The sequence below is a fragment of the Meles meles genome, chromosome 3 (assembly GCF_922984935.1).
Source record: "Meles meles chromosome 3, mMelMel3.1 paternal haplotype, whole genome shotgun sequence".
Classification (NCBI taxonomy): Eukaryota; Metazoa; Chordata; class Mammalia; order Carnivora; family Mustelidae; genus Meles; species Meles meles.
This window is the reverse complement of record NC_060068.1, coordinates 4,355,434-4,498,517: the sequence shown is the minus strand read 5'-3', so window position 1 is coordinate 4,498,517 and position 143,084 is coordinate 4,355,434. Positions and strand designations below refer to the sequence as shown.

The 143,084-nt window shown below is 46.6% G+C and overlaps 7 protein-coding genes and 1 pseudogene across 7 annotated transcripts; 5 read left to right on the top strand and 3 right to left on the bottom strand.

Moving 5' to 3' along the window:
* The first annotated feature begins 3,936 nt into the window (after positions 1–3,936).
* On the top strand, positions 3,937–4,872 carry LOC123938013 (olfactory receptor 2AJ1-like). Its single transcript, XM_045998920.1, has one exon. It carries the CDS (start codon positions 3,937–3,939, stop codon positions 4,870–4,872), a length of 936 nt encoding a protein of 311 aa, XP_045854876.1.
* Positions 4,873–29,481: 24,609 nt separating this feature from the next.
* LOC123938989 (olfactory receptor 2L3-like) lies at positions 29,482–30,417 on the top strand. The gene has a single exon (XM_046000825.1). The coding sequence runs from the start codon at positions 29,482–29,484 to the stop codon at positions 30,415–30,417; it is 936 nt and encodes a 311-aa protein (XP_045856781.1).
* Positions 30,418–56,084: 25,667 nt separating this feature from the next.
* LOC123938159 (butyrophilin-like protein 10) lies at positions 56,085–64,042 on the top strand. Its single transcript, XM_045999254.1, has 6 exons — positions 56,085–56,178; positions 56,382–56,735; positions 57,237–57,515; positions 58,662–58,841; positions 59,553–59,579; positions 63,444–64,042. The coding sequence occupies exons 1-6, from the start codon at positions 56,085–56,087 to the stop codon at positions 64,040–64,042; spliced, it is 1,533 nt and encodes a 510-aa protein (XP_045855210.1).
* A 19,951-nt stretch (positions 64,043–83,993) lies between these two features.
* LOC123937885 lies at positions 83,994–91,313 on the bottom strand. Its single transcript, XM_045998676.1, has 2 exons — positions 90,865–91,313; positions 83,994–85,136 (listed from the first exon to the last, which is right to left on the bottom strand). Exon 2 carries the CDS (start codon positions 85,058–85,060, stop codon positions 84,005–84,007), a length of 1,056 nt encoding a protein of 351 aa, XP_045854632.1. The 5' UTR covers positions 85,061–85,136; positions 90,865–91,313; the 3' UTR covers positions 83,994–84,004.
* Positions 91,314–95,458: 4,145 nt separating this feature from the next.
* RNF187 (ring finger protein 187) lies at positions 95,459–112,345 on the bottom strand. The gene is made up of 8 exons (XM_045999691.1): positions 112,253–112,345; positions 105,543–105,626; positions 103,428–103,534; positions 99,073–99,135; positions 98,020–98,647; positions 96,491–96,583; positions 96,117–96,338; positions 95,459–95,785 (listed from the first exon to the last, which is right to left on the bottom strand). The coding sequence occupies exons 1-8, from the start codon at positions 112,343–112,345 to the stop codon at positions 95,783–95,785; spliced, it is 1,293 nt and encodes a 430-aa protein (XP_045855647.1). The 3' UTR covers positions 95,459–95,782.
* A 5,325-nt stretch (positions 112,346–117,670) lies between these two features.
* Positions 117,671–119,486, top strand: LOC123938363 (annotated as a pseudogene).
* Positions 119,487–120,069: 583 nt separating this feature from the next.
* LOC123938884 (histone H2B type 3-B) lies at positions 120,070–124,187 on the bottom strand. The gene has a single exon (XM_046000659.1). The coding sequence runs from the start codon at positions 124,105–124,107 to the stop codon at positions 123,664–123,666; it is 444 nt and encodes a 147-aa protein (XP_045856615.1). The 5' UTR covers positions 124,108–124,187; the 3' UTR covers positions 120,070–123,663.
* Positions 124,188–124,275: 88 nt separating this feature from the next.
* Positions 124,276–124,899, top strand: LOC123938885 (histone H2A type 3). Its single transcript, XM_046000660.1, has one exon. It carries the CDS (start codon positions 124,358–124,360, stop codon positions 124,748–124,750), a length of 393 nt encoding a protein of 130 aa, XP_045856616.1. The 5' UTR covers positions 124,276–124,357; the 3' UTR covers positions 124,751–124,899.
* The last annotated feature ends 18,185 nt before the right edge of the window (positions 124,900–143,084 follow it).

Below are 143,084 nucleotides of genomic sequence, written 5' to 3'. Positions count from 1 at the left end.
ATGCATTTTCCATGTCAACTCCTTTACAGAAGCAATGATTTTATTCCATCCATATTTAGGGAAATCCATTATCAGACCTCTGCTTCTTCTATGTAATTCCATTACTGTGAATTATCAGTAATGACCACTAACAGGAATCAAATATACACCAACCATGTAAGTCTGGTATTTGAAGAGAGTGCTTTTAATTGGTGTATCAATTTGGCCATTGATATCATGGGTTTTTAGAATACATCCAAAAATAAAGGCAGCATTATCTTTTAGTATAAAATGTAAGTGTGTATATCAGAATTTATGGTCCGAGGATTTCTGTATCAAACACTTTTCAAAATACATATTACTCAGGAAGAAATTATCTCTTGTATTTGTCTTTTGTCTTACAATAAAAACTTTCATATAATCATGTAGTGTAGAACCATACAAATAATTGGATAAATGTGAAGTCATCCTGATGTTATTGAATAATTTCCTTATATTTAAATGTAAACTCCCTTCTATTTAAATTTAAAGAAATATTCTGAATGGTTTATTCATATACTGAGATATTTGGCAGAAAAGTGAAAAAGAATATTTTTGAAACTAGTCAAGTCAAATTTGTGCATGCATAATGCATTTTGAAAATCTTGACAAGTGTAAAATGGTAAAGATTATTTGAGTGTAGTGAATTCACTGGGTAAAGGATATGAAGGCCTTTCTTTTATGTCCAAGGAAAATTTGGCATATGACTGTGTTTATAACTAAATACATGATATCTAATGATTACAACATCTTCTATAATTAGTTTTTAAACTTCTAGAGGTTAGGACAGTATAAACTGTATATTACATCTCTTTATTTACATTATCATTATTAGACAGAGAATATTTAATGTCAGGTAGAGAGAAAGAGACTATAACTTTATAAGACTACCACAGATTTGGAAGAGTTTACCGGGTATGTAACATTTGTCTTCCCACTGTCCTCTGTAGTTTTAGGAAGTTCACCACCAGCACATAACTTTTTGTATTCAAGAACAGATTTCATTCAACATTCTGGATGGCACAGGAGGTATCCTTTTATCTATCATTCTAGCATCATGGGAGGATATTTCAGATGCCTGATTAACGGGTTAGGCAAAAATACATAAAAGATCATTGTAGAAGTTTGCTTGGGTGGCTTAGTTGGTTAAGCATCAGACCCTTGATCTCAGCTCAGATCTTGAACTCAGGGTCATGAATTCAATGTTGGGCTCCATGCTGGATGTGGAGCCTATTAAAAAAATTCTTATAGAAACTTCAGGTTTTCCAGGGAAGTGGAAAGAAGATAGTAAAACAAAGAAGATGAAGTAGTCAGTGAATTTATTAGGGACTGATTCTAATATATCAGTGGGTTAAGCCGCTGCCTACGGCCCGGGTCATGATCTCAGGGTCCTGGGATCGAGTCCCGCATTGGGCTCTCTGCTCGGCAGGGAGCCTGCTTCCTCCTCTCTCTCTGCCTGCCTCTCTGCCTGCTTGTGATCTCTCTGTCAAATAAATAAATAAAATCTTTTAAAAAAAAAGAAATTCTTGTGGATGTAAATGTAAACATAACTGATGTATTGTGAAAAAATTTGATATCAGAGTCCATAGTTAAAAATTTCTTTAACAATCATTTACTGAGAACATACTATAGGCCTGTAATTCCCAAGCGATGGGGTTCTGTAGAAAATAGACATTACATATCTTTCTTTTTTACAGATTTATTTATTTTAGAGAAAGAGACAGTTGGGGGGGGCACAGAGAGAGAGAGACTCTTAAGCAGACTCTTTGCTGAGTGTAGAGCCTGACCCAGAGCTTGATCCCATGACTCTGATATCCCGACCTGAGCCAAAACCAAGAGATGGACCTTTAACCAACTGGGGCCACCAGGTGCTCCCATACTTCTCAACACCAAAATTGAGAATGGATTTTTCAATGCAAGTGAGTATAAGAAAGAGAGTCATTAATGGAAAAAGAAAAACTAGAAAGACAAAATTATGGGGAAAAGTGAGAAAAGGTCAACAACTTTGGATAATGATTATTGAATTGGAGTTGTCAGTAATATTCATAGATTTATTTTATTCATAGATTTTAGAGACTTATTTATGATCCCCCAATTCATGAGAAGTATCAGTGCCCTTAAATCTTAATCTGTGTAACACCAAAATTTACTGAGCTGTAGTTCAAACAAGTCAAAAGAGCAAGAACTTCTTAAATATGTGTATATCCATAACTTCATTCAAAGGTTAATCTTTTAATATACTGAAAATTATAGCAAAACAATGTTCACATTCCAGGCCATTAAAATAGAATATAGAGGTATATTTCATAATGAATAATAGTAATACTAACTAAAACAGAAAAATTCAAATTATAAGAATAGTACTTAAAGATGGCAAGTAACGGGGCGCCTGGGTGGCTCAGTGGTTTAAGCTGCTGCCTTCGGCTCAGGTCATGATCTCGGGGTCCTGGGATCGAGTCCCGCGTCGGGCTCTCTGCTTGGCGGGGAGCCTGCTTCCTCCTCTCTCTCTCTCTCTCTCTCTGCCTGCCTCTCTCCCTACTTGTGATCTCTATCTGTCAAATAAATAAATAAAATTAAAAAAAAAAAAATAAAGCAGACCGTTTGCTGTAATCCCCGTTTAAAAAAAAAAAAAAAAAAAAAAAAAAAAAAAAAAAGATGGCAAGTAACTTGTTTTATACATTATTTCTTCTTCACAATCGGCATCCGTGTTTCCCTAAATTGTACCACAATGTCTCTGTGTGTGTAAGTATGTATGAATGTATATTTATTTATTGAGGGATAGATCATACCTACCAAATTTATGCACATAATAGTAGAGGGAACAGTTAAGTAGCCACTATCCACATCTAAAGAGCATCATTATTTAGAAACCATATGATCCCCTATATAAAGAAGTAATTAAATATAATTCAATTTTGAAAAGTTACTAAAACTGGCCAAAATAAAACATATTCTTATTTTAGCTGAATACAATGTTCTTTTTCTTTTGCATTTAAATACTGATGCTTCAGATTACAAATACAGATTAACCTACTTGTAGCATCTCATTACTTCTTATTTTAGAAAGATGTATGAATAATACATTTCATTTTCTCTAAGGTTAGCCAAATAAGAACTGAAACAGAATGTTGAATTCCTATTCATTTATTTAAAATACATTATTGAGCAACTACTATGTACAAGGCATTGCTCAGCCACTCAGCTTATACAGAGGGCAAAATAATGATCTCACATTGAGAAGTTTAAGTTCTTGTGTGTTAGGATGACAATAAACAATAAATATAATTCATACATTTATTTAATATATTACAGATGAAAAGTGATTTGCAAAACATATCAAAGGACAGCACCACTGAACACTAAATCAAAACTAATGATGGCTAATTGAACACAATTTTACAAAGTAAAAGAAGAGAATGACCACATTAACAACAACAACAACAAAAGGAGAGCACAATAAGGAGAAATAGGTGAATTGGGGTATGCAGGGCAGGAGAGATTACTAATATTTTAAGTGCGCTGTTTAAGGGTACACCTCATTTAAAAAGTGACTTTGACAAAATACTGAGCTCGATTTAAGAACATGGAATTGATTGAATTTAAATAAAACAAAATTTAATAAGATTTTTTAATTCAATAAAAAAAGAACATGGAATTAAGATCCTGAGACTACATGGAGCTAACGGCTTATTGAACAGGTCAAATATCATCAGTTGATTCAAACAAATAAATTCCCACATTGTAAAACAAGCCCATTTCAAAAGTTGGTTGAGAGTCTACTGATTTTAACTGCAAAATATGCCTCACTCTCTTTTTATTATGCTTCTAAATGCAAGTGAGTTTGAGATTTACACCACTGCATTTTAGCTCTATTTTTTTTTTTTTTTTGCTATTTTAGGTGAAAGAGTGGAATTCATAATGGGGCAAGAGAATCACAGTTTCACCAGTGATTTCATTCTTCTAGGACTCTTTTCTTCTTCCCAATCAAGTCTAGTTTTCTGCTCCCTTATAGTCATTATTTTTATTATGACTATTATGGAAAACACAATCATGATCCTCATTATCCTCAGGGACTCAAGACTCCACACTCCAATGTATTTCCTGCTCAGCCATCTGTCTTTCATGGACATCTTGCATATTTCTAACATTGTTCCCAAAATGGTCACTGACTTCCTGTCAGGCAGCAGAACTATTTCATTTGCAGGTTGTGGCTTCCAGGTATTTCTGTCCCTCACCCTCCTAGGTGGTGAGTGTCTTCTCCTGGCAGCAATGTCTTATGACCGCTATGTAGCCATCTGCCATCCACTGCACTATCCCATTCTTATGAATGACTATGTCCGCATCCTCATGGCTGGAGGGTCCTGGCTGGTTGGGACTGTCAACTCCATAGTCCACACGGCTTATGCCCTCCACTTTCCCTTCTGTGGCTCGAGAGCCATTGATCACTTTTTCTGCGAGGTCCCTGCCATGTTGAAGTTGTCCTGTGTGGACACAACCCTGTATGAACGAGGAGTTTATGTAAGTGGCTTAATTTTTCTCCTCGTCCCTTTCTCCCTAATCTTTGCTTCTTATGTCCAAATCCTCCTCAGTGTTCTTAAAATGAAAACATCAGAAGCAAGGAAAAAGTCATTTTCTACCTGTTCTTTCCACATGATTGTGGTCACAATGTATTATGGGCCATTTATTTTCACATACATGAGACCCAGATCATACCACACTCCAGGCCAGGACAAGTATTTGGCAATATTCTACACCATCCTCACTCCTGCACTGAACCCTATCATCTACAGCTTTAGGAATAAAGACGTGCTGGAGGCAATGAAAAATATGCTCAAAGGTAACGTTCTCCATTAAAGATAGTAAGAAATATGTTTGAAGCCCATGTTTTCTATATTAATATTCAATACTTACAGGTTATCCATTATTCATGTATCTGGAAAGAAAATCAGTTTCTATCCATCAAGAGTAGAAAGTGGATTTTTCCAAACCCTGATGATAATAAACAAAATTTTTAAAGTATTTGTTTTATAAACACCTACACCTAAAAAGGTATTATTCCCTCCCACAAAAAAATTATAATTTACTTTTACAATACAATCACATTTTAAAGGATCTATCCTTATGATTTTTGTACCTTATGAAACAGTAAAATTATAATCCCAATGTTACAACCAGCTATCAAAAATTCATAAAAAATCATGTGCAAAATGGGTGCAGGTGTTCAAAAGGTAAGAATTCTAGGTGTAAAATACATAAGTTAAAAAGAAGTCATGCATGTGAACAGCATGGTGAATGTAGTTAACAATATTCTTTTGTATATAAGAAAGTAGCTAAATGTGCATGTTTTAGAAGTTCTCATTAAAAAATGAATTGTAGCTATGTGTGTTGACACATAATTAAACTTTTTTAAATTACTTTACAATATATAGATACATCAAATTGTCATGCAGTACACCTAAGAACAGTAGAATTATATTAATTATATCCAATAAAACAAAAATAAAGGTATTTTATTATTTCACAAATAATATTAATTGAATTTAAATTATGCATATTTTAATATGTATTTTAGTATACTAATACATTGTGTAATTCATGTGATATAATTCACTCATTAAACATCATTTCACAAGAATAATATTTATTAAAATTTATTTCATAAATTTCATTCAATTTCCTTTTTTATAATTTTTTTATTTCTTTTCAGCATAACAGAAGTCATTTTTTTTGCACCACACCCAGTGCTCTATGCAATTTGTGCTCTCCTCAATACCCACCACCTGGCTCCCTCAACCTCCTAAAACCTGCCCCTTCAAAACCCTCAGATTGTTTTTCAGAGTCCATAGTCTCTCATGGTTCACCTCCCCTTTCAATATCACACAACTCCCTTCTCCTCTCCATGTCACTATGTCCTCCATGTTATTTGTTATGCTCCACAAATAACTGAAACCATATGATGCTTGACTCTCTCTGCTTGACTTATTTCACTCAGCATAATCTCTTCCAGTCCCATCAATGTTGCTACAAAAGTTGGGTATTGGCAGTAAGAGTCAAGATGGTGGGGAAGTAGGAGGATGCACCATTTCAACCTGTACCCTAAAGTGAGCTGATTACCTACCAAAGACCTCTGATCACCCATGAAATCAGCCTGAGATCAGAATTATACACGTCTAGATCTTGACAGGAGCAAAAGATGCCAGTGGGCAGGTAAAGCAGGGTGGGAATGTCAGACTGATATCTGAAGATAAAGAAAAGGGGGAAAGAGGTACCAGAGGCGACCGATGGGAAAGTAATACCCCAATATGAGAGTGCCCTGCATCTGGGGACCAGCATTAGCTTGGAGTCTGGTGAAAAGCACTCAAAAAAAAAAAAAAGAGAGAGAGCAAAGGGTTGCGGGGGGAAATAGTGGGAATCGGGGCGGTTAGGGACAGGGGCTTAATTCCCTGGACCAAGGACAGCCTCCCATGGCACTGAGACAGAGAGAGTGCGGTGGAGAAACCAGGTCTTGGTCCATGAGCCACCAGTGCACCTGCAAACATGTGGGGTCCGGCTCCCGTGAGGGGCTGGGAGCCTCACCAGATGGCATTCCTGAAACGCATGCCTGCCACACCCTCCCCTGGGAGAGGTGATCACAGGTGCTAGATGGGAGCTCTGGCATCCAGAAAAACCAAGCATTCCCAGCCCGGGCCAGCGGGAAAATCTCAGTGTGTGATCTCTGCTTAGAGCTGCCCAGACAGCCACCACTGCCATGTCTTTGGGAATAAGGAGGAGATCCTGCATCCCCAGGGACCGTGACTCAGAACAGACTCTGCCAGCAGCTCTGCAGAGCATTCTGAGGCTTCTCTCTGAGAGGGAGGTCTGGGTGCAGTTTGCTCCCCTCTAAACCTCCAAAAACCATCAAAAGCTGCCAAGATGGGAGAAAACAGATGATAAAACATAAAAATTTCCAGAGAACAAAACCTTTAAAAAACTGTTTCCTCAGAGCCCACCCACTTGAGGAGGGCGGAAGGACCTAACTCGAGGACGATCATTGACTGAAAACCCACGTGGCAGGAACCTCCCCCAGAAAACCAACAAGGAAGGAAGAAATAAAAAAGATGACAAGAGAACAACCACCACTACTTCATAAATACAACTTTTATTTTTAACTCTTTACCAATATTCTGGTTCTTTTTTTTTATACATACAGATAATTTTTTATAAATATAGATAATTTTTAATATATTTACCATCACAGTGAGATGTCCAGTACATCAAATTCCTTAATGACCAAAATCTATCTATGAAATACCAACAGCAAATATCATCCTCAATGGGAAAAAGCTTGCAGTCTTCCCGTTGAGATCAGGAACACGACAAGGATGCCCACTCTCACTGCTCTTGTTCAACATAGTATTAGAAGTCCTAGCAATGGCAGTCAGACAACAAAGAGAAATAAAAGGTATCCAAATTGGCAAGGAAGAAATCAAACTCTCTCTCTTCTCAGATGACATGATTCTTTATATGGAAAACCCCAAAGACTCCACCCCCAAACTACTAGAACTCACACAGCAATTCAGTAACGTGGCAGGATACAAAGTCAATGTACAGAAATCAGTGGCTTTCTTATACACTAACAATGAAAATACCGAAAGGGAAATTAGAGAATCGATTCCATTTATTTTAGCACCAAGAACCATAAGATAACTGGGAATAAACCTAACAAAAGAGGTAAAGGACCTGTACTCGAGGAACTACAGAACACTCATGAAAGAAATTGAAGAATACAGAAAAAGATGGAAGACCATTCCATGCTCTTGGATTGGAAGAATAAACATTGTTAAAATGTCTATACTGCCTAGAGGAATCTATACTTCTAATGCCATTCCGATCAAAATTCCACCGATATTTTTCAAAGAGCTGGAGCAAATAATCCTAAAATTTGTATGGAATCAGAAGAGACCCCGAATTGCTAAGGAAATGTTGAAAAACAAAAACAACACTGGCGGCATCACGTTACCCGATTTCAAGCTTTACTACAAAGCTGTGATCACCAAGACAGCGTGGTACTGGCATAAAAACAGACACATAGACCAGTGGAACAGAGTGGAGAGCCCAGATATGGACCCTCAACTCTATGGCCAAATAATCTTTGACAAAACAGGAAAAAATATACAATGGAAAAAAGACAGTCTCTTCAATAAATGGTGCTGGGAAAACTGGACAGCAATATGTAGAAGAATGAAACTTGACCATTCTCTTACACCGAACACAAAGACAAACTCAAAATGGATAAAAGACCTCAATGTGAGACAGGAATCCATCAGAATCCTAGAGGAGAACATAGGCAGTAACCTCTTCGATATCAGCCACAGCAACTTCTTTCAAGATATGTCTCCAAAGGCCAAGGAAACAAAAGCAAAAATGAACTTTTGGGACTTCATCAAGATCAAAAGTTTCTGCACAGCAAAGGAAACAGTCAACAAAACCAAAAGGCAACCCACGGAATGGGAGAAGATATTTTTGATCTGAGAATATGCAGGTAATAATGTCAGTCTTTTGGTATTTGTTGAGTCCTGCTTTGTGACCCAGTATGTGGTCTATTCTGGAGCAGGTTCCATGTGCACTTGAGAAGAATGAGTATTCTGTTGTTTTAGGGTGGAATGTTCTGTATATGTCTATGAGGTCCATCTGGTCCAATGTTTCATTCAATGCTCTTATTTCTTTACTGATTTTCTGCTTCAATGATCTGTCTATTACTGAGAGAGGCATATTAAGATCTCCTACTATTAATGTATTCTTATCAATATGACTCTTTATCTTGATTAATAGTTTTCTTATGTAATTGGGTGCTCCCATATTGGGGGCATAGATATTCACAATTGTTAGATCATCTTGGCGGATAGTACCTTTAAGAATTATGTAGTGTCCTTCTGTATCTCTGACTACAGTCTTTAGTTTAAAATCTAATTTATCTGATATGAGAGTTGCTACTCCGGCCTTCTTTTAAGGCCCATTGGCATGAAAGATGCTTCTCCATCCCTTCACTTTCAGTCTGGGTGTATCCTTAGGTTCAAAATGGGTCTCTTGTAGACAACATATGGATGGGTCCTGTCGTTTTATCCAATCTGCAACCCTGTGTCGTTTTATGGGCGCATTTAGGCCATTCACCTTGAGAGTGATTATTGAGAGATAGGTTTTTATTGACATCGTGTTGCCTTTGAAGTCTTTCTGTCTGTAGATTGTTTCTATATTTCTGTTCAATGATATTCTTAGGATTTTTTCTCTTCTATAGGACCCCCCCTTAGTATTTCCTGCAGTGTCAGCTTTGTGGTTGCATAGTCTTTTAAGCCTTGCTGATCTTGGAAACTCTTTATCTCTCCATCCATTTTGAATGTCAGTCTTGCTGGATAGAGTATTCTTGGTTGCATGTTCTTCTCATTTAGTACTCTGAATATATTTTGCCAGCCCTTCCTGGCTTGCCAGGTCTCTGTGGAAAGGTCTGACGTTATTCTAATGGGCTTTCCTCTGTATGTAAGGAGCTTCTTTGTCCTAGCTGCTTTTAAGAGGGTCTCTCTTGAAACATAATTCCTCATTCTAACTATAAGGTGTCGTGAGGACTTTCGAGAATTTAAAATCTTGGGAGGAAATCTCTTTGCCTCTAGTACATGAACGTTGTTTCCATTCGTGAGATTGGGAAAATTTTCATAGACAATTTCTTCCACTATATCTTCTAGACTTCTTTCTTTTTCCTCCCCTTCAAGGATTCCAATAATTCTGACGTTGGAACATTTCATGGCATCATTTATTTCCCTGATTCTGTTTTCGTGGCTTCTGAGTTGTTTGTTCCAGGCTTCCTCCTGATCCTTTCTCTCTATCTGTTTGTCCTCCAGATCACTAATTCTATCTTCTGTCTCAGTTACCCTAGCTTTTAGAGAATTTAAATGAGATTGGAACTCATTGAGAGCATTTTGAACATCATCCCTGGTGGCTTTCAGTTCTGCCCTAACATTGTGAACATCATCCCTGGTGGCTTTCAGTTCTGCCCTAATCAATTCTGTTTGGTCATCCATGGCTTTCTCCAACCTAGCTATTGCCTGGGTAATTGTTAGTCTGAATTCCTTTTCTGACATATTGTCTATGTTGATAGCCATTGGCTCTGTTGCAGAAGGCCCATCCTCTGTATTTTTCTTCTGTTGGGTATTCCTCATCCTAGTCATTTTGGAAAGTGATGACTGAACAGATGCAGCTGGACTTATCGATTGTGGTGCAGTCAATGTGCACCCTGGAACACTTCTGTGCAATCAGGATTCCCCACCCAAATGAGAGAAAAAAGAAAAGAAAAAGAAATAGAGAAGAAGAAAGAAAAAAAGGGGAAAGAAAAAAGGAAAAAAAAAAGAGAGAGAGAGATAGGAAAAAAAGGGAAGATAAAAGAGAAGGCTCAGCCCAAATGGGCCACAAGGTAAGATTTATGAAGTATACAAACAAAAACAGACAAACAAAAAGACTGATAAAAGTATATGACAGGAGAAAAAAATATATATGTATAAGCAAAAAAAGGGAAGAACCTCATCAGAAAGAACCCCAAGTATAATATTTATATATTATCAGGACAAACACAAATTCCAGAAACACTGACAGAAGGAAAAATTGGGAGAGTGGTTATAAATTCTCAGTGTGGGTGAGGAAGGTTAGTTTGATTCTTCCTGAAGGTATCTTAATGTTTTTGTTAAGGGACTCAACTTTCCTAAGTTACAGGGGGATTAGAAACTGGTTTGCCTATAGGGGTAGCATTGATTGGGGAAAGGGGATTACTTTGAACTTTAACTCTATATGTATAGTAGAAAATAAAAATTAAAAAAGAATAAACTGGACTAAACTAAGTTAAAATTAAAAAAGAATTAAAAAAGTAGAAAAGCAAAAGAAAAACACGGGTGTATGTATCAAAAAGTTCAGGTTAGAAGGTTATTAAAGAATTTGATGTACTGGACATCTCAGTGTGGTGGTAAATAGGTTAAAAAATTATCATATACATATATTATGTATAAAATTATCATATACATATATTATGTATAAAAAAAAAGAACCAGAATATTGGTAAAGAGTTAAAAATAAAAGTTGTATTTATGAAGTAGTGATGGTTGTTCTCTTGTAGTCTTTTTTTTTTTCTTCCTTCCTGGTTGGTTTTCTGGGGGAGGGGCCTGCCACGTGGGTTTTCAGACAATGATGTTCCCTGAGTTAGGTCCTCCCGCTCCCCTCAAGGGGGTGAGCTCTGAGGATACTGTTTTTTTCAGGCTTTAGTTCTCTGGGGGTTTTTATGTTCTTTCATCTGCTTTCTCTCGCCTTGACAGGTTTTGATGGTTTTTGGAGGTTTAGAGGAGAGCAAACTGCACCCCCACCTCCCTCCAGAGAGAAGCCCCAGAATGTTTTGGAAAAGCTGCTGGCTGAGTCGGTTCTAAGTCACTGTCCCTGGGGATGCAGGAGCTCCTCGTTGTACCCAAAACCAGGGCAGCGGTGGCTGTCTAGGCAGCTCCAGACCGCCAGAGAGGTTCCGAGCAGAGATTGCACACTGAGATTTTCCCACTGTCCGGGGCTTGAATGTCTGTTTTTTCTGGATGCCAGAGCTCCAGGCTAGCGCCTATGAGCACGTATCCCCAGGGAGGGTGTGGGATGCGTGCGTTTCAGGATTGCCGTCTGGCCAGGCTCCCAGCCCCTCACGGGAGCCAGACCCCACTCGTTCTCAGGTGCGCTGGCGTTCAGGCGCACTGGTGGCTCAGGGACAGAGACCTGATTTCTCTGCTGCACTCTCTCTGGCTCAGCGCCAGGGGAGGCTGTCCTGGGTCGGGGGACTTAGGTCTCTGACCCTAACCGCCCAGGTTCCCACTATTACCCTCCGTGATCCTTTGCTGTTTGTTTTTTGAGTGCTTTCAACCAGACTCCAAGTTAATGCTGGTACCCAGATGCAGAGCACTCTCATTTTGGGGTATTACTTTCCAATTGGTCACCTCTGGTGGCTCCCTCCCCCTTTTGTTTATCTTCCAATATCAGTCCGAAGCTCCCAGTCTGCTTTACCTGCCACTGGTGTCTTCTGCTCCTGTAGAGATCCAGACGTGTATAATTCTGATCTCAGCCTGATTTCATGGGTGGTCGGAGTTCTTTGGTAGGTCATCAGCTCACTTTAGGGTACAGGTTGAAATGGTGCCTCCTCCTACTTCCCCACCATCTTCTAGTCTAACGTGTACTTAAAAGCTCTTGTTTATTTGTTGATCTTCTGCTTAGATGATCTGTCCATTGCTAAGAGTGGAGTGTTGAGGTTAAAGTATCAAGCTATTAAAGTGTTATTATCAATATTTTTTTATTTTCGTTAACATTTGGCTTATGTAGTTGGCTGCTCCCACTTTGGGGACATAGATATTTCCAATTGTTAAATCTTCTTGTTGGAGTGATCATTTAAGAATGATATAGTGTCATTGGTGGGAATGCAAGTTGGTGTGGGCACTTTGGAAAACAGTGTGGAGATTCCTGAAGAAATTAAAAATAGAGCTTCCCTATGACCCTGCAATTGCACTGCTGGGTATTTACCCCAAAGATACAGATGTAGTGAAAAGAAGAGCCATCTGTACCCCTATGTTTATAGCAGCAATGGCCACGGTCGCCAAACTGTGGAAAGAACCAAGATGCCCTTCAACGGATGAATGGATAAGGAAGATGTGGTACATATACAAAATGGAGTATTATGCTTCCATCAGAAAGGATGAATACCCAACTTTTGTAGCAACATGAACAGGACTGGAGATTATGCTGAGTGAAATAAGTCAAGCAGAGAGATTTATCATATGATTTCACTTATTTGTGGAGCATAACAAATAACATGGAGGACATGGGGAGACAGAGAGGAGAGGGGAGTTGAGGGAAATTGAAGGAGGAGATGAACCATGAAAAAAAACAATCTGAGGGTTTTTACGAGGCAGGTTGTGGGACGTTGGATAAGCCTGGTGATGGTTATAATGGAGGACACGTATTGCATGGAACACTGGGTGTGGTGCATAAACAATGAATTCTGGTACACTGAAAAGAAATTTAAAAAATAATTTTTTTAAAAAAGAATGATATAATCCTTCTCTATCTCTTAGTACAGTCTTGAGCATAAATCTAATTTGTCTGATATGAGAATTGCTACCGTAACTTACTTTTGAGGTCTGTTGGCATAAAAAATTGTTCTATTTCTCCCTTACTTTCAGTCCGGATGTACCTCTAGATTCAAAATGAGGCTCATGTAGATAGCATATAGAGGGGTCAAGTCTTTTTATCCAATCTGCAACCCTGTGCCATTTCATGGGAGCATGTAGGCTGTTCGGGTTGACAGTGACTATTGAAAAATATGGTTTTAGTGCCATCATGTTGTCTGTGAAGTCCCTGTTTCTAAAGATTGACACTAAATTTCTAGTCTATATTATTCCTGGGGTCTTTCTTCTTTTATAGAACCCCCCTTACTATTTCTTGCATGGTGGTTTGATGGTCACATATCCTTTCAATATCTGCCAGTCCTGGAAGCTCTTTATTTTTCCATCCATTCTGAATGGCATCCTTGCAGGAAAAAAATATCCTTGGCTGCATGTTCTTCTCATTTAGTATCTTCAATATGTATTCCAAGCACTTTTTGGCTTCTCAGGTCTCTATGGACAGGTCTTCTGTCATTCCAATGTTCCTCCTTCTGTACATAATAAGTCTCTTCCCCCTAGCTGCTTTCAGGATTGCTTTCTTGGTTCTAAGATATGTGAGTTTTACTATTATACATCAGGGCATTGATCTGTTCTCATTAATTTGGGGAGGAGTCCTCTCTAGCTCTTGGACAGGAATGCTAGTTTCATTCCCCAGATTAGGGAAGTTTTCAGCTATGATTTGCCCAAATACATCTTCTAGTCTTCTCCACCATCCCAGGGATCCCAATAATTCTGATAATGGAATGTTTCATGGCGTTATTACTCTCTCTCAGTCTGATCTCTTTGCCTTGTAGGTGTTTATCCTAGGCCTCCTCAGTTTTCTTCTTTTCTATTATCTTATCTTTTAGCTCACTGATTCGTTCTTCTGCCCCATTTACTCTGGCTGTCAGAGTATCAATTTTAGACTGCATCTCATTCATAGCATTTTTAAGTTCAGCCTGATTTGATCTCATTTCTACCTTAAAGATTCTATATATTGTCACTAACATTTTTCTCAAGCATAGCTATTGACTTCGTGATTGTGACCCTGAAGTCTATCTATGACATCTTGCTTATATTCATATCCATTACATCTGGGGAAGAGGCTCTGAATATTTTCTTTGTTGGGGGTTCGACCTCTTAGTCATTCTGTTGAGGTGTGATTGAGGGAACATATAGAATCCAAAGTATTAACTATGACCCAAGTAAGATGCACCATTTTATAGAGACCCAAATGTTGTTGTCCTCTTATTCTTCCAGCCTGTGTTCTGGGGGAAGCGTCTAGCATGTTGTTAGTCATGCAACACTGCCTGGGCAGAGTTCCCTTTCCCCTGTTGGGGGTGGTGGTTGCAATGGAAACCAGTTTTCTGTTCTCTGGCAGATTACTGCATCTCTTATGACTCTTCTGAGAAAAGAAATTGTAGTCTGCTCTTCCTGAGACCTCCAGACCACACTGTATGCATTTCTGTCTGTACTGCTAAAAACAGCAGCCTCCCTGCTGGTGCAACAAGCTCTCCCAGATGTTGATCCCAGGACTGTAGCCTGTCTCTTCCCTTTGTGCTTCTAAAACTGTGAGATGGCCCCAGTTTGTGCACCCACACCCCACCTCCTGGATGCAGTGGGGACTGCACTAATGTCCTTTTCCAACCACTACCTGTCTGCAAGTCTGTGCTCTGTCCTGAGTGCAGGACTCTTTTGTGCTCTGGTGTTATATCACCTTCCTGGAGCCAGCTAATGATGTCTCCCTCCCCCTTCCATTTATCTTCTGATATGTGCCCACAGAATCCTGGCTCCACCATTCATGCCTCATGACCACCAGATATTTTCTGCTGGTAGAGATCCAGATATATATTCCTACATCTTGGGCTGATTTTGTGGATGTTCAGAATGGCTTGGTATATATTCAGCTAGATTCAGGGGACAAGCTGAAATAGGGTCCCCTACTCCTCTGCCATCTTGCCTCCCTCATCAATCTTATATAACATACAGTGCTCATTAATCACCTACACTCAAAAATATCCATCACCCAGTTACCCCATCCCATAGCCCCCTCCCTTCCAGCAACCCTCAATTTGTTTCTTAAGATTAAGAGTCTCTAGTGGTTTGTCTCCCTCTCTACTACTTTCATCTTGTTTCATTATTTTCACTCTTCCCTTATGATCCTATGCCTTACTTCTTAAATTCCACATATCAGTGAGATCATATGATACTTGTCTTTCTCTGACTGACTTATAATTCATATGGACCAGTCTCCAGGATTGACCATATGTTAGGCCATGAAATAAGTTGAAGTATGTTTAAAATGTGAAAACATAAAAACCATCTTTTCTGATAAAATGTAATGAGGCTTAGCAATGAATAACAGAAGAAGTAGTAAACATGGTTATTATTTTAAAGATTTTATTTATTTATTTGATAGAGACAGATCCCATGAGTAGTGATAGGGGCAATGGGAGAGGGAGACAAAGATCCACCACATTTCAGGGAGCCCAATGCAGGAATGGATCCCAGGACTCTGGGATTATGACCCGAGCTGAAGGCAGACACTTAACAGACTGAGCCACCCACTTGCCTCTAGAACTCATAATTATAAGATATTGAAAAATACACTATTTGAGAAATAGTGTTGAAATCACAGTGGATATTAAAAAGAAAAGAAGACAACTTGAGGCATAGGGAAACAGAGACAAAGATACTGAGACCTGTGAAGTTCACATAAATCATTTTTAAGGAGAATTGCAGTAAACATTTACATTTAGCAAACAAGAAAGTTCTCAAATCAACAACTAAATGTTATAATTTAATCAACTAGAAAAATAAAATAAAAGTTAAACCCAAAGCTTGAAAAGAAGAAATACTAAAGATTACAGGAGACATGACAACAGTATAGAAAAAGCAGCAAAGAGAAAGGAATCCATCAAAATCCTTGAGGAGAATGCAGGCAGCAACCTCTTCGACCTCAGCCGTAGCAACATCTTCCTAGGAACAATGGCAAAGGCAAGGGAAGCAAGGGCAAAAATGAACTATTGGGATTTCATCAAGATCAAAAGCTTTTGCACAGCAAAGGAAACAGTTAACAAAACCAAAAGACAACTGACAGAATGGGAGAAGATATTTGCAAACGACATATCAGGTAAAGGGCTAGTATCCAAAATCTATAAGGAACTTAGCAAACTCAACACCCAAAGAACAAACAATCCAATCAAGAAATGAGCAGAGGACATGAACAGACATTTCTGCAAAGAAGACATCCAGATGGCCAACAGACACATGAAAAAGTGCTCCACGTCACTCGGCATCAGGGAAATACAAATCAAAACCACAAGGAGATATCACCTCACACCAGTCAGAATGGCTAAAATGAACAAGTCAGGCAATGACAGATGCTGGCGAGGATGTGGAGAAAGGGGAACCCTCTTCCACTGTTGGTGGGAATGCAAGCTGGTGCAACCACTCTGGAAAACAGCATGGAGGTTCCTCAAAATGTTGAAAATAGAACTACCCTATGACCCAGCAATTGCACTACTGGGTATTTACCCTAAAGATACAAACATAGTGATCCGAAGGGGCACGTGTACCCGAATGTTTATAGCAGCAATGTCTACAATAGCCAGACTATGGAAAGAACCTAGATGTCCATCAACAGATGAATGGATAAAGAAGATGTGGTATATATACACAATGGAATACTATGCAGCCATCAAAAGAAATGAAATCTTGCCATTTGCGACGACGTGGATGGAACTAGAGCGTATCATGCTTAATGAAATAAGTCAATCGGAGAAAGACAACTATCATATGATCTCCCTGATATGAGGACATGGAGAAGCAACATGGGGTTAGGGGGATAGGACAAGAATAAATGAAACAAGATGGGATTGGGAGGGAGACAAACCATAAATGACTCTTAATCTCACAAAACAAACTGGGGGTTGCTGGGGGGAGGTGGGATTGGGAGAGGGGGAGGGGGCTATGGACATTGGGGAGGGGAGGCAAACCATGGGAGACTATGGACTCTGAAAAACAACCTGAGGGTTTTGAGGGGTCAGGGGTGGGAGGTTGGGGGAACAGGTGGTGGGTAATAGGGAGGGCACGTTTTGCATGGAGCACTGGGTGTTGTGCAAAAACAATGAATACTATTACGCTGAAAAAAATAAATAAAATGGAAAAAAAAAGAAAAAGCAGCAAGGAAAGATGTCAAAACTAAATGATGATGGAGAATTATGCCTCCATCAGAAAGGATGAATACCTAATTTTGTAGCAACATGGACAGGATTGGAAGAGATTATGCTGAGCGAAATAAGTCAAGCAGAGAGAGTCAAGTATCATATGGTTTCACTTATTTGTGGAGCATAACAAAGAACATGGAGGACATGGGGAGATGGAGAGGAGAAGGGAGTTGAGGGAAATTGGAAGGGGAGATGAACCATTAGAGACTATGGACTCTGAAAAACAACCTGATGGTTTTGAAGGGGCGGGGGGTGGGAGGTTGGGGGAACCAGGTGGTGGGTAATAGGGAGGGCATGTATTGCATGGAGCACTGGGTGTGGTGCAAAAACAATGAATACTGTTACACTGAAAAGAAATTTAAAAAAAAAGAACACTTAACATAAGATCTTCCCTAGTGGCAATTTTTTAGGTATACAATATGGTACTAGAGACACTATGATGTAGAGTAGACCTCTAGGACTTACTTATCTTGCATAACTGAAACTTTATATTCTCTGACCAAAATCTCCTGTTTACTCCTACTTTAGCCGCTGACAACCACAATTCTACCTTCTGCTTCTATGAGTTTTACTATTTTATATTCCTCATTATAAGTGGTATCATGTTAAAAAAAAACCTAAATGAAGGTTCTTTGAAATCTGACAAAACTTTAACTATATCAAACAAGAAAAAAAAGGCTCAGGGGCACCTGGGTGACTCAGTAGGTAAGCATATGACTTTGGCTCAGGTCTTGACACCTAGGTCCTGGTATACAGTCCCACGTCTGCCTCCCAGATCAGTAGGGAGTCTGCTTCTCCTTCTCCCTCTGCCTCTGCCTGCCCCCCTGCTTGTACTATCTCTGTCTCTCTATCAGATGAAGAAGTAAATAAATAAATAAATATTTAAAAGAGAAGTCTCAAAATAACAATATCAAGGCAACCCACGGAATGGGAGAAGATATTTGTAAATGACAGTACAGACAAAAGGTTGATATCCAGGATCTACAAAGAACTTCTCAAACTCAACACACACAAAACAGATAATCATATCAAAAAATGGGCAGAAGATATGAACAGACACTTCTCCAATGAAGACATACAAATGGCTATCAGACACATGAAAAAATGTTCATCATCACTAGCCATCAGGGAGATTCAAATTAAAACCACATTGAGATACCACCTGACACCAGTTAGAATGGCCAAAATTAGCAAGACAGGAACAACGTGTGTTGGAGAGGATGTGGAGAAAGGGGAACCCTCTTCCACTGTTGGTGGGAATGCAAGTTAGTGCAGCCACTTTGGAGAACAGTGTGGAGATTCCTCAAGAAATTAAAAATAGAGCTTCCCTATGACCCTGCAATTGGACTGCTGGGTATTTACACCAAAGATACAGATGTAGTGAAAAGAAAAGACACCTGTACCCCAATGTTTATTGCAGCAATGGCTACGGTCGCCAAACTGTGGAAACAACCAAGAAGCCCTTCAACAGACAAATTGATAAGGAAGATGTGGTACATATACACAATGGAGTATTATGCCTCCATCAGAAAGGATGAATACCCAACTTTTGTAGCAACATGGACGGGACTGGAAGAGATTATGCTGAGCGAAATTAGTCAAGCAGAGAGAGTCATGTATCATATGGTCTCACTTATTTGTGGAGCATAACAAAGAACACGGTGGACATGGGGAGATGGAGAGAAGAGGGAGTTGAGGGAAACTGGAAGGGGCGATGAACCATGAGACACTATGGACTCTGAAAAACAACCAGAGGGTTTTGACGGGGCGGGGGGGGGGGGGAGATTGAGGAACTTGGTTGTGGGTAATAGGGAGGGCACATACTGCATGGAGCACTGGGTGTGGTGCAAAAACAATGAACACTGTTATGTTGAAAATAAAGAAATTAAAAAAATAATAATGAAAAAAAAAGTTAAATTTATAACCATACCATTTAGAAGGTGGAAAGGATGGGCAATATCTGCATGGAAAGGCACAATTCTACCGCCATTGCTACAGAAACATGCTCCAAACAATGTTTTATTTTGTTTCATTTTTCGTTACTTGGGAGGGAGTGAACAGAGGTTTGTTTTTAATATATAGTATGTTGCAGTAATTTTTACATCCTCTGCCATATTTGTGGAAGATGAGGATGGAGAAGCTGCTCCTGAGAAGCACAGGGCTTACACGGAGGCTTAAGGTCCATCCAAAAGGATGAGGCTCAATGGGTATCACCCGAGGGTGTTTGAATGTAAGGTAATGAAACCAAGCACTTTTTCTTGAAAAAAAAAAATACTAGCATTCCTAATTCATCAGTACATGAAAAGTATTATACACTATGACCTACTTGGATTTATTCCTGGAATGTCAGGATTGTTCAACATATGAAAGTAAATATATACAATGCACCACAGGAACAGAATAAAGGAAATTTCATACACCAAAAATCTTTGAAAAAGAGTAAGATGGGAGGAGTTATAGTTCCTGTTTTGGGAACTAAATATTAGACAATAGTAATCAAAACAGAATGGCACCCCAATAGCTAAGATCACCTTGAGAAAAAAGAACAAAGCTAGAGGTATCACAATCCCAGATTTCAAGCTACTACAAAGCTAAATTAATAAAACAAAACAAACAAGCCAAAAAACTATGGTGCTGGAACAGAAACTGACACATAGATCAACACAACAAAATAGCTCAGAAATAAACCCACATTTATATGGTCAATTAATCTACAAAAAAAAAGGTGAATATGAATGTACAGTGGGAGAAAGGACAGTCTCTTCAGTAAATGGTGCTGTGAAACCTGAACAGCTTAATCCAAAGGAATTAAATTGAGTCATTTTCTACACTATACACAAATACTAAAAAAATGGATGTTCTCAAGTCTTCCTCAAAAAGGAAATTATTGCCTTGACTTTGACCATATTTCTAGATGTGACTACTCTGGAAGGAAAAGCAAAAATCTGCATTAAACTCTTAGTACTATAGTCTTTGTTTTCTTAAATGCAAAGTGAAAGAAACCATACACAAAACAAAAAGGCTAGCTTCTGATTGGAAGAAGATATTTGCAAATTATATATTCAGTAAAGGGTTAACATTCAAAATATATAAAGAACTTATACATGGGAGACATAATATTCAAAAAGTCTGAATAAATATATTTGTTTGTCCACTGAATTGATGATTAACACAACTATTAAAACAGCTACAGAAATTATCAGAACTCATTTCTAAACTTTGTCCTAAGGACATGCTGAGCTATTGGTGATTTAACCTGCATTGTTCATGTCTCAGTGGACATTCCCAAGTGAATACACACACAAAACAGCAAGTGTTATCCTTAATCTCCAAAGATGTCCTGAAATCATGATTGCTGTTCAGTCTTTATGGAGTTATATAAAATGTCAAGAGCAGGGGTCAGAGAGAAGTATAAATAGGTTTGAAAAATATTCAAATCTATTCAGAAAAATGACTTCATTCATATGATGATGGGAAGACCGATGTCAGTTATTCAAACCAGTAAGTTTGTAAATATCCATGATAATAAAAGTACATGTCTTAATTGTATTTTTATTTATCATTTAAATAATGCTTAAGACAATTCTGATTAGAATTAATAAAAAACTTTTTAAATAAACTATCAGAATTAACAATTGATACATTCTAGCATTTAATTAACTATGGAAATTCAATGGAAAGTTTTATTTGACTGAAATCAACTTAAAAATATATAATTTTTTATTTTTGTATATTTCATATATATATTATATATGTGTTAAAACTTAAAAAGTAAATATATTGCTTACATTCTGTGTACTTTGAAAAAACATGAAGCTCCTTTAAAACACAAAACATTATAGAACTCTTGAAAGAATTTGTGTTGTACCTTATAATTTACTGTGAACTGGTAGTAAATATGGTGGAATTGATATTCTAATCAACAATTGATATTATCTACAAGCATCAGTTAACTTTTTTTCTGGATTTATGATAAGTAAAACTAAAGTGTACACTAAATGATACTATATTCATAAAAATAGGGTCACTTTAAAAATAATAATAATTCTGACAAAATATATACTAAACATATGAATGCAAATTGGACTGAAAATGTGAGAATTTGTCTGAACCAAGGGATTTTTATTAAAAAAAAATCGAATTTGAAACATACATATTATCCATTGGGAAAGGAAATGCATACTGAGTCCAGAGCTGTAATAGACCCCCTGAAGGTAGGGGAGATTACAACTAAATAAAGAATACTTCAGTATGGCATATGTAGATTAAATTTTATTTCACAGAACTAGAGCTGTTTTCATTCACATATATGTTGTGATCACATAGATGTTGATCCTATCAGGTTAATTCTTTTGGCATTATAGATTATTTACTGGACTGAAATCATTCCCAATTTAAGATTGGCAGCTTAGGAAATGAGTGATGTAATCTATGTAAGAGTTGGTCAAGTTTGGAAATAATAAGATTTTAACTGGCGTCTGAGTGAGAATAGCTGCACTGTTTACAATAGAAAATGATTTAGGGGCTCTCTGGATGGGAAGGAAATGAGGTTCTTCATAAGAAACAATGTTGAGTCATATTGGGTAGGCTTTAGGTGGGCTCACATGAAATGAATAAAGCTAGCATGTATAAGTCCAAATCATCAATAGTGAGTATAGGAAAAAAACCAACACTTTTTCTATTTTTTTCCTGGATTTGTGGTGGGGGCTATTTTACCAATGAGTGCAAAGTGGATAAATGTTTTCCAATACAAACATTAATTGCTTATGCAGGGTTTTTTCTTATATGCATCTGGCTTTCCTTTTTTCTTTTTTTTTTTTAATTTCTTTTCAGTGTAACAGTATTCATTGTTTTTGCACCACACCCAGTGCTCCATGCAATACATGCCCTCCCTATTACCCACCACCTGGTTCCCCAACCTCCCACCCCCCGCACCTTCAAAACCCTCAGGTTGTATATACACAATGGAGTATTATGCCTCCATCAGAAAGGACGAATACCCAACTTTTGTAGCAACATGGACAGGACTGGAAGAAATTATGCTGAGCGAAATAAGTCAAACAGAGAGAGTCAAGTATCATATGGTCTCACTTATTTGTGGAGCATAACAAATAACATGGAGGACATGGGGAGATGGAGAGGAGAGGGAGTTGAGGGAAACTGGAAGGGGAGATGAACCATAAGAGACTATGGACTCTGAAAAACAACCAGAGGGTTATGAAGGGGCGGCAGGAGGGGTGGGGTGTGGGAGGTTGAGGAACCAGGTGGTGGGTAATAGGGAGGGCACGTACTGCATGGAGCACTGGGTGTGATGCCAAAACAATGAACACTGTTATGCTGTAAATAAGCAAATAAAAATAAATTAATTAATTTAAAAAAAAACCCTCAGGTTGTTTTTTGGAGTCCATAGTCTCTCATAGTCCATCTCCCCTTCCATTTTCCCTCAACTCCCTTCTCCTCTCCATCTCCCCATGTTCTCCATATTATTTGTTATGCCCCACAAATAAGTGAAACCATATGATACTTGACTCTCTCTGCTTGACTTATTTCGCTCAGCATAATCTCTTCCAATCCTGTCCATGTTGCTACAAATGTTGGGTATTCATCCTTTCCGATGGAGGCATAATACTTCATCATTTATATGGACCACATCTTCCTTAGTGGATAATCTTTTTAATGTGCTGTTGGATCCTGTTTGCTAGGATCTTGTTGAGAATCTTCGCATCCATATTCATCAGTGATATTGGTCTGAAATTCTCCTTTTTGGTGTGCTCTTTGCCTGGTTTGGAGAACAAGGTAATGCTGGCTTCATAAAAACAGTCTGGAAATTTTCCTACTGCTTCAATTTTTTCAAACAGCTTCAGGAGAATAGGTGTTATTTCTTCTTTGACAGTTTGGCATAGATATTTACAATTGTTAGATTATCTAACCCTTTAAGAATGATGGAGTGTCCTTCTGTATCTCTGACTACAGTCTTTAGTTTAAAATCTAATTTATCTGATATGAGAATCACTACCCCAGCCTTCTTTTGAGGCCCATTGGCATGAAAGATGCTTCTCCATCCCTTCACTTTCAGTCTGTGTGTATCCTTAGGTTCCAAATGGGTATATTGTAGATAACGTATGGATGGGTCCTGGTGTTTTATCCAATCTGCAACCCTGTGTCATTTTATGGGCACATTTAGGCCATTCACATTGAGAGTGATTACTGATAGATACGTTTTTATTGACATCGTGTTACCTTTGAAGTCTTTCTGTCTGTAGATTGTCTCCATATTTCTGTTCAATGATATTCTTAGGCTTTTTCCTCTTTTATAGAACCCCCCTTAATATTTCCTGCAGTGATGGCTTGGTGGTTGCATGCTCTTTTAAGCCTTGTCGGTCTTGGAAACTCTTTATCTCCCCATCCATTTTGAATGTCAGTCTTGCTGGATAAAGTAGTCTTGCCTGCATGTTCTTCTCATTTAGTGCCCTGAATGTATCTTTCCAGGCTTTTCTGGCTTGCCAGGTCTTTGTCAACAGGTCTGACGTTGTTCTGTTGGGCTTTCCTCTGTACATAAGGAGCTTCTTTGTCCTAGCTGCCTTCAAGAGGGTCTGCCTACAATTATAATTCTTCATTCTTACTATTAGGTGTCTCGAGAACTTTTGAGAGTCTATCATCTTGGGGGAGGCCTTTCTGTCTCTAGTACATGAACTCTGGTTCCATTTGCTAGATTGGGAAAATTTTCTTGGAGAACTTGTTCCACTATATCTTCTAGACTTCTCTCTTTCTCCTCCCCTTCAGGGATTCCAATAGTTCTGACATTGGAACTTGTCATTTATTTCCCTGATTCTGTTTTTGTGGCTTCTAAGCTGTTTGTTCCAGGCTTCCTCCTGATCCTTTCTCTCTATCTGTTTGTCCTCCAGATCACTAATTCTATCTTCTGTCTCAGTTACCCTAGCTTTTAGAGAATTTAGATTAGATTGGAACTCATTGAGAGCTTTGTGAACATCATCCCTGGTGGCTGTCAGTTCTGCCCTAACATTGTGAACATCATCCCTGGTGGCTTTCAGTTCTGCCCTAATCAATTCCATTTGGTCATCCATGGCTTTCTCCAATCTAGCTATTGCCTGGATAATTGTTAGCCTAAAATCTATTTCCAATATATTGTCTATGTCAATAGCCATTAGCTCTGTTTCAGAAGGCCCATCCTCTGAATTTTTCTTCTGTTGGGCATTTCTCCTCCTATTCATTTTGGTGAGAGATGGCTGAATGGATGTAGCTGGATGTATCCACCGTGGTGTACTCAAGGTGCACCCTGGAATGTTTCTGAGCAATCAGGAGTCTCCACCCAAATGAAAGAAAAGAGAAAGAGAGAATAAAAGAAAAAGAGAGAGAGAGAGAGAAAAACAGGAAAGAAAGAACATAAAAGAGAAGGCTCAGCCCAAATGGACACCAAGGGTAGATTTATGAAGTATACAAACAAAAACAGAAACAAAAAGACTGATAAAAGTATATGAGAAGAAAAAAAATATGTATATATATAAAAAAAAAGAAAAAAAAGAACCTTGTCAAAAAGAACCCCAGATATAAGATTTATATACTATCAGGACAAACACAAATACACAGAAACACTGGCAGAAGAAAAAGATGGGAGAGTGGTTATAAATTCTCAGTGTGGGTGAGAAAGGTTATTCTGATTCTTCCTGGATGTATCTTTATATCTTTGTTAAAGGACTCAACTTTCCTAAGATAAAGGGGGATTAAAAATTGGTTTACCTATAAGGGGTATCATTGATTGGGGAAAGGGGATTACCTTGTAGTTTAACTCTATATGAATGTTAAAAAAATAAAAATAAAAAAAGAATAAACTAAACTAAAATTTTAAAAACTTAAAAAATAGAAAAGCAAAAGAAAAACACTTGTATATGTATCCAAAAGTTCAGGTTAAAAGGTTATTATGGAATTTGATGTACTGGACATCTCACTGTGATGGTAAATAGGTTTAAAAATTATCTATATAAAAAAATGAACCAGAATAGTGGTAACGAATTAAAAATAAAGGTTGTATCTATGAAGTAGTGGTGGTTGTTCTCTTGTCGTCTTTTTTTTTTTTTTTCCTGGTTGGCTTTCTGGGGGAGGGGCCTGCCACGTGGGTTTTTAGGCAATGTTCCCTGAGTTAAGTCCTCCCATTCCCCTCAAGGGGATGGGCTCTGAGGAAATGGTTTTTCAGGCTTTTGTTCTCTGGAGGTTTTTATGTTTCTTTGTTCATTTTTTTTTTCTCTCACCTTGACAGGTTTTGATGGTTTTAATGGTTTTTGGAGGTTTAGAGGACAGCAAACTGCACCCAGACCTTCCTCTCAGAGAGAAACCTCAGTCTGTGCCCCTCTGGGTACTGCAGAGCACATAAGTTCCCTCTTGGTCACTGGCAGAGCAGGTTCCGAGTAGTGGTCCCTGGGAACACAGGAACTTCTGCTTGTACCCAAAACCATGATAGCGGCAGCTATCTGGGCATCTCCAGACCACAAGAGAGGTAGCAAGCAGCAATCGCACACTATTTTCCCACTCCCCTGGGCTGGGAGTGCCTGGTCTCTCCCAGTCCAAGAGCGCTGGGCTGGCGCCTGTGCATACCTCTCTCAGGGGAGGGCGCAGCATGCTTGCATGGGTACTGCAAAAAGGCTGTGCTTTTGCTGGCTGGTGAGGCTCCCAGCCCCTCACTGGAGCCAGACCCCACACGCTATCAGGTGCGTTGGCGGCTTAGGAACCAAGACCTGGTTTCTCCACTGCACTATCTCTGGCTCAGTGCCAGGGGTGGTCCTGGGTCTCGGGACTTAAGCCCCCATCCCTAACTTCCCTGATTCCCACAATTTTCCCCCATGATCCTTTGCTCTTTTTGAGTGCTTTCAACCAGACTCCAAGTTAATGCTTGTCCCCAGACGCAGGACACTCTCGGATTGGGGTGTTACATTCCAATGGGTTGCCTCTGGTGGCTCCCTCCCCCTTTTGTTTATCTTCCGATACCAGTCTGACATTCCCACTCCACTTTACCAGCCCACTGGCATCTTCTGCCCCGTAGAGATCCAGACATGTATAATTCTGATCTCAGTCTGATTTCATGGGTGATCGGAGTTCTTTGGTAGGTAATCAGCTCACTTTAGGGTACAGGTTGAAATGGCACCTCCTCCTACTTCCCTGCCATCTTGTATCCCCCTAACAATGAAAAATTAAAAAGATTTTTAAAAAGGTATTGATAAGATGAAACAGTTAAGATAGGTTAAAATTGTGAGATTAAGAGTCATTTATGGTTTGTCTCCCTCCCAATCCCATCTTGTTTCATTTATTCTTCTCCTATCCCCCTACTCCCCCATGTTGCTTCTCCATGTCCTCATATCAGGGAGATCATATGATAGTTGTCTTTCTCCGGAGACAAACCATAAATGACTCTTAATCTCACAAAACAAACTGGGGGTTGCTGGGGGGAGGTGGGATTGGGAGAGGGGGAGGGGGCTATAGACATTGGGGAGGGTAAGTGCTATCGTGAGTGTTGTGAAGTGTGTAAACCTGGCGATTCACAGACCTGTACCCCTGGGGATAAAAATACATTATATGTTTATTTAAAAAAAAAAAAATTTGGAAGGGGAGGCGAACCATAAGAGACTATGGACTCTGAAAAACAACCTGAGGGTTTTGAAGGGTCAGGGGTGGGAGGTTGGGGGAACAGGTGGTGGGTAATGGGGAGGGCACGTTTTGCATGGAGCACTGGGTGTTGTGCAAAAAGAATGAATACTGTTACGCTGAAAAAATAAATAAAATGGAAAAAAAAAAGATAGGTTAAAATTGGAAAGAGGGAATATTCCAAAAAATAGAAAAAGAGAAAAATAACAAAAATTTAATTTTGAAAGACTAAAGAATCATGAAGAAAAAAAGCCATGAATTCTATGTGCTGTATTTCCCTACCACTGGTATTCTATAGTTCTCATTGATCAACAAACTTGGTTTGGCGGGATGTTCTTGCAGATCTCCAGAGTCCTGTTGCAGTGATTCTCAAATGTCTTTGCCTAAGGTGGAATTGCACCACCCTTGCCAGCGGCCAGACTAAGTGTTCTGCTTGGATTAGCTCTTAGTATTTTTTGTTCCCTGAAAGCTTTCCATACAGTTCTGGAGAACAAGAATGAAAATGGCAGCCTCCCAATCTCCACCCCCAAGTAGCCAAGAGCTTGGAAACCCCCTCTCCGTGTACTCTCAGTGAAAAGCAGTCAATCACTTCTGTCTCCCTGGTCTCTGGCCACACTCTGATCACACCCAGCCTGTGACTGAGTATTTCCATCCCTGGCACACGGCCCTGTTTGGAGACTCCAAACTCAGCAGAGTCCTGCAGCATGCTCCCACACCACTCTTCCCAGTGGAGGAAGGGGGGTTTCCCCAGATCTTCCGCTTGTGGGGTCCCTGCTCGAAGAATAGTGGCCTGATTGTACCTCAGATCACAGTTTATGGCAACCCTGAAGTAACAACTCACTCCTTGGTTGTCTTTGCACCTGGCTTTTCTGCCCTGATACCTAGGAACTCTATTGTACTCAGGCACCCCAGTCTTTCTGTGACCCTCTGGGTTCTGAGACCACACTGTCCCAGTGAGTGTTCCACCCCCCCCCCCCACTTAGCCACTGGAGCTATGTCCCTCAGCAGAGCATAATTCTAAAAGTTCTGCTTTTGTGCTTCCTTTCTCTGTCAATTGTCAGTAGTTAGCTGATGGAATCTCCCACCCTGGTGGTCTCAGATTCCCTTCTCCACATGTCCTACCTTCCAGAAAGTGTTTGCTTTTCTCTTCTTAGAATTGCTGCCATAACTATCTAGCTGAATTCCTGGGACCAGATGAAATTTAGGTCTCCTACTCCTCTGGCCGCTTGTTCTCCACACTATAATCCTTTTGAGGCATAACATGCTGGGCTTACTGATTGTATTCCTTCTGGAGAAGATTCCTTCCACTCATTTCCACTTATAATATTCTCAAAATGCCATTTCTCTTTCTCCTTTTAAACGCTGATCCTTAAAATTTCTTCTCCCAAAAATTCTTTAATATTATAACCTCTGATTCCACCCTTTTCTCTCTTTCCCACTTTCTTTAAATTTATGCAGATTTACTTCTTTGTTATTATGTTAGTTGAGTTTTATGATGGGGTGATATATTTGGGCAAAAACTCTCGCACTTATCTAAAAATGGAAAGTGTTTCAAATACGCAAAAGCAAGAGGTAAAGCAAAATAATGAAAGGTACCCAAAACTGTGTATAATGTTATATAATTATTAAGAAGTAGATGAACACAATACAGACGTTTTCAGGGAGCTTGAGCAGAGCCATGGAGCTAAAATAAAATTTTAGAATAAGTCATTATGAAAAGAGTTTCTTTAAACTAAAGCACGTGAATATTGACTAAGGATAAAAAAATCTGCTTATATTTGGCACAACTATTTATTATAGATTTCTAGAGAAAAATAAGCAGACAATAACGCTTGGCACCTAAAATACTGGATTTGGCAAGCTGTTTACAGAAGAAAAAACAAAAAAGCAAAAAAAAAAACAACAACAAAGAAGAGAACAAACAAAAAGGATATATATCTACAGCATGACTGAATAGACTACTATAGTATTGGAAATATTAGGACTTAATTATAAAAGAAAAAATAATTTCACAAAGGTGATAAAATGTTTTCAAGAAAAGTTTTGTAATTTATGCATTTACATTGACTTAGAATGCATACTTAAAGAAGTATAAATTCTGATGTTGATAATAATTAAATTTACATAGAAAAATAAAATATGTCTTTCTTAATAAAGTCACATAAATGTATTATTCTTACAAATTTTCACATTTCCATGAAATATTTTGTAGACAGATGTATGTGTCATCAAGATTTTATCTATGATGTGAAACTTTTTTTTAAATATGTGTTAAATATTTTAAGAGCTTAATTGTGTCTTCAGTAAATCACAGTGGAAATAAAATAATAAATTAAAAAGAGATTATTTTTCTGTACTTAATATGTGTCTCTCTTTAAGGAAAACTACGTACATAACCCATGGAAAATATTAACCAAACATCTACTGATTTCTTTTTATTGGGGTTATTCCCACCATCAAGAATTGGCCTGTATTTTTTCATTTTCAGTTTTCTCATTTTCCTAATGGCTCTGTTTGCCAACCTGTCCATGATTATCCTCATCCTCCTGGACACCCATCTACACACACCCATGTATTTTCTGCTCAGTCAGCTCTCCCTCATGGACCTGAATTTCATCTCCAACATTGTCCCCAAGATGACTTCTGATTATCTCTCTGGAAACAAGTCAATTTCTTTCATCGGATGTGCAGTTCAGAGCTTCTTCTTTGTTGCTTTAGCTGGTGCTGAAGGATTAATATTGGCCTCTATGGCCTATGATCGTTATGTGGCAATTTGCTTTCCTCTCCATTATCCCATTCGTATGAGCAAAAGACTGTGTGTGTTGATGATAACAGGATCTTGGATCATGGGCTCCATCAACTCCTGTGCCCACACTGCATATGTCCTCAATATACCTTACTGTCGATCCAGGACCATCAACCATTTCTTCTGTGATCTTGCAGCCATGTTGACTCTGGCCTGCATGGACACCTGGGTCTATGAGTACACAGTGTTTTTGAGCATCACTCTTTTCCTTGTGTTTCCATTCATCTACATTGCATGTTCCTATGGCCGGGTCCTCCTTGCTATATGCCGCATGCAGTCAACAGAAGGGAGGAAGAAGGCCTATTTGACCTGCAGCACCCACCTCACTGTGGTGACTTTCTACTATGCACCCTTTATTTACACTTATCTATGCCCAAGATCCTTTCGATCTCCCACAGAGGACAAGGTCCTGGCTGTCTTCTACACCATCCTGACCCCCATGCTCAACCCCATCATCTACAGCCTTAGAAACAAGGAGGTGATGGGGGCCCTGAAAAGAGTGATTCTGAGGTTCTGTTCTGTAAAATGAAACAAAGATCTCACTTGTTCTCTGTTGCTTAGGAGTACGTTAATTTCATTCCTTAAGAATGCCATTCCAGGATTGAAGACAGGGATTACATTAATCTAGAAAATTAAAATAATAGACATTTGACAAAATAATTGTATATTCCCAATCATTCTGTTTTTGTGGTAATTTTTCTTTTTATTTCTTTTTTGTTACAAATAATTTATTAACTGCAGGTTGAAGTCTAAAGGTCACAGTTATACTGAATAATACAAGTATCTAACAATACAGTAAATAGAAACACAATAGCCAAAATATAAAAGAGGGGCACCTGGGTGGCTCAGGGGGAAAAGCTTCTCCCTTTGGCTCAGATTCTGATCTCATGGTGCTGGGACTGAGCCCCACATCATTCTCTCTGCTCAGCAGGGAGCTTTCTTCCCCCCTCTCTCTCTTCCTGCCTCTCTGTCTACTTGTGATCTATCTCTCTGTCAAATAAATAAATAAAATCTTTTTAAAAATATATGGCAAGAGGCCAGATGCCCATCAAGAGATGAAAGGGTAAAGAAGGTATATATATCATAATATAAATCTATGTAGAGATATATGGATATAAAAACAGAATGAATTCTTGCCATTCCAATGACATGAATGAAGGTAAAGAGTATTATGCTAAACAAAATGTCAGTCTGAGAAAGACAAATATCATATGATTTCACTCACATGTAAATTCAAGAAATGAAGGAGTGAAGGGGGAAAAGAGAAAGGTAAACAAATAAAAAGACCCTGAACTCTAGAGAACATGCTTATGGTCACCAGAGGGGAAGGTGTGGGACATGGATTAAACAAGGAATGGAGATTAACGAGTACACCTGTGATGAGCACCAGATGTTGAATAGCCACATTACGCACCTGAAACTTATATCACACTGTACTTTTTCTAATTGGAATTAAAATAAAATCTTAAAAAACAGTTAAGTGGTGACAAATGATCTAATATTATGTGCAATGGACAATTTGTGTAGCAAGCATAAAATGCTGTCAAATTACCTCTCTTCAATGACACTGAAGTAGGTAGCATAATTTACATTGTGTTTAATTGCTGCAAATGGTTCTCAGTGTAAATGCCTAGAAACATTTTGGAGTCTTATTATTTTTTATCTGTATCAATGACCAACCCTGCTATTGATTAACTAATAAAGTAATATAACTTAATTCTCCTTACAAAAATTAGCATATATATCCATAAATATAAAACACATACACATATATAACATATAAATATAAGATGCAGAACACTGGACCATAAAGAAACAAATAAATTTAGCATATTTGAAAGTGGAGAATTCCTGGTTTCAAGCCAATCCCCATCTTAGCTAAGGTTTTGTGAGATTTCATTTCCACCCACAGCAGACAGACATGTTACAGAACTGTGGTGGCTCTGTTATGTTATGATAAACTACCCAAAGGGGTTCTTCTCTGTTCTTCATGCCACCAGTGGCTCCTATCCTAACCATACCCATCCTTGTTTGTCTGCACAACATAACTTTGCTGCTTAGAGCTTGTCAAATTCAACTGAATTATAAATATAAAATGCCTAGTAACCATCAGTGTTCTAAAACCCTTTGTTCCTAAGGTACCATTGGTAACTCTATGTTACTCACTAATGTTGCTATTTCATTGTTATTTTCATCCAGTCACATAAAAGTGATTTAGTACATAAATCATTTTTAATAAGTGTACCAATTCTTGGGGTCCTTGCTGGGTCAGTGGATTAAGAATCTGACTCTTGATTTCAGCTCAGATGATTTTAGATTGAGCCCCAATCCTGGTTTTGAGACTGGTGTGGAACCTGTTTAACTTGATTTCTCCCTATGGAGAGGAGAAAGGAGTTAGGGGAAATTGGAGAGGGAGATGAACCATAAGAGACTATGGACTCGGATAAACAGTGTGGGGGTATTGGAGGGGTTGGGGGTGGGAGGTTGGGTGAGCCTGGTGGTGTGTATTAGAAGGGCACATATTGCAAGGATCACTGGGTGTGGTACATAAACAATGAATTCTGGAACACTGAAAAGAAATTTAAAAAATATTTTTTTTAAAAAAAGATGATCTCTTCCTTTCCCTTTGGCCCTCCCTCTGCTCCTCTCAGAGAAAATAAAGAAAAATAAAATACAAACCACCTTACACCAGTTAGAATGGCCAGAATCACCAAGACAGTAAACACCATGTGTTGGAGAGGATGTGGAGAAAGGGGAACCCTCTTACACTGTTGGTGGGAATGCAGGATGGTACAGCCATTTTGGAAAAACAGTGTGGAGATTACTTAAGAAATTAAAAATGGAGCTTCCCTATGACCCTGTAACCGCACTACTGGGTATTTACACCAAAGATACAGATGTAGTGAAAAGAAGGGCCATCCCTACACCAATGTTCATAACAGCTATGGCCACAGTCGCCAAACTGTGGAAAGAGCCAAGATGCCCTTCAAGGGACAAATGGATAAAGATATGGTCCATACATGCAGTGGAATTTTATGCCACCATCAGAAAGGATGAATACCCAACTTTTGTATCAACATGGACGGGACTGGGGGAGATTATGCTGAGTGAAATAAGCAGAACAAGAGTCAATTATCATGTGGTTTCACTTACTTGTGGAGCATAAGAAATAACATGGAGGACATTGGGAGATGTAGAGAAGTGAGTTGGGGGAAATCAGAGGGGGAGACAAACCATGAAAGACTGTGAACACTGAGAGACAAACTCCGGGGTTTTTAGGGGGGTGGGGCGTGAGTCCAATGGTGGGTATTATGGAGGACACTGGGTGTGGTGCATAAACAATGAATTTTGGAACACTGAAAATTTTTAAATTAAAATAAAGGGGTTCCAGCTTCTTTGCATATTATCATATCTTGTTATCAGCATTAGGCACCCATAGAAGTCCATTCAAGCAATCCAGGATGAGGTCTCCTGACCTGGCCACCTGTTTTATTGGTACACCATCCCCTTATTTAAATATAGCCCTGGAAAACAATGTTTCTGTTTTCATAAATGTAAGTCAAATATATTCAATAAACATATTTTGACAATAATTCCTTTTTTTATTTTAAATTTTTTTATTTGTTTATTTACAGCATAACAGTGTTCATTGTTTTGGCATCACACCCAGTGCTCCATGCAGTACCTGCCTCCCTATTACCCACCACCTGGTTCCTCAACCTCCCACCACCCCCCCCCCCACCCCTTCAAAACCCTCTGGTTGTTTTTCAGAGTCCATAGTCTCTCATGGTTCATCTCCCCTTCCAGTTTCCCTCAACTCCCTCTCCTCTCCATCTCCCCATATCCTCCATGTTCTTTGTTATGCTCCACAAATAAGTGAGACCATATGATACTTGACTCTCTCTGCTTGACTGATTTCACTCAGCATAATTTCTTTCAGTCCCGTCCATGTTGCTACAAAAGTTGGGTATTCATCCTTTCTGACGGAGGCATAATACTCCATTGTGTATATGGACCACATCTTCCTTATCCATTCATCCGTTGAAGGGCATCTTGGTTCTTTCCACAGTTTTACAACCATCGCCATTGCTGCAATAAACATTCATTTTTGCTTTTGTTTCCTTGGCCTTTGGAGACATATCTTGAAAGAAGTTGCTGTGGCTGATATCGAAGAGGTTACTGCCTATGTCCTCCTCTAGGATTTTTATAGATTCCTGTCTCACGTTGAGGTCTTTTATCCATTTCAAGTTTATCTTTGTGTACGGTGTAAGAGAATGGTCGAGTTTCATTCTTCTACATATCGCTGTCCAGTTTTCCCAGCACCATTTACTGAAGAGACTGTCTTTTTTCCATTGAATGTTTTTTCCTGTTTTTTCAAAGATGATTTCATCATAGAGTTGAGGGTCCATATCTGGGCTCTCCACTCTGTTCCACTGGTCTATATGTCTGTTTTTATGCCAGTACCACGCTGTCTTGGTGATCACAGCTTTGTAGTAAAGCTTTAAATTGGGTAACGTGATGCTGCCAGTTTTGTTCTTGTTTTTCAACATTTCCTTAGCAATTCGGGGTCTCTTCTGATTCCATACAAATTTTAGGATTATATGCTCCAGCTCTTTGAAAAATATCGGTGGAATTTTCATCGTAATGGCATTAAAAGTATAGATTGCTCTAGGCAGCATAGACATTTTAACAATGTTTATTCTTCCAATCCAAAAGCATGGAACGGTCTTCCATCTTTTTGTGTCTTCTTCAATTTCTTTCATGAGTGTTCTGTAGTTCCTCGAGTACATATCTTTTACCTCTTTGGTTAGGTTTATTCCCAGGTATCTTGTGGTTCTTGGTGCTATAGTAAATGGAATCGATTCTCTAAATTCCCTTTCTGTATTTTCATTCTTAGTGTATAAGAAAGCCACTGATTTCTGTACACTGGCTTTGTATCCTGCCACGTTACTGAATTGCTGTATGAGTTCTAGTAATTTGGGGGTATATGACAAGAGAAAATATATATATATATAAGCAAAAAAAAGGGGAAGAACCTCATCAGAAAGAACCCCAAGTATAAGATTTATATATTATCAGGACAAACACAAATTCACAGAAACACTGACAGAAGGAAAAATTGGGAGAGTGGTTATAAATTCTCAGTGTGGGTGAGGAAGGTTAGTTTGATTCTTCCTGAAGGTATGGTGATGTTTTTGTTAAGGGACTCAACTTTTCTAAGTTACAGGGGGATTAGAAACTGGTTTGCCTATAGGGGTAGCATTGATTGGGGTAAGAGGATTACCTTGAAGTTTAACTCTATATATATAGTAGAAAATAAAAATTAAAAAAGAATAAACTAGACTAAACTAAGTTAAAATTTAAAAAGAATTAAAAAAATGAAAAACAAAAGGAAAACACGGGTGTATGTATCAAAAAGTTCATGTTAGAAGGTTATTAAAGAATTTGATGTACTGGACACCTCAGTGTGGTGGTAAATAGGTTAAAAAGTTATCTGTATGTATATAAAAAAAAAAAAAGAACCAGAATATTGGTAAAGAGTTAAAAATAAAAGTTGTATTTATGAAGTAGTGATGGTTGTTCTCTTGTAGTCTTTTTTTTTTTTCTTCCTTCCTGGTTGGTTTTCTGGGGGAGGGGCCTGCCACGTGGGTTTTCAGACAATGATGTTCCCTGAGTTAGGTCCTCCCGCTCCCCTCAAGGGGGTGGGCTCTGAGGAAACTGTTTTATTCAGGCTTTAGTTCTCTGGGGGTTTTTATGTTCTTTCATCTGCTTTCTCTCGCCTTGACAGCTTTTGATGGTTTTTGGAGTTTTAGAGGAGAGCAAACTGCACCCCAACCTCCCTCTCAGAGAGAAGCCTCAGAATATTTTGCAAGAGCTGCTGGCAGAGTCGGTTCTGAGTCACTGTCCCTGGGGATGCAGGAGCTCCGTGTTGTACCCAAAACCAGGGCAGCAGTGGCTGTCTGGGCAGCTCCAGACCGCCAGAGAGGTCCGAGCAGAGATCGCACACTGAGATTTTCCCACTGTCCCGGGCTGGGAATGTCTGGTTTTTCCGGATGCCAGAGCTCCAGGCTAGCGCCTATGAGCACCTATTCCAAGGGAAGGTGTGGTATGTGCGCATTTCAGGATTGCCATCTGGCCAGGCTCCCAGCCCCTCCAGGGAGCCAGACCCCACTTGTTCTCAGGCGCGCTGGCATTCAGGCGCACTGGCGGCTCAGGGAAGGAGACCTGATTTCTCCACCACACTCTCTCTGGTTCAGCACCAGAGGAGGCTGTCCTGGGTCCGGGGACTTAGATCCCTGACCCTAACCGCCCAGGTTCCCACTATTACCCCCCGCGATCCTTTGCTCTTTGTTTTTTGAGTGCTTTCGACCAGACTCCAAGTTAATGCTGGTCCCCAGAGGCAGGGCACTCTCGTATTGGGGTATTACTTTCCAATGGGTCACCTCTGGTGGCTCCCTCCCCCTTTTGTTTATCTTCCAATATCAGTCCGAAGCTCCCAGTCTGCTTTACCTGCCACTGGTGTCTTCTGCTCCTGTAGAGATCCAGACGTGTATAATTCTGATCTCAGGCTGATTTCATGGGTGGTCGGAGTTCTTGGTAGGTAATCAGCTCACTTTAGGGTACAGATTGAAATGGTGCCTCCTCCTACTTCCCCGCCATCTTGACTCCCCCTCAATAATTCTTTTTTTTAAAGGGGGAAGATAAAGGATTATAAATTCACTCTACTTGGCTTTCAATCCAGAATTAGTTGAATTAGAATCCTATTAAAAATGATTTTTTAAAGGGACTTGGTGAAACCAGAAATGCCCTTCACTCTTTCTGTGCTGTGAACACATTCAAGTTTAGATCCCTGAGACTGAGAGGTTTTAATGAACAGCACCAGTGGGCAGGACTGAAGTAACAGAGCAATAACTGAAGTACTTTTCCTTCACCAGGAATGCTCTCTGTGCTCAGGGAAGTACAGGGAAGGGAGTTCTCAACCACCCACTGGGTCCCACTCAAATTTCATACCTTCAGCGAGCAAGAATGTCAAATGGCCCCCTGAGGTGTGCTGCTGTCACAGAAACACACCACAAGGCTGTAAAGTCTTGAGCATAAACGTGTGAAAATGAGATTAAACTAAGTGTACCACTTGCTTCCATGTGTTTAAATGTTCTGTGTGGATGTCTCATGATTTGCTTTCTTTTTCTTGTTTTCACATATCACTGTTCCTAACACAGTGATGTATGTGTCTGGCAGAGGTTGAGTGTGTTGGCTTTAGATATTTCTATGATCATGGCTCCTAACTGAAAAACTGCTGTGGCAAAGTGTTTTCTATCTGTTTCTCTGAAAACAAACCAAATTATGCTTCTAACAAAGAACCAGTCTAACCTGATAAACAAAACTGATTCATTTCTTGGATTATGCAGATGTGATTTATACATAAGGCACCTCCATGAAAGTAAATTCAACAGAAAGTTCATAAAACACGGTCTTCAATTAACAACTACTTTTAATTGTAAATCACTAAGGGACTTCATATGTGGATCTGTAACCTGGGATGAAGCTTTCTGAAAGTCTAAAATGAACCAGAAAGACTAGAAATTGTATGAGGGCAGGAGCTTAGTGACTTCTTCTTCCCCCTCAATCTCCAGCAGGTAGAACAGGTCAGTATATATGGGTTCTCCCAGCTGGGAAAGACTTAGTATGCATTGTATGTATGTATTTTATATATTTATTTTTCTTTATTTTGAACTGGTCCTCAAGGATGTGCAAGTAGCAAAGTCAAGAACCAGGAAAGGACACCACAGGGGCAGTTGCAGAACTAGAAAGGGAAGCAGGACAGAGAGGAATGCAGAGAGAGAAGTGCAGTTGGAAGTTGACCCTTCACCTTGAACAGCATTGTGCAAGTGGGTCTGGCAGGAAGCAGGCGGGACTCCTTGAATTTATTCTCAGGGAAAAAATAAGGAGAGAGATGCTCTTGAATGGAGAGCTACAGCTTCCTCCCTTCCACATGCAAGCCCAACAACCCTGCTGGCAAGCAGCACAGTGGACCCAGCTGAGCAAGAGCTGTGGGGCTGGAGGAGAGCAGCAGGAGTCACAGGAGCATCAGCCTTGGGGCAGTTGGAGTGGTTCCTGATAACCCACCATACAGGCATCCTGAGCCCCTCCAGCAGGGACTAGACTGGGCCTCTGAGCTGCCCTGCCCAGGTTCTGCAGAGCTACACCTGTGGCCTGGATGGGCTTGGGTGGTATGAGGACAAGGTAGCTGAGGAGGTAAGTGTGGACTGGAGTGAGAACCCAAGGCTGGTGCCATGGATTGCCAGGAACTATTAGACAAGGAGCTGGCACCTAGCCCTAGTGCCCTAGTGGGCCCTCAGGGCCAGGGAATGGTGGGGATGGGGTCAGCACCCATTCCTTCTCTCTTCAACCTGCAAGTGCACCAGGTTCCCCATGCCTGTGATGCCCAACTTGTCACCCCCTCAGGTAGGGCGTGTCCTGAGTGAGAGGAACCCAGTCATCCCTGGGGCTGGGTGAGGGTTATGGGTTGACAACTGGAAGTACTGAATGACCCTCAGGACGCTAGACTGGTGGTGGGCATTTGGTTGTTTTTTCCTATTATGACATGTATCCCACTTCTGCCCACTTATCCCCACAGGGAAAAATATCCTGTGTTCCAGGACAGGGATTCTGCAGAGACACCCAGGAGTGCTTAATCACCCCATACCCACTTCCTCCCTGGTCCAGCCCCCAACTTCTGACAAGTGCCCAGACCTGAGCAGAGAATATGCTCAAGAGGTGGGGGATATCCGCAGTATCTGTGGGGGATTAACCAGCTTGTCCCCTACACCAGGAACTGTACCAGGGATGCACTAGCTGAAGCCTCCCTTCCTGTCCTCTGGGGAGATGGGCAGGGCAGGAAGCCAGAGGACGGGGTACACCTAGAACAGCACCACAGTTACCCGCCTGATTGCTGTGAGCATTTTCTAGGGGTGGAAGAACTCTGCTGGGGATTATCCTCTGCCTTTTACAGACTCTAATCATTGATTAAAGTTCATGGAATGTGCTTTCCCTTATCTATACCTTTATCTACTTGCAGACATTCTGACTCTGTTTATGACCTCAGGTGGAAATGGAATAAAAGAAAGGTCTGGTCATTATTACTATTGAGAATGCTGCCTGTCATAACCAGATGCAGTCAGCCTGGTAACTACAGGAGATAGGGCCACTTCCATGCCCAGGACTCACACTTCAGAGTTGTTTGATCTCCACTAGGTTTGCCACTGTCTTCTGGTTGGAACTGTTGTAGAAAGTACTGGGGAGACGCTCCACTTACAATCCTTAGCATAAATAAGTGCTGTGGAGCATCTGCAGATATTTCCAAGTTCACACTCTTAACTTAAAAAAAGAATAATAAAAAAAAATAAAAAATAAAAAAGGATAAAGTGGCAAGTAGTCGGTGGTGTTTGGAGTTTCTTCTTGGGTCTTGGCAATACAGACAATGAATGCATTTTAGTCTTTACCAGATGGTAAAAATGGCAACTTCACTTGCTCCTCCTGGAACCCTATAATCAGAAGAAAGGGTTGAAAGAGGGGAGAGATCTGGAGCATCCAGATGGATTGGATTCTGCTGTACTAGATGGAAAGAACTGTTAAGTAGGAAAGAGGAGCTAAAAACGGCTATTGAGGGGTGCCTGGGTGGCTCCGTTGTTAAACATCTGCTTTTGGCTCAGGTTATGATCTCAGGGTCCTGGGATCAAGGCCCACGTTGAGCTCCCTGCTCAGCAGGAAGCCTGATTCTCCCTCACCCACTCTCCCTGTTTCTGTTCCCTCTCTCGCTGTGTGTCTCTCTGTCAAATAAACAAAACTGTTTTTAAAAAACTGTTATTCAATATATATATATTACAACTTCTTTCTCCATCCATGTGTCCATGGACCCCTGGGATCTTTACAATCTTAGGCTATTGTGGACATTTCTCCTATAAACATTGGGGAAAGAAGTGCCCCTTTAAATCACGATGTTTGTATACTTTAGATAAATACCTGGTAGTGCAGTTGCTGGATCATAGGAAGTATTATTTTTTTTAAGTTTTATTTTATTTTTTGAGAGAGATACCAGAGTGTGGTGGGAGAAGAGGGAGAAGCAGACACCCCGCTGAGCAGGGAGCACACTGTGGGGCTCGATATCAGGACTCTGAGATCATTATTTGAACCGAATTCAGATGCTTAACTGCCTGAGCCTCCCAGGACCCCAGGTAGTTCTATTTTTAACTTTTTGAGGAACTTCCAAACCGTTTTTAGAGTGAATTTTTCATCTTTCATTCCCATAAACTTTATGAGTGTTCCCCTTTCTCTACACCCTGACCAAAATTTGTTGTTTCCTGTCTTGTTAATTTTAGCCAATCCGACCACTATGAAGTTCTATCTCATTTTGGTTAATGATTTGTACTTCCCTAAACCTGAGTGATATTGAACATTTTCTCATGTGTTTATTGATCATTTGTTTATACACAATGGAATATTCCTCTGCCACTAAAAAGAATGACATCTTGGCATTTGCAACCATGTGGATGCAACTAGAGGGTGTTATGGTGGGTGAAATAAGTCAGTCATGGAAAGTCAAATACCATATGATCTCATTCATATATGGAGCTTAATAAACAAAACAGATGAAAATAGTGGGAGGGAAGGAAAAATAAAACAAGAGGAAATCAGAGAGGAAGGCAAACCATAAGACACTCTTAACTATAGGGAACAAACTGAGGGTTGCTGGAGGGGAGGTTAGTGGAGAATGGAGTAACTGGGTGATGGGCATTAAAGAAGGAATTTGATGTAATTAAAACTAGGTGTTATATGCAAATGTTGAGTCACTGAATTCTACCTCTGAAACTAATAATAGAGTATATGTTAATTAAATTGGATTTAAATAAATAAAATGTATTTTAAAACTCTGTTATTGAGTTTTCTTTCAAATTTGAGGTGCATCGAAGAGCTTGTAATGCCAGTAGTCCTTGAGGGTGGAGATGATAGCATAGTGTTCTACCTTGACAATGAGCTCCCAATCTGTTTTCTAAGGAAGGATACTGGTGTGAAGAAGATCTTGTGAAGATACAATGAAAGAAAGTTGAAGAACTACCTTAATTTTCACTTTTAGGAGAAATAAGTGTATTTTTAAGTTCATGAGATGAATCCAAGTTGAGCCTTACCACCTATGTATTTCAATACTTGTGTGAATTGTAGCTAAAGTTACACTTAAATTCATCCTTACTTTTGCTAAGAAAATTGCCATTTGTATAATAAATGATCTACTGTGTATGTTCATACCTTCCTAGACAAACCACTAACAACTTGAGGTATCACTGCTTTCAGGAGATGAAACACGCAAAGCAAACCAACTGAATGATGTCACAAAGAGCTAATAAGTGGGATTGAAGACTACAAGAATCATCACTAAAAATGCCAGCCCTGTGAAGCAGACAGTGGTCAGGACATTGTGGGTTGACCAGAAGAGGACACAGAGAGAGTTGGGTCTTGGGCTGAGTCATGAGGAGTGGATATCACACAGATTCTCTGGGAAAAAGAAGAGAGAGTAGAGCATAGGATGGAGAAGGGGCTTTCATGCCTCTCAAGGAATTATTATTCTTTTAGATTGAAAGATTATTTACAGTGTCTGGAGTGAGACATGCAGTTTTACATGCTCCCCCACCAGGCCCTAACCTCACAAACTGGAAAACTTCTGTTCTTCAATCAGTGTGATTCCCCTTCTGTGAAGTCTTCCATGCTTTTTCTTTTTTTTTCTTTTTTTTTCTTTTTTTTTATTCGTTTATTTGTTTATTTACAGCATAACAGTGTTCATTGTTTTGGCATCACACCCAGTGCTCCATGCAGTACGTGCCCTCCCTATTACCCACCACCTGGTTCCTCAACCTCCCACCCCCCCCGCCCCTTCAAAACCCTCTGGTTGTTTTTCAGAGTCCATAGTCTCTCATGGTTCATCTCCCCTTCCAGTTTCCCTCAACTCCCTCTCCTCTCCATCTCCCCATGTCCTCCATGTTCTTTGTTATGCTCCACAAATAAGTGAGACCATATGATACTTGGCTCTCTCTGCTTGACTTATTTCGCTCAGCATAATTTCTTCCAGTCCCATCCATGTTGCTACAAAAGTTGGGTATTCATCCTTTCTGATGGAGGCATAATACTCCATTGTGTATATGGACCACATCTTCCTTATCCATTCATCCGTTGAAGGGCATCTTGGTTCTTTCCACAGTTTGGCGACCGTAGCCATTGCTGCAATAAACATTGGGGTACAGATGGCCCTTCTTTTCACTACATCTGTATCTTTGGGGTAAATACCCAGCAGTGCAATTGCAGGGTCATAGGGAAGCTCTATTCTTAATTTCTTCAGGAGTCTCCACACTGTTCTCCAAAGTGGCTGCACTAACTTGCATTCCCACCAACAGTGTAAGAGGGTTCCCCTTTCTCCACATCCTCTCCAACACACGTTGTTTCCTGTCTTGCTAATTTTGGCCATTCTAACTGGTGTCAGGTGGTATCTCAATGTGGTTTTAATTTGAATCTCCCTGATGGCTAGTGATGATGAACATTTTTTCATGTGTCTGATAGCCATTTGATATACAACATTTTACATGGAATTTTGTGGCATTCACAGTCTCTCTAGGGGATTTATGACACAAAGTAAAGAGTTTCTCTCAAAAAACAAGAATAAATGTAGCTAAATAGACACTGAACAAGTGATATAATCAAATTCATATTTAACAAAACAATGGTTTTTAGAAGTTGGTGGATGGAGAGATCATCTTGGGACTTTATGTATGAACACAAGAGTTTGTCTCTTAATTGACATATTTTCTTCCATGGCATTGTGGGAAGTGAGTAGGAACTAATTATAACAGCCAGCATTTATTCTGTTCTGGGTACAGTGATACGTGCTTTCTCTTCATTATCTCCAAGTGCAGGCCTGTGGTAGGAGAGGCACCATTTAGCGCTCTTTCACTCCCATTCATAGGATCTCAGATTCTGACTTTTGATGTTTTCTGCAAATTAGGTTGTGCTTACAGGCACAGGGACACATTAGGAGAATCTAAGAATGTACTCAGAATGTGATTTTATATGTTTGGTCCATTAATAGGCCACACTGTCTGGAGTGCAATTTGAAGGAATTTTTTAATACATCTTGAAATTGTCATATGAATAGCATAATTATATACATGTATTATGCCTACATGTATATATACAAAGATATACATATGATAATATATGCAAATATATTTGCATGTATACACATGTATACTTTGCAGGTGTTAATTCGGGTTTTAAAAATATCTTACCATTTTTGAAATCTCAATCTCACATTTGTCCCTTTTTTAACCTACTTGGAATCTCAGACTCTAGTAGCAATCTGGGTCTCTATTGACCTTGTGGAGGCTCTCCAAACCACAGCTTCTCAAAGTGCCCCATTCTGGGATGAAGGGGAGGGGGCTTTCTCTCCAGGTCTCCTCAGAGTTGGCTTCAGCAGACCTGCGTCAGGCCTGGGTGGATTGATTTTTAACAGCTTCTCTGCTGATTGTGGTGCACAGGACAGTTTGGGAACTTCTGGCTCAGAGAGACGAAAGAGAGCTTGAGGGGTCCATAGGGGAGGGATTTGGATTTCCCATCACCAAACCTCAGAGTCATTGGCTCAGAGAAACCATGATGCACACAGCTGTGCCCTCCCAGCAGAGGTTTCATGTTTGGAAAATCTCAGAGCAAGGACAGTCGACTAGCTTCAAAGAGCGCCCAAGATACTCGACTGATTTTGTAAGGCAGAGAGGTAGCAATGCTTGAATGGCAGACTCCAAAATGGAAAAATAGAACCCATTTCCAAATTCTGCACCCCTGTCCCTGAGCAAATGACTACTTGGCTCCTATAAGAAGTGAGATAATTGTGACGATCCTTTCATCGTTCCAAGAAAAAAAAATGCATGCAAATTATCAAAGGAACTGAAGGTGCTAGATTAGACAATCCTTGAATTAAAGCAGCAAGAATGCCCACATAATAGTGTAGCTGAAACCAGAAAGACAACCTAAGATCCGTGTTCAGGCAACCTGGACCATTGCCCTAAGGCAGGTTAACACGGAACACTGGCCTCCAGACCGTTGCTATCATTCTGGTGTGGTTGCCTTTCAACAGCAACTGTTAAATCTCAGCCATCCTGGAGGTAAACTGATTTAGGAAAATGCTCGGAGCAAGGTCCTCATCCCTCCCTTAAAAGTTAATAATTTAAAGGCAATAGTATCACAAGGAAATTGGGCACAACCAAAGCTAATGTTTCTACATCTGATAGCTTGGAATCCGTAAGAAATAGTCTAACAGAAATTGAAACAAATTTTCTTTTCTTTAAAAAGCGTGAGTGTGTGTGTGTATGTGTGTGTGTGTAAATATTCTGGGTCTGTTGCATATGTCAGATGTGGCTCTGCTACCTTTGCTCACCAAAAAGTGACTTCACAAAACAATCAAACAAAGATCAAGTTTCTTGGGGGAATTGTACTGATTGCCATAAACCAATCTCAGGTTTCAGATCTCCAGAAACTTCCATAACTCTTACAGTATGCATTTTTAGTTTGTGGATGTTTTCCAATGGTTTGTAAACATAAACATCCAACAAACTTTTAGCTTTTGTTCCAAATGGAAGATTCAAGTTTTAAGTCTTCTTGATTAAATCCCATGTTCTTGCTTCTGGGTACCATGTAACTGATTAGCAATACCTTCTATATGTAGGAAAAAGACATTCAACACATGAACTCTTTATTGCTTATGCCCACCAGTTCTAAATAACAATCCTCGAAGATTATGTGGGAGGTCTTAGGGCAACTCACAACAGATTTTGTCTATTCATCTGTGCAGCAGGTGTAGAAAAATGAGAGGGAGTTTCTGCCATCTAATTTTAGCTGTGGAGGCCTTAAACCACTCGTAGTTCTCCAGTACTTGACTCAGAGAGTCAAGGCTCTAGTGATTCTCCAAATGACTCCTCCTTTCTTTTGAATAAATGAAGAATGTTCTTCTATGAGAGCATTAGACCTTTGACTTATACTTTGCTAATTAATAAAGGTGTTCCTGATGTGTTAAAAAAAATTTTTAATGCACTTGTATGCACTGTATAGTACAAATCTTCAAAACTTTAAATTCTTCCATCCTGTGAAAGGGGGATTAAAGTTTGTTCTACCCTCTTAGGTTCTATGCCTGGACCTGCAAGTTAAACTAGTAGGAGAAAGGCACGCAAATTTTATTTAATATTTTACATGCACACAAGAGTCTTCATAAGAGAAATGAAGAGTTGGAGAAGCAGTTATAGAACCAAGAGCTTGTATAGTTTTTTAAAACAAAGAAATGATACATTGGGGAGAAGTGAGGAGACAAAGGAATTTTGTTGGAGGGCAATCAATTGTGGGAGAGTGAGACTAGAAAACTGACAGAGATAACAGTCATTTTGAGTAGATTTGTTTAGATAGTTCTATTTTGGCATCCACTGTCAGTCTGTGATGAAAATATTCTTCACCTCCTGATACAGGGAGGACATGGTTCTCATGGGAAATTTCACGACTTGCTAATACATAGAAAGGAGACATCATAGAACTCTTTTTGCACTGGCTGTGTCTCAGGAGCTTTCTATCAAAGTGGCATATTTTGGGGGTGATATGTTCTGAACCCCTTCACCTGTTTGCACTCTTAATTATTGTGTCACTTTCAAAAACATCATATGCTCTTAGAAGCCATCGAGATAAATACCCTTGAAAACTTGATTTATGCCAATTGACAATTTAAATAATTTCTCCAAGATCATTTATTTACAATTAAGAGCACTAATAAAATAAATTCTTAAAACAAATCCCTCAGAGATCTTTTGACTAGGGAAAAGATAGTCCTTAAAAGAGGATTTCCTGTATAATCTGGGATTTCAAAGTATTGTGCTCAAGTTTTCCAAGTAAGACATACTTCTTACTCTTAAAGACTTTATAAGAGGATGGTATCTCTGGAGCATGAATAAGTATGACACCAAGCCAATACAAAGGCTTATGAGAGGAAAAGCATAGCCGCCTGGAACAGTCCTGGGGGTGAGGGATAGTTGGCCAGAGGTGGGGTGGGGCTGGACATGCATGGCCTCTTGTAGGTGAAAAAAAAAGTCTAGCGTTAAGGGGAAATCTGCCTTTTTTGTGTTCTAGGGTAGATTAAAAAGACAGATTATGGGTGTGAATGGCAGGGAGCATCCAGCAGTTACAGAAGGAAAACTGAAGATTTCAGGAGCTGTTCTGTCGTATGCCAGGTTAATAACACAAGCCAGTGATTATTAACTCTAAATGCTGTTTTATTTTACTGAGGAGCTTGAAATAAATGTTTCCTGGGAACTAATATTCAGACCTGCAGTTTTCAGGAAGGACGCCTTGTTTGAGGCAACAAATGTATTTCTGGAGAATGGCAGCTAATTCACATTTTTGTAAACTGACTAATTTTAAACACAGCAGGGCGTATGCTTTTTAAAGGAAACCTATGGTGCATCCTTTCATAAAGTACAGAATCTTTCTGGAAAACAAATATGTTTTGTAAATCTCTCCTTTAGTGGATGGGAAGAGTACGCCCCTGTGCCGAGAGCCATGTATATTCATATATACTTAGGATTCAACAACGAAAAAGTTCTTTCGAAAACAAGAGCTGCTTCCCTTCACATGCTTTGGCCTATAAATATTTTAGTAGGAAGGCCCAATCTCTCCATCATCTTGCTTATTTTTAGAGCCCTCATTGGCATAAATAATCTCTGGTTTCATTTTTAGTGAAGATCACAAATTCTGGAGAATTCTAAAGAGGTTTTTTCAGAAGAATGGGGCAGATGTCTGTATGTTTCAAGATAGGCACTTTCCTTTGTTCATGTTCTTCTTGAGGAGCTGCTCAGAAAACAAAACAAAGCAAAACTAGGAGCCGTGTCCCTGTGGAAAGAGACAACCCTGATCTCCTTGATGACATCCCAGGCAGTTGATGTGGGAGCATTAAGGCAATGAGATTCTGATGTGGGGTTGTGTTGTTGGAGCGTCCACGGTGATTCTTGGCAGACATCACCTTGAAGATTGAGATTTTTTTTTGTCTTGTTTTAATCTTGGCTTCTAGATCTACTTGATAATCTAGAGAAGAGGAATTTTTTTTTTCCCCAATGGTTCATCTTCCTCTGGGATTCATAGATTTCTAAGAAAGTTCTTCCGTCTACTCTAGAGTTTGCTATGACAGGTATTTATGTTTGATACAGAATGAAACACAAAATATACTTAACCTTTATTCAGCCTGCATTATAAATGTATTCTGCAGGCTCTCAGCCACAGTGAATTATATTAATAACCTGTTATTGTAAAAATGTCAAGAGTATTTTCTGTCTCTTGGAATGATTATTTATCTGCTGAAAGTACAGTGTTTATTTTAACACTTTGGGCAAGAAGAAGAAAAGAAGTGCCTTTTAGTGAAATGTTACTTTTCAGGCAGGTTTTTTTGCCTTTTTTTTTTTGATGAATCCAAAAAATTGCTCCAGAGATGACACAGGGAAAATGTCTCAACAGTACCTAGAATCTGAAATCACTCTTACCCCCATTTGATTATACAGAGAACTTATAGACTTCATTTACTTTATTTGTAGCTGCACTAATGCACTGATCTCATTGTCCCTAAGTAGGTTTGTCATTTAGAAAGAACAAATGAAATGTTCCATGAATGGAGAGGACAAAAACCAAACATCACCCCCCCAAAAACCGCTCTTTAATTTCCTTACCATCCGTGTCCATCGGAGTGCATTCTTTATGAGCATAGCATAGATAACGCTTAAAGATGAGAGATTCTGAGATATCGTCATTGATTCTTGCCTGGGCACAAATGCTGCAAATAATTAACGTGAGAAGTTGGCATTCAAATCTGAGTTTAGCATGCTGGCAAACTTCTATGATCCCATCCTTGGTGATGTTTGCTGGTGGTGAGCGGGATGTGTGGTGCTGGACATTCCTCTAGTGTTTTAGTTTTAAGTCCTCAGTATAACTTTTGATTTCTTCTTATAGATAGTTGAACATTGTACACTTATTTATTTTTAATATTTTAAAAATCACACTGGGATCTGGATTCCTGCAACAGCTCTTGGAGTGTCTTTTTTACTTTAGGCCCATTCTTTCCAAACCTTTCCTGTTGATTGTTGCCCAATTCCTATCTCTAGCTACAATTTGTTGATTCTTTTCTCAAGAATTCTCAGTTGGTTCCTATTGTTGGTGGAGTATATATTTCAATCTAGCTTTCAGAGCTTCTGTGACCTTATCCAACTGTGGTTGATCCAACATAATCTCCACTTATTAAAAAATGAACTCTCTGAACCAATTGGGAAGTCTCACTAGTAGACTGGTCTCTGTCTGCCAATATACCCTATGTACCCTCCTAAATTCTCATTTTTGTTCATTCTGTTCTTCTTATTTTAATTCACTACTGAATGGCTTCTGTGTCCTGCCAACTTCTTGTCACTAGTGAACACACACTTCCCACTGGGTGTGCAGGAATGCCTTTCCCCATGATGAGGTCAAGATGTTGGTTTCCAGCAAAGGAAACAGTCAACAAAACAAAAAGGCAACCCACGGAATGGGAGAAGATATTTGCAAATGACAGTACAGACAAAAGGTTGATATCCAGGATCTATAAAGAACTTCTCAAACTCAACACACACAAAACAGATAATCATATCAAAAAATGGGCAGAAGATATGAACAGACACTTATCCAATGAAGACATACAAATGGCTATCAGAGACATGATAAAATGTTCATCATCACTAGCCATCAGGGAGATTCAAATTAAAACCACATTGAGATACCACCTTACACCAGTTAGAATGGCCAAAATTAGCAAGACAGGAAACAACGTGTGTTGGAGAGGTTGTGTAGAAAGGGGAACCCTCTTACACTGTTGGTGGGAATGCAAGTTGGTGCAGCCACTTTGGAGAACAGTGTGGAGATTCCTCAAGAAATTAAAAATAGAGTTTCCCTATGACCCTTCAATTGCACTACTGGGTATTTACCCCAAAGATACAGACGTGGTGAAGAGAAGGGCCATCTGTACCCCAATGTTTATAGCAGCAATGGCCATGGTCTCCAACTGTGGAAAGAACCAAGATGCCCTTCAACGGACGAATGGATAAGGAAGATGTGGTCCATATACACGATGGAGTATTATGCCTCCATCAGAAAGGATGAATACCCAACTTTTGTAGCAACATGGACGGGACTGGAAGAGATTATGCTGAGTGAAATAAGTCAAGCGGAGAGAGTCATGTATCATATGGTTTCACTTATTTGTGGAGCTTAACAAATAACACGGAGGGCATAGGGAGATGGAGAGGAGAAGGGAGTTGAGGGAAATTGGAAGGGGAGATGAACCATGAGAGACTATAGACTCTGAAAAACAATCTGAAGGTTTTGAAGGGGCGGGGGGTGGGAGTTTGGGGGAGCCAGGTGATGGGTTTTATGCAGGGCACATATGGCATGGAGCACTGGGTGTGATGCATAAACAATGAATTCTGTTACGCTGAAAAAAAAATTTTTTTTTTTTTTAATTTGTGGGCCTTGCGTTTTTATCCAATCTGATACTCTGTGTCTCTTTACTCGGACATTCAGCCCATTTACATTCAGAGTAACTATTGAAAGATATTAACTTAGTGCACTTTATTGTCTGTAATTTCCCTGTTTCTGTAGATTGTCCATTACTTTCTGGTCTATGTTCATTACTCTTGGAGTTTCTCTTCACTCACAGAATCCCCCTTCATGTTTCTTGCAGGGCTTATTTGGTGATCACATACTCTTTCAGTTTCTGTCTGTCTTGGAAGCTCTTTATCTCTCCTTCCATTCTCAATGACAGCCTTGCTGCATAAAGTATTCTTTATATGGCTGCATTTTCTTCTTATTTCATACCCCAAATATACCTTGCCACCTATTTCTGGCCTGCCATGTTTCTGTTGATAGGTGTGATATTCTAATGTTCTTCTCTCTATACATAAGGAATCTCCTCTCCCTAACTGCTCTCAGGAGAGCTTTCTTGGCTCTACAATTTGTAAGCTTCACTATTATAGGTCAGGGTGTTGATCTATTTTTATTCATTTTGGATGTATCTTCTCTGACTCTTGGACATATATGCTTGTTTCTTTCCCCAGATTATGGAAGTTCTAGCAACATCTTGATTTGCTCAAATGCACATTAAAGTCTCCTCTCCCTCTCTACTCCCTCTTGGATCCCAATGATGCTGACATTGGTTATTTTCAATGTATCATTAAATTCTTTTTTGGAAAGAATTTTTCAAAATTCTTTCAAAAGAAATGCTCTTTTGAAGCCTTTCTTCGTGGGCTGTTGTTTTTCTCTCTTTTCCTCAATTTCCTTCCCTTCCATCAGCCTGTCCTCTGGATCATTTCTCCTCTCTTCTGCCCCATTTACCCTGGCTTTTAGAGCATTCAGTTTAGACTGCATCTCATTAGTAGCATTTTTTAGTTCAGCCTGATTAGATCTCATTTCTGACCTTAGAGATTCTGTATTGTCATTTGTGCTTTTTTTCAAGCCTAACTGTTAACTTTATAATTGCTTTCCTGAATTCCATCTCTGACATCTTACTTGTATCCATATGGATTAGCACTGTGGCAGAGAATATTGCCTCTGGTTCTTTCTTTTGTTACGAATTCCTCCTTCTAGTCATTTTTTCCTATAGGAGGGTGGGTGAGAAAGTGAGCAGAGTCCAAAATATCAACCACAACCCAAGAGAAATTCACCCTAGACAAATCCAAACCAGTTGGATACCACAACAGAAAAGCAAACCAACCAAACCAAATCAAACAAAAAATGGGGGAGGATGATGGAGACTATAATCTCACAGGGTGGACAATGTGGGGTGACCCACTTATTCCTGATTGAATTTTGGTCTGGTATTAGAAGACACTACCTCCAAAAATGTCAAAGAAAACAAAACTTATATAGGGAGAAAATAAATTGAATAGGGTGAAAAAAAGGACTAAAACAAAGCACATATCTATAAAATGTAGACGTAAAAAATAAAAGCGAAAAAGCAACTTGAAAACATAGCTAGGTAAACAAAAGTCTAGCTGAAACCAGGACACCTTGGTGGCCCAGTCTCTTAAGCTTCAACCTTCAGCTCACATAATGATCCCAAGGTCCTTGGATATACTCCTCCATTGGGCTTCTTGCTTCATCGGGAGACTTCCTCTCCCTTGACCGGCCTCTCCCTCTGCTTGTGCTCTCGCCCTGATAGATAGATAGATAGATAGATAGATAGAATCTTTTTTTCAGAAAAGAATTTAGGAAAAGTGAATTGGGGGAAATTGGAGGAGTAGACAAACCATAAGAGACTGTGGACTCTGATAAACAAACTGATTGTCTTGGAGGAGAGGAGAGTTGGAAGGTTGAGTGAGCCTGGTGTTAGGTACTAAGGAGAGCACGTATCACATGGAACCTTGGGTGTGGTGCATAAACAATGAATCTTGGAACACTGAAAAATAAAATAAAATTTAAAAAAAAGAATCTACTTGAAATGGAAAAAGGTAAAGAAAAAGAAAAGAAATGGAAAACATTAGACTGAAAGAGAAATAAATCATGAGAAAACACCTGGAGCTGAATATACTATTCTCCCCTGGTGCTGGAGATTTACACTCTCATGGGATCCACATATTATTGTCCACCACTTCATTCAGTCTTTTTTCTGGGCTCGGGGCCTGCTGGGCTGCTTCTCAGGTGTCTTTGCCTCTGCAGAGTTGAGCAGCCCCTTGCCAGGGGACTGGGCTCAGTGTAGGCTTGTCCTCTGTGTGGCTTTTTCTTCCCGGAGGCTTTCCTCACCTCTTTAGAGGATCAGAATTAAAATGGTATTCCCAGCCCTCTGGCCCAGAGTGGAATGATCATGGTCCCTGAAATTCAGTAAGTGCTCCAGGACAAACAGTTTTCACTTTTGTGGGTGCCAAAGTACAGATTCTCACAGTTTCTTCCCAGAGTAATCCTCCCAGGGGGAGTCTGAGGGACTCACAACCATCACTGCCTTCTGTGTGCCTTGGGAACACAAGCAGTTATACAATATTGTGCTCCCATTCTCCTGGGCCATCGCTGGGTGCTGCCTTACTGTCCTTTCTGGGGCTGCCACCACACTATGAGCTGTTGCCCAGTTGTGGGTGCAGCCATTTCAGCCCTTCCAGGGGATTTCAAGCAGCCCCATGTTCCAGTCCTTTTCAGGCTGCTCAGGCATGGAGCAGTCTCCCTACCAGGCCAGCTCTCGGTTTATGGTGACCTAAGCTGAGAGTTCCCTTCTTGACCTCCTTGTCCCTCACTGACCATAACCAGCTTCCCCACTCCACTGCTTAGCCACTCTATTGGTTCAGGCACCCCAGTTTATTCTGTCTCCTGGGGTCAGAGAATACAATGACCCACCTAGAATTCTGCCCTTCTCATCCCCTGAGCCCCTTTCAGGCACAGATGTTTCTGGCTGGAGCAGATTTCTAAGTGTTCCAATTTTGGGCTCTGGTGTTATGTCCCTTTCCAGTAACAGGCTTATGGAGGCTCCCTCCCCACTTCATTTTTTGTCAATATCTCCCTGCAGATTCAGAGCTCTGCACTGTCTATCTTGCAAAAAGCAGTGACTTTTTAACTTCTAGGATTCCAGATACATTTTCTTATATCTCGGGCTGATTTTTGGGTGTTCAGAATGTTTTCATAGTTAACCAGCTAAATTCAAGGGACCAGATGAAATGAGGTCCCTCTACTCTTCTACCAACATGCCTTTTTCTCTTATTTTCAGTTTTATTTCTACTTTTCTTTTATTCACTATTTTCCACTCTTATTTTTCCTATATTGATTTTTTTCCCCTTGCTCTTTTTCTTTCACTTTCCTTTTTTGTTTGTTTGTGTGTTGTTGTTGTCTTTTCCAGCTGGAGTGAAATTCACATACATAAAGTCAACCACATAAAAGTGAATGACTCTATCAAAAAATGGGCAGAAGACATGAACAGACACTTCTCCAATGAAGACATGCAAATGGCTATCAGACACATGAAAAAAATGTTTATCATCACTAACCATCAGGGAGATTCAAATTAAAACAACATTGAGATACCACCTGACACCAGTTAGAATGGCCAAAATTAGCAAGACAGGAAACAACGTGTGTTGGAGAGGATGTGGAGAAAGGGGAACCCTCTTACACTGTTGGGGGGAATGCAAGTTGGTACAGCCACTTTGGAGAACAGTGTGGATATTCCTCAAGAAATTAAGAATAGAGCTTCCCTATGACCCTGCAATTGCACTGCTGGGTATTTACCCCAAAGATACAGATGTAGTGAAAAGAAGGGCCATCTGTACCCCAATGTTTATTGCAACAATGGCTACGGTCGCCAAACGGTGGAAAGAACCAAGATGCCCTTCAATGGATGAATGGATAAGGAAGATGTGGTCCATATACACAAGGGAGTATTATGCCTCCATCAGAAAGGACGAATACCCAACTTTTGTAGCAACATGGACGGGACTGAAAGAAATTATGCTGAGCGAAATAAGTCAAGCAGAGAGAGTCAAGTATCATATGGTCTCACTTATTTGTGGAGCATAACAAAGAACATGGAGGACATGGGGAGATGGAGAGGAGAGGGAGTTGAGGGAAACTGGAAGGGGAGATGAACCATGAGAGACTATGGACTCTGAAAAACAACCAGAGGGTTTTGAAGGGGCGGGGGTGGGGGGAGGTTGAGGAACCAGGTGTTGGGTATTATGGAGGGCACGCATTGCATAGAGCACTGGGTGTGGTGCAAAAACAATGAATTCTGTTACGCTGAAAAGAATTTTTTTTTAAAAAAGTGAATGACTCAGTGACACAACACATTCACAACCCTATGCAGCAACCACCTCTGTCTCCTGCCAGATGAAACCCCAACCACTACACAGTTACCTTCCATTTCCCCCATCCCCACTGCCTGAACTCCACAAATCTGCTATCTGTCTCTCTGGATTTACCTCCTCTGCACATTTCTTGGCAATGGGATCCTAGTATGTGTACTCCTATGTCTGGCCTTCCACACTGTCTTCCCTTGCACCTCGGTAGTCTGTCCCCAGTCAAGTCTCCACGCTGCCCTTCAGGCATTTGGAAAATGTCCCCAGTATTTCTTGCTACTTTGATAAATGACTGTGGGCCATGCATGAGCTCATGCCCAGGAAAGAACCCTCTCCACGTGGGCCCACCTTCCAGATTCATTCTATGAAACAGGCATCACCTGTTCCCACTGTGGTTGGTGAATCCTATGTCCCCTTCCAGTTGTTACATCCCCAGTCCTCCATCCTGACTCCTAAGTAAATAGGAGTTGTGTTTTAGCCAAGGTCATTATCTGCTTAAAGCAATGCACAGGGAGATGAAAACGTGGCAGGCATAATTCTGCATGTTTATGTAGAAGAGGGAAACAGCATTACCCCTTTTGCTAGCACTGACTGTGGGAAAGGAGGCAAAACGATCATTCCATAACATTCTGCCAAAAGAAATTAAACACCCCACCACCAAGAAGGCCATGTAGCTTTCCTTCTACCTCTGTTCCCGCCAAAACTCTCCCATAACATGTCTAGATTTGTGATCCAACAAGAGGGAAGAATGGGCAGGGTTTAGTCAAATGTCTTACTCGGACAAGAGGTACACGAGGTGAGTGTTCTGAACCTGGCCAAAGGGGGCCCCCCAATGAGAACAGACTGCTATGGTCACAGAGATGAGGGGGAGGTTGCCTAGGTTCCCACACAGGAGTGTCCAGGGGCAATGCCAGAAATTGGCTAACTTAAACCTGATCATGAGAAACTTTACCAAAGAAAACAGCCCAGGCTGTTGAGGACAGGAGGTCTTTTGATAATGGGGCAACTTTATCTGAATCCTCCAGTTTCTGCCCTTGGCCCAGATCCTACCACTCAAGAGCCATGTCTCCTCTTTGAGGCTCATGGTTTTGGACTGACAACCATCCTTCCATGGACTATCTTGTGTAGTCTCCTCTCCCCTTATCTCCTGTGACAGGTCCTTGTTACTCCCAGTTAATGTGTTCAGTTCGTTGACCACACCCTGTAGGAAGCACTTGGCTTATGTATTTTTTTTCCTGTTGCAACTGCTAAATAGGTATGTTGCTATTTTGACAAAGAGCAATAGGAGAACTCTGCAGAAACTGGAAAACTCAGTTGCTCCTCTCTCCAAACACCACCAGAAGACTTGTCCTATGCCTCACTTGGAACTTACAGAGAATTAAATTGATTCCTGAGAAGCCTAGAACTGGATTTGGCCAGGTGAGTGTCTTCTATTTTAAGGGTTTTCATGTATATCTCTACTTCTTACACACTGTCCCTACTTGTCAGTGACAGGGAGACCCCAGGGACTCTCACCAAAGAAAGACAAGCGTCCAACAGAATTAGAGTATCGACTAACACACCTCCTCATGCTTTACATAAACACCAAATCTTCAAAGCTCTGCTGAATGGAATCCCCCAGAATGGCAGATGAGTCTCAGATCATGGGTACTTGAAATTGAATTCACCATAAAAAAGTTTCGGTGTGTCTTTGGCTCAGGCCATCACAGCCAAGGCGCCCTGGGGCTTGTCTCCCCCACTTCACCTGCAGAGGTTTCTTTGGGAGCAACAGGGACAAGGGGCTTGAAGGCGGTGGAGGTTTATAGTTCTGACTATAGATTCACTGACTCAGAGGTGTGTTTCCTTCCCCCAGCATGTCTCGTGCTCATGTTTGAACAGAAAGAAATCGGGAAATACTCTTACACCAGTCATTATGGACACGGAGTCCATTCACTGGAGGATGTGGCTGAATCACTCTGTGGACAGATGAGGATAAGAGAAATTATATCTGAGAGTAGATTCTTACCAGGGCAGGTGGAGGCTGCTGTCTCTCCATCTGTAGGATGAGTATCTTATGTGTGGGTGACAGGAGCCAAGAGAGTTAAAAGTGAGACCTCTCCCTCCCCCAGCAAAATTTCTTTAACTCCCATTAGCTTGCTGGTATGCCTGTCCTCCCACCAAGACAAACAGACAAATAGAGAACTAGAAAGACAGATAGACAGACAGATAAAGAAACTGGCAGAGACAGAAATTACCTCAGCCTCCGATGTGTAGGGCTCAGGCCTCTCTGTTCCCAGCAGGCATGGCAAACGCACATGGTCGAGTCATCTTTCCACCCAACTGCTCCATCATCTTCATCATCCTGAAGATCCTGTCCTGCAGCATCCCTGCAAATGGTAGGAGAGCTCCCCTCACCCCATGCTAGGAGGATGACCCCCATATGGAAAAGAATGCCAGAGGGAACTGGCTGGCACCGACCCACAGCAGCTGTCAGTCAGGAATCCAAGCAGTCCTTCCCAGAGAACCCTAGGTCTGGGTGGGAGGGCCCTTGTCTCCTCACACCCAGCCTAACTAGGGCTTTCTGATCCGCTCTCATAAGGGAAAGCTGATTTCTCCATCCTTGGACCTAAAATACCTGTTCTGGCTGTGCTGGGCGAAAATGTGGAGCTACCATGTCATCTGTCCCTCAATATCAGTGCCGAGGACATGGAGCTTCGGTGGTACAGGGATCAGCCGTTCCAAGTCGTGCACCTGCACAAGAATGGGACAGACATGAAGGAAGAACAGATGAGAGAGTACCAGGGAAGGACCACTTTCCTGAGTGCTGGGCTGGACCAGGGAAAAGCCACAGTGAAGATCCACAACGTGACAGTTTTTGATAATGGAACATTCCACTGCAACTTCAAAGATGGCAACATCTCTGCAGAGGCCAGGCTATGGCTGATGGTGGCAGGTAAGGGTGAGCTGCTGGGGTTCCTTGTCTCCCCGAGTCCCCTGCCCCAAACCTAATGTGCAGATCATCCCACTGTAGACAAGCCTGAGCACATCCCACAAAAGCACTAACATGTTTGCACCAGAGGCAGTGATTCCTGGGAAGCTCCGTTCAGGACACCTGACTTTGTTTTCTAGGTTTGCTTCTCTCCCTTTTCTAAGTAAATCTGGAAAGAGGGGAGCAGAGGTAAAGAAGGAAGGACAGAGGCAGAAAGAGGGACAGGGACACAGGGAGTAAAAGACACTAATTTTGCAGTATAAGAAGGGTTTTTGATCTTCTTGGTCGTTTTCTGTCTTGTCCTGTGCATTCTGGGAACAAGAATAACATACAGCATGTAAATATTACACAGAGTAAGTAGTCTGTAAAAAAAATCCCAATCTCTGCTGGAATTCTCAATATCTGTTCTTTTATGATGAAAGCACTGGTGTTTGTGTAGACTTGAATGAGCATCTCTTCCCACAGGTCTTGGTGGGATGCCCAGAATCCAAGTGCAAGCTGTCCAAGGTGAAATTGTCTGGGCACAGTGCACCTCAGAAGGCTGGTTCCCAGAGCCCCAGGTGGAATGGAGAGATTTCAGGGGACAGCCCCTACCTTCCATGACCCACCTCTCAGCTTCACCAACAACAGGTCTCTTCACAGTGATGTCCAATATGACCATCCAGAATGGGGATGTTCAGAACTTCTCCTGCTGCATCTCCAGTCCCCTTCTCCAGAAGAAGATGGCCAACTACCACTTGCTCTGTGAGTGTTCTGTTCTGCTCAGGCCTCAAAAGCTCTGAGCAGCCCAGACAATAAGTACTTAATATTGAAATCTTTGCACAGTAATGGAATATTTTTCTTATGATGAGAACGTTTATGATCTACTGTCTTACAGTTTCCAAGTATACAACAATACATGATATTAACTATAGTTTCCATGCTGCTCATCACCTCCCCAGAATTCATTCATTTCATAACTAGGAGTTCATATCTTTTGCCCCTCTTCATCTATTACACCCAGTCCCATCTCCATCCTCTGGAAACCACCAGTCTGTTCTCTGCATCTATGAGCTGGGCTTTCTGGTTTTCCGAGGGTTTGTGTGTTTTTTCTTGTTTTGTTTCATTTTAGATTTCATATATACATGATATCATACAGCATTTTTCCCTGGTTACCTTCACTTAGCAACATGTCCACAAGGTATCCATCCGTCCACGTTTTTGAAAATGGCCTGATTTCCTTCCTGTTTATAGAAAATATTATCCATTGTATAAATATATTTTTTCTTTACCATTCATCCATCAATGGATACTTGAGCTGTTTCCATATCTTGGCTACTGTAAATAACAATGCAGTGACCATAAGGGCACATGTTATTTTTTGGAGCTAATATTTTTATATCTTACTTTTTGTATAAATACCCAGAAGTTGGGATTGATGGATCATGTGGCAGTTCTAATTTTAATTTTCTGAAGAACATTCACCCTGCTCTCCACAGTGGCTGCACCAATAGCTCCTTTCTCATTAGTACTAAACAGTATTCCATTGTCTGGATGGATCACAGCCTATTTATGCCTTCACCTTCTGACAGACAGCTTGGGGGTTTTCAAGTTTCCCTCTGCATATAATTTTCATTTCTAAACAACCTCAAGCTTACAGAAAATTTGCAAGAATGGCATGCAGAATTGTGTACAGACCACCCAGTGTTTAACATTCTGCCATTTGTCCATCATCTCTCTCCTGTTCATCTGTCCTGATTTGTCTGTATAAACACCTTCATATGTTTTCTGAGTCATTTCAAGTTAGTTCCAAAGATCATATCCCTGACTCACAAACCCTGTCATGTGTGTGTCCTCAGAACACAGGTGCTCTCTTTCCCTGATATTCTTGCCTCCTGTACTCTCCTTCAGCTCAATTGTCCAGAAGTTCCCCATCAAAGACATGGAGGACAGTGCTGCCTCTGATCCTCACTCTAGCAGGGCTTGTCTCATCTGGAGCCACCTGTCTCTATCAGACATGTAAGAAAGACAGGAATATGGAGCAGCTGGAAGAAGAGAGACTGTATACAGCAGAGGAGCAGCACTCCCAAGGTAAGAAGGTCCTGGTAGGACAGACATGTCCCTACCCCCCAGGACACAGGTGTGGAGCTCTGCATGAAGTCTCCTATGTACACCCTCAAGGTCAGGATGAATGGGAGAGACCTGCCCAGGACACACCTCAGGGACTCCCCACTTACCAAATGCTCAGTGAAATTCTCTGTCTCTGAGAGGTGTTCAGCTGCTCATCACTGGAGGACTTCTGGAAGGCTGGAGGGTCTCCAACACAAAGACAGATCTGAGCTTGAACCTGGGAGTGTCTGTCAGTTGGGGGTGATGAGAGCATTCTGAGAAGTGCTTAAGTGACAAATTCAGCAGGGTACCTGGCACCTGCCAGGGTCTCATTTTGGGTGCAGGGACCATCATCAATAAGCACTGTTGCACTCACCAATCCACTCCCCTCCCTGCCCCGTGTCCTTGCCCATAGCCATCGGGCACAAGCCTGGGAACAGAGCACAGATGTCCCCATGACAGACATGGGAGAGCAGGGCTATCAGGATATGCTCCCCCAAAGCCTCCCCTAGGAAGAAAATGACCCAGATTATTGTTTTATTGGGCACTGAGGAATCTGTATTTCTTCATGATTTCCAGGGTCACAGCTAGAACCCATTAAGTCCTGTTTTGACTTAGGTTCCCAGAAGTTGAGCTTTGGCCCCATTGAACCAGCACAGTCCCACAGTTTCACATCTTTCTCTCTCATTGCAGGCTGGACAGAGGACAAGGTGATCTATGGTGAGGGCCTTGTTGGGGGCTGGAAGACTCTGCCCCCACATGTGTGTCTATGTGGGCTTGTATGTGTGTGCTGTGTGCACATGTTGTACATTTACATGGACATGTGTGTGTTGATCTGTGCACATATGCATGCATGCAGAGGTACTGCTGTGTGTGTGTGTGTGTGTGTGTGTGTGTGTGTGTATTCCTTTTCACTCCAGAGTGCATATGTGTGGAGCCCAATGCTGGTGAGTGGCAGCCACACGACTCTAAACATCAATTTTCCGCTGCCCTGAGAGACCTTAGCTCCCGTTTACTACCTGGGGAAAGAGACAGATCTGCAGAGCCTAGGCAGCAAGAGAGACAACTCTCCTGAGGCATGGCCACTTGGTGGGGGATTGGGGGACACCAATCTGTTACCATAGAGATAGCAGAAACAGGGACTTGCTGTCCCAGGACACCATCTAGGTGGGAGGGATGAGTGGAGAGGGGAGAATCTCGCCAAGGTCAGGGAACCCCTAGGACTGGGAGGGGCATAAATGCAGACAATCAACCAGGAACCCAAGAGGTGTCAGAGAACCTGGGGATACAAGCCTTAGCACAACCACTTGTTGAGGGTCTATGAGGGGACAGAGAGAAACTGATCATCCTTTCATTCATTCACTTATTCATTCATGTAAAATAGTGACCAATTACCTCCTGTGCCAGTATCCAACCATCTATCAGTGATTGAAATGACTTCCTCCTGTCCTCAGGGGGCATAGAATCTATGTGGGGATGCAAGCCATCAGCCATTGATGCTTCTTTAACCAAAACTGGAATAAAGCAGAGTAATATTATAGGAATGGACTGGAATACAATAATGAAGTTGGCCAGGAGAGCATTCATGTAGGATGTCCATGGCCCTGGGGATGGTGGGATGGTAACATCTAAACGAAGGGCTGGGTGACAGTGGGACCACAGCCCTGAGAGAATGAGCAGCGGACCCACAAACATGGCAGGGAGAACATCATCTGTGGTGTGGGAGAGATGAACATGTGGAAGAGAATCCAATAGGGCAAGATTTGTAGATGCCCAGACCTGCAGAGCCTGGAAGGCTGAAATAGGGGTCTGGGTGCAAAATGAATGAGGGAGCTTAGACGGGGAGAGGCATTGCAGGAGGAGAGGAAACAACCCCAAGATGTGCCCTGGGGCCACAAATAGCAGGGTCCAGCAGGGGCAAGACAAAACAAGGAACCCAAGGTAACCTTTGGAGCCAATGTCCCTGGGTCTATGGTGGCTTCATCTAACAGAAGGCTTGGGGCCAAACAAGACAGATTTGGGTGAAGAAGTGAAAATCATCTTGGACCTCTTAAGACTGAAACTTTATCAGACATCCAAATGGGAATGTCAGATAAATCTTTAGTTACACAAGTCTGGAACTCCCAGGAGAAATGTGGACTTGAGATAAGAATTTAAGGTCCTTGGCATATATCTGGCCTTGAAAACCAAGAAAGTGAACCAGGAAGTGCTCCATTTATCTGCACACCCAAAATTATTCCTTAAATTTATTTGAATAAGAAAGAAGATTTTAAAAAGAAAAAATAAGGTAAGAAAGGTACAGGGCAAAGAAGACAAATTCAAGTCTAGCCTTGGAAAGCCTGGTACTTGAAGGTCTGTTTGAGCAGGAGTCTGGGCAGAGTAGTGGGAAGTCCAGGGGAAGCTTCTTCACTGAAATCCATGGATACAGTGTGTTGAGTAAGCAGCTTGTGGCATTCCATACAGTGAGATGAGATTGGGAACATGACCGAGAAACACTGTCTAGTGTGGTGTGCAAAGAGAGGTGTCCCCTGTGGAGACAGCTGGGACAAAAGATTCAAAATTATAGTCTATGCAGCTAAGCTATAAATTGGTGAGTGGGGAATCAATCAGAGTGTTTTTATTTCAGTTTGTTTTGGTTTTACTTTAAAGTCCTTTAAGGTAATAGAACATGCCTGTTGCCTAAAAAGAATGATCTGGTATGAAGACACATGAAGACAGCTGTGGGAAAGAAAATGAACTAGAGAACAATTTTTCAGGGAATATAGTCTGCAGCGGTGGGTAGGATGGAACACAGGTCTGCACTGGCGGCCAGGTGTGGTGGGGTGGTGTGTCAGAGGTCATTATTGAGTAGGTTTGTATCAATGTTAATTTTCCAGTTTTGATCCTTTAACTGTGGGTTATCCAAGATGTTTTCATAGACATATTGTTCATGCTATTTTTCAGCTTCTTTGTTAGTCTGGAACTTTTTTTTAATGGGATGAATTTTTATTTAATGAGGAAATTCGGAATACCAGGAGCCAGGCTTATTGTTCAGCTAGGGAGTCCATGTTTGACCATTACAGAGATGGAACATGGGTGGTCTCCATCCCCACAGCCCAAACTCTATAGGGAAAGGGTTTGGGTGGGACAGAAGGTGGAGAATTCAGAAAGCAGCAATGAGAATTCTGGGGCAAAACAGTCAGTCTTTGCTGGAAAGCGAAAGAGAACAGGGTTCTATCCAGAAAGAGGTAGAGACCAGAGAGGAAGCTGGGGTTCAAATAGGAGGAAAGCATGGGTTCTATCCAGCTGATAGGGATGGAAGGTCAAGAAACATGAGTGTCTGAGACATCGAGGTATAAACCCAAGCAAACAACATACCTGGCTTTAGAATGGATCAGGGTGGACACTGGCTAAGAGGTTTCTGCTATTGAGAAGATGCCTGCTGGGGCAGCCTGGTGCCCAGCTGGTCCCCACACACCCTCTCTGCCTCTAATATTGAGCCCAAGTATAGATAGACCCTCCCCCAGGTCACATGCTGGGGTTCTGAGGGCTCTGAGAGGGATGGTAGGGCAGGAGAGAAGGACTCTGTTTTGGAAGGTGTTCATCTTAGCTATGGAGCTCTTAAGATGCCTCTTGGGCTTTTCCTTATGTGACTCCTCTGTCGTTGACCCCAGAGCTGTCCAATGGCACTTGCATCAATGCACCTGTGGCACCTTCTCCTGTCCCCCTGTGTCCTCCATGTCCTCTTATGTCTCTATCTCTGTTTCTCTGTCTCTGTCTCTCCATCTTGCTCATTGTATCTCTCTGTGTGTCTCTCTGTCTTTCTCTTTGTGTCTTTCTCTCTGTCTCCCCATCTCTCTGTCTTTCTCTATCTCTCTCTTTCTATTTCTCTGCCTGTATCTCCATCTTTCTTTAACAATCCTTATCCTTCTATTTATCTCTCAGTCTCCGTATCTGTCTCTTTCTCTTTCTGTCTCTCTCTATTTCTCTCCATATGTCTCTGTATCTATCTCTCTATGTGTCTGTATCTCTGTCTCTGTATCTCTCTCTATCTCTCTTCCTGTGTCTACCTGGATTATTCTGTCTTTCTTTGTTCTCTTTGTCTCTCTGTCTCTTTCTGTCTCCCTGTTTCTCTGCATTTCTTCTATATCTCTCTCTTCCTTTCTCTACCTCTGTCTCTGTCTTTCCCTATATCTCTGGGATACTGTCTCTGTCTCTATCTCTCCCTTATGTCTCTCTGGCCTTTTCTCTGTCTCTCCTTGCTCCTCTCTCTCTCTCTCTCTCTCTCTCTCTCTCTTTCTCACACACACACAAAGAAACACACACATGTGCTTAGGGACTGAGAACAGGGGGACAAGCAGACCTCACAGGGTGCCAGTCATGTCCCCTCATCGGTAGCAATCCACCCCCTGGCTCCCACCTAGAGCTGCCTCAGCTGTGCTGGGATGACTTGTTGCTCAGGGTCCTGGACAGAAGATGGGAGGAGCAAAGGGACTCTCAGGGAGGCTGTGGTTTTACCTCACCCAGAGGCCCTGTGGTCCCCTTCTTACAGGAGGGCAGGTTGAGGACACAAACTCCAAGCCTAACCCTCTCCTCTTCCCACAGTGAGCCCATCCCTGGACCCTGACACTGCAAGCCCAAAACTCGCTCTGTCTGAGGATGGGAAAAGTGTGAGGCGGCTGTTCTTTGACCAGGAGCTGCCAGATGTCCCCAGCAGATTTGACCAGGACCCCTGTGTATTGGCACGGGAACAGTTCTCTGCTGGGAGGTATTATTGGGAGGTCCAGGTGGGACAGAGGAAGGCCTGGAATGTGGGCATCTGTCTGGAGAGCTTGGATCGGAAGGGAAGGATCCCAAAGTCTCCCCAGCATGGACTCTGGGCCCTGGAGCTCTACAAGAAGACGTTCTGGGCCCTCGCTTTCCCAAGGGTCCGCCTGCACCCTTCAGAGCCCTTACATCAGGTGGGTATTCTCCTGGATTATGATGCTGGCAGAGTCTCCTTCTACAATGTCGACAATGGATCCCTCATCTACTCATTCTCTGGACTCTCCTTCTCAGAGCCCCTGAGGCCATTCTTCTGCCTCTGGACACACGACCCTACCCCCCTGATCATCTACTCAGAATGCCAGTCCCCAGAGGACATGGGCCCTCCTCAGAACCAGGGACAGGGGAGGGTGGGGACTCTCCTCCAGCAAGACCCATGATCTCTTTGCTCTAGCCTGTCATAGAGTTGGGGGAGACATGTTCATTCTATATGCCAGTTAGACCCATACAAAGGTGCATCTTTCTGAGTTAACCTATCTTATCTTCATTTTCCTTCCCTGTGGAATACTGACAATGTATTATGGGCTGAATCATACACCCTCATGTACATTCTGAAGCCCCAACCCCCCGATCTCCAAATGGGGCTGTAATTGGAGACAGAGTCTTTACAGAAGTGATTAAGGTAAAAACTGGTCACTAGGGTGGGCCCTGATCCTGCATGACTAGAATCCTTATCAGAAGAGTGTGTCAGAGGTGCTTGGGTGGCTCGGCCAGTTAAGCTCAGGTCATGATCCCAGGGAAGTCCCACATCAAGCTCCCTGCTAGGCAGGGATGCTGCTTCTCCCTATGCCCCTGTCCCTGCTTTCTTTGTGTCTCTGTCAAATAAATAAATAAAAATCTATTAAAAAAAAAGTAGAAGAAGAAGAGGAGGAGATCAAGGCACAGACACACACAGGTGGACAACTGCATGAAGACACAATGGCAAGACTGCATGTACATGTCAGGGAGAGACATATCAGGAGGAACCTGGATCTGGGTTCAGTCCCCAGCCTGGATCTGGGACTTCCAGTCCCCAGGACTGGGACACAATAAACGTGTGTTGTTTAAATTCCCAGCATGTGGTATTTGTTATAGAGTCCAAGCTGACCAGGGCACTATATCGTTACACACAGTGGGGTGCTTTTCTGAAATGTACTTGGGGTCAGTTGTAAAGCATCGAGCCCAGTACCAGACACAAAATATTTGCTCAGTAAATGCTGGCCTTCCTTATCCTCTCCTCCCCTCTCTTTCCCTTCCTTCTGCCCTTCCTTTCCTTCCCCTTTCTCTCCCCATTGTTCCTTCCCCTCCTCCAATCCCTCCTTACTCTCCTCCTTCTCTCCCCATCCTCCCTGTCTCTCCCACCTTCACCTCTTCCCCTCCACCCTCCCCCATGCACTTTCCCCTCCTCCAACCCTTCCTTACCATCCTACTTCTCCCCCCATTCTCTCCTTCCTCATGTCCCCTCCACCTACCTTCCCTTCCTACTCCCTTTTCCCTCTCCCCTCTCCTGCCTACCTACTCACTCCTCCTTCTCCCTCCCCATCCCCCTTGCAACAGCCTGGAAATCTTGTCTACCTTGGTACCCACCCCCCTCCATCTCTCCCCCTCATCATAGCAAGTCAGTGCAGAGATACATGGAGACCAATCCAAAGATTCCAGGGTTTACCTGGTCAGTCATGGAAGCAAATTCAAGTGAAAACATGACAGTCCAAAACCTCTGGAATGAGAGACCTAAGAAAAGTCCTGAAGGCAGCTCAAAACAAGAAGTCCTTAACCTACAAGTGCTGGAACATTAGACTGGCAGCAGACCTATCCAGGGGAAACAGGCAGGCTAGAAATGGTTGGTAGGATATATTCAGGGCAATAAATAAAAAAAAAAAAAATGCAGCAAATATACTTTATCCAAGAAGGCTGTCATTCAGAATGGAAGGAGAGACAAAGAGCCTCTAGGACAAACAGAAACTAAAAGAATTTGTGATCACTAAACCAGCTCTGCCATAATATTAAAGGGGATCCTGTAAGCAGGGAGCCCAAAAGTAACTCAGACCAGAAAGAAACAATCTACAGAAACAGAGACTTTATAGGCAATACTAAGGCACTAAATTCATCTTTCAATATTGTCTCTGAATGTAAATGGGCTAAATGCTCCTGTGAAAAGACACAGGGTTTCAGATCGGAATTTAAAAAAAAAAAAAAAAAAAAAAGCAAGAACCATCAATATGCTGTCTGAAAGAGACTCATTTTAGACCAAAGACACCTCCAGATTTAAAGTGAGGGGGTGAACAATTTATCATGCTAATGAACATCAAAGAAAGCTGAGGTAGCTATCCTTATATGAGACAAATTAGATTTTAAGCCAAAGACTGTAATAAGAGATGAAGAGGGACACTATAGCATACATAAAGAGTCTATCCTATAGAAGATCTAACAATTATAAATATTTATGTCCCTAACTTGGGACCAACCAATTATATAAACCAATTAATAACAGAAATAAAGAAACATTCATAATAATACAATAATAATAGGGGACTTTAACACCCCAGTCACAGCAATGGACAGATAATCTAAGCAGATCAAAAAGGAAACAAGGGCTTTGAACGGCACACTGGACTAGATGAACTTCACAGGTATATTCAGAATACTCCATCCTAAAGCAACAGAATACAGATTCTTCTGGAGTACATATGGATTATTCCTCAGAATAGATCACATACTGGGTCACAAATCAGATCTCAACCAGTACAAAAACAGATTGGAATTATTGCCTGCATATTTTCAGACCACAATGCTTTGAAACTTGAACTCAATCACAGAAGAAAACTCAGAAGGAACTCAAATACTTGGAGGTTAAAGAGCACCCTGCTAAAGAATGAATGGGTCAACTAGGAAATTAAAGATGAATTGAAAAAAATCATGGAAACAATGAAAATGAAAACATAGCTCTTCAAAGCCTTTGAGATGCAGCAAAAGTGGTCCTAAGAGGAAAAACATGACAATACAAGACTTCAAGTAATTAGAAAAGTCTCAAATACACAAGGTAACCTTACACCAAAAGAATCTGGAGAAAGAACAGTAAATAAATCCTAAACCAAGGAGGAGAAGAGAAATAATAAAGTTTAGAGCAGAAATCAATGAACAAGAAACTGGAAGAAGAGTAGAACAGATCAGTGAAACTAGGAGCTGGTTCTTTGAAAGAATTAATAACATTGATAAACCAGTAACCAGACTTATCAAAAAGAAAAGATAAAGGACCCAAAATAATAAAAACATGAATGAAAGAGGAGAGATCATGACCAACACCAAGGAAATGTAAATAATTTTAAGAACATATATTGAGCAAGATATCCCAAGAAATTAGGCAATCTGGAAGAAATGGATGCCTTCCTGGAAACTTATAAACTTCCAAGACTGAAACCAAAAAAATGGAACCTGGACAGACCAAAACCAGCAAGGAAATTGAAACAGTAATCCAAAACCTCCCAAAAAAACAAGAGTCCAGGGCCAGATGGAAGAAGAAAAAAGAAATGGAAGGGAAACTTCCAAACTCATTGTGTGAGACCAACATTACCTTGATCCCAAAACCAAAGACCCCACCAAAAAAGGAGAAGGACAGACCAATATCCCTGATGAACATGGATGCCCAGTTACTTACTAAGATCCTAGCCAATAGGATCCAACCATGTTTTAAAATGATTATTCACCATGACCAACTGGGATTTATTCCTGGGATACATCCACAAATCAATCAATGTGCTAGATCACGTTAATAAAAGGAAGTACAAGAACCATATGATCCTCTCAATTGATGCAGAAAAAGCATTTGACAAAATACAGCATCCTTTCTCAGTTAAAACTCTCCACCATGTAGGGATAGAGGGAACATACCTCAATATCATAAAGGTCATCTACAAAAAGCACACAGAAAACATCGTTCTCAATGAGGAAAAAACTGGGAGCTTTTTCCTTAAGGTCAGGACCATGACAGGGATGCCCTCTCTTGCCACTATTGTTCAACATAGTACTAAAAGTCCTAGCCTCAGCAAACAGACAACAAAAAAGAAATAAAAGGCACTCAAATTGGCAATGAAGGAGTCAAACTCTCCCTCTTCACAGATGACATGATACTTTATGTGGAAAACCCAAAGGACTCCACCCAAAAATTGCTAGAACTCATGCAGGAAATCAGCAATATGGCAGGATACAAGATCAATGAACAGAAATCAGTTGCTTTTCTATACACTAACAATGTAACAGAAGAAAGAGAAATTATGGAAACAAACCCATTTACAATTGCACCAAAAAACATAAGATACTGGGGCGCCTGGGTGGACCAGTGGGTTAAAGTCTCTGCCTTCGGCTCAGGTCATGATCCCAGAGTCCTGGGATCAAGCCCCGCATCGGGCTCTCTGCTCCGCAGGGAGCCTGCTTCCTCCTCTCTCTCTGCCTGCCTCTCTGCCTAGTTGTGATTTCTCTCTGTCAAATAAATAAAATATTAAAAAAACCCATAAGATACCTAGGAAAATAAACCTAACCAATGAGGTAAAAGATCTGTACTCTATAAACTATAGAACATTTACAAGAGAAATTGAGGAAGACATGAAGAGATGGAAAAATATTCCATGATCAAGGATTGGAAGAAGAAATATTGTCTATGCTACCCAAAGCAATCTACACATTCAATTAAATCCCTATAAAAATACCATTGACATTTCCACAGAGCTGGAACAAACAATCGTAAAATATGTATAGAACCAGAAAGACCCCAAATTTCCTGGGCAATGTTGAAAAAGAAAACCAAAGAGGATGGCATCACAATTCCAAAGTTCAAGCTCTATTATTAAGGTGTAATCACCAAGACAGCATGGTACTGGCACAAAAACTGGCACATCGGTGGAACAGAATAAAGACCCCAGAAATGGACCCTCAACTCTATGGTCAACTAATCTTCAACAAAGTAGGAAAGAATATCCGATTCTATCAAAAAAAAAAAAAAGATAGTCTCTTCAATAAATAGTGTCAGGGAAATTGAACAGTCAGAAGCAAACGATGCAACAGGACCATTCTCTTACACCATACAAAAATATAAGCTCAAAATGGATGAAAGACTTCAATGTGAGACAGTGATCTACCAAAATCCTAGAGTGGAGGGTCGCCTGGGTGGCTCAGTTGTTAAGCATCTGCCTTCAACTCAGGTCATGATCCCGGGGTCCTGGGATCAAGCCCCACATTGGGCTCCCTGCTCAGCAGGAGCCTGTTTCTCTCTTCCCCACTTCTCCGGCTTGTATAACCACTCTCGCTGTCTCTCTCCTGTCAAATAAATAAAGAAAATCTTTTTAAGAAAATCCTAGAGGGGAATACAGGAAACAACCTGTTTGACGTTGGCTGTGGCAACTTCTTGCTAGACATGTCTCCAAAGGCAAGGGAAACAAGCAAAAACATGAACTATTGGGACTTCATCAGGATAAAAAGTTTCTGACAGCAGTCAGCTAAACTAAAAGGCAGCCCACGGAATGGAAAAAGATATTTGCAAATGACATTTCAGATAAAGGGCTGATATCCAAGAGCTATAAAGATCTTCTCAAACTTAGCACCCAGGAAACAATCCAGTCAAGAAATGGGCAGAAGACATGAACAGACGTTTCTCCAAAGAAGACATCCAAATGACCAACAGACACATGAAAAACTGCTCCACATCTCTTGTCATCAGGGAAATACAAATCAAAACCACATTGAGATGCCAGCTTATACCAGTTAGAATGGCCAACATCAACAAGACAGGAAACAACAAGTGTAGGAGAGGATGCGGAGAAAAGGGAACCCTCTTACATTGTTGGTGGGAATGCAAGTGGGTGCAGCCACTCTGGAAAAAAAAGGAAAGAGGTTCCTCAAGTTAACAATAGAGCTACCCAGTGGCCCAGAAATTGCACTAATATGATACATATTGATGTATCATATGTAGTGAAAAGAAGGGCCATATGCACCCCAATGTTCATAGTGGCAATGGCCACAATCAACAAACTGTGGAAGGAGTCAAAATGCCCTTCAACAGATGAATGGATAAAGAAGATGTGGTCCAACGGTTGCCAAACTGTGGAAAGAACCAAGATGCCCTTCAACGGACGAATGGATAAGGAAGATGTGGTCCATATACACAATGGAGTATTATGCCTCCATCAGAAAGGATGAATACCCAACTTTTGTAGCAACATGGACAGGACTGGAAGAGATTATGCTGAGCAAAATAAGTCAAGTAGAGAGAGTCAAGTATCATATGGTTTCACTTATTTGTGGAGCATAACAAAGAACATGGAGGACATGGGGAGATGGAGAGTAGAAGGAAGTTGAGGGAAACTGGAAGGGGAGATGAACCATGAGAGACTATGGACTGTGAAAAACAACCTGAGGGTTTTGAAGGGGCGGGGGTGGGAGGTTGGGGAACCAGGTGTTGGGTAATAGAGAGGGCACATATTGCATGGAGCACTGGGTGTGGTGCAAAAAATGAATACTGGTACGCTGAAAATAAAAAATTTAAAAAAAAAAGATGTGGTCCATATGTACAACAGAGTATTTAACTCAGCCATCAGAAAGGATTAATACCCAACTTTCGTATCAACATGAATGGGACTGGATGAGATTATGCTAAGTGAAATAAGTCAAGCAGGGTTAGTTATCGTATGGTTTCGCTCATGTGTGGAACATAAGAAATAACACAGAGGATCCCAGGGAAAGGGAGGGAAAACTGAATGGGAAGAAATCCGAGAGGGAGACAAACCATGAGAGACTCTGGACTCTGGAAACAAACTGAGGGTTTCAGAAGGGAGGGGTGGGAGATGGAGTAGCCAGGTGATGGGTCTTAAGGAGGGCATGTGTTGTGATGAGCTCTGGGTGTGATATGCAACCGATGAGTCATTGAACTCTGTGTCAAAATCTAATGATGTACTGTATACTGACTAACATAATAAAAAGAAAGTTCTACTTTTAAAAAAAAAAGAATTTAATTCCAAAAGAGACAAAAAGGAATATTGTATAGAAAGGTCTGTGGTTACTGGTTATATTACAAGTTCAATTTTAAAAAGAAATAGTTTTTTTATGACTACACTACTGATTTTTAGAAGCTATCATTATCCTTGTGCTTTAGTCTCTAAGCCAAAAAAGTTAAATTCTGTTGGCCAAAAAAAGGAAAAAAAGATAGTGATTTCATTTCCTTGGGACATATGCTCAGAAATAGCAATGCTGAATCATATTTTTACCTTTCTGAGGACAAGCCATACTGTTTTCCACAGTGGCCACACCAGGTTGCATTCCCACTGACAGTTTAGGAGGGTTTCTCCACAGTCTCGCCAACACTTGTTTCTCATGTTGTTAATTTTAGTCATTTTGGCAGGTGTGAGTTGGTATCTCATCATAGTTTTGACTTGCATTTCCCCACTGATGAGTGATGTTGAGCATCTACTCATATGTCCATTGGCCACATGGATGTCTTCTTTGGAGAAATGCAAGGTCATGTCTTCTGCCCATTTTTTTTAATTGTCTCCTTAGTTTTTTGCTATTGATTTGTTACACAGTCCTTAAAAAGAAGGAAAACTCTTTGGGGAGTCAAGATGGCGGGGAAGTAGGAGGAGGTGCCGTTTCAGCCTGTACCCTAAACTGAGCTGATTACCTACCAAAGAACTCTGATCACCCATGAAATCAGCCTGAGATCAGAATTATACACATCTGGATCTCTACAGGAGCAGAAGATGCCAGTGCGCAGGTAAAGTGGAGTGGGAAAATCGGACTGATATCAGAAGATAAACAAAAGGGGGAGGAAGCCACCAGAGGCGACCTATTGGAAAGTAATACCCCAATACAAGAGTGCCCTGCATCTGGGGAGCAGCATTAACTTGGAGTCTGGTTGAAAGCACTCAAGATTTTATTTATTTATTTATTTGACAGAGAGAGAGATCACAAGTAGGCAGAGAGGCAGGCAGAGAGAGAGGAGGAAGCAGGCTCCCCGCGGAGCAGAGAACCCGATGCGGGGCTCGATCCCAGGACCCTGAGATCATGACCTGAGCCGAAGGCAGCGGCTTAATCCACTGAGCCACCCAGGCGCCCCTGGTTGAAAGCACTCAAAAAAGAGCAAAGGATCGCAGGGGGATATTGTGGGAATCAGAGCAGTTAGGGACAGGGGCTTAAGTCCCTGGACCCAGGACAGCCTCCCCTGCACTGAGCCAGAGAGAGTGCAGGGGAGAAACCAGGTCTTGGTCCCTGAGCCGCCAGCACTCCTGACCCACCAGCTCGCCCAAGAATGCATGGGGTACGGCGCCTGTGGGGGGCTGGAAGCCCCGCCAGACTGCATTCCTGAGATGCGCGTGCCCCACACCCTCCCTGAGAGAGGTGCAAGCAGGCATTAGCCTGGCGCTCTTAGACCCCCGCCAAGGGATCAGAGCCTGAGACGCAAGCGCCCCACACCCTCCCCTGGGAGAGGTGCTCACAGGCGCTAGCCCGGAGCTCTGGGACCCAGAAAAACCAGGCACTCCCAGCTCGGGCCAGCAGGAAAATCTGTGTGCAATCGCTTCTTGGAACCTCTCTGGTGGTCTGGAGCTACCCAGACAGCTGCCACTGCTGTGGTTTTGGGTACAAGGAGGAGCTCCTGCATCCCCAGGGACCGTGACTCAGAACCGACTCTGCCAGCAGCTCTGCAGAGCATTCTGAGGCTTCTCTCTGAGAGGGATGTTGGGGTGCAGTTTGCTCTCCTCTAAACCTCCAAAAACCATCAAAAGCTGTCAAGGCGAGAGAAAACAGAATGAACAAACATAAAAACCTCCAGAGAACAAAAGCCTAAAAAAAAATGGTTTCCTCAGAGCCCACCCCCTCGAGGGGGGCAGGAGGACTTAACTCAGGGAACATCACTGACTAAAAACCCACGTGGCAGGCCCCTCCCCCAGAAAACCAACCAGGAAGGAAGAAAAAAAAGAAGACGACAAGAGAAAAACCATCACTACTTCATAAATACAACTTTTATTTTTAACTTGTTACCACTATTCTGTTCATTTTTTTATACATATAGATAATTTTTAACCTATTTACCATCACAGTGAGATGTCCAGTACATCAAATTCCTTAATAACCTCTAACCTGAACTTTTTGATGCATACACCCATGTTTTTCTTTTGCTTTTCTATTTTTTAAATTTTTTTAAATTTTAGTTCAGTTTAGTCTAGTTCATTCTTTTTTAATTTTTATTTTCTAATATACATATAGAGTTAAACTTCAAAGTAATCCCCTTTCCCCAATCAATGCTACCCCTATAGGCAAACCAATATTTAATCCCCCTTTATCTTAGGAAAGTTGAGTCCCTTAATGAAACTTCAAGATACATTCAGGAGGAATCAAAATAACCTTCCTCACCCACACTGAGAATTTGTAAGCACTCTCCCATCTTTTCCTTCCGCCAGTGTTTCTGTGTATTTGTGTTTGTCCTGATAGTATATAAATCTTATACTTGGGGTTCTTTTTGACAAGGTTCTTCTTTTTTTTTGCTTATATATTTTTTTCTCTTGTCATATACTTTTATCAGTCTTTTTGTTTATCTGTTTTTGTTTGTATACTTCATAAATCTTACCTTGGGGCCCATTTGGGCTGAGCATTCTCTTTTATCATCCCTTTTTCTCCTCTCTCTCTCTCTCTCTCTCGCTCTTTTTCTCTATTTCTTTTTCCTTTCTTTTTTCACTCATTTGGGTGGGAAATCCTGATTGCACAGAAGCGTTCCAGAATGCACCTTGACTACATCACAGTCGATACATCTAGCTGCATCCATTCAGTCCTCTCCTACCAAAATGAAGAGGAGGAGGAATGCCCAACAGAAGAAAAATACAGAGGATGGACATTCTGCAACAGAGCTAATGGATATAGATAGATAATATGTCGGAAAAGGAATACAGGCTAACAATTATCCAGGCAATAGCTAGGTTGGAGAAAGCATGGATGACCAAACAGAATTGATTAGGGCAGAACTGAAAGCCACCAGGGATGATGTTCACAATGTTAGGGCAGAACTGAAAGCCACCAGGGATGATGTTCACAAAGCTCTCAATGAGTTCCAATCTAATCTAAATTCTCTAAAAGCTAGGGTAACTGAGACAGAAGATAGAATTAGTGATCTGGAGGACAAACAGATAGAGAGAAATGATCAGGAGGAAGCCTGGAACAAACAGCTTAGAAGCCACGAAAACAGAATCAGGGAAATAAATGATGCCATGAAACGTTCCAACGTCAGAATTATTGGAATCCCTGAAGGGGAGGAAAAAGAAAGAAGTCTAGAAGATACAGTGGAACAAGTTGTCTATGAAAATTTTCCCAATCTCATGAATGGAAACAATGTTCATGTACTAGAGGCAAAGTGGTTTCCACCCAAGATCTTAGATTCTCAAAAGTCCTCGTGACACCTGACAGTTAGAATGAAGAATTACAAGTCTAGACAGACCCTCTTAAAAGCAGCTAGGACAAAGAAGCTCCTTACACACAGAGGAAAGCCCATTAGAATAACGTCAGACCTTTCCACAGAGACCTGGCAAGCCAGGAAGGGATGGCAAAATATTTTCAGAGTACTAAATGAGAAGAACATGCAGCCAAGAATACTCTATCCAGCAAGACTGACATTCAAAATGGATGGAGAGATAAAGAGTTTCCAAGACAGGCAAGGCTTAAAAGACTATGCAACCACCAAGCCGACACTACAGGAAATATTAAGGGGGGGGTGGGGTCCTATAAAAGAGAAAAAATCCTAAGAATATCATTGAACAGAAATATAGAAACAATCTACAGACAGAAAGACTTCAAAGGTAACAAAATGTCAATAAAACCGTATCTATCAATAATCACTCTCAATGTGAATGGCCTAAATGCGCCCATAAAATGACACAGGGTTGCAGATTGGATAAAACGACAGGACCCATCCATATGTTGTCTACAAGAGACCCATTTTGAACCTAAGGATACACCCAGACTGAAAGTGAAGGGATGGAGAAGCATCTTTAATGCCAATGGGACTCAAATGAAGGCCAGGTTAGCGATTCTCATATAGGATAAATTAGATTTTAAACTAAAGACTGTAGTCAGAGATACAGAAGGACACTACATCATTCTTAAAGGGACTCTCCACCAAAATGATCTAACAGTTGTAAATATCTATGCCCCCAATATGGGAGCAGCCAGTTACATAAAAAACTATTAATCAAGATAAAGAGTCATATTGATATGAATACATTAATAGTAGGAAATCTTAATATGCCTCTCTCAGTAATAGATCATCGAAGCAGAAAATCAATAAAGAAATAAGAACATTCTTGGTATAAAATAAAAAAAAAGAACATTAATTGAAACATTGGAACAGATGGATCTCATAGACATATACAGAACATTCCACCCTAAAACAACAGAATACTCATTCTTCTCAAGTGCACATGGAACCTTCTCCAGAATAGACCACATACTGGGTCACAAAGCAGGACTCAACCGATACCAAAAGACTGATATTATTCCCTGCATATTCTCAGATCATAATGCTTTGAAACTGGAACTCAATCACAAGGAAAAGTTCAGAAGGAACTCAAACACCTGGAAGCTAAAGACCACCTTGCTTAAGAATGCTTGGATCAATCAGGAGATCAAATAAGAAGTTAAACAATTTATGAAAACCAATGAGAACAAAGACACTTTGGTCCAAAATCTATGGGATACAGCAAAGGCGGTTGTAAGGGGGAAATACATAGCCATCCAAGCCTCCCTCAAAAACATTGAAAAATCCAGAATACACCAGCTGTCTCTACACCTTAAAGAATGGGAGACTCAACAACAAATCAAACCAACTCCACACGCAAGAAGGGAAATAATCAAGATGAGAGCAGAGATCAATGAGGTAGAAACGAGAGATACAGTAGAACATACCAATGAAACTAGAAGCTGTTTTTTTTGAAAGAATCAATAAGATCGATAAACCATTGGCCACACTAATCCAAAAGATAAGAGAGAAAGCCCAAATTAATAAAATTATGAATGAAAAGGGAAAGATCATAACGAACACCAAGGAAATAGAAACAATCATCAGTAATTATTACCAACAGTTATATGCCAATAAGCTAAGCAACCTAGATGAAATGGATGCATTCCTGGAAAACTATAAACTCCCAAAATTGAACCAGGAAGAATTTGACAACCTGAATAGACCAATATCTAGTAAGGAGACTGAAGCAGTGATCAAAAACCTCCCAAAAAACAAGAGCCCAGGACCTGACGGATTCCCTGGGGAATTCTACCAAACATTCAAAGAAGAAATAACACCAATTCTCCTGAAGCTCTTCCAAAAAATTGAAGCAGAAGGAAAACTTCCAGACTCTTTTTATGAAGCCAACATTACCCTGATCCCCAAACCAGGCAAAGACCCTACCAAAAAGGAGAATTTCAGACCAATATCACTGATGAATATGGATGCTAAGATTCTCCACAAGATCCTAGCAAACAGGATCCAGCAGCACATTAAAAAGATTATCCACCATGACCAGGTGGGATTCTTCCCTGGCTTACAAGGATGGTGCAACATTTGCAAATCAATCAATGTGATAGAACAAATCAATAAGAGAAGAGAGAAGAACCACATGGTCCTCTCAATTGATGCAGAAAAAGCATTTGACAAAATCCAGCATCCGTTCCTGATGAAAACGCTTCAAAGTATAGGGATAGAGGGAACATTCCTGAACTTCATAAAATCTATCTATGAAAGACCCACAGCAAATATCATCCTCAATGGAAAAAAGCTTGCAGCCTTCCCGTTGAGATCAGGAACATGACAAGCATGCCCACTCTCACCACTCTTGTTCAACATAGTATTAGAAATCCTAGCAACTGCAATCAAACAACGAAGAGAAATAAAAGGTATCCACATTGGCAATGAAGAAGTCAAACTCTCTCTCTTCACAGATGACATGATTCTCTATATGGAAAACCCCAAAGACTCCACCCCCAAACTACTAGAACTCATACAGCAAGTCAGTAACGTGGCAGGATACAAAGTCAATGTACAGAAATCAGTGGCTTTCTTATACACTAACAATGAAAATACAGAAAGGGAAATTAGAGAATCGATTCCATTTACTATAGCACCAAGAACCATAAGATACCTGGGAATAAACCTAACCAAAGAGGTAAAGGACCTGTACTCGAGGAACTACAGAACACTCATGAAAGAAATTGAAGAAGACACAAAAAGATGGAAGACCATTCCATGCTCTTGGATCGGAAGAATAAACATTGTTAAAATGTCTATGCTGCCTAGAGCAATCTATACTTTTAATGCCATTCCGATCAAAATTCCACCGGTATTTTTCCAAGAGCTGTAGCAAGTATCCCTAAAATTTGTATGGAATCAGAAGAGACCCCGAATTGCTAAGGAAATGTTGAGAACGAAAAACAAAACTGGCGGCATCACGTTACCCGATTTCAAGCTTGACTACAGAGCTGTGATCACCAAGACAGCATGGTACTGGCATAAAAACAGACACACGGACCAGTGGAACAGAGTGGAGAGCCCAGATATGGACCCTCAACTCTATGGTCAAATAATCTTCGACAAAACAGGAAAAAATATACAGTGGAAAAAAGACAGTCTCTTCAATAAATGGTGCTGGGAAAACTGGACAACTCTATGTAGAAGAATGAAACTCAACCATTCTCTTACACTGTATAGAAAGAAAACTCAAAATGGATAAAAGACCTCAACTTGAAACAGGAATCCATCAGAATCCTAGAGGAGAATATAGGCAGTAATGTCTTCGATATCAGTCACAGAAACTTCTTTCAAGATATGTCTCCAAAGACAAAGGAAACAAAAGGGAAAATGAACTCTTGGGACTTTATCAAGATCAAAAGCTTCTTCACAGCAAAGAAAACAGTCAACAAAACAAAAAGGCAACCCACGGAATGGGAGAAGATATTTGCAAATGACAGTACAGACAAAAGGTTGATATCCAGGATCTATAAAGAACTTCTCAAACTCAACACACACAAAACAGATAATCATATCAAAAAATGGGCAGAAGATATGAACAGACACTTCTCCAATGAAGACATGCAAATGGCTATCAGACACATGAAAAAATGTTCATCATCACTATCCATCAGGGAGATTCAAATTAAAACCACATTGAGATACCACCTGACACCAGTTAGAATGGCCAAAATCAGCAAGACAGGAAACAACGTGTGTTGGAGAGGATGTGGAGAAAGGGGGAACCCTCTTCCACTCTTGGTGGGAATGCAAGTTGGTGCAGCCACTTTGGGGAACAGTGTGGAGATTCCTCATGAAATTAAAAATAGAGCTTCCCTATGACCCTGCAATTGTGCTACTGGGTATTTACCCCAAAGATACAGATGTAGTGAAAAGAAGGGCCATCTGTACCCCAATGTTTATTGCAGCAATGGCCACGGTCACCAAACTGTGGAAAGAACCAAGATGCCCTTCAACGGATGAATGGATAAGGAAGATGTGGTCCATGTACACGATGGAGTATTATGCCTCCATCAGAAGGGATGAATACCCAACTTTTGTAGCAACATGGATGGGACTGGAAGACATTCTGCTGAGTGAAATAAATCAAGCAGAGAGAGTCAATTATCATATGGTTTCACTTATTTGTGGAGCATAACAAAGAACATGGAGGACATGGGGAGATGGAGAGGTGAAGGGAGTTGAGGGAAATTGGAAGGGGAGGTGAAGCATGACAGACTATGGACTGTGAAAAACAACCTGAGGGTTTTGAAGGGGTGAGGGGTGGGAGAACCCCCTCCTTGGGGGACCTTGGTTGGTAATAGGGAGGGCGCGTATTGCACAGAGCACTGGGTGTGTTGCAAAAACAATAAATACTGTTACGCTGAAAAGAAATTTTTAAAAAATGTAAAAAAAATGAAGTACATTAAAAATAACAACTAAAAAAAAAAGAAGGAATATTCTAACATTTCTGGTAACCTGGATGGTCCTGGAGGACGTTAGGCTAAGTGAAGTAAGGCAGACACAGAAGGGCAAAGAGTGTATGATTCTTTTTAAATGAGGCCTCTGACACAGTGGAACATGCAGACGCACACAACAGAATGGTGGTTACTGGAGGGTGAGAGGAAGGTGAGGAGTCATTGTTTGAGGGCCATAAAGTTTAGCTACTCCAGATGAGCTCCAACTTCCCAAGGACTGGGGTCCAATGGTCACAGCTAATGATGTAACTAACACAGTTGATTGTGCACTTAAAAATCTATTATGGGCACCTGGGTGGCTCAGTTAGTTAAGACTCTGACTCTCGATTTTGGCTCAGGTCATGATCTCAGGGTCTTAGGATCAAGTCCCACATCGGGCTCTGTGCTAAGCATGGAACCTGCTTGAGATTCTCTCTCTCCCTCTCCCTCTGCCCCTACCCATCCATCTCTCTCTCTCTCTCTCTCTCTCTCGCACTAAGGAAAAAAAAAGTGTTCTTAATTAAGATACATATTCCTTTTTAAAGATAATGCAGTAGGATTCAATATACAATACTCAATATACAATACTCACTCAATATACAATAGTATATTGTAAACATAATTTTTACATGTGCAGGGAAACAGAATAATTTATACCATAAATCAGAAACTTATTTGACTCTCTTTATTGCAATATTTGCTTTATTGTGGTAGTCTGAAACCAGATCTTCAATATCTTTAAGGAAGGTGTTATCGTATTACAAAATGTTTTAAAGTATATTGCCAGTGAGGGTCTATCTCTGTACAATTGATTCCTCTCAATATCTTACAAATTGTACTTTAGGCATTTACACATGCTTTTTCAGCATGGAGTCTACAGGCACCTGCTGAATGCTGAAGGGCCCATCACACAGAGGGATGGGCGTCCTGCACAATACCCCTTTCTGAGTCAGAATCCTGCACCCTGGTTCACCCGGATCTGTCGAGAACGGGGTCTCTGTCTACTAGAGAGTGTTCCTGGACCCTTATCCCCACCTCTGCTCCCATGACACCCTGTCTCAGCCCTGCTGCTGCATGGAAAACAGTCTTCATCCTTGCCTTTAACACAGGAGACCAGACCACCCTGTGTGTCCACCTTTTTTGTCCTAAGTGAAATAGACAAGCTATTTTCATGAAAGTCACAGACTGACCACTGAAATTTACCAAACTTCCAAGGAGAAGTAACCATGGTGGTGGCCTCAAAAAGATTTAAGGTCCCTGGTCAGCTTCCTCTAAAAGACCAACCATAGCAACCCATTCAGGACCCCTCTTACTCCAGAGAGCTTTCTATCCCTTTGCTTTCTGTTCTCACCTTCCCTTAATAAATGTTCACTTCACTCCACCCTTTTTTTTAATGGATTTCCTTTTTTTTCCATTTTATTTATTTTTTCAGCGTAACAGTATTCATTCTTTGTGCACAACACCCAGTGCTCCATGCAAAACGTGCCCTCCCCATTACCCACCATCTGTTCCCCCAACCTCCCACCCCTGACCCTTCAAAACTCTCAGGTTGTTTTTCAGAGTCCATAGTCTCTTATGGTTCGCCTCCCCTTCCAAATTTTTTTTTTAAATAAACATATAATGTATTTTTATCCCCAGGGGTACAGGTCTGTGAATCGCCAGGTTTACACACTTCACAACACTCACGATAGCACTTACCCTCCCCAATGTCCATAGCCCCCTCCCCCTCTCCCAATCCCACCTCCCCCCAGCAACCCCCAGTTTGTTTTGTGAGATTAAGAGTCATTTATGGTTTGTCTCCCTCCCAATCCCATCTTGTTTCATTCACTCCACCCTTTTGTGTCTGTGAGATTCGTTCTTCCACTCCGTGAGACAAGAACCCTGCACCAGAACCACCTGACCTCTCTTCTTTTTCTTTGCAGCTCTGATGTCCAGACCCAGGCTGTCATATCACAGGTGCTGGGTGTTTGATGGGAGGTGGAGAAGGGGTGCAGCCTCCTGCAGGCATACAGAGCCAAGCACTCAGGAGGTTTCTGGACATACCTGAGTCACTAATCGTAGTGAAAGAAACTGCAAGTCTGATTCGGGGCAGGAAGGAGGGTCTGGCTGAGTTAGAAACTTTGAGTTAACTTTGGGGGATTGTCTTAGCCTATTCATGCTGCTACAATGAGATAAAATGAAAATACAGACTGCATGCTTATAAACAAGAGAAGCTTATTTCCTGCAGTTCTGGAGGCTGGAAATGCAAGGTCAGGTCCCTGCACGGTCAGGCTCTGGTGAAGCCCTCTTGCATGGAGCAGATGGCCATCTGCCTGTTGTGTCCACACACGGTGGAAGGGACAAGGGATATGTCTGGATTCTCTAATAAAAGAATGCCAACGCCATTGATGAGGCCTTCACTTTCATGTCCTGGTCTGCTCTCAAAGACCCCTCCACTTAATACCATTGCCTTGGGGGTTAGGATTTCAACATATGAACTTGGGGGGACACAGACATTCAGACCACAGCAAAGGTGATTAGAACGGTGTCACCCAGGCACAAAATGCAGTGTGTGAATCAGGACAAGAGGACATGAGAGGGAGGCACGCACATCCCAGTTGTGGCCAGAGATCCAACCCACGGCCTCAGAATCAAGATTTACAGAGAGGGCTCTCCACCAAAGGGATTGTCTTCATTCTCTGAGAAAACCCCTTCCTGCTGTGTGGATTAATTGGATGGGAGCTACACGAAGGACAGGAAAGTCAGAAGGATGTCACTATGATGCGGCCTGGGCCCAAGGTCCCCAAGGGAAATGATGCCAGAGGGATGGCAAGCCAAGAGGGAGCAAAGAGGAGGTCACTGCATGGGAAAGAGCTGTGCTCTAGGACACGTGTGTGGCAGCTGACTGCTGTCGTTTAGTCTGGGCCATGGTGCCAGACATTTGGTCAAATATGGCTGTGCGTGTTTCAGTGAGTGTGTGTTTATTTTTTTTTAATGTTCAATTAGCCAACATATCGCCCGTCATTAGTTTTCGGTGTAGTGTTCCATGATTCATTAGTTGTGTATAACACCCATGAGTGTGTTTTTAAATAAGATTACCCTTTACATCAGTGGACACCACTCCTCCCCCACATTTTTTACCAAGTCTTACTACGCTTTGCAGACCCTGCGTTCTGTGCAAACAAGGTTTCCAGCAACCCTGCATAGAGCAAGTCTCTCAGGCCATTTTTCCAACCGCGTTTGCTCACTTCAGGTCTCGGTGTCACATTTTGGTCATTCTCGCCCATATTTCAAACCTTTTCACGATCGGTAGATCTGTTAGGGTTAGCTATTGTGTCTGATTACCCGTCCCTGAAAGCTCAGGTGATACTTAGCATTTTTAACAATCAAGTGTTTTTTGTGCTTTTTATTTTATTTTTCAGTGTTCCGAAATTCATTGTTTATGCACCATACCCAGAGCTCCGTACAACACGTGCCCCCTTGGTGGTTTTTTTGTTGTTGTTTGTTTGTTTTTTTTCTTGGTGTGTTTTTTTTTTTAAGATTTTATTTATTTATTTGACAGAGAGAAATCACAACTAGGCAGAGAGGCAGGCAGAGAGAGTGAGAGGGAAGCAGGCTCCCCGCCAAGCAGAGAGCCCGACGCGGGGCTCGATCCCAGGACCCTGAGATCATGACCCGAGCCGAAGGCAGCAGCTTAAACCACTGAGCCACCCAGGTGCCCCTCTTGGTGTGTTTTTTAAGCGGGATAGGCGCCCTGCTGCGGCCCCCGCAGCCCGCAGGCTGGTGCACACCTACCAGGACAGCGAAGCCTGCATCCCACTGCGGGACCGCGGCGTCGGGTCCGTGCAGCGGCCAGGAGCCGACCCCCCTGCACTTCAGGGGCTGCCCCACCGGGCGCCCCAGGGAAAAGGTTTCCGGGGCGGCTGCTGCACGCGGGAGTCGCGGATGGCCAGACCTGCACCTGCACCCTGCAGCCTCCACCTGCGTGGGGCCGCGCCTCCCCTGCAGCCCCGACCGACCCCGCGCAAAGGGCCGCACTGGCTCCCAGGGACGCTCCGAGCAAGGCGGGAGGGGTCCCCAAGTGACCTCATCCTCCAAACGCGGCTGAGCCCTAGCAGTGAGTTCGGTAAGAAGAAATGCCCCACGGCGGAAAAAAAAAACAAAACAGAAAACCCAGTATTTTATGTTTTTATTTAAAATGCAGCGCTGAGATCGCAGCACAACCCGACGTGTCTCACAGCCTCTCGCGGCCCGCGGGAGCCGGGCGGCTTGCTCGTCTTTCCGCCTCTGGGGACCCGCTGCGCGCGCAGCAGTCAACGCCAGGCTGCAGGACCGCAGTCCTCCGCAGGGGGCGCTGGAGACGACGGCTGCCGCCGGCAGGCCGCGGACCCGGGGGCGGGGTTTTCAATCTGGTCCGACGGCTCCCTAAAAGAGGAGGAGGGTGCATGCGCGCTGCGCCGGGCGTTGCGCGCGGGTGTTCCTCTGTGGGCGGGGCTGCGGTGCGGGGAGAGGACGCTGAACTTGTGCGGTGCGGGGAGAGCGAGCTGGACTGGTGCGGTGCGGGGCGGGGAGAGGGCGCTGGACTGGTGCGGTGCGGGGAGAGCGCGCTGGACTGGTGCGGTGCGGGGAGAGCGCGCTGGACTGGTGCGGTGCGGGGAGAGCGCGCTGGACTGGTGCGGTGCGGGGAGAGGGCGCTGGGCTGGTGCGGTGCGGGGAGAGCGCGCTGGACTGGTGCGGTGCGGGGAGAGCGCGCTGGACTGGTGCGGTGCGGGGAGAGCGCGCTGGACTGGTGCGGTGCGGGGAGAGCGCGCTGGACTGGTGCGGTGCGGGGAGAGCGCGCTGAACTGGTCCGGGGCGCCAGACCGCCGCCTCAGAGCCTGTCGCGGGGCGGCTGCTCGGACGGGCGGGACGTGGAGCTGAGCGGTCCGCGGTCGCTTTCCCGCCTTCTCAAGGGTCGTCCCCGGGGGCGGCTGGTCGGAGAAGCGGAGAGGTCCCCAGTCGCGCTGCCGCGTCAGGGACTGTCCCCGGGGTGGCTGCTCGGAGAAGGTGAGAGGCCACCGACCGCGGCCGCTGCCCCTCAGGGACCGCACCTGGCAGGGGTCCTCGCGGGGCTCGGCGGCCCGGACTGGGTGCCCGGCCCGCGCCCCCGGGGAAGGCCCGCGGCGAGGCCCGCGGCTCCGGGGACGTTGGCAGGAGGCGCTCCCTGGTGCGAAGAGGGCGCAGAGCTGGTCGGGCTCGGGCCGGCGGCTTTCCGCGGACGCGTCCACGCGCGGAGGTGGGGCGGACCCCGGGGTCGCCCTGCGGGCACGGCGCGGGGCCCGGCGGCCTGGGGCAGCGGGGACGGGTCTACACCCCGGCTTGTGCGCCCGCGCTGGGGCCTGAATGCGCCGCGCTGCGGCGGGTCATGGGGCCTCGTGGCCCCGGGGTCCGGGCCAGCGCCCTGCTCGGTCCCCGAAACGCAGGAGAAGCAAAACCGGGACTGCTTTGTATTGGGGGCGATTTTTAATGTTTTTATTTAAGTCCGAATGACGTAACATAGTGTGACGCTTTCCAAGACGTTGAGTGACGCGTCCGTGGCCTATAACACCCAGCGCTCGTCGCATCGGTGCCCTCGGTGCCCATCCCCCCGCGACCCCATCCCCCCCCCCCCCCCCCGCACGCCCTGGTGCTCTCCTGGCGTTGAGACTCTCGAGTGACGTGTCCCGCTCTCGGATGTCGTCCGTCTGCTTCCCGCTTCCTGCGCTGTTCCTCGGTTTCGTTTCCCGAGGTCTCATGGGGGCGACCCAGGGTCCGCGTCTTTCTCTGACTCCCCGCAGCAGGTCTCCCTGCGGTCCGCGTCCGTCTCTGACTCCCCGCAGCAGGTCTCCCTGCGGTCCGCGTCCGTCTTTCTCTGACTTCCCGCAGCAGGTCCCCCTCTCCTCCGCGCGCCTTGTGCGAGGCAAGGTTTCAAAGGGCCTTCTTGGCGCCAGCTTCCTCTTCACGTGCGGACCCTGAAGGCGGAGAGCGGAGCAGGTCGCCCTGCACACCCGGGAGCAGGCCTCTCTTCGGAAGGTAAATCCAGCCCCCGCACGGCGCCTGTGAGCAAGGTTCGCGGCCGCGGACCCGCAGGGCGCCTGTGAGCAAGGCGGTGGAGCCCACCTGAGAAGACGCAAATCACCGACCAGCGGGTGCATGGGCTCGGGAGCAACACGGTGACCGCGTTCCGGCAGCAGGTGCGGAAAGTCAGCCCACCTGGTTGGCAAACTGACGTGCGGATGTGCTGGCAAGCGAAAGTCACAATGACTCAGGACCTGTCCCAGGACTTGGAGTGCAGACCTCAGAGGAATTCTGGGTGGGAAGTAACGACGCCTGGGCCACCCGGGAGTCCCCTGCACACAGGCTTCCTTCTTGAGGTTACATGTATAAGTCCTACAAAGAGGTAGCAAGGTCCGGCGGGGCCAGGCGTGGGACTGGTCCATCAAAGCAAAGCTGCAGTTTGTTCAACTGCCTGCAAGCTGGAGGGGCGGTCTGGGGCGGGTTCTGACTGCATCCATCCTGAACCAGGTGCGGAGAGAAAAGGGAGTCAGGGCGACCGCTATCTCTGCCAGGACATCTGTGCCATCTCTGCGGTTTCGAGGGGCCTGTCTTAGGTTAGGACAGCAGGCTCACAGGGTCAAGGGGTAGTGGGGCACGGCTGTGTGTACTAACCAGGGCACGCATGCTTGAGGACAGCTGCGCTCCAGGTGAGGACCTGTGAGTCCCAATGACCCACAGCAGTGAGTTTGGCAGACATTCCTTGGTCACCAGGAATGGGGATGATGGGAGGCTTGCATCACCAGAGGGAGAGTAGCAGCTGATGTAGGGTTCGGCCGGTGCCTGGATGGTGGGACCCAGTGTGTTCCTATTTATGAAGCAAATACTTGGATACATGCCCATGCTGTTCTTTTTTGCTGGAACACCCTTCCCTTTCCCTTCTATCAACAAGTAGCTATTTTTATTCTACACTGAAACCCTTCCTGATATTTCTGTACCAGCAGCCTCTTCCGGACACGGGTGCACGCTCCACTGGAGACCATGTGGTGGAGGGTCACTCTGCTTGTCCAGTGCCTGCTGCTGGCAGGCTTCACACACCTGGCTCTCTCCCCCACTGCCTGGGAGATGAGCAGGAGGCAGATTGTGATTTACACCTCTGTACTTCCCACCCCAAAGGTCTTCAGGGAAAGCCCAGGCAGGGATGGCCAAGGGCACTTAGACCTTTCCTGGCTTGAGCACTTCTGCTCCATTTCACTGCCCTGGGCATGAGCCCATCCAGCAGGCCCCCAAGGGTCTTGTCAGGACTAAAAACCCCCTCCCTGAGCATGCAATGTAGGGTTTTCCTGTTCAGTTAGTTATGAGACCTGATTTGCATGATTCCCTTCTCTAGGCAGGAAACCAAAAGCTGCCTTCTGGTTTCCAGTTATTTAGAACAGAGCCCTGAAACTAATATCTATATTGATACGGTATTGTTTCTAACTTCCTACCACATCCTGATTCCTCAAACACCTACTATGCACATTTGTCCCGCTTTAATGTCACTTTTGGCATCATCATAATGCAAACTCTACAACCACGGAAATAATTGCATTTCGATCATATGATCGAAACGATCATATTGCATTTCCTACGAGTGCATGGCACTGATCATCTTCCAGTATTAAAAACAAAACTGTTTAGACAAATCAACCCTGGGTCCCAGAGAAGGGAGCACCATGTTGAGTGGGGGTGTGTGTGTGTATCATTGGGTGGCCTCTGAGGCAATCCACCTACCCTCTGCTGGTTTTCAGCCGGATGATCCTGGGAGAATTTACTGAGGCAGGAGCGGCTGAGCAGACAGGCACCAGCCTGGGTTCCAAAAAACAGCTGACCAAGGCACAAAAGATGGTTTGTCCAGTTCATCCTTTAGGAATAATTTTGTTCTCCCTGACAGAAATTTACCTCATCTATCCCAATACAAATCTATTATCTATGAGTAGCCTGTCTTTTTATCCTTAGCCAGAAAGCCGAGCAATGGCATAGTTTTCCCTCTCCATGCCCTCCTATGAATGTAAGAGGCAGGGTTGCCAATCCAGATGGTTCCAGCCTCTGAGTGTTACGATGCCCCCTGCCCAGGGAACCTGGCCCAAAGCCACACCCTGCTACCTCACCCCAGAGTCCTCACAAAGCAGCTTCGAGTACAACTCAGAAAAGATGCTGGCATTGTCCCCACTTTTCCAAGACCTAGAAGGGGGCTGGGGCTGGGGGTATAGGCTCTGGGCAGAGAGAACCCAATCTTGAAGTCCTGTGTCCACACCCTGTGTGTGGCCAAAGGGATGAAGCTGGGTCTTTTCCTGCAGAGGGTCCATTAATCATTGAGTCCTGAGCTGACCTTGAGAACGTGACTTCAGGAAAACCCCTTGGTCTTTCTGGGTCTTCATCTATAAACTAGGTGAATGTGACCAATATCACCTAAAGCTCTGACATCTTATTCATTCATGCATTAAGCCTCTTCAAGGCAGCACGCTGCTCTTCAAGGACAGAGCAGCAAACAAAACAAGACAATAAAATGTTGTAAGCCCTACCCTTGGTCTGTAAGTGGGAATTTCAATAACTGAGTTAAATTTGTTCTTTATTAGTCGTGTTAAATGCTATAAAAATGCAGAGTGGACGCGGGAGTGGGTGATTTTCAGGGAGAGGTCAGGGAAGGCCTTGCTGATGGCACCTGGGCACACACCTGAAGGAGAGGACCCCAAAGTCAGCCAGGAGGAAGTAGAGCATAAGAGAGGCTTGCAAGAGCTTAGGCTGGGCCAGTAGGAGTTCTGACGAAAGCTGGCTTGTCCCCACTGCTTGGGCAAGTCATCAGCTATAAAGAACCCTTCCTGAGTCTTGCAGCCTCCCCTGACCATGTCCCTGCTCCTGGCAAATCAGACAGGCTCTGTGCATGAAGGAACCAAATGCCCCACCCTCATCCTAATTGACCATAAGCCTGAGGGCTCCTCTGCACAGGGGGGTGTGTGAGATGGACCCAGACCCAGAGGAGCCTGAGCACTTGTATCCCATCCTCTGAGTGTTCCTATCCTCCCTGTCCCTCCCTGGGAAGTTAGAGGGCAGATGGCCAGGCACACCAGGACTGGGATGGCCCCAGTCTGGCTCTCAGAGGCCCTCACCTGGGACACTGGTGAGGATGAGGCCAGGGTAGGGAGTGGCCACTCATTGGGGGTCAGGTCCTCAGTGGCTGGTCTGCGGAGTGGCATGGGGGAGGGGTGCTGGGTGCAGGTGGGTCTCAGGAGACCACCAGGGTGGGGCGAGGTGGAGCTCAGAATGGCAGGATGGGGTTTGGGGCCTGGAAAACCTTGCATTCCACTGAGCTCTGCATACACACACACACACACACACAAACTGCAGAGAACAACCCCGTGGGGGCTAGCAGAGAAAGGGAGGGAAGGGGATTGCCCCCTCCAGGACAAAGCTCCTCCAGACAAATGGCAGACCTGGGCTCCTGCCAGGAACACTTGCCCCATTTGCCATGCCAGGTTGGGTCTGGTCCTCCCAGTGAGCACAGCAGGGTCTGGTGGGCCTGGGCACGTGGGAGGGGGTCCTGGAAGTGACTTGGGCACCTCTGTCCTTGGAGCAGCAACAGCCCCTGCAGGGGCACACCAGAGACCTCTGCTTCACTTCGGGGCTCCCGGTCTATCCAGACCGAGGCCTGTCGAGGCTCGTCTCTCCAGTTCTAAGTCTTAGCTCTTTCCTTCTGCCTTTTTTTTTTTTTTTTTAATTTACTTGTTTGCTTTGTTTTAATGGAGAAACAATGGAAGCCTGGGCAGAGACCTTGGTTGAGGCTCCTTCTGTCCTCTCTCCAACCTTCTGACAACTGAGGCTGTTTAACCTCCCTGACCCCTTGTGATGGCTAATCTTATGTGTCAGCTTGGCCAAGACATGGTGCCTGGATATTTAGCCCAATACCAGTCTAGATATTGCTGCTGAATTCATTTATTTATTTATTTTTTAGACTAACAACAAAATCAGTAGACTCTGAGTCAAGCAGATTACCCTCCATAATGTGAGTGGGCCTCACCCAACCAGTTGAAGATCACGGGAATAAAAACTTAGGTTTCCTGAGAAAGAGGGAATTCTGCCTCCAGGTGGCCTTTGGATTGAAATCATAACATCAGCTCCTCCGTGGGGCTTGAGCCAATGAGCCTGCACTGAAGACTTCAGCCAGCCCGCCCCCAACTGCATGGCCAATCCTTAAAATAAATCTATTTATAGATAGATTTCTTATATATTATATACATTTATAGTATATATTTATTTTTTAATATATATAAACATAACGCTTCTATATTTATATTTACGATACACACACACACACACACACATCCTATGGGCTCTGTTTCTTAGGAGAACCCTGACCAATACAGTCTTCTAGCCAAAAGGCATGTCCCATGCCAGACTAAGCATCAACGTGTTACAGTCTCTGGGGCCCTTGGGCAATGGCCCCCTCTCCCTATGTGGTCCCACGGGACCTGGGACAGGCTGGGACTAGTGTGCCCAGGGCTCTATTTCCAAGCCTCATGAGGCCTGGGGAACCCTTGGCACAGTGACCATAAGTAATAGTCAGAAAAATAAAATCACACACTAGCCATGAAGGAACTACATGGGTCTGCTGCACGGGGGAGTGGGGGCATGGAGCTCCTACATGCCCAGGAATTTCCTGGTGATGGCAGCGACCCTTGTTTTAAGCCAGTGACTCTGGGCAGGCTCCTGAGTGGGGGCTGGTCACACGGAAGATGGAGCCTGGACCAGAAGGTGGGAACTTGCCATCCTGCCCCCATCCCCTGGGGCCCCCACAGGAACCCCAGTAGTGGGGGGTTCGAGCAGTTCCCCGTGTGGGGAGGGAGTGCCCCCTGAGGCTGCAGACCCCCCTCCCAGACCCAGTCCATGGGCCTATCGACCTGGCTGTTCTTGCGTGTCCTGTCACACCTTTTCTTATCTAAGAAATTGGTAACCGTTCACAAGTGTCCCCCTGGAACCTGGGGAGCAGCTCAAGCAAAAGATGGAGGCTCAGACAGGGTCTGGGCACCTCCAGTTTGCAGCCAAGTCAGACAAGAGTTGTGGCCCCCTGAGGACCTGCTCCCTGCGACAGGTGTCCAGAGTGGGGGTGTGCCCCGGAGTAGGGAGGGAGCTGACGCCCAGTCTGGATTGTGCAGAATGGAGGTGACCTGTGGGACACCCAACCCGTGTCAGAGTGCTGACTGCGGCAGCCGTGAGGTGGTGAGGCACAGACCCACAGGGTCTCCTGCCCCTTCACCCCTCAGTCCTGGGGGGTTCCCTGTCTGGAGCTCTGAATCCGTCCTGGGTACCAGGGTGTCGGGGGCTGGCTCACCCTTTGGCCAGCTCTGTCACAGGGGATTTTTGGTATCCTCGTGCCCCATCCCCTGTGCCAAGCTCCTGGCCACCTCCTCGGGCTCCATGAGTAGCACTTAGTGGCATCCATCTGACCCACTTAGAAATATATACAAACATACAGAAATGGGTACACGAACATACGAGTATGCATATATATCACGGTTTCTGTCTCCCAAAACCCACATGTGGAATCCTAACCCCCCTCGGATGGTGTTGGCCAGTGAGGGCTGCAGGAGACAACTGGGTCACGGGCTGAACCCCATGAAAGGACCCCAGAGGGCTCCCTCCATGTTCCCGCCACGTGAGACCCGGTGAGAAGATGCCATGAAGCAGGTTCTCCCCAGACCACAAGTCTGCCCCCACCTTCATCTTGGACTTCCAGCCTCCAGAACTGTGAGGAAGAGATGTCAGTCTCTCTAAACCGCCAAGATAGTGTCAAGAATCATTCCCAAGCATATAGCCCACTGATATACATCTAAAGGGTCTCACAAGAAGATTTTTTATTATTGGTAATAAATAACCTTTCTCCCAACAATAGCTAGCCCCTCAAGGTACTGGAGACCTTCCAAAATTCCTTAGAGACTTACATCATCCCTAATCCCCTTTGTCCTCACCCACTGCTGAGTGCACCCCTACTCGCCTTTAAAAACTCTGACTGTAATCTGGTTCGGGGTCCAAGTCCCTACTCTGCTGTGCTGGGCACACTTGGGCCCAAGCTGAAGCTTCTCAAATAAACCCTCCTGTGATTGCTTTGGTGCTTGGCTCCTTGGTGGTCTCTCGGGCATAACACTGCTAAGAACAGTTGTGGCCCCTGTGCACCAGGAACAATCCTTGAAACCCACACATTTTCTGGTCTTACCTTTCCCTGCGCCCATCTCCTCCCAGCGGGGCACGCAGCGGACCCCACCGGCGGTGCTGGGCCACACGCCAGAGACTGGAGTAAGTGCCCCGTCCGGAATCACTTGTACCAGGCTGTTCCCGGCCACGGGCACCTGGAAGGACCAAGCTGCCACCGGCTGAGGGCTCCCGGCTGTTAAGCCTCCAACGCAAGGTGGGAACAAAAAGGGAGTGAGGAGGGGGGAGATGTTTTCCTCCGCCTTCTTGGCCACCCCTGGACGGGGACTTCAGGTGGACAAAGACAAGGAAGGACAAGGACGGACGAGAGCCGAGAGACCCGCCCGCAGCAGGGCCCGTATGTCGGCCAGGCAGGACGCCCCCAGACAGCTGCCGGCCAGCTGTAGGCCCGCAGGAAGACGCATGCCGTCCTCCCGGCTCACACCTCGCCTCCCCGCTCCCCACGACCGCAGGACCGCGAGCGCGGCGCGGGCTGGAGGGTCTTATATACCGCGAGCCTGCCGCAGCATGCAGCGCTCACCAATGAGGTGCGGGCACCGTGCCGTCCGGGAGCCCCATTGGCCGCTCCGCGACAACGGGCCCGCAGCTTGTCCAGTCAGAGGAGACCTGGGAAGTCGCTTCATTTGCATACAGCCCGAAAGCCGCTCCTCCGGGCGCTCCCGGCGCGCGCGGGAGAGGTGTGCGTCCCCGGGAGCAAAGTGGCTCCGGCTTCCTCAGTTGCGCGTTGAGCTCCCGGGCGGGCGGTGGGGAGGAGCCTCGGGCCGGCTGGCCTTGCGGGCGCGCGCACATTGGTCGCCCTCGGTTCCGAGAAGCTTTGGTCTGTGTGGGGCCTCCGCTGAGGACGCGCGAGCGTGCACCGGGCAGGGCTGCGATGCCCCGGGAGCTGTGGCTGGATTCCTGCCGCTCCTGAGAGCCACAGGGGGCCCGCGCCCAGGGCTTCCGAGCCGGCGGCCCGGCCTTGGGTCTGAAAGGCTGTCCGGAGCGGGCGGGCGCAGCCGCCTAGGCCGCGTCAGGGTGAGGGGTTGGGGGGGTCCCCGTAATCAGAACGAGGTGGTGGCTGCACGACGCGGTCCCGCGGAGGCTACAGGCCTGAGCAGGCGTCCTCGCACGGGGGCATCAGCGTTCTGTGCTCGGATGGAAGACCCAGCCTTCTCCAGGGTCATACTGCCTTCCAGAGGCTCCCTGCGCGTGCACGCACACGCACATACACACGTGCAAGGTCTACACACGCGGATAGGGCGGCACGTGCACAGGTATACACACACACATACACAAGGATAGGGCGCTCCTTGCAGCGATAGTCACTGAGTGACCCAAATTGACCTAAAGTGACCTGAACTATCCTGAACGACCCCTTCTTTCTGAACTGGGGACGTGCCTTTTCCCCTTCCACATACCATCCCTACTCTGCCACCCTCCTTCCTTTTCCTTGATAAAAAAGAGAGAGCACAGCCGGGAGCAGCAGCCAGGGAGGGAGACGCAGGGAGCCCAACACGGCCTTGATCCCAGGACCCCAGGACCATGACTGAGCCAAAGGCAGGGTATTCACCGGCAGAGCCACCCAGGGTCCCCACCTTGGCTCCTTTTCGACCTGCTGGGGTCCCGCCATCCCCTCCGCACAGGCACCACGTGCCACCGATGAGTTCGGAGTGTCTTTGCAACCGTGAATTGCTCTGTGTGCACGCACTTGAAACTTAGGTAAATCATACCTTGTCTGGTACTCCACTTGCTTTTCTTCATGACTGAGCACGGTGCCCGAAGCCACTGCAGGTCACTCCGTGTCCGGCTCCCATGTGTCCCCAGGGTTGCAGAACTCCCACCTGCTCAGTGAGGGGCAAGGGAGTCTACCCTGCCCGCTCCCACCAGCCCCCCGCCACAAGGACAGTGCACCCAATGCCTGTGTGTGCCTACCCCGGAGGGCCTGGAGAGGACATCTTTGGAACGTAGCATCTGCAGGTGGGGTCACTACGCCCTCAGTCACCCTGCCCTAAATCTCACAATATGTGGCAGCTGGTGGTGGAAACGCCAGCAGCAGTACCAGGGCCCCGGTGGGGACACCATGGGCAGACTGGCCTCTCCCTGGACATCTCGGCTGGTCTGAGGCATGCACAGTGAGTCAGGGCACCCTGAGTGAGTGTCTCGGCAAAACGAGCTCCACTGCTCAGTCCCCACGCTGGCACCCGGCCCTGCCTGACTTTCAGCTACCTCAGTCACCAGGACAGGGTCCCACCTAGCCTCTCAACTTCGCACACAGGGTTCAGTCATTCAGAACCATGCCTGCCCCAGGGCTGAGGTGTGGTGGCACAGGGTAGCACATGGCCCACTGTGGAATCGCTGCTCGGAGGGGACCTCTGAGCTGGACCCCTGGGGCGCCCTGCCAGAGCCAGGGGCCACCCCAGGTGGTCTGCCCAAGTCACAAGGGGTGGGGGCTTTCTGTGGTCCTCAGCTTAATCTCCTGGGGTCAGTGTGGTATCAGCATGCCCTCTCCACAGCCCCAATCAGGAGTCTCCAGTGGGCCACAGTCCACAGGGGTGGTCACACACTGTCCGGATGCCCTGCATGTCCGTGTTTGGCACCTGTCCTGGACTCTGCCCTGGCTCTTCCTTTGGTTCAGGGTAACCCGTCTCCTCTCCCTGATATGCCGTCCGGGTGAGCACGATGGCCTTCGGGGAGCTCTGGGAGCGCCCTGGCACATTCCTGAGCCACAGGGGCCGGGTCTTGGGCTCAGAGTCCCCCTGACTTCCCAGCTGGCCTGACACTCCTGTGTCCTGACATTCAGGCCTCACTCCCGAATGGCGGCTCCAGCCCACCAACCCTCACCACATTCTGACTCACGTCCTCTGGGGTTCTCACTTCCAGGCCCAGTGCTGGGGCCTCACCTCATTGCCCTTCCCCGGGGGGTGTCTTGGAGCACCACAAGGTGCGGGGATCCCTCCCTATGCTGCTATGCTCCACCACATGTCCTCCACACAGCAGTGCGTCTCCCTACTCCCCTGGACTCAGGACCCTGAGCAAACACCCCAGACATCCCCACTGCACCTGGATGGGTAACGGGAAGTGGAGGGAAATGCCCCAGGGCTTGGAATGAAGGAACCCGAGGCGCCCCCCACACACACACTGACACAGCAAACCTCTGCTGCTCCCAATCCACTCAGAGACCAGCCCAGCTTCCCTCCCCTCGTGCCCCTGCGTCATGGGACCAGCATCCTGGGACCAGCGAGGAGCAGGACCTGCGGAGTGCTCACCAGGCCCCTGCACGGCTGCGTCCGTGATGACAATCCACTGTGTCTGTAACTCGTCCTTTTGTTTGGGCTGGTAGACATCCGGAGGAGCAACACTATTCCACAGGGACAGGAGGCTCATGGCAGCCAGCAGGGAGCATTCACACAGGCGCATGAAGGAGCTAACGGGGGCAGCGGGTCTGGCTGGAATCAACAGCAGGCTGCACTGGGATGTTCCTGACCTGCTGGATACAGACAGGCTCCCTCCAGTGCCTGCCCCTCCCGGTCACCATACTCCTCCAGGACAGGGACACCCCTAGCACTGCCCAGGATGACAAGTGTCCCCAATGTCACTCAGTGGAGGCATGGGGCCCATCAGGACAAGTCCCATCTATAGTAGCCCCCTTTATTCTGCAGGGTGGACACAGGGCCTCTCTGGAGACTGGCTGGGCAGCGGAGCAGAGAGGAGGGACGCCAGGCAAAGCTGCTGAAGCAAGCCGCCTTGGGGGAGGGGGAAGGGGCTCTGGGAGGGCAGACCATGTGCCAGGCACACCACCCCCAAACTCACAGAACCAGGGTTGGGAGACCTCCTCTGAAAATGCACCTGTTGATTTTGAATCCACACAGTGTTCTCCAACTCCCAGCCTCAAGCATCCTTCATGGCCCCATGTGTTCACACTTCGGGACCCAAGTCCCCACGACCTTCCCTGCCATCACTTGCACAAATTGACAATGGGACCACAAGTCATGGTCTCGGAACGCTCATCTAGTGGAGGAAATGTGAAGCAAAGGGAGCCAGGAGCAGAGCGAGAGGAAACACTGCGTTCCAGCCTGGGAGTGACCCACGCCCACACGGTCCCTCTGCTTCCCCAGGAAAAACACTCAGGTCAGCAGCCGTGGGCGCACACGTAGAAGGGGTGGATGGAGGCCGACACTAAGGCAGGTCGCTGGGAAAAACCACCGCACCAGAGGCGCAGATGGTGCAGAGAGCAAGCAGGACAGCTGAGCAAAGACCCCAGAGGCCAACGGGGGTACAGAGCTTCAAAGGCATGGACCCCTGAACACAGACCCCACAAAGACCCTGAAGACAGAGCTGGTGCTGGATGTGCAGGCTGCGGGGGGGGGGGGGCTAGTGCCCACAACAGGTCTGACCCACCCGCCCGCCTCCCCCCACCCAGATACGGCAAGCATCCCTTTGTCTCCACGTACAGCACAAATGTACCCTTAGTGGGCATGCCCAATCCACACACGGAGGTCTGCATGACCCCTGGAGCAGCCTCATCGTGGGTGGCATTTCCAGGGGGTGAGTGCCAGTTCTGGAAGATCCAGGCTGCCCAGGGACAACCATGGGCCCCGGAGACGTCAGGCCAATCAGACTCAGTGGCAGCCAACAAGAGCTTTATGCAGAATCGTTGACACACTGGGGCTGAGCACACCCCGCTACAGGTCTCTATGGTAAAACGTTTACAGCCTGGGGGACATGGACACCCAGAGAAGGGGACAGGGACACTGCTGAGGGACACGGTCTTGAACAACCCGAGGCGGGCACCAGTGGTCCGTGTCCTGCATGGGCACCTAGGTGCAGACCCTCATGGGTGGAGCGCGCTGCGTGTCCAGAAGGCGGCGATGGAGTTGCTGTTGGGGGCCAGGCCAGAGTCGACGCAGCTTCTAGGGCCTGGAGCCGGCACAGGGGGCAGGACATCACTGCAAGGGGAGGGGTGGAGATGGGAGAGAGAGGCAGCTGCTGTGCCAGGACCCAGGCCATGAGGGGGGACCCAGCCCCTGACAGGCCCCCCAGCCCCACACATCTCCCCACAGCCAGAGCCTTATCATGACCATTCCACCCCCTTGGCCTTTGCAGAATCAGAATGGCACCTGGGGGACCAGAGGAGGGAGGGACAGGTGCTGCCAGACCTGCCGTCAGGTGAGAGGGTGTGTGGAGGCCAGGGTCTCCCGGGTCCATCATCCCTACAGTTCAGCCCCTAGCAGGAGCCAGGCAGCTGGGGTGAGGCCATCCCCCTCCCCGGCTGCCCACCTGCAGCAGCATGCTGAGACCCAGGCTGCGGTGCCTCCTCTCCAGCTCAGACACCACCTGTAGCAGGGACCCGAAACGGTCGGCAGGGTCAGCGTCCTCGTCCTCCAGGGACCCCTCCTCTTTCTCCGCCTCCTGTAGAAAGCGCTCCTCCTCCTCAGCAAAGAAGGCCCGCAGCTTCCTGTAGTCGGTCAGGGCCTTCTTCCTGCGGTCCATCACATGTCCCTGCAGGCCAGGGAGGGACACCTGTGTCCCCTCCAGACACCTGGGGCCTCCCGCCCCCACCACTGCCCACCTTGGGGAGAAGCTGCATCCCTGCCTGGTGGGGTCAGGGGCCCCTCCTCGGGCAGACCGCAGGCAGGCCTGCTGCCACTTGCCTTCCACACGGCCGCGGCAGACTCCGCCTGGCCGTGCAGGTCCCGCGCATCCTTCAGGTCCTTTCTCATGATCTCCACAGACCCCTTGTTCTCCTGGAAAGACATGCTGGTTACTGGGGGTGCAGTCAAAGGCCCCGGGGGTCCCACAAGCGGCACCCAGGGGCAGACCGGTCAAGGTCTGAACAAGGGGATTCAGCAGCCCTGCGAAGCTCTCTCCAGAAGAAACTCGGTTGGGGAAGCACCTGCTAAGACTGCAACCACGCAACTGGACAAGGACCACGTTCTGGGGTCCCCAGTGATACAGTCACCAAGAGAGCAATGCTGAGTGGCCTCTCAAGGAGGCGTGGACCCCAGGAGTAGGGTCCCCCAGCAGCAGAGCCCAGCTCCAGCCCACCTGTCCACCGGCTCCAGCCCCAGTGCAGTCCCTGCCCACCATACACCAGGGCCACCCCCAGTGCTCACAGGGATCCCAAGACCCACCACCTGTCCTCCCTGGGGTGGGCGGGACCCCACACACTGTCTCTGTGCTGAAGGACATTCTGGCTGTCTTTACTTTAAAATAATGTTGTGACCCACCTCCATGGGGGGGGTCCAGGGCCCCAGCTACAACCCCCCTCTCCAACAGATGGTTTCTCCCCAGGGTCTACAGCACAGCAAAGGTTTCCAGACTTGGGCGGGGCGGGGGGGGGGGGGGGGGGGTCGCTAAGAGCAAGGGAGAACGCACCCTGGACCCCAGCAGTTGACAGCCAGGCTCACTGCCTGGTCCACCAGACAGAATCTCAGGGGGCACAGGGCGGGGGGGGGGGGGGGGAAACCCTGTGCCGGAGTGACGTCACACCCGGAGGCAGGGCAACGAGGTGCTGGGGGCGAAGTATGGGGGCAGGGCCGGTAGAGAGACGCTTTCTTCAGATGGGGGGAGGGGTACAACAGTCCGAAGATGGTACAGAACGATGACTGTGGGTGGCTGACAGGGCACCAGCTAGGAGTGGGGGAGGGGAAAACCGTCACCGTCTGGAGGGAGGGGGTGACAGGGCACCGTCCGGGGATGGGACACCAGCTGAGAGCGGGGGAAGGGGTACAGAGCACCGTCTGGGGGCAGTGACCGGGTTGGGGAAGGGAGACAGGGCACCAGCTTGGCGGGGGGGTGGGGGGGGGGATGCGGAGAGGGCAGGACAGCGTCTGGGAGCGGGGGAGGGGAGGGAGAGGGCACTATTCTGGGGCCGGGAAGGGGTACAGGGCCGCGTCCGGGGCGGGGCCCCGGGTTGGAGGTGGGGGACAGGACACCAGCGGAGGGCGGAGAAGGGGCACAGGGCCGCGTCCCGGGCGGGGAAGAGGAGGGAGAGGGCACCGTCCAGGGGCGGGGGCGATAGGGCCCCGCCCGGGGGTCGGGGACGCGAGTTGGAGGTGGGGGACGGGACACCAGCGGAGGGCGGGAAAGGGGCACAGGGCCGCGTCCGGGACGGGGACCCGCTCTGGGGATGGGGATGGGGACGCGGACGCGCCGCGCACAGGTCGCCGGCCGCGCGCACCTTGCCGCGCAGCGCCTTCCTCCAGCGCGGCTCCCACTCGGGCGGCTCGGGGCCCGCGGCCATGCGGCAGGCGGCGCACAGCGGACCCCCGTCGGCGCGGCACAGCAGCTGCAGTGCCGCCTCGGACGCCGGGCCGTCGCGCGCGGGCGCCGCGGCCGCCTCCTCGAGCGCCAGCAGCCGGCGGCTGAGCGGCGGGCGGCCTGGCTCCACGGCGCGCTGCCAGCAGTCGTCGGCGCACTCCGGGCAGGGGAAGGGCCCGTCGTCCTCGGCCCAGAAGCGCACCACGCACGCCCGGCAGAAGCGGTGGCCGCAGTCGGCGCGCACCGGCTCTCGGGGCGCGCGCTGGCACAGGGCGCAGGAGGCCTCGGCGGGGCCCGCGGGGAGCGCCAGGGCTGCGGCGGCTGGGGCCCTCGGGGAGGGCGCGGCCGGAGGGCGGGCGAGGCCCGGGACGCGGCAGACAGCAGGGACGAGGATGAAGACCGCGGCGGGAGAGCCGAGGGCCGGGACCAGGATGGCGACGGGGCCGCGCGGGGCGGGGACGGCGACGGCGGGGCGCCGCGCGCCGGGTCCTGGCAGCGGTGTGCTCCGCGCGCGGGGTTCCCGGCCCCTGCGCTCCCGGCTCCAGGTCCTGGCAGAGGTACGCGCCGCGCATCCCGGGTCCTGGCAGGGAAGCGCTTCTCGTATGGTCCTGACTGCGGGGCACTCCACACCCCGTCCGCGGCCGGCCTACAGCTTCGCGCCGTAAAACCTTACCAGGATCTCCGCTTACCCCGTCCGTGACTCGCGGACGAGAGGGAAACTGGTTTACTAGTGTAAGAAGACTCCATTGAAAGAGTCTTTTGTAAGCTGCTAGGACCTGAGCTGAGGAGCACCCCGCCCACGCGGGGTTGGGGCGGAGCTGGAAACAGGGAGGGTCCCCCCCCCCCGCAACCGCTGTGCACGCGCCGCCACGCGTGGGCCCCTTCCCCGTGCATGTGCCTCCTCGCATGGGCCCTTTCCCTGTACACCCGCCGTGCACACGCCTCCTCGCGGGAACCCGCCCTCTCGGCCCACCGCCCTGTCCCCGGGGCTACAGGCCTCCGGTCCAGCGCCCCGCGCAGGTTCTGATGGAAGAGTCTAGAGGCGGGGACTGAAGAGGTCGGGTGAGACCCCGAGCTACGGACCCCGGGGCTTTTATTAGCATTTCTTTAGAGAGAAAGAAGAAAAAAAAAAAAAAAATGGAGATCTGTTTCCCTGTTATTTCGAAAACAACGAAGCACACAGTTAAAAAGTCACTGTGATTTAGCACTACATAATTTTTAAATTTTAAAAAAATTCACTCGTTACTCCATATGAATGCAAAATCTTCTGAGTTTCATTGCTTCCAGTTTAATATGTTCTTAAAATTTTGGCACAGACCTAAGAAGGCAGCCAATGGGAAGTGTAATTAGTAAACTAAGGTTCGTTCCGTGCGGTAATGGTCAGAAGAGGGTTTCAAGCCCAGCATTTCCGATCTGCTTGGTAAATTAAGAACTTAGGGGAGAGAAAAGCTGAGAGGTCTTTTCATAAAATTGAAATTTGGTACGGAAAAATATAATGAAGAAACAGCACACACACACACACCTCCCACCATCCCCCTAGGATCTGTAAGTTCACAGAAAAAAGCAATTGCTGGGTAGATTATTCTGTGTGGCTAGATGTTTCTGGGATGTGTCCCACCACAGGTGGTGGGAGGTGACCCAGCCACGGGGACTAGCACACACAGTCAGGCTAAGGAATGTTGCTTGTGAGACTGTGTGAATAACCTTAGGAGCCTGGTTATTTACATACATCATCTTGGCTGTCCTAAAGGAAAAACAAATAGTTATAGAGCTCACAATCCTACAAGACCTAAGTCTCCATCAGCTTACAAATGTCTTAGCAATTTACAAGAACAAAGCATTTCCATCAATAACCTAGCTTCCAGAAGAGAATGTAGACACAAATGTCTTTATAGTGCAGCCCATGGACAGATACTTGAAGCGGATGGACAATGTGTAGTGTCCCTTCAGAAGCTCCCAACGGTCTTACTTTGCATGCCTTGCTAGAGGGGAAAACAACCTTAACCTGACAATGGCAAGGCCTCTGGTATCCTGTGAGTCTTCTTTAATATACAAAAATCCTCATGAAGCCTCCCTTTTCCTTACCTCCCCCAACTCCCAAGCATATAGTCAGCCACACCTCAAGACCCCTGGGCAGCAGCTCTTTCTGCCCATGGGTCCTGTCCAGTGCTTTTGTAAACCACCATTTTGCCCCAAAGATGTCTCAAGAATTCTTTCTTGGGTCGTCGGCTCCAGATCTCACACCACCAAACCTCACTTGTGTTCTAAAACCCCATCAGAAACATGAACACATGGAAATGCAGCTCACTCCTCCTAGGCGAACAGATGTTTGACTTCAGACCCAGTCACTTGCCCTATAAATAGGGCCGTATGGGGGTGGTCAGCTGGAAGTCTCACCTGATAGAAGAAGATAGAGGCCCAGGCCTCTAGGCTGAGACACCAGCCCGTCTGTCTCCATAGGGCACCCCCAGCTGATGAGGTTGGATGTTGGAAGTGTCTCATTTTGCCTAATTCTCATTTGTTGCCTACTGTTACATCAATGTGTAGATTCTTTTCTTCTATTAGGTTTCTATTACAACAGAGTTTTTTTTCCTTTTTGAAGTCAAAACACAGCTGTTTAGAATCTTCTGTTCAGAACACAGATGTGAGGGGGGGAAAAAACACTCTGACTAGTTACTAAGAAATAGGAAACATAAAAGAAGACTTTTCTTCACTGTTAATTTAGCAGACTCCCAAAACCTGGATTTTGCAAGTATTGTTTCTGGGAGACCATTAGGCAATGTTGGGACCTTCAGATTTCTCAAAACCTTTGGAATCCCTTTTTTAAAAATATGTTCTATTAAAATAAATCAAAATGGAAATAAAGCTTTTCCTGATTTGTTTTGGTTTAGTTTGGAGAAATGTTTGTCACATCACTATTTCGGGGGGCCTCCAAATTTCCACTCAATGAGCAATGAGCAAGTTATAGTCATCCGTTTGAAAATGTGTGCATGAGTTGAACCCCAATGTTTATAGCAGCAATGTCCACAGTAGCCAAGCTATGGGAAGAGTCCAGATGTCTATCAACAGATGAATGGATAGAGATGTGGTCCATATATACAATTGAATATTACTCAGCCATCAGGAAGGATGAAGTCTTGCCATTTACAACAACGTGGATAGAAGCAGAGGGTATTATGCTAAGCCAAATAAGTCAGTCAGAGAAAGACAATAATCATACGATTTCACTCATATGCGGAATTTAAGAAACAAAACAGATGAACATAGGGGAAGAGATAGAAAAATAAAATAATATGAAATCAGAGAGGGAGACACTCCAAAAGAGACTCTTACCTGTGGGAAACAACCTGAGGGTTGTTGAAGGGGAGTGGCTTGGAAGGATGGGGTAGCTAGAGGATAGGCATGAAGGCAGGCATGTGATGGAATGAGTGCTGTGTGTTAAATGCAACTGATGTATGATTAAATTCTACCCCTGAAACTAGTAAAAAAAATTTTAATGATTTTATTTATTTATTTGACAAAGAGAGATCACAAGTAGGCAGAGAGACAGGCAGAGAGAAGAGGGGGGAAGCAGGCTCCCTGCTGAGCAGAGAGCCCAATTCAGGACTCAATCCCAGGACCCTGAGATCATGAATTGAGCCGAAGGCCGAGGCTTAACCCACTGAGCCACCCAGGCACCCCAAATTAGTAAATTTTTAAAAAGAGAAAGAAAATGTGTGTGTGAGAGATTTCTGGGAATAAGGACTGGCAAACATTGGTTCATAGTCCCTAGATCTGCGCTAAATGCTAATGTGGACTTTCCCTGCCATCAAGCAATTCTCTGTGATACCAGATCCTTTGTACAATTTCAGTGAATTCTACCCAAGGATCATGTTAGCCCCCATGGGTTAAAGACCCCACAGTAGCCCATCACCCTTTAGGAACAGCAGAATCCAAATTGCATTGTATGGCTTCCTCACTTCCCAAGACAGGCTTAAAGGGATCCCCTGGCATTTCTCCCCCTGCCCTCTGCACCCTCCAGATGAAAGACTTCCTGGTTGCTATTTCAGGACACACGTTGGGTGGACAGGGCAGAGAAGCTGAATAGGCTCCTGCTCTAGAACCACCCAAAGAATGGAAGAGTCCCTTCTAGATCTGAGGCAGAATCAGAGTGGGTGATGATATGGATTACTGCTCAGAATGACATTCCATGAACACCCATGAGACAGCAGGACTGTCCATGGCTCTGGCTGTCTTGAATTCCACCACACTGATCCCAAAGCACTAACTAAGAGAATGCCTCCCCACAAATGGGCGGTACTCCTGACTCAGCTGGCTGTGTTTTGACCCACTTCCCTTTCTCTCAAGATCCTATACTAAATGGATTCATAGAAAATGTTTCGGGATTACACTGGCGTGATGAAAAACTCTGAGTATTGTCCATAAGACTGTGACAAATGAGTTTGGTTTTGACCTAACAACAGACTAGGAGGGCATAAAGAAAGGATTCTGAAGGGTGAGAACAGAACAGGCCCCGACGGGGGCCACTTTGGCATGAAGAGGTTTTGAGCTGCAGAAGTGGCAGGAAGAGGCCTGCCCATCGCTCCCTCCTTGGCCTAGAGGCAGACACTCAAGAAGAATGAGCAGTTCCAGGGCCTGAAGAACACAGGAGGTGGGCCCCCAGGCGGACCTACGCTACTGGGCCTAATATGGCGTCCCCAGATCAGATGCCCGCTTGGCCCCAGCTCGCCGTCCTTCCTTTCCTCCTGTCACTTCTCTGCAAAGGCGCATTCAGACCCAGGCCCAGGTCTTAGCAATCCCCAGTTGGTCATCACCCGGGTTTCCTTCAAGGGATGTGCCCCACGGGCACGGATCCTTAAGGTGTTTGCTTTACTTTGTCGGGCTCATTCTGGGGTCCCAGCCAAGGACCCTCAGAAGGGTAGAGGAAACAGGCTCTTCCCTCCCCACACTGCTCACGCCAGGAAGCGTTCTCCCGCCTTCCCCGCGCGTGTTTGACGTGTTATATGGCCTTTGGGGTCGCCCTCCTTTAAGTTCTGTTCTCGCCAACCAGGCCGCGCAGAGGCAGGGCACAGGCCCTGCCAGCTCTGCGTGCAGCGGGCCAACTGAGGACACTAGGGAGGTCATGGACTGCTGGCTGGGGGCGCAGGGCTCTTGATCTCGGGGCGTCAGTTCGACCCCAGTCTGCGGGAGACGTCACTTCAGAAAAAAAAAATCGGACTCTGTGCAAACGTCCCATTTGGCCCACGGAAAAGGAACCAGAACATTGCCACGACGGGAGCGTGAGGCAGACGGCCACCACCCAGGTGGAGGCCACAAGCGGGCCCGCACCCCCCCAGACCGCGCATGCGCTCTCCCGTCACCGCCACGGCGGCCTCATTATCATATATTTGCATGGAGGGTTCCCGGGGCTTGATGGGAAGGTCCGACCTGGCTGCCTGCAGGAGACCCCGGGGGAACTGGACCGCGGAGAGGCGGGAGCCGAGCAGAGCGGAAAAGTGGGAGCACAGAGGCAGAAGTGCGGGCGTCTGGGCGCGCCTCTGTCCTGAGTAGCCCGCTCCACCCTTGTCCCCTGTGAGCTTTCGCTGTTACTGCTACGAAACGTCTGCTTTCTCCCGAGTCCTTCCGAGGACGGGAGGGGACATCCGTCGGCCTGCGGTCGCGCTGGGTCCGCGGGGTCGGGAGTCGGGGCCGGACCGTGCGCCCCTCGGCTGCAGCCCTAGCCTCCCCTCCCCTGGCGTCCGCTGGCTTGTGGGCGGGTCCGGGTTCGGGGGTCCGGGTCCCCGCCGTGCGCCTCTCTGCTGCAGCCCTGGCCTCCCCTGGCATGCTCTGGCCTGAGGTCGGGGCTGGGTCCGCGGGGTCGGGGTGTCCGGGTCCCCGCCGTGCGCCTCTCTGCTGCAGCCCTGGCCTCCCCTGGCATGCTCTGGCCTGAGGTCGGGCCGGGTCCCCACCGTGTGCCCTCTTGCTGCCTGCACGCGGCTCCAGAGCCTCTCCCTGTCTCTCTGCTCCTACCCCCACCGTTCCCCTACTTACCCTTTATAATAGACCTGGACTTTGGGGGCAAGTGCAGTGCCGGAGAAGGCACATGGTTTAAAAAGAGAACTTGGGGGGCGCCTGGGTGGCTCAGTGGGTTAAAGCCTCTGCCTTCCACTCAGGTCATGATCCCAGGGTCCTGGGATAGAGCCCCACATCCCATGGGGCTCTCTGCTCAGCAGGGAGCCTGCTTCCCTTCCTCTCTCTCTGCCCTCGTCTCTGCCTACTTGTGATCTCTGTCAAATAAATAAATAAAATCTTAAAAAAAAAAAAAAAAAAGGAGAGAGAGAGAGAGAGAGAGAGACCTTCCACCCGTCCTTAAGTTTCTCTGCTGTCCAGAGAACAGTTTCTCTGCTATCCCCTGTTGCCTGTATCTATCCACCCTCCTGCTCCCTGCCCCACTTCTCCCGGCCGGGTAGTCTGGCTGCCTTGTCTCTTTATGCACCTCCTTTGCTTTCTTCCCAAGCCGTCTGCAAGGAGACCCCATAATTTTCAAATACCCTCCATTCCTCCTCTCATCACTGAGGCCTGGGAGGGGGTGGCCCCTTTGTCCCTTTGATGTCCCATCTTTGATGGAATCATTGACTTGTTGGGAAAGATTGGGAAGGAGAAAGAAATAGCAAACATTGGTTTTCCAACTCCATAGGATCTTAGAACAGGGAAGACAGTTCCCCATCTTGCGAAACAACACACATCCGTGAAGGGAGAGGGTGGTTGGGGGTGCCTCTTGGGGAGGCTCACCAGGCCAAAGAGGTTCACGGATCAGGGATGCTTGTCTGCAGCAGAAACAGCAGTGGGGAGTTTCATAGAACATGTCGGGGTCCCAGGCTCTCCAGGGTGATTTGGGGTTCAGCAGGGATGCCTGTAGCCCCAAAGGATTGTCACTGTCTTTCCTGTAGATGGGCAAAAGATCACAATTCCACCTCCCTGTTGGAAGGCTTGAAACAGAGTAGAGCTCAATCCATATAATAAAATAAATGGGTTATAATTTATAACAAAATGGCCACAGTAAACAAGGGCCACAGAAAAGGCTCAGGGAAGCTCTAAGTGCTTGGACCTGAATCAGAGGCTGGCCTACTTTCAATACCTTGAAAGGGCCAACTGATTCCTCGCCCAATTAGCCGTGGCGACATCCAAAGTCAGCTTCAGAAGCTCTTCTGCTTGAACTTCTGAAGGTAGCCTCTTTTGTAGTTCGTAACACAGGTTTAGTGGACAAAAGGGCTAGAGAGAAGGGAGCAAAGGAAGGACAAGAGACCAGCATAGTTGCCAGCTGCCCTACAGCCTGGCCACTTTAGCCTCCATGGTCCAGGTCCTCTGGGAGGATGATCCCTACTGGGAACTGCTCACAACTTCGGGAAACCCAGATGCTGGAAAAATGAGTGTCCCCAAGGGGAGAAGCCATCTATTCCTTACCTGCTGGGCAAAGAGATGGGACACTGGGGGGGGCGCCCTTGGGGCCAAGGGGGCCTGGGGTTGCCTCTTCTCCACTGCCTGCCCCTAGAGCGAGGAGAGCCGGGCACATCACATCTCCCTCATACAGCTTTACCGTCTCGGGGATGGAGCCAGGGTGAGCATGGAAGGGATGGCTGAGACCTAACTGTCCATGGATATGGAGCCACTCACTCTGTCCCACCTTCCTTCTGGGGCCTCACCGTCTTACTTGCCTGCATCCCTGAAGTCTGTGTCACCCACCTGTCAGTGCCTGGGTTATATCCTCTCTGCAGAAGAGCTCAGTGCAGGGAGCTGCCACCTGTGTGGCTGGGCTGTCATTCCCTGTGGCTTTGCTCTCTCGGGATTACAGCTCCATATCCTTCTCTGCTTGTCCCCACAGGGTCTAAGGTATATCAGGTGCCCTGAGTAAGTGAGTAAAATCTCACTTTTCCTGTGTGTTTCTTCCATCTAGCTGTCCCTGAGTTCTATTCTTTTATACTAAACTGGTAAGTAAGTAAAAGGTTTCCTTGGGTTCATAAGAGATGCTGAAAATCACAGCCATCACGGTGATTCCCTCCACAAAACCAGGAGACCACCTTAAATAAAGATGGCCTTATTTCCCTTTTTGTTTTTCCGCTTCAAGAAAAATTATCTCACTTTGGGATCAGAGAGGGAGAAAATAGAAGAATATTGGTGATTAAACAAATTGAAAGTACTGAGAAAAGAAAAAGTGGGTAGCAAACATACACTGTAATCACACAGTCGTTCTACAGGAGTCAGGTTCCCGAATTTTCTAGGTGTTCGCAACAATGCATTGGTAAAATCATTTCTCAGCCTGTTTGCATTCGTGTGTGTTTAAAGCTGTATTCACACTCGTAAGTTCAGGTAAGTCAACCATGTACATTCTCATAGGTAGTATTTCTTTTTATTAGAATCTGAATATTTTTAATTTTCTGTAAGATCTCCTTTTTAACTGATGTATCATCTAGTCATACGTTACTGAGTGTCCCAATATATAGAATTTGCTGCCAAAGTTTGGGTCATGACTTGTGCCTTTGCCACCGAAGGGATGCAGAAGAGGACAGTCTGGAATTTACTGAGCTGTCTTAACGTGGCTGAACATGGTAAACGACCTATGTGCTCAAACGCAGCGAGTTCTTGGCCTGCTGGTCACGATCCTAAAAGCTGCAGGCTCTTGGCTATGTTGCCCCTCTCTTCCGTCTCCCTCTTTGTTTGCACTTGATAACCTAGTGTCTGAGCAAAAGGTGTCAAAATCTGCAGGGATGTGTATTTACCCACTTGCATGTGAATTTTGAGCTGCTAGTGTATTTCACGATGGAATGGGGTGCCTTTGTGCTAACCGTTACATTGATCTAGCGTTCCTTGTGCTAGAGCATAATGTCCTGCTTTGACATTTTTAATCAGTTTTACCTTAAATTCTTCGCTAGAGCTTAAGATAAAAGCATGGTAGACAATGAGAACTCCTGGAAATACCTAGCAGTGATTTACACGACGGTTACATCACACTAAAATGTGCAGGACCTAGATACACTCTCCTTGAAAGGAAATAGGTCTTTAAACTCCTATATGAGGGTAGGGGGTGGAACTACCCCTTTTTTTTTTAATTTATTTATTTTTATTTGCTTATTTACTGCATAACAGTGTTCATTGTTCTGGCATCACACCCAGTGCTCCATGCAGTACGTGCCCTCCCTATTACCCACCACCTGGTTCCTCAACCTCCCACCACACCCCACCCCCTCCCACCGCCCCTTCATAACCCTCTGGTTGTTTTTCAGAATCCACAGTCTCTCATGGTTCATTTCCCCTTCCAGTTTCCCTCAACTCCCTCTCCTCTCCATCTCCCCATGTCCTCCATGTTATTTGTTATGCTCCACAAATAAGTGAGACCATATGATACTTGACTCTCTCTGCTTGACTTATTTCGCTCAGCATAATTTCTTCCAGTCCTGTCCATGTTGCTACAAAAGTTGGGTATTCGTCCTTTCTGATGGAGGCATAATACTCCATTGTGTATATGGACCACATCTTCCTTATCCATTCATCCGTTGAAGGGCATCTTGGTTCTTTCCACAGTTTGGCGACCGTGGCCATTGCTGCAGCTTTATTACATATTTTTAAGGTTTTATTTAAGTAATCTCTACACCAAGGTGGGGCTTGAACTCATGACCCTGAAGTGGACTGTCACACCATCTTCCAACTGAGCCAGCCAGGCATCCTGTTATCAGGTGGATTGATTAGAACCATTAGCCCTCAGAATTCTCAGTTTCCGGTGAAAATGAAGGTGCTGTGCCCTGGGACATTTATAAATATGTTTCATAGTTTCTCGAAGTATGTTCTTCCTACCAGTTTTCCAATGCGGCAGCAATGTTTACTTAGAGATCCAAATACCCTTCATTCCTCCATAAAGATAGGCCAGAAGTGAGTAAATCTATGTTCAGGAATTCATGACTCCCTGTGTTTCTCATATTTAGAAAAGATCTGGATAGTCCGTGAGTGCCCATCACTGGACTTATCTCAGTATGACTGTAAGTTTTTGGGCAGCCAAATGAGTTTGGAAGGTATTCTTTTTTTTTTTTTCTTTAAGATTTTATTCATTTATTTGACAGAGAGAGAGGGAACACAAGCAGGGGGAGCAGCAGAGGGAGAAACAGACTCTCTACTAAGCAGGGAGTCCAATGTGGGGCTCCATCTCAGGGCCCCGGGGTCGTGAGCTGAGCTGCAGGCAGACTTTTTTTTTTTCTTAAAGATTTTATTTATTAATTTGACAGAGAGAGATCACAAGCAGGCCGAGAGTCAGGCAGAGAGAGAGGAGGAAGTAGGCTCCCCGCTGAGCAGAGAGCCCGATGCGGGACTCGATTCCAGGACCCTGGGACCATGACCTGAGCTGAAGGCAGAGGCTTTAACCCACTGAGCCACCCAGGCGCCCCTGCAGGCAGACTCTTAACTGACTGAGTCACCCAGGCATCCCAGTCTGGAAGTTATTCTTAAGTAGATATACCATAAAGTGTAATAATTGTTGAAAACTTCACTTATAAACCTTTATGTTATTTGCATCTGTTTAATTCACTTGGTCTCAAGAATTATGGTTGGATTGGCCAGGAAAATCTTACAAGATATTCAGCAGGTACCCATCATCTAAATTCTGTTAAAGAAGTAAATGAGCTTGTTTAGGAAACCTAGGCAGAGTGAAAGTATTATATTTAATACTGTCATCTCTGAAGATATGCCCTTTTTAGTTAAACCCACAAAGTAAGCTAGCTTGTACTTACCAGCGATGATCCGAAATTGCATGCACTTGAAAATTGGGTTTCTGAGAGTATCGTTGATCTTTATAAATGCTTGTTTGCCTTTTCAGCCGGTTAAATAGAGTGGCTTAGAGACTGACTTTGGCCCTAACCACCCAGAGGTAGAAAATATCACACATTGACACACGCAGACACAGACCTATGGAAGCACACAGGCAGAGGCCAAAAGATTACAGTTTCCACTTTAAAATTCTAACCGTGAGATGCGTAGGATAATGGAAGCTCCCTCGTTTATGAAAGAACAGGTGGGTCCGGACTGTGTTTCTGGAAGATGCTCGGTGCCCGTGCTCAGATGGCAGATTGCCAGAGCTTTGCACCGACATGTGTGCGAGACACTTTTAGGATTTGTATTTGCCCCGATACATCATCTCAGGGGGACTGCGGACTTGATTCGGGGCCAGACAATTTTCGGGAGGTTTGTATTTTTACAAGCCTCCTTCCCCCTCTTCCCTTCCTTCTCAGGGATCTGTGGACTGTGTTTTGGTCATGTCCTGGGTGTTCACCCTTGAACCCACAGTGAGATTGTTGTCTCCAAGGTGCAGAGAAAGAAGGCAAGCTTCCCCCTAGGAGTTTTGGGTGCACCTGTCCATTATCAGAACTCCAGGGTACTGACTATTTAAATTTTTCCTTACAGCAGGATCTCTTTCCAAAGCCCTAATCTTGTACGGTGTCTGCAAGCATTCTGAGATGAACAGCAGAAATCTGGGGAACCATGAAGAGAGGTGGACACTGAATTTCTGGTTTTGCAAAGACTTGCCATAGAAGAGCAGTGGCTTTTAATTCCTCAAAGAACGGTGTTACAGCCTGAGTGACATCAGGCGCTGACCCAGCTGTCCAAACACATTAACCTCCTTTGGTTCTTGATATCAGGGAGATTCCCAACCACAGTGGAAAACAGAAGATTCTGATGTTCCAGATTCACCACCTTGTGTCTTTGGAATATTTGCAGATCCTTCCACAGGAGGCTTCAGCATCATTTTCTCTCTTTCTAGGTATGTAGTTGTGTTTTAACTCAGGAGAGAAGGCCTAAAACCAAGTCCTGGCCAGACCCTGAATATCAGCTTCCAGTTGGCTCATTCTGTGACCCTAGAGCCCCATTTCAAAAAATCCCTTTTTTGGAAAGGGATTTGTAAAGGAGGAATATCTTGTCAGGTTGCAGGTGAGGCAAACAGTAGATATTCTTGGCGATATGAAACATCTTGGATGCAAAGGGGGGGGTCCCCAAAGAGCACACAGAAAGGCTACCCTCCCGAGATGCACAGCCACTCCCAAAGGAAGGAAGGTTTGGAGAGTTCTCCCTAAAGCTGGTGACAGTGGGCAGCATGCTGGCTGTCCATGGAACACAGCCTACATTTCTGCCCAGCCATATTTGGGGCCCCCAACCTGACAGCTGCCAAACCACGTTCCCAGGACACAAAACAAAGCAAACATAAGACAGTAGCTGTCCCTGGGAGAGAAAGTACTGACAACCCACGGGTCCCAGGCGCAGCTCCACAGGTTCCCATTCCAAGATCTCATTTTTACATGCATGTTTTTCCCGCCGGTCTGACTCTGGAAAGGAAGGGACAATGTAAGGTTTTACTTTCCTTTCGAGAGCAGGCAAGGCAGGTGGAGATCTTTCCCACCCTGTGCCAGCTTCTTCCTTTTCTCCTGCCTGTCTGCAGGTTCTGGAGTGAGCGAGGTGTCCCAGCGAGTCTCAACCTGGTCACCAGAAACTGTAAAGGAGGAAACATAACTTTCTGTTTAGCCATTCTGGTGAGGACTTGGCTGAGACCTCTTTGGCTCTGGGACCCCTCATCATGGACAAGATTTCCACTGTGGCCACTGTGCATCAGGATTATCTCCAGACACCCAGGTGCTCCACAGACCCAGGGAAAGATGTTCCATATCCCTTGGCATGAGGGAGATGCAAACCCAAAGCACACTGAGACACCACCTTACAGCAGTTAGAATGGCCAAAATTAACAACACAGGAAACAACGTGGGTTGGAGAGGATGTGGAGAAAGGGGAACCCTCTTTCATTGTTGGTGGGAATGCAAGTTGGTGCAGCCACTTTGGAGAACAGTGTGGAGATTCCTCAAGAAATTAAGAATAGACCTTCCTTATGACCCTGCAATTGCACTGCTGGGTATTTACCCCAAAGATACAGATGTAGTGAAAAGAAGAGCCATTTGTACCCCAATGTTTATTGCAGCAATCGCCACGGTCGCCAAACTGTGGAAAGAACCAAGATGCCCTTCAACGGATGAATGGATAAGGAAGATGTGGTCCATATACACGATGGAGTATTATGCCTCCATCAGAAAGGACGAATACCCAACTTTTGTAGCAACATGGATGGGACTGGAAGAGATTATGCTGAGCGAAATAAGTCAAGCAGAGTCAATTATCTTATGGTTTTACACAAATGTGGAAGTTAAGAAACAAAGCAAAGTTGCAAAGGGAAAACAAGAGAGAGACAAACCCAGAAACAGACTTACCTACACAGAACAAGCTGCTGGTGACCGGCAGGGTGGTGGGGGTGGTTGGGGGGAACAGGGGATGGGGATGGAGAAGGGCACTCGGGATGAGCACTGGTCGTAGTATGGAAAAGATGAATCCCTGTATTGTGCCCCGAAACTGTGTGGTAACTAACTGGAATTAAAATAAAAACTTTAAAAAAGAAAAACGACGGCCTTCGGTAAGGCTCACCTGCATGTTCAGCCTTTCTGCAAACTCTGGTTTGCCTAATGCCCCACGGAGGACACAGCCCAGCTTCCATCGGACCAGGTCCCACCCCAGGCCTAGCCAGGTCTGTAAGCTGGACCCAGTCTGACCTCAGCCATTTCCGGGTATGGAAGCTCATTGCACCCTCGCTCAGCCCAGAACATGAGTGGGGCCATGGCCAGACTGTGGTGGGATCGAAGGAGCTCTGAGGGCAACTGTGCCTGGCTGTTGGCTGCTCCGGGGGTCCCCCTCCTGACACCAGCCCTGGGAACAGGGAAACCTAGACACAGTAAACAATGTTTAAGTATGTCTGAGCACAACCTGATTCACATCAGGCGGCCTCCGATCTTGCCGACCAGACGGCATTTGAGGCGCTGGACAAAAGGAAGGACTTCCGTAGGCAGAACGGAGTCAGAACAGAGTCACGCGGGGAAAAGCAGCTGGTTATTACAACATCATTTTCCTTCAGGGAGGGGATGGCAGGGGCCTGCCAGGCCAATTTCCTCACCAGGGCTGAGCAGCTAATTCCTGACCGATTAGTGTAAGATTCCATTTCTGGAAGAGCTGAAACTGTCACGAACATGTCTGGGTTTGGGGACCTGGGGGGACCCCCCACTCCTGGCACCTCCACTAATACTGCAAGCCACTCTACTCACCATCGACACACTGCAAGATTTTTCATTTTCATAGGTACAGAGGATGTCATAGAAATACACGGTGTCCACATGAGGAGGGGAGCTCAGGCCCATGGGAGAACCAGGGAAGCCAAAGGCTGGTAGGAGAAGGCGTGTCTGTGTGCCCTGACCCCAGCCTGGGGCCACCCATGGGTCTGCCCAGGGGGTGGCTGTGCGGCGAGGGGCGACAGGCCAGCATGCCTGCGAGGGCACTGGGATAGGAAGGGTACCTCCCTGGAGCGGGGCCACCTGCTGCCCCCTTTCAGATTCAGCTCCCGGATCCTGTGCCCCTCGGTTGCCTGCCATGTTCTGCTGTCTGTCACCCACACCTGAAGCTGGGATCCCATGGCAGACCTGCTCCCCTCTGCCTGCAGAAATAACGTGAAATGTGCACAGAAGAAACCATGGCCCGCACGAGCTCAAAACCCTGTCTCCTTGCACAGAAAGCAGGGCAGCCCCTGTCGCATCCAGGGTCCTGCACATGTGGACCCAGGAGCCCCAAAGCCCCATGCAGAGGAGGCCAGGACCTTGGAGGGAAGGGTCCCCAGCCTCCTGCCCCGGGGGGGCAGGAGAAGAGCCTTAGTCTGCAGATGCACGGGGGACGCTGCCTCCAGGAGAAAGCCGGCTAGCTAAGCTTCTTCCCCCCCTCACAAGCCTGCATGCCTGTAGCGTGGTTTACCTTTGCTGTGCCGGGCTCCAGCCCAGGCTCGGTCCAGGCAGCCACCCACCTGCCTCAGCCCCAACCCTTAACCCTCCTGCTGGGGGCAGTGTCGTCTGCCTCTACAGGGCACGGGCTGGGACAGATCCCTCCCTCTCTGCAGCCTCCAGAAGCAGCACGAAGAGCCTGAGCTCCTCCAGGACAGAGAGAGTCCCCTTTACCGCTGGAGGGAGGGGTCTGCCATGGCAACGTTCCACACACTGTAACGTTCCTGGCTGGGCTGGCGGAAAGCTCCCCACATGTCATCCTTCTCCTGGAAAGGATGGGGTCACTTGCTTAAGAACACGGGGTGCTTGGGGCACGAGGGAAGGGCCAGACTCCAGATTCTGGCTCAGGACTCGGTCTCAGGGCAGTGAGATCGAGCCCCGCGTCGGGCTCTGAGCTGGGTTTGGAGCCTGCTTGGGATTCGTTCTCGCCCTCTCCCTCTGTCCCTCCCGCTGTCTTACCCCCTCTGTCTCCTCAAAAAATAATAGTAGTAACGTTAATAATAATAACACACAATGGTAAAAGGGGCTTCTTTCCTTCAATCATTCATGTTGCAGGTTGGAATTGCTCCCAGCGCCAGGCGCTATGAACTAGAACCGTGATGGAAAGAAAATTTTTGATTTTTTATCATCCAAACCCCTTTACGTTTTATTTTAAAGATTTTATTTATTTATCTGAGAGGTGGGGGGAGACACAGACAGGGAGGGAGAGGGACACGCAGACTGTGCCCTGAGCACAGAGGTGGACACAGAGCTTGATCATGGCCCGAGCCAAAGCCAAACTTGGCCAAAGCCAAGAGTCCGACACCCAACTGACCGAGCTGCCCAGGCACCCCCAAACCCCTTTATAATGACTTTGGTGGTCCAACTCCCATGCACTGCCAGCTGACCCTGGCAGCTGAGCTGCGCCCACTGTTACCTGGTTTTCTTTCTCTGTCCGTGCTCTTGTTGGCCCTTCTCCTGTCAGGACAAAACCCACCCCCTGTTTTAGACTCTCTGCCAGGAAGTAGAGAATGTCATGACCCCCAAGTCAGGACAGCTGCTGGGCACCCACAGGGACGGAGGGGCTCCAGGAACGCACAGCCTTCACAGGGGAACACAGCTTCTGTGCAAAGAGCCAGGAATCAGCAGGTAGGAAGTATGTCTTTGTAAACCCTCATGGACATTATAATTAATGTGCAATAGCAATCGCAAGTATTCGTGCCAAAGAATGCTGGTAGTGGGGGCACTGGTCTCTGTCCTACGGAGAAAGCAAAGATTCCCATTAGACTGTGCATTCACGAAGCAGGTGCACCATATACGCTCGGTGTGAACAAAGTCAGGCTGCCTTAGGGAGAAATCCAAACTGGACTGATGTGTGGGAGCTGGAGAGAGTCTTTCCCTTGCGATTCTGCCTCCCCACCTCCCTCCCCCTCCCTCCTGTTTCCTCCCCCTCCCTCTTTGTTCTCTCCTCCCTTCCCCTCCCTCTTCCTCCTCCTTCTCTCCCTCCCCCTCCCTCTTCCTCCTTCCCTCCCTCCACCATCTTCTTCATTCTCCCTTCCCCCACCCTTCCACCCTCCTCTTCCCTCTTCATTCCCCCTCCCCCTCCCTCCCCGTCCCTCTTCCTCCCTCCTTCCCCCGCTCTCCCTCCCCCTCACTCTTCCTTCTTCCCTCCTGCCTCCCTCCCTCCTCCCTCCATTCCTTCTTAGAAAAGCTCAGCTTGCCCTACAGTGTTTCATCTGTCAATATACCACGTTGCCCTCGACCCCAAGACAAGCGTCTCAGTCAGCTCAGGTTGCTGGGATAAATGCCACTGACCAGGCCACTTGAAGAGCAGACATTCACTCCTCAAGGTTCCAGGAGCTGGGAGTCTAAGATCAGGGTGCCAGACCTTGGGTTCCTGGTGACGTCTCTCTTCAAGGCTTGCAGAGGGCTCCTTCTCACCATGCCCTCACACGGAACAGAGAGAGAAGCAAGTGCTGTCCTGCCTCTTCTTATAGGGACACCAATCCCACCACAGGGGCCCCCAGCACCATGACTTCCTATAACCCTACTCTCCTCTTAAAGGCCCCACCTCCTGACACCAAGCCCCTGGGGATTATATTTCAGCACAGGAATCTGGGGGAGACCCCCACAGTAGCAACCAGGAGAGTCTGGTCCTGACCTTCTGGCACTCACCAGCCTCTACATGGGGGTAGACGGACTCACAAATCTTAGCAGCTACACAGAAACACAGCCTCCTACACAAGGTCCTTCCTAGAAATGCTCCCCACCTACCCCACACCCCAGGGACGTCAGAAACCCCAGCAGGACCCGGTAGAGGACCAGCGTTCTGAGGGCTGGCAGGACCAGGGCGGGTGAGGGGACTGTGGAGGCAAATGGCTAGGATCACCCCCTCCCCAGCCCCACATGGAGCCTGGGGCACCCAGGACAAGCTTCTTGGACCTGTAAGCTTGGCCCACACTGGGGCCACCCCAAGAAGCACCCTGAGCGGCTTCAGTGCCCTGCTTGGTCATCCAGCAAGTCTCAGTAGTCTTGGGATGAGATGCCAGGATGCTCATTTTACACGAGTTCCTGCACATGGTGTCCCTGGCTTTGCGCCCTACCCAGATCACGACCTCGCCAAACCAGGTTGTTGGTCGCACCAACTCTCTCCTCCCGAACATCACAAATGTGCTGACAGCCTCAGTGTCCACTGAATGGTGAGTTGTGAGAAGATGTCCGAGAAGTGTGAGCCAAAGTCACAGTCCCAAGGAAAGCCCTTCTTGCTGGGAGCACACCTCCTGTGGAAGGTCAGGCCTCTGACCTCTTCCAATGGTGCTGGGAGGCCAGACTCATTGCCTATGTGTATTACCCAGCAACTCTCCCAGAGGACAAAGTGCTAATGTCGCCGAAGTGGTTTGCATAAATGATCCAGAAACAAGCTCTCTCTATTTTCTTAAGTGCCTTGTATTCAAAGACTTTATCTTTTTTTTTTAAAGATTTTATTTATTTACTTGACAGAAAGAGATCACAAGTAGGCAGAGAGGCAGGCAGAGAGAGAGGAGGAAGCAGGCCCCCTACTGAGCAGAGAGCCCGATGTGGGGCTCGAGCCCAGGACCCTGAGATCATGACCTGAGCCGAAGACAGCGGCTTAACCCACTGAGCCACCCAGGCGCCCCTATCTTTTTAACAGAATCAGTGATTGTGGAAGTCAGTGCAATTTCATCTATAATGTCATCTTTCTATAGCAGCAGAAATTATACAATGTTTGACTCTTTTTTTGATCAGAGACATAAACACAGAGCAAAGCATTTGTGTTTTAAGATTTTTCTTCTACACACCCCATCATGAGTGGCATTCCTTCCTTCTATAAAATGAAATGAAGTTCACTATTCAAAATATTTAAAATTCTAGGTTGCACTTAGCTTGGTGCTTGGCGCCAATCAACCTGATTTCCAGGGTCAGCTCTCGCCTCAGGGGCTTTTTAACTTGGGATATATTTTCTTCAGCCTTCTGCTACCTGTCTGTAAAATGGTGTTGATGACAGGGCACTCTTGGAAAGCCTGTTATGGGCACCACATTGAATTATTTAATAAACGGTTAGCTAGCTCATCATGAGCTCTATAGAAATGCTTGTTAAATCAACTACATATTTTTAAGGTAAACAGATGAAATGGTTAAGTGCTCAGTATGTCCAAAGCAGCTCAGGCACCCACAATGTCAAGAGGCCCGTGGACCTCAGAGGACATATTGCATGTGGAGGGCTTTTGTGTTGCTATCTTGAAGGTATCTTGCTAACTGCTCTGAAGCTGTGGGCCACTGTATCTTGGGGCACCATTAGCTTTCCTGGCCTACTTGAAGAATGTCCTGGATGGTTAAAGTGGCCAGGAAAGTGCCACCCCCCCCAGATCAGAGCTGTTTGAAATACAGATTCTGAGTCAATACCCTTGATGTGGGGCCCAAGATTCTGCATTTCTGACTAAGGAGCTTCCCAGGTGATGCTGAAGTAAGTGAGAAACGTGAATTCCTAACAGTTTTTGTTTTTCTCTTGGCATTTAACATATAGGGAAACTTAACTCCTAACAGTTTTTGTTTTTCTCTTGGCATTTAACATATAGGGAAACTTAACTCGGGATTATAGGTGTTGGGTCAGTGGCTCCAGGAATGCAGGAGGAACAAGAGAAATGACTGCCAGGGCTGCCATCTTCCAGCCCCACCTCTTCCTTAACCCTTGACTCTCCCGCCAAAAGGATGTATGCCCAGGTCATGTCTCCATAGGTAACCCAATACCTATGCAGGAAACAGGAGTATCAGGACCCCCCACCCCACACCCTCCAATCACCAAATACCTTACCATGTATGGATGTGAATGCATGCCCTGCCTTGGACAGATAAAAGACCCCACTGACTCCCTCCCAGCATGACTTCCCCGACTCCCCTCTCCGGAGAGTGCCCACCTCCTCCCACTGTGACTTTCCTGGCTCCCCTTCTCCTGAGCCCTGAAACTTCGCAGGAGAGTGCCTTTAATAAATTTTGCCTTGTGCCTACCTCGCCTGGTGTTGTGTTTACCTCACCTGCAAAACTTTACAATAGAAATTAATTAAATGAGGAGACAACTCAGGGACTGGTAATTTCTGATAAAAACAGGACAATAGGTCCACAATAGAGTGCCTTATGCTAAGGGCCACAACACCTAAGCAAGACTCAGTGTTTTGAAAGTTTCAGATCTCCCTCAGGATGGAGCCTGTCAGGAATCCCGTGATCAGCACCAGTGAGATGATAGGCCCCTGCTGTCCTGTACAAGGAAATTGACCTTGCAATAATGCTTTCTTTGCTTTATGTGACTTCTTGTTCACTTTGAGTTCTGTCTATACATGTTTTTCATTTTGTACTGCTCCTTGGAACTCCTTTGTATCTGTTCAGTTGGGTTCTGCCTGATTCTCACCCATTTTTGCTCAAATTATTAACATTTTTAATAGGCCTCGGCTTATCTTTTAGCAGTTCTATAAGCCTGTGTTCTAGTGAAAGGCCTAGTTAGAGAGAACAGTAGCATTTGACCGTGGGGTTTTTTAAAAAGATTTATTTATTTGAGAGAGAGAGAGTGGACCCCTGACGTGTGCCCACGAGTGGGGGGTGGGGAGCAGGGGGAAAGAATCTTCAAGCAAACTCCTCCTTGGGCATCCGGTTGAGGACCTCCATCCCACCCCCGAGATCATGAGACCCTAAATCACGACCCTAGATCACGACCCCAGATCCCCACCTGAGCCAAAACCAAGAGTCCAGCTCAACCCACTGCACCCGGCAGGTGCCCCTCAGTGTCACATATTTTAGCAAACTCGATGAGATCCTATGTATCAAGCACTTACCGTGTACCTGTCACTTCAGAGGGGAGTAGTCAGCCTTGAAAGAAGCAACTGGAAGGAGGGCTATTTCTCTTGACACCGATTCATTTCCTCCCTCCCGCTGAAGGTCACCCTGCAGCTGCACTTCCAAGAGAAGTACCTTACTGTATTTTCAGTGTTTCCTAAGAAGTCCCTTAGATTTGCTCATGAGCTCTTAAACTGGCCTCGCGCGGCGGGGCGGGGGGTGGAAACGATGGGAATTCATCGTTGTTATTCCCACTCTCCTCCGCGCAATAAGGATCAGCTTCTCCTCCTCCTTTGGCCTCAGAAGTGTGCTTGCCCGTGACCGGGGGTGATGGAGACGCGGGGTTGGACCGGGTTCTACTTCCTTATTTTACTATTCGAGTACCTCCACGTACCCGATCCCATCCAACACCTACGACTGAACAAAGACGCCTCTCCGGCGGGGAACAAAGAAGCTCCACCTGACTCCCGGCGCCGCGCCGCGTCTTCGGGTTGGCTGGATTACCGTCCAATAAAAAGGAAGAGCCGGCGTCTTCTCTGTGCGAACGCTCTCGGAGGCGCTGCCAGCTGTCCAATCGGACTCCAGCGATTTGGAGCCTTCATTTGAATATGGGACCATAAATAGTGCTGCCGGCCAAGCCTACGTCGGTGGAGGCCTCCGCTTCGCCCCGGCACCTTGAGCTCGTCGGCGGGCCCGGCCGCCCCCCTCGGCCTCCGTTGTCCCCGCCCTGGCCGCCGTCTCCCGTCGTCCCCTTTTCGCCCCTGCCCTGCCGCCGTCCCCATCCGCGTGGCCCACCGCCCCTACCCCCATGCCAGGCCGGAGCCTCCGCGCCCGGGCCCAAGAAGGGCTCCAAGAAGGCCGTCACCAAGGCGCAGAAGAAGGACGGCAAGAAGCGCAAGCGCAGCCGCAAGGAGAGCTACTCCATCCACGTATACAAGGTGCTCAAGCAGGTGCACCCCGACACCGGCATCTCGTCCAAGGCCATGGGCATCATGAACTCGTTCGTCAACATCTTGGAGCGCATCGCCAGCGAGGCCTCCCGCCTGGCGCACTACAACAAGCGCTCCACCATCACCTCCCGCTCGAGGTGCAGACGGCCGTGCGCCTGCTGCTGCCCGGCAAGCTGGCCAAGCATGCCGTGTCCGAGGGCGCCAAGGCCGTCACCAAGTATACCAGCTCCAAGTGAGGGGCCCGGAACCCAGAGGCTCTTTTCAGAGCCGCCTCTGGGCGCAGAAGGGAAGGTGCCGTTTCGGTCTGGTTGTGAGGGGCTGTTCCATGGGGGAACTGGGGCACAAGACCCGGCCAAAGCCGAGCTCCTTCAAAGGCGCGTACCCTGCAAAGGCCTCTTGGGTCAGTCTCCAGCGAACCAGCAGCGGAAGAGGGAAGGCGCCTTGGCTTTAGGCGGGGACCCGGTGGGGTGACGGTGAGCATCACCTCCAGGAAGTCCTCGGACCTCCCTCCCCACCAGCAAACCCCCTGCCCCTGAATGGGTGAGGTCAGGTACCCTGGGCGCGACGTGAGTGAGGCCCTGGGTGTTGTGGCGGAGCCTTGGCGGTAGTTCCTGTTCCCGTTGCCTAACTAGACCCAGGAGCTTCTGGCCAAAACCAACAGTCTTGGGTTTAAGTAGTTTTTTATGCGGACTACGCGTTTCTGCGGGAAAAAAATGAAAAAGGCGGATTGTGGCCTCCGCCCTCCTACTCCACTTAAAATCCTCCTAGTAGGGGATTGCTCTTTCTTTTTTCGAAAAACGTGTATACTTTTAACGGGCCAGTAAACCGTGACAGAGCATTTTTGTTTCAGTTTTTTTTTTAATTCAGTTAGTCAACTTACATGTAGTATATCATCAGTGTCAGACGTAGATTTTAATAACTCACCAGTTTCATGTAATGCCTAGTGGAGCGAGCCTTTTTGACAAAACGAAGGGAAGGCGTTAAAGAACAAAACAAAACGAGGTGAACCATATGCAAAGGAGGTATAATTTGCCTGCCTCATAACCAAAGCACGAGGCCTGACAGGTCAAGCTGCCCTCACCCTAAAAAACATCCGGCCGTTCTAGTGTCTCCCAAACTACAAAGAACGCCGGGTCTTGTGCCCCAGAGCATTCTATCTCTGAAAGCCAGCACGCCTCCCAGGATTTGGATTCGACCTTCCGTTCCCTCAGGTGGGCCTTGCCCTGATTCTTGTCCCCTAGTGGACTCTGGCCATCTCCAGTGACTGCCACACTCCCATCAACATTTAACCTCTTATACAGTAAATTGTTTGCTTTTGTAGTTTTTATTAAAGGGATAGCCCCTGCCACTCCATCTCTGGTTTACTTCCTAGTAATTAGCAAATTTGACTTGAAATTTTTAGCTGAGATGGGGGGAGGGGAGCGCTCTTCAATGCACCTCAGACAGGAAACCTGCGAAATTCCTCCAGTGACTTCCAGATCTGAGCGTTTATTTCGTGATCTTAAACCCAGAGGATTCCACCACTGTGTTGGGTCCTCCCTCTCCAAGCCCATGCGCTGTCAGTACCCCGCATTGTCAGCATTTCCTCCAACCTCCAGCTTAACATAAATAATATTTCTCTTTCTCTGCTGTAGCCCTATTACTCAATACATTGCTCTGTACTCAATTTCCCTCCATTTCTTGATTATAAATTCCCAACACCCTGCATCTTCCTTTATAGATGCGCTGGGAGGAGATGGCCAAACCAGGCCCCTTGTCTGTCTGGGGCTGCTGCTGGCTTTCTCTGTAGCCTCCACCCGACTGTCGAGCACACAGATGCAGTCATTTTTTTTTCTTTGTTTTCTTCGTGATAATGAAGTGTGTGTGCCAGAGCAGTGAAAAGACTGAGAAATTAATCTGCATTTTGCATTATCCAGAACGAGACATTTTCATAGCATTGTATTTGAGAATTGTTTCTTCAGCTTCTCTCATTTTGTTTTTGTTGCCTACTGCTAGCCCAATCACACACTGCTGGCGACAAGTTTCATTGTATTGAACCTATGTCTTAAGCTCATTAGTCAGGCAGAGAATCGCGGATCTGGGAGTCTAGTTTCCTGTTACCGGAAGTGCTGGAGATAGACTCCTAGTCCACCCGAGTAGAGGGCTGAGGGCACAGAACCCCCCAGGACACCCCTGCTTCACAGTGGAGGGCTGGATTCTGTAGCGCTCATTATGAATCAGACATCTCTTACCAAGTGTTGATTGTGATGACAAATCACCATTTTCAAATTTTGGAATTATAACTAGGAGGGAGAGATTTGAGTAAAATAACCATGACAAAATTTCTGTATGTATGGGTTTGTTTGGGTGTTTTTGTTTCATTTTGTTCGTAAGTATTGTTTCAGAGCATGTAGCTAAAAAAAAAAAAAAAAAAGTAAAGGGAAAGCGAGGAGGCACATCACTGTCACTGTAACCACAACAATACTGTATGTGCCGGTGGATGCATAAAGGGAGCCCACAAGGTAGGAAGAACCCATCAATCTCACTGAATGACGTAGGTGTCACTAAAATTCTGATTGAGAATTACTTATATTTGATACCTATGTACCAAAACTTAATTTTCAGCAATTGCGTACTGTCCATATGATTTTTTAAACACTTTTGTCACCTACAAAAATTAAGTTACAATTTACATACCTCTTATTATTTTTTGGATAAAGAAAGATCGTGGATAAAACACTTAAAAATATATCTTACATTTGGATGAAATTCAGAGAAGTGCAATGGGAATGAGTTCAGGGAGAAAAAAAAGATCATCTAGACTACCTCAGTGTTAACCAAGATTTTGATCACGTGTTTTATGAATTGATTATGGTATCGAATTTCTATTTCAATAGATACCTTGAAAAGATCGTGTGTCCTCAATAAAAAAGATTTTGAAAACGTATAAAAGCTCAAGAACTTTACAAATATTTAGACATTTCTTTAAAATTTTTGGTTGTGACCATTTTGCTTTTTAAAACGTCCTGTGTTGGGATTTGCGTCCTTGTTAGCTATTAGAACTAAGGAAAAAGATATTTTAGATGCCAACCGAGAAACGTGTGAGGTCTTCAATCCCTTTAGCCTGGACCCACGCAGAAGGAAATGGGTGGGTGGGCCTCAGCGCTGGGGCGGGGTGACGTTCCCTCCCCAGACACCCCCTACCCCCACCCCCCATCCCGGTACCCAACCGGCTTCCTTTGGAGAGATGATTTGCAAAAACACAACTGTTCTCTTTCATTGTGTGTATGTGTTCCCTGCCTGAGCCGAAGACACGACCTTTCAATCCATCTAAGACTCAAAACTGCTCAAGGAAAGCGATTGTTGGGCATCTCTTATTTGCAAATAAGAAAAGCCAAGCGAAGCAAAAGGAAAAGCGATGTCTTTTCCCAAGTGAAGACTGTTTGTGCCAAAACGCTTTCTCTGAGCCAAGATGACACTTTCCAAATTAAACGCCCTAAATTCAAAGGGGGAATTCTGCGTCACTGACGCTTCCCAGAAAATAAAAGTGTAGCTGACGGGGAAAGAAGCTAATTTGTTCAGAACAGGCGGAATTACAGAGGATTACAGACATCTTGAGCTTATGTCCCCCCATCCCCACATAGGTTACAGCTACCCACAAGTTTTGTTTTATTCTATCTGGCTCCCGCGCACAGGACACTTCCATTTCCCTTTGGGTTCCAAGCATTCTGCCGCTGCAAGATCGAGCCACGCAAAAACCCTCCCGGAACCGTTCACCGCTCCGGTGACGACGCCTGGTCCAGGCAGGGATAGCGAGATCTGGTCCAGGCAGGGATGACGAGGTCTGGCCCAGGCGGGGATGACGAGGTCTGCTCCAGCAGGGATGACGACATCTGGTCTGGGTAAGGAAACAGCTCCAGGCGCTACCGCCCGGGCCAGGCAACCAGAGTCCTCACCTCCGGGGTCCATTCATCAGGGACACTGGGGAGGGACGATAGGCACGAGGGCCTCCTGGAGGTGCCCCGCGCCCCTCACCACAGGCGCACGGCACGCGCAGACAGCGCAGAGCCTAGGAGTCCGCGCGCAAGCGCTGGGATACACTCTACAGCCAGCAGAGGACGCAGAGCTCAAAGCTCCGACTTCGACTGGGGACGCATGAATAGCCCCAAGAAAAGGGGAGGGTGGGCATGGGATCCTTGAACGCCTGGCCAGGATTCCCGTCCCAGAACTCTGCACGTTATAGCTCCACATTCTTGCTCACATTCGCTCACACACCAACGTGCGCACGCACCCACCCCCAACCACCAGGAAACCGCTAGGACGCACAAAACGTAACTGGTCCACATGACAACACTTCACCGTGTTCGAAACCCTTTTTCGATTGTGTGGGTGGCTCTGAAAAGAGCCTTTGGGTTCCGGAGCGGCCGGCGCGCCTCACTTGGAGCTGGTATACTTGGTGACGGCCTTGGTGCCCTCGGACACGGCATGCTTCGCCAGCTCCCCGGGCAGCAGCAGGCGCACGGCCGTCTGCACCTCGCGGGACGTGATGGTGGAGCGCTTGTTGTAGTGCGCCAGGCGGGAGGCCTCGCTGGCGATGCGTTCGAAGATGTCGTTGACGAACGAGTTCATGATGCCCATGGCCTTGGACGAGATGCCAGTGTCAGGGTGCACCTGCTTGAGCACCTTGTATACGTAGATGGAGTAGCTCTCCTTGCGGCTGCGCTTGCGCTTCTTGCCGTCCTTCTTCTGCGCCTTGGTGACGGCCTTCTTGGAACCCTTCTTGGGCGCTGGCGCCGATTTAGACGGATCAGGCATGGCTGCAGATCTCTCGGAACAAAAAGAATAGGTTGCCGGAGCAACTCTATTTATACGTCCCATATGCAAATGAAGGATCCAGAGTTCCTCGTTCCTGATAGGCTCAAGTGCTACGTCACGTCACCACTGGGAAAAGGCGCATGCAAATTAGGGGATGGCGGTCTCCTCTTCTGATTGGTGGCTGTCGCTATCCAATCGGACGAGTCCGGGTCGGCTACCTCTGGACCATATATAAGGGCTCACCGGGCCTAGTGGCCTTGTTGCTCCCGGCGTCTTCTTTCTGGTGTTTTCTCTCCCCGCGCCGGACTTGGAGATGTCTGGCCGAGGCAAGCAGGGCGGCAAGGCGCGCGCCAAGGCCAAGTCGCGCTCGTCGCGGGCCGGCCTGCAGTTCCCGGTGGGCCGCGTGCACCGCCTGCTCCGCAAAGGCAATTACTCGGAGCGGGTCGGGGCCGGGGCGCCCGTGTACCTGGCGGCGGTGCTCGAGTACCTGACGGCCGAGATCCTGGAGCTGGCGGGCAACGCGGCGCGCGACAACAAGAAGACGCGCATCATCCCGCGCCACCTGCAGCTGGCCATCCGCAACGACGAGGAGCTCAACAAGCTGCTGGGCCGCGTCACCATCGCGCAGGGCGGCGTCCTGCCCAACATCCAGGCCGTGCTGCTACCCAAGAAGACCGAGAGCCACCACAAGGCCAAGGGCAAGTGAGGCCGCGGAGGCGGGCCGATAACGGCCTCGCGCCCCAGGGGCCCCGTGACACCAAAGGCTCTTTTCAGAGCCACCCCCAGCCTCAAGAAAAGAGCCGCACTGAGCGCGCGTCCGTTCCTTATCCTATAGGGCTGCGTTCTCCTGGGCGCACGGGGAGACGGGCCCGAGGCATGATCCGGGCTGGTGTACCGCCGTGGGTGCGGAAAAACACGTGGCCGCCCTCACCCCAAGCTACCGCTCGCCGTGAGGGTGCCTGTCCTGTGCTACTCCGCCACGTTGAGACGCCAGGGACAGGCCGCTGGCCCACTCCGGGCCTGCAGATTTCGGTGGGTTTATTGGGTACTGGAGAAGCGTCCTTCGTGGAGAGAAGGGGCCACGTAAACCTTAGAATTTATATTTAGAAATGGGAAGGTGCTTGAGCTGAACGATATTTCCAAGTTTTTGGAAACCATCCGAGTTCCGATCTGATCTGAACATGAGGGTCTCGGAAAGGATTCCTGTTCTAGAGGCGTTTGCAATCTTTTTTTAGAAACCATTTTTAAGGGAGTGTTAACTTTTTTAAGAAAATGTTACTGTAAATAGAATGTTTAAAAGAATTCAGATTGTTCAGTCTAGGTTGGTGAAGCATGAATCCGAGCCCCTTAGGCTGATAGCTAAAATGAGAGAATAAAATAATTTGTCCACTGAGTTTGGTCAGGAAAACTAGGTTTGTGACTTCAGTCGGTGTAAAGTGAATATTATCAGATCATGTAATATGGGTGTGGCTATTTCGGAAGGGGACTGTCCATGAGCTCCACGTGGTGTAATAAAGGAGTTGGACAATCCCAGGGGTCCTGGCCAAGACGTGGGGCGGAGGGATTCACTGGTTGATTCGTAATAATTTAAGACAGTGTCTGGCACAGTCTGATCACTTGTTACTTCTACTATCATTATCTTTATTTTTTTCATTAATTTTTTATAGCAGTAAAGACAGGCCGGTGAAATAATTCAGGATTATTATGTAATTTGCACTTCCTAAAATTAGGTCTACTCAACCAGGGCTCCCCAGACATCATCTGGAGCTCAGCACACATCTGCTGGTCTTAGGAAAATAGCCTTGTGCTGTGAAAGGAATTCACACCCAGGGTGTACAAGCCTGACCTATCCACGTGGACCAGAACACAGGACTCCACTGCAGTGGAGGAACATAGCAGAGCACGTGTGTCTCAGCAGGCCCCATGTCAGAGACGTAAGCTGCAAGGATGTCCAAGACACTAGAGAGCCTTCTGGAGATCGAGGTGGCCATCATGTGTCCAGTGACAGTCTTCAGCTTTAGCAGAATTTTGTATTTATGCATTGATATCGATGTAGGTCGTTGTATGTCGTCAAACCCCTCTGTGGCATTTAAGAAATGCTGAATTTTCAGGGGCAGGGGGCTGAGGTCTGCTGAGTGTCTCTGGGGAGCGCCCGATTTTTTTTATTCCAGAAGTGGGACACGAAGAGGAAGGCTGTGCAGTGGTTGGTGGCGGAAACTGTTCTTAGAGACAGCCCTTCGTCTGTCATGTCCAAGGCTGAGCTGTCCCCTGTAGAGACCAAGAAGCCACCAGAGCTGTTCGGGGGTCAGTGATTTAAAATTCAACACAAGGGTGCAGTTTCTCAGGTGTCCTGGCCACCTGTAGCCAGCAGCCTCACATTGGACAGCAGAGGAACAGAAGAGCACTGTCCTCGGGGAAGTTCAACTGCACAGCTCCCGTCCAGTGTCTGAGTGATCGTCTGTCAGGGCTTACCAGGCTCAGATATGTGATAAAATGCTCAGAGCCGGGGTGCCTGGGTGCCTTCGGCTCAGGTCATGATCTCAGGGTCATGGGATCGAGCCCCGCATCGGGCTCTCTGCTCCGCGGGGAGCCTGCTTCCTCCTCTCTCTCTGCCTGCCTCTCTGCCTACTTGTGATCTCTGTCAAATAAATAAATAAAATCTTAAAAAAAAAAAAATGATCAGAGCTGCCCACCTGTGCAACGGAAGCCCCTCGGACCCTCGCTTCCGTAAGAAAGCAGCACATGTCCCTGCAGTCCCACGCCCAGGTACCCACAATGACTTAGTGACTTGCACATTCCCAAAGCTGGAAACAGCCCAAATGTCCCCACAGACAAATGTGTAAGTGAACTGTGAAACGCCATTCAGCCACGGAGTGCAGCACTGGCCTGCACTACCATGAGAATGAGCCTCGAACACACGTCTACCAGGAAAGCCAGACAAAAGGGTCACATGGGGTGTGATCCCATGTCTAAAAAATAGCCAGAATGGATGGGGCCATACAGGTGGGGAGGAGATCCATGCTTGCCAGGGGCTGGGGAAGGAGGGGAGATGGGGCAGACAGCCAGCCTCTGCAGAGCCTGGAGCTCCGAGGCCTGTTCCCAGCTCACTATAGCAAGTCCCACCTACCCAATCCCCCAGCCTGGGATCACCTCTGCCATGCTCCCCACGTCCCTGTGGGGTGAGTAGTTTATTGAGAAAGGTGAGCCCGGGAGGTACAAAGTCCCACAGGAAGAATGCAGTAACATTCACACCCACAGCCAGGAAAGTGCTCCCAGCTTCTGGAATTCTCTGCTCCCTTGGGCCAGGTTCCATCACTCAACGTGCCCCTCTCCTGGGCCTGGATGGGTCTGTCCCAGTCCCTGCCCTACATCAGGTAGCTGCCCCCTGCTCTGTCCACTTCCAATGTTGTCAACAATCTCCCAAGGGGGGCGGGGGTGGGGGATCATTCAGTGAATTGTCTGCCTTTGGCGCAGATCATGATCCCTGGGTCCTGGGAAGCAGTCCCACATTGGGGTCCCTGCTGAGGGGGCCGCTGCTTCTCCCTCTCCCAGATTCTGCCTCTCCCCCCCAAACGTGATCTCTCTCTCAAGTGCATGAATAAATTCTTTAAAAAAAATGAAAAAAAATTTTCTAAAATTAAAAAAGACTCTCCCAAGTGAACAAGGGTAAAGGACCCCCTCAATTTACATATTTGCTTAGACCATGAACTAGTGTTAGGGGATACGACCTGAGGTGGAAGGGTAGGCCAGCTAGAGAGCTGTCAGGTCTGGGTGGAGCCCAGCTGCTCCACCCCCACGCTGCTCTCCTGCGCATGGAGGTCCCAGGCCTGGTCACCAGAACTGACCTCCTGCTTCCAGGAGGGTCTTTTTCCACACACTGGTCACCAAGCCTCACCGAGACTGCTCTTCTCTCCATGCCCACCCAGCAAAACCTTTAGAATTGCATCCGTCCCTCTGCCCACTCCCCTCCGTGTGGGTGACTGAGTTCCAGGCAGCAATCTGGGGAGACCACGTCCTGGCACCTCCCTCCCCTGAGAATATGCGGCCCATGACCACCCCTCCTGCCAGCACTGCCCTCAGGCCTCCAAGACACCTTTCCTTACCCACTGCCCTGTCCACAGCTCACCCCAGCCCCGGACAGCCCTACTTGGATCCTGTCTTGCCAGTTTTCTCCTGCAGCATGATGGAACAGCCCCGAGTGTCCCAGCCGTGGAGGGTCTGGGGGTTGGGGGGAGGCTGAGGGGGGTTAATCTGGTAGGTCAGTGGTCGATGTGAAGTCGCCTAGGAAAGCTCTGCTCCAGAGAGCCCCCCTCGCAACCCTGGGGGCCTTGTGTCTTCCTATATCTAGGCTCTCTACAAGGATAGTTCAACTTCCTCACGCTGTCCCCCGAGGACAGAGAGTCCCCTGAGGCCCAGCCTGTACACTGGGACTCATGGCTGATGCTGGGGTTCACAACAAGTCTTGAGGCTTGCTGGGTACCTGGTTTGAAGAAACCTCCACCATCCATGAGAGACATGCTGTTGTCCACCACGGGTCCTGGGACTCAACGAGAGGCATCCTCTCTCCTGTTCATTCCAGCCAGGGCAGCGGTGTGGCCCAAACGCCATCCCTGGCAGCTGCCTTCCCGGAGATGCAGTCTCCCACCCTGCTACCAGGGAGTGCTCCCCTCTCCTGGCGGCCAGCTTGCACCCTCCACCGGAGGCACACCCCCATGGCGGCACCTCCTCATGGTCCCCCCAGCCAGGTTCGCCCACGTGGAGACCATCAGCACATGGGGAATGTCCGGAGGCAGGTCCTGTCCCTGGAGAGTTCTGGAGCCCACCTGTAGTGCCCTCACCACCAAAATACATGTGACCCCATTCCAATGTCCAGAACTTGTGAGTGTGATCTTACTTGGGAACAGGGTCTCTGCAGGTGTCATGTAAAGATCTCGAGATGAGAAGGTCATCCTGGATCAGGTGGTAGATACAAACATGCAAAGAACTCCCAGCACTCCACAGTGAAGAAGCACTCTTGGCTTCTGGGCAGGCCAGGCCTCCCTTCGGCCATTCATTCTGCTCTCTGCACTCCCATTTCCTCAGCCTGGCTGCAGCCTCCTAGGGGGAGCACCTGTTCTATTACGTTAGAATGTTCCATTCTGCTGGGAAAGACAAGGAAATAAAAGTGGGCAGCTGGGGTGCAGGAAGGGAATGGATGAATTTCCTAAGATGGGAGTGTAGATAAAGGTGAGGAGAGTAAGTGGGGCTTAAAGATACAAGAGAACCAAGACACAAGGTAGTCCAGTGTAAGGCATCTGGGCACTAAGTATTCGTGAGTGTGAAGTATACAGAAGGCACTAAATAGGATCAGTAAGTATGCAGTAGGCACTAAGCAATCACCCTGGAGACACTCAGTTTCCATTAGGTCTTAGCCACCTCTGGGACTCTCCACAGGTGAGCCTGTCCAGGGTGGCAGGGACCACACCTATGTGCATGGGCCCAGCACCCGGTGGTGGCCCCAGCATCAACTGGAAGGCTGAGGCAGTGGGGAGCGATGGGACATGGGATAGGCGTACCTGGGGTCAGAAGGGACACGGTCAGGTGTACCCGGGGTTGGGAGGGACACGGGACAGGTGTGCCTGGGGTCAGGAGGGACACAGGGACATGGGACAGGCATGCCTGGGGTCGGGAGGGACACAGGGACAAGGGACAGGCATGCCTGGGGTTGGGAGGGGCAGCTTTCCTCCCCACTGACACCATCTCTTGCTCTTGCTTCTGCTGGGAGTTTTCAATGGATTTAATAATCCACCTGTTTGAGTGCTCTGATGGGCCTGGAAGCCCTTCCGTGCCAATACCTGCAGTGAACTGGAAAGCACATTAGCCTCCAGCTACCCCCAGGCAGGTGAGCCCACAGGCCTCTCACCATGGACTCTCAGAGCTCCCCCTCGGCAGGACAAAGCCTGGGTGCCCTGATTCCCAAGGAGACCTGTGCACATGGAGAGGCGCGGCATGATGAGTGCCCCTACAGGTGTGCCATTCACTGCGTGCACATCTGTGTGGGACGCGCGGCCATCTGCACACGCCTCGTGCTGTCCGGCCGCGAGAGCACTAGCTACCTAGCTCCAAAGCCCTTGAAAGTACCGCTGCCCCGAAACGGTCCGGGGGCTGCACCCAGGCCGGGTTTCCTTGGGAGGAAGTCACCAAAAAAAGAAAACGAGGGGCTCAAGAAAGAGGGCCACTCTCCCGCAGGCTCGGAGATGCGAGGCAGCGCTGGCGAAGGGCGCGGCCTCCACCAAGGCAGTCGGGGACAGCGTGCACGGCTGTTTTTGCCGAAATGGAAAAGGGACGAGGGCTTGCTGAGCCCGGCCGCCATCTCTAGGCCGCTCCCCGACGATGCGGCGCATGCGCTGGGCGTCCCTGGGCTTGGAGGGGTCGCGCGGGATAGGGGAGCCGCACTGGCTGGCCGGCCTAGTGCCTCCGCCCTGCGGCGCATCGCGGCGATGCTGGGTCTTAGGGTTCTAGGTCTGGGAAAGCAGCGCGCGATGTGGAGGTTTGGCAATCCCTGGGAGCGGCAGAGCTCTGGGGACACGCGCTGGGGGTGCCAGGTGGCAGGGAGGCAGGGGTGACGGGATACTGGGGGGCGGGGGAACGGGAATACGAGGGCGCAAAGGATGCAGGGATATCAGGATGCGGGGGTGCAGAAATTGAGGCATGCGGGGGTGCGGGGGCTCAGGGATAAGGGGGCGCACAAGAACGCGGGGGCGCAGAAAGGCCGGAATGTGGCGGCGCAGGGGCGCACGGGAACGCGGGGATGCGAGGGACGGGAACGCGGGGGCGCGAGGGCCGGGAACGCGGGGGCGCAGGGGAAGGTCGCCGGCGGCTGGTGGCGTGCACGCGCCGAGGCTGGCTGAGGGCTCGGAGGCTCCGGCTCCCGCGGGCTGTGCTCCAGACTCTGGCTGGGAAGCCCTGAAGCCTTTGCGGCCTGACGGCATTGGAGGCGAATTCGACCTGGTGGCCTTGGGATGCTGACCGCCACCGTGAGCCCGGCGGCCGCCCTGCCTCGCCGCTGCTCCCCTGGGCTCGCAGTCGCGGATGCTGACCGGCGTCTGTACACTGGACGTCACTGATTTCTCTCAGGGACGCGGATTCCTTGGCTGTAAGCGCCCCGTGCGCCCGCCCTTCCTGAAAGGGATCGTTCTGTCTGTCCGGTGACGGCTCCTCAAGCCTCTGCTCCAGTGCGCGCAGGGATGGAGCACGGCCAGCACCCCTGAGCTCCCAGCCGGCCAGCTGCGTCTCTCCCCTCCTCCCTCCTGCTCGGAGCGCACCGTTTCTCTGTGCACACTTTGTGTCCCTCTTTGCTGCCGACAGGGATACGCACATGCCCACATCGGAGCGTTCAGATAAACACGGACTTGAGAACCCAGTACCCACGTATGCCAGCGCTTTCCTGTTTACCGAAATCGGTTAGAATACAGCACCATCTCATTTACATCCTTCCGCGGTCTCATGGCTGTAACTTCGTGTAGGCTGAACATTCTAGCCAACCGTGGGCATGGACTTGCCGCTGGCGTGGGATCTGGGGGTGGGGTAGTCCTGTGGGACTGAGCCCCGCTCTGACGCTGTCTCCAGGTAGACAGGGGCACAACTGACGTAAATTAGTCGGACGTGCAATATCCTCCGAGGCCGGGAGAATTGCTTAGTGACGATGACCAACACAGATTGGATTTAGGTGGTGTTTTTTGCTGTTGTTGTTTGTTTGTTTGTTTACCCAAAGCATGAATTCAGCTATTTTGTTTTACGTTTTTGCACTCAGGGTGTGCAGAAACCACAGTCCAAGGGGTTTTGGTCTTGATGAAAATTAGTATTGCAGACACAGTGAAGAGCAGGGTACGCCCCTCCCAGTGGCCGCGGGGTAGGGGGAGGTAGTCAGTGATGTTCTCCTATGCCTGTTTCTCTTGGCCACTGTTCTCTCCTCATGGTGACATCTGTGTCCCTCCTGCAGAGACAGATTGATCTTCTGATCCTGGGATCACTGGGGGGTCCTCGACAGTTTCCCACAACCAACACTGGGTAAAACTGGTTCTTGGGAGGCACTAGCGAAGATGAGACCATTCCTTTCTTCCACATGACTCCCACCAGGCCTTTCCCTTTGGCAGAGCCAGCTGGGATATCTGTATATTTTTTCCATCAGAGTCACTCCATGTAGCAATGCGAATTTGAGAGGTCGCCAGTGTGCTGTGCCCTCGTCTCTTCCTAGCTGCGTCTCTCTTCTGCATCTTTGCTTAGTTTCTGCTCCTGATCTGAGTGGGCTTGCCCTGCACTAACCCTCACTGTGCTGCTTGGAGTTCAGCAAATGTTTCCCCATCTCAAGCCACACACTTCACCCCAGGGGCCAGCTCCCCTGCTCCACTGACCTTGGGTGTAGCCTCTACCTTGAGTGGGAACTGGGAGGAAATCAAGGATCTTGGCAGGAGGAGCTTCTCCTGGATATTTCTGGCCCTAATTGCAACTATATGTCTCTTGATGGAAGAAAGGCAGAGGGAGGTGGACACATGGTGGGGAAAAGGTGAACACAGATCCAGAGATTGGAGTAGCCACAGGCTGAGGGACATCTGGAGCCCCCAGGAGCTGGAAGAGGGAGGAGGGACAGAAAGCATGGCCCCATGAACCTCTGATCTAGGAATTCTGGCCTCCAGCCCAGGCATGGAGTCGGGGGAGTGGGGGGTTGCTTACACCCTGTTGTAAGCCCCCCAGTTTGTGGTATTTGTTAGGGCAGCTTCAGGAAGCTAACACACTAGGAAAGACTTTGGCCTATTTACAACCAGGGGTGAAAGACAAATGAGAGTGGTAATTCCAGGTTTTCTCAGCAGGGATTCTCCAAGAAGCTGAAGCAATAGGATAACAGAGGGAGATGTGTTTTAAGGAATGGGCTCCCGTGATTGTGGGACTGGTGAGTCTGACATCCACAGGCAGGCTGGAGACAGAAATAGAGCCCATGCTCTAAGGTTTTACCAAATCGTTTTCACCTTGGCAAATTTTTTTTAAAAAGATTTTTTTATTTATTTGGCAGACAGAGATCACAAGTAGGCAGAGAGACAGGCGGAGAGAGAGGAAGGGCAAGCAGAGAGCCTGATGCAGGACTTGATCCCAGGACCCCGGGATCATGACCAGAGCCGAAGACAGTGGCTTTAACCCACTAAGCCACCCAGGCACCCCCCACCTTGGTAAATGTTAACGTATAGCTTCCCTGGTATCCCAGGAGAATGGCCCACACAGAGCAGAAGCTGAAAATTTTCCTTTATTAGTGCTTACAAGCTCTGTGTAGTATACTGTTGAGAAGGTTTGTAAGACAGGATCTGCCATTTGTTGAGAAGCGTCATTAATTATGACCCTGAAATATTAAACAAATGTGTTTTAGTCTACTGCGATGCCCTAGGAACTCGGGAAAATATGTATGCATGACTTGAGACAATATTTTGGATTTCATTTTTCCAAATAACCTGAGGAAGAAGAAGGTAAAAATATTGATCTTTGGCTGATAATTGTGGAAATCTAGTCTATTTTACTATTTTGTCTACTTTTGTATGCATTTGAAATTTCCCAGGTTTTAAAGGAAACCCAGTTATTTAACAAATTACAGTGGACCCTTGAACAACTCGGGTTTGAACAGTGCAGGTCCATTTAGACGCAGTTTTTTTTTATATAAATATATTACAATACTGTGAATGTATTTTCTCTTCCTTATGATTTTTTTTATAATTTTTTAAAGATTTTATTTATTTATTTATTTGACAGACAGAGATCACAAGTAGGCAGAGAGGCAGGCAGAGAGAGCCCCGCAGAGAGCCTGATGCGGGGCTCAATCCCAGGACCCTGAGATTATGACCTGAGCAGAAGGCAGAGGCTTAACCCATCGAGCCACCCAGGTGCCCCTCTTCCTTATGATTTTCTTAATGACATTTTCTTTTCTCTAGTTTACTATAAGAATCCTGTATATAATATATATAACATACAAAATATATGTTCACCAGCGATTGATGTTATCAGTAAAGACTTCCCATCAACAATGAGCTATTAGCAGTTATGTCTTAGGGGAATCCAAAGTTACACATGGATTTTCAAGGGCTCAGAGGATCAGCACCCTAACCCCTGCATTGTTCCACGGTCAACTGTCTTTTTGTTCTTCTGGAGTCTGAGCCACAAAGACTTTGAGGTTGCCTTGTTTAGCATGATCCTGGTCGTATGGTCCTCACCAAAGACATGGCCATTTATGTGTGTAGCATACATCCCAGGAGGCTGACACTTATGATTCCTCTCATCTCTTTCTACTTGGAGCAGACGAATTCTTCTGTGAACACATTTTGGATTTTTGTTGTTGTCTATTTGACACAGAGAGAGCACAAGTAGGCAGAGCAGTAGACAGAGGGAGAGGAAGAAGCAGCAGGCTCCCCTCTGAGCAGAGATCCCAATGCAGGGCTCGATCCCAGGACCTTGGGATCATGACCTGAGCCTGAGCTGAAGGCAGATGCTTCACCGACTGAACCACCCAGGCGTCCATTTGCATTTTGTATCCATGCAAACATAACATCTGCTCACTCCAACTTCCCATGCATCCCCCATGATTGTATATTCAATCATTCAGGCAAGCAAATATTCCCACCCTGAAGAGCCTCAGACATAACATCCCTTCTGTGTTAGGACAGTCCAACACACCCCGGTGTCACCAGGGGTGACACTTTTCTTTCTTTCTTTTTTTTAAGATTTTATTTATTTATTTGATGGAGATCACAAATAGGCAGAGAAGCAGGCAGAGAGAGAGAGAGGAGGAAGCAGGCTCCCTGCTGAGCAGAGAGCCCAATGTGGGGCTCAATCCCAGGACCCTAGGATCATGACCTGAGCCAAAGGCAGAGGCTTTAACCCACTGAGCCACCCAGGCACCCCATCAGGTCACTTTTCTAACACAAAACCAACACACCTCCCAGCTTTGTTATATCCCATTTGGTTGAGCCATCTGTGGCTGTCCATGTGACCATTATTTTTTAAAGATTTTATTTATTTATTTGATAGATCACAAGTAGGCAGAGAGGCAGGCAGAGAGAGAAGGGGGGGGAAGCAGGCTCCCTGCTGAGCAAAAAGCCTGATGCGGGGCTCGATCCCAGGACCCCCGAGATCATGACCTGAGCTGAAGGCAGAGGCTTAACCCGCTGAGCCACCCAGGTGCCCCCCATGTGAGCATTGGAATCTGGCTTACATGCCTGGGTCCACCCACGGAGGAAGGAGCCTTCTGTTTACTACAGAACCTCACTGGAATAATGGACAACTCCACATGTCCTAAGGGAAAATCTGAGTGGAGGCGTCTCTGGTAACCAGACCCCAACCCCTTCCTCTGCTCCTGCCGGACCTGCAGCTGTCACGAAGGCTGCAGATCTGCAGAGAAGGACATTATCCTAGAATTCCCAAGCTGATCACAAGCAGCTTACCAGGAGGGAGCTCTGTCCTCTGGGGTAAGAAAGACTCAGCACAGGACACACTGGAAGTAGGAGGGGGGATGGGACCTGCCCAGGCTGCAGGGGACCCCAGGCTAACCAGAGAAGGAATGAGGGCCGTGGCTGGGCAAAAAGACAGCCCACACTGGGCCAGCTAGCAGTCAGAGGGGCTGCCTGTATTGTAGCCTCCGTGAGCCTCAGAGGTGGGGCGGGGTGGTGTTATCCAGAGCCCTGGGTCAGGAGAGCAAACCTGAGGATCCCTTGATTTGAGCTCGTGAGCCTCAATGGGACCCAGCTGAGCAAGGACCTCTGGCCTGCAGAACCATGAAAGGAACTGGCTTCGCTTCCAGCTGCCGTCTTTCAGGTGGATTGCTAGGGCAGCCATAGAAAACCAGTATGAAGTGTGCTGTTATTTTTTATTAACATATAATATATTATTAGCCCCAGGGGTACAGGTCTGTGAATCACCAGGTTTACACACTTCACAGCACTCACCACAGCACATACCTTTCCCAATGTCCATAACCCCACCACCCTACCCCCCCTCCCCCCAACCCTCAGTTTGTTTTGAGAGATTAAGAATCTCCTATGGTTTGTCTCCCTCCCAAACCCATCTTGTTACATTTATTCTTTCCCTACCTCCCAACACCCCCCCACCCCCCCCACTCCCCGCCTCCACGGTGCATCTCCACGTCCTCATATCAGGGAGATCATATGATAGTTGTCTTTCTCCGATTGACTTATGAATGGGTAGTGAGGTGTGTTTTTTTTTGTTTGTTTGTTTTTTTAAAGATTTTATTTATTTATTTGACAGAGAGAGATCACAAGTAGGCAGAGAGGTAGGCAGAGAGAGTGAGAAGGAAGCAGGCTCCCTGCCAAGCAGAGAGCGATGCGGGACTCGATCCCAGGATCCCGAGATCATGACCTGAGCCGAAGGCAGCGGCTTAAACCACTGAGCCACCCAGGCGCCCCAGTGAGGTGTGTTTTTAAGGTAGCGGGAGGAGTTTGGGTTAGTAGAGGGGGTCTCCGAACGCAGTGTAGAAAGCAGCAGCCCCCTCGCTGCTGGTGAGCCTGGAGATCCGGGTATTTCCGACCCTCTGATACAGGACGCGTGCCACTGTGAACACCGCCCCCCACCCCCCACCCCCGGCAGAAGCTCCCCTGCAGAGGCGACGGCGCTGTGCGAGACAGCTGGAACAGCCGGCCGCGGTCCTATTTATATGGCCTGCATGCAAATGAGGGTTTGGGAACAGACAAGTGGGATTGGACCAAAGAGCGTATTCAAAAAGGCGGAGGCAGCTCGACTCTTTGATTGGATACACTAGCTGGGGCACCCAGCCAATCGGAGCACAGATGCCCCCCAGAAGCCCTCCCAAGAGTGCTCTGTGGGCTGCGGCCACCAGAAAGCAGCTGTGGTCAGAAGGCTGTAGTAGTCTGGGGGCGCAGGTGCTGCCGGAGCAGGGAAGTCACATTTACAGAGAGGACTCTCGGGGTCTAGTACTGCGTGGCTCCTCACAGTGAGGAATCCGTAGTGCGACTATAATCGCACCCTCGAAACTGCATCACCCTCCAAAGGGCAAGGAAATCTCGTACTAGAGTCTATTCTGCAATATCACAGATTGTAGAGAAAGAGGTTTGGGGTGTGTTTTGTGGGTTTATTTGCTAGTTTTCCTAGCGTATCTGGGGGTATTTAACACCTGCAAATCCTAGAGCAGTGTTTCCAGTGCGGTACTGAGCCAGCATCAGCTCACCTGGGAGCTTGTCAGCAAGGCCAAGTCCAGTCACCCGCAGGCCCAGTGAGTCACGAGGGATGAGGCCCAGCCATGCATTCCGTGAGACTCGTCGGTGTGCAGATGCACGGTACCGTTGGAGAGCCACTGCCCTGGAGAAGCAACACACCTGAACAGGCACCCCCGGAAATTCAGTCACATACCAAATTCTCTTTCCTTGTCTCCCAATGAGTCAGTACAAAATCGAATGGGGAAAACGTCACTCATGATAGTAAATAAAATAAACAAGGATGATCTTGGGAGACGTAGGCTTATTTTCATGAAAATATAAAGCTCGCTGGGAAGTTGATAGAAAAGGTTTAAAGGGCGCTGTTGAGGTCCGTTATCAAGGGAACGAGACTGAGACAAAGTGAAAGTTATGCAAAGCTTTATTCTATGCCGAGCATTAGAAGTCAGACTGACCGGCCAGGCCACCTCGGAAGAGAGCGACCCCCTCCCTATCTCACAGGCTGGTTTTATAGGGCATAACCGCAGACCCAAGGTACCTGACTTCTATCGTTAAGGCATTTACTCCTGGAATCGATACCCAGAACCATACCAGGAACTACTGGGGCGTTTATTCCCGGAATGAAGTCTTTAGATGTAAACAACAATATGGCTACCCAGGTAATATGGAGACACTATGGCTAAGCATGCCCTAATAGTTAAACAGGTTTTAACATTAAATCGGCCCTAACAGGCGCCTTTGGCTCAGGTCATGATCTCAGTGTCCAGGTCATGATCTCAGTGTCCTGGGATGGAGTCCCACCTCCTGCTCTCTCTCTCAGTGGGGAGTCAGCTTCTCCCTCTGTGCTCCTGCACGCTTTCTCTCTCTCAGGTAAATAAAAAAAAAAGAAAAAACATGTTTAAAACAAGGAAAGGAATGTAATGCCCCACAGTTTTGGAAACTAGGAGTCCAAAATCAAAGTGTTGTATTGGACGTCAGTTCTCCAACGTATGTACCTGGGGAGGGGTCCTATGCAGCCTGTCATGGGAGGAGCAGCATATGTGAGCAAAACAAATCTGTTTTCTGAGTCAGCATTCTATGTTGCTGTGTTTCCTGCTGGAAACTGGATGAACGCTGGAGGGGTCCCTGGAGACAGCCGCTGGACAGGACCCTGGCTCCCATGCTCCGAAAACTCACTTGGAGCTGGGGCTCCGTGACAGGCCTCCAGACTTAATGACATTTTCTTTTCTCTAGTTTACTATAAGAATCCTGTATATAATATATATAACATACAAAATATATGTTCACCAGCGATTGATGTTATCAGTAAAGACTTCCCATCAACAATGAGCTATTAGCAGTTATGTCTTAGGGGAATCCAAAGTTACACATGGATTTTCAAGGGCTCAGAGGATCAGCACCCTAACCCCTGCATTGTTCCACGGTCAACTGTCTTTTTGTTCTTCTGGAGTCTGAGCCACAAAGACTTTGAGGTTGCCTTGTTTAGCATGATCCTGGTCGTATGGTCCTCACCAAAGACATGGCCATTTATGTGTGTAGCATACATCCCAGGAGGCTGACACTTATGATTCCTCTCATCTCTTTCTACTTGGAGCAGACGAATTCTTCTGTGAACACATTTTGGATTTTTGTTGTTGTCTATTTGACACAGAGAGAGCACAAGTAGGCAGAGCAGTAGACAGAGGGAGAGGAAGAAGCAGCAGGCTCCCCTCTGAGCAGAGATCCCAATGCAGGGCTCGATCCCAGGACCTTGGGATCATGACCTGAGCCTGAGCTGAAGGCAGATGCTTCACCGACTGAACCACCCAGGCGTCCATTTGCATTTTGTATCCATGCAAACATAACATCTGCTCACTCCAACTTCCCATGCATCCCCCATGATTGTATATTCAATCATTCAGGCAAGCAAATATTCCCACCCTGAAGAGCCTCAGACATAACATCCCTTCTGTGTTAGGACAGTCCAACACACCCCGGTGTCACCAGGGGTGACACTTTTCTTTCTTTCTTTTTTTTAAGATTTTATTTATTTATTTGATGGAGATCACAAATAGGCAGAGAAGCAGGCAGAGAGAGAGAGAGGAGGAAGCAGGCTCCCTGCTGAGCAGAGAGCCCAATGTGGGGCTCAATCCCAGGACCCTAGGATCATGACCTGAGCCAAAGGCAGAGGCTTTAACCCACTGAGCCACCCAGGCACCCCATCAGGTCACTTTTCTAACACAAAACCAACACACCTCCCAGCTTTGTTATATCCCATTTGGTTGAGCCATCTGTGGCTGTCCATGTGACCATTATTTTTTAAAGATTTTATTTATTTATTTGATAGATCACAAGTAGGCAGAGAGGCAGGCAGAGAGAGAAGGGGGGGGAAGCAGGCTCCCTGCTGAGCAAAAAGCCTGATGCGGGGCTCGATCCCAGGACCCCCGAGATCATGACCTGAGCTGAAGGCAGAGGCTTAACCCGCTGAGCCACCCAGGTGCCCCCCATGTGAGCATTGGAATCTGGCTTACATGCCTGGGTCCACCCACGGAGGAAGGAGCCTTCTGTTTACTACAGAACCTCACTGGAATAATGGACAACTCCACATGTCCTAAGGGAAAATCTGAGTGGAGGCGTCTCTGGTAACCAGACCCCAACCCCTTCCTCTGCTCCTGCCGGACCTGCAGCTGTCACGAAGGCTGCAGATCTGCAGAGAAGGACATTATCCTAGAATTCCCAAGCTGATCACAAGCAGCTTACCAGGAGGGAGCTCTGTCCTCTGGGGTAAGAAAGACTCAGCACAGGACACACTGGAAGTAGGAGGGGGGATGGGACCTGCCCAGGCTGCAGGGGACCCCAGGCTAACCAGAGAAGGAATGAGGGCCGTGGCTGGGCAAAAAGACAGCCCACACTGGGCCAGCTAGCAGTCAGAGGGGCTGCCTGTATTGTAGCCTCCGTGAGCCTCAGAGGTGGGGCGGGGTGGTGTTATCCAGAGCCCTGGGTCAGGAGAGCAAACCTGAGGATCCCTTGATTTGAGCTCGTGAGCCTCAATGGGACCCAGCTGAGCAAGGACCTCTGGCCTGCAGAACCATGAAAGGAACTGGCTTCGCTTCCAGCTGCCGTCTTTCAGGTGGATTGCTAGGGCAGCCATAGAAAACCAGTATGAAGTGTGCTGTTATTTTTTATTAACATATAATATATTATTAGCCCCAGGGGTACAGGTCTGTGAATCACCAGGTTTACACACTTCACAGCACTCACCACAGCACATACCTTTCCCAATGTCCATAACCCCACCACCCTACCCCCCCTCCCCCCAACCCTCAGTTTGTTTTGAGAGATTAAGAATCTCCTATGGTTTGTCTCCCTCCCAAACCCATCTTGTTACATTTATTCTTTCCCTACCTCCCAACACCCCCCCACCCCCCCCACTCCCCGCCTCCACGGTGCATCTCCACGTCCTCATATCAGGGAGATCATATGATAGTTGTCTTTCTCCGATTGACTTATGAATGGGTAGTGAGGTGTGTTTTTTTTTGTTTGTTTGTTTGTTTTTTTAAAGATTTTATTTATTTATTTGACAGAGAGAGATCACAAGTAGGCAGAGAGGTAGGCAGAGAGAGTGAGAAGGAAGCAGGCTCCCTGCCAAGCAGAGAGCGATGCGGGACTCGATCCCAGGATCCCGAGATCATGACCTGAGCCGAAGGCAGCGGCTTAAACCACTGAGCCACCCAGGCGCCCCAGTGAGGTGTGTTTTTAAGGTAGCGGGAGGAGTTTGGGTTAGTAGAGGGGGTCTCCGAACGCAGTGTAGAAAGCAGCAGCCCCCTCGCTGCTGGTGAGCCTGGAGATCCGGGTATTTCCGACCCTCTGATACAGGACGCGTGCCACTGTGAACACCGCCCCCCACCCCCCACCCCCGGCAGAAGCTCCCCTGCAGAGGCGACGGCGCTGTGCGAGACAGCTGGAACAGCCGGCCGCGGTCCTATTTATATGGCCTGCATGCAAATGAGGGTTTGGGAACAGACAAGTGGGATTGGACCAAAGAGCGTATTCAAAAAGGCGGAGGCAGCTCGACTCTTTGATTGGATACACTAGCTGGGGCACCCAGCCAATCGGAGCACAGATGCCCCCCAGAAGCCCTCCCAAGAGTGCTCTGTGGGCTGCGGCCACCAGAAAGCAGCTGTGGTCAGAAGGCTGTAGTAGTCTGGGGGCGCAGGTGCTGCCGGAGCAGGGAAGTCACATTTACAGAGAGGACTCTCGGGGTCTAGTACTGCGTGGCTCCTCACAGTGAGGAATCCGTAGTGCGACTATAATCGCACCCTCGAAACTGCATCACCCTCCAAAGGGCAAGGAAATCTCGTACTAGAGTCTATTCTGCAATATCACAGATTGTAGAGAAAGAGGTTTGGGGTGTGTTTTGTGGGTTTATTTGCTAGTTTTCCTAGCGTATCTGGGGGTATTTAACACCTGCAAATCCTAGAGCAGTGTTTCCAGTGCGGTACTGAGCCAGCATCAGCTCACCTGGGAGCTTGTCAGCAAGGCCAAGTCCAGTCACCCGCAGGCCCAGTGAGTCACGAGGGATGAGGCCCAGCCATGCATTCCGTGAGACTCGTCGGTGTGCAGATGCACGGTACCGTTGGAGAGCCACTGCCCTGGAGAAGCAACACACCTGAACAGGCACCCCCGGAAATTCAGTCACATACCAAATTCTCTTTCCTTGTCTCCCAATGAGTCAGTACAAAATCGAATGGGGAAAACGTCACTCATGATAGTAAATAAAATAAACAAGGATGATCTTGGGAGACGTAGGCTTATTTTCATGAAAATATAAAGCTCGCTGGGAAGTTGATAGAAAAGGTTTAAAGGGCGCTGTTGAGGTCCGTTATCAAGGGAACGAGACTGAGACAAAGTGAAAGTTATGCAAAGCTTTATTCTATGCCGAGCATTAGAAGTCAGACTGACCGGCCAGGCCACCTCGGAAGAGAGCGACCCCCTCCCTATCTCACAGGCTGGTTTTATAGGGCATAACCGCAGACCCAAGGTACCTGACTTCTATCGTTAAGGCATTTACTCCTGGAATCGATACCCAGAACCATACCAGGAACTACTGGGGCGTTTATTCCCGGAATGAAGTCTTTAGATGTAAACAACAATATGGCTACCCAGGTAATATGGAGACACTATGGCTAAGCATGCCCTAATAGTTAAACAGGTTTTAACATTAAATCGGCCCTAACAGGCGCCTTTGGCTCAGGTCATGATCTCAGTGTCCAGGTCATGATCTCAGTGTCCTGGGATGGAGTCCCACCTCCTGCTCTCTCTCTCAGTGGGGAGTCAGCTTCTCCCTCTGTGCTCCTGCACGCTTTCTCTCTCTCAGGTAAATAAAAAAAAAAGAAAAAACATGTTTAAAACAAGGAAAGGAATGTAATGCCCCACAGTTTTGGAAACTAGGAGTCCAAAATCAAAGTGTTGTATTGGACGTCAGTTCTCCAACGTATGTACCTGGGGAGGGGTCCTATGCAGCCTGTCATGGGAGGAGCAGCATATGTGAGCAAAACAAATCTGTTTTCTGAGTCAGCATTCTATGTTGCTGTGTTTCCTGCTGGAAACTGGATGAACGCTGGAGGGGTCCCTGGAGACAGCCGCTGGACAGGACCCTGGCTCCCATGCTCCGAAAACTCACTTGGAGCTGGGGCTCCGTGACAGGCCTCCAGACACAGTGCACCTGGCTACCTCATCTGCCCCTCGAGGGATAAAAAGGTGGAATGGCTGCTGTCATTCACTCGGCTGATGGGCACCTGCGCTCAAGGAGATGCCATCCATCTCTCTACAACACCAAAATTCTCGACTGCCGGCAAC

What these genes read in the sequence shown, in the direction of transcription:
- LOC123938013 (XM_045998920.1), top strand. Translation starts at nt 3,937, where the DNA reads ATGGGGCAAGAGAATCACAGTTTCACCAGTGATTTCATTCTTCTAGGA.
- LOC123938989 (XM_046000825.1), top strand. Translation starts at nt 29,482, where the DNA reads ATGGAAAATATTAACCAAACATCTACTGATTTCTTTTTATTGGGGTTA.
- LOC123938159 (XM_045999254.1), top strand. Translation starts at nt 56,085, where the DNA reads ATGGCAAACGCACATGGTCGAGTCATCTTTCCACCCAACTGCTCCATC. An exon ending in CTGCAGCATCCCTGCAAATG is followed by an intron (nt 56,179 to 56,381) that starts GTAGGAGAGCTC and finishes CGCTCTCATAAG; the next exon opens with GGAAAGCTGATTTCTCCATC. An exon ending in GGCCAACTACCACTTGCTCT is followed by an intron (nt 57,516 to 58,661) that starts GTGAGTGTTCTG and finishes ACTCTCCTTCAG; the next exon opens with CTCAATTGTCCAGAAGTTCC.
- LOC123937885 (XM_045998676.1), bottom strand. Translation starts at nt 85,060, where the DNA reads ATGGACCAGTCCCACGCCTGGCCCCGCCGGACCTTGCTACCTCTTTGT.
- RNF187 (XM_045999691.1), bottom strand. Translation starts at nt 112,345, where the DNA reads ATGGGCCTGAGCTCCCCTCCTCATGTGGACACCGTGTATTTCTATGAC. An exon ending in AATCTTGCAGTGTGTCGATG is followed by an intron (nt 105,627 to 112,252) that starts GTGAGTAGAGTG and finishes TCCTCGCTCTAG; the next exon opens with GGGCAGGCAGTGGAGAAGAG. An exon ending in CCCATCTCTTTGCCCAGCAG is followed by an intron (nt 103,535 to 105,542) that starts GTAAGGAATAGA and finishes GGTCTCCTGCAG; the next exon opens with GCAGCCAGGTCGGACCTTCC.
- LOC123938884 (XM_046000659.1), bottom strand. Translation starts at nt 124,107, where the DNA reads ATGGGACGTATAAATAGAGTTGCTCCGGCAACCTATTCTTTTTGTTCC.
- LOC123938885 (XM_046000660.1), top strand. Translation starts at nt 124,358, where the DNA reads ATGTCTGGCCGAGGCAAGCAGGGCGGCAAGGCGCGCGCCAAGGCCAAG.